Here is a 144,179-nt window from a genome sequence, read left to right on the forward strand (position 1 = left end):
AAGGACCCACTTCAGTATGAGCTGGGAGTTTCACCTCCTGCCTCGCTTTTCCACAGACTTCGCTTGCTCTGCTGTGCTGTGGCTGACTCCGCTATGGCAACAGAGAATTGGTCAATCTATCCATTGAGATTAACTTAATTAAGCTTGTGAAATAAAACAAAGACTTTGCGACAGCTCCTCTGACACCCAAAGAGTTCGGCCAGGGGTTTTTTTGCCTGTGTGCTGGGCTGCAGTGGGCGGATGTTAAAGGACCACCGACAACTCGGACATCATGTTCGTGATGTTCCTGTGACATGTAGCACCCAGGCTCCAGCCCTACAGAAGAAATTGTACCAGGGAGACCTGACTACGTATAACCAGCTTCATTCTTTCTCCTGCAGTAATTTGAAGTTAATTTCATTCCTGTGTGAAGGGCCAGTATTTGGTGTAAGCACCACTTAAATCCCATTTCGGTATTATTTCCAGAGCTTAAGTGAAGCTGATGCAGTACCTTGTGCAAACTCTCTTGTGTAGGGGTGAATTTCAGCATCGGTTCCCCTGACGCTGTGGGCCTTTCCCATAGCAGCAAGGAATAGAGAAGACATTAAAGAATAAGGAAAATACAATTACAGAACCACAAATATTGGCAAGACTGACCTAGCTGCGCTCTCTGGAACGATCCCTAACTTTCTTTTTAAATCAAGCAGATTTCCAGCTGCCTGTATCTCTTTAATTAAAAAGAGATGTCCTTTCAAATGGCTTATAAAAAATGTGACGGCACATTTCCGGATCATGGTTTTGAAGGATGATTAGGCTGTGCTCCTTTGCCTCAAAGTTACCCTGCAATTTATGGACTAAGAACATAAAAAAAATTAAGTTGCAAAATGAACTGAATTCTAACTGGACCGAAAAGCATGGAATATATTTTTTCCTTCTTCCTGTACTAATGAAGCAAGCTGGCCAAAATTTTAGGGATACTTCTAAACACATTTGTTCCTGAATAAGATCTGACAAACTGAATTGTGGCTGGAAGTTAGTTTTCATGAGTAAATCCACAAGGAGATTATATGCAGCAAGAACCTTAATAGTTGCATTTTGAGATGCTGCCATGACACCATCAAGTCAAAATGTTTGACCCCTCCATGAAATTTCGATGTAAGATGACTTGTTGATTCTATGGACTTACTCAGGAGGCAGTAATGTGATTCAAATCATCTGACTGTCAACAGAAACCATTTACTCTTATATAACAGTAAGCTAAAAATACTTCTTCACAGTTGAGTATTTTGACTGAAAACCAAAATCGTACACTGAACAAGTAACAGCTTTTCCCTGGAAAGCAGAGCTCAGGATGAACTAAATAATCATCACAGGTCACTATTATTTAGGTGTTTTGATTTATGTTACTTCTGTTTCTAAGAATATTATTGTCATCTGCATAATGCACAGCTGTTAACAAGCAGCCTCTGGAAACCCCTCAGACCCTCCTTTAGCCTATGGGTCAGATTTTGGTCTGTAAAATTAAGAAAAGACATGATGTTATACTAGATCTTCTTTTCCAGCTACTGAATTGTGACTTGAAGGGAGGCCGTTAATGTACTGACAACTGCTAATAGCATAAAATATAGCAAAGGACTACAAGGACGGAGTGAAGCTTTAAGCTTTTCTTTCTCTCCTTCACTGGACGACACTTGTCTGGAACAGAGCTCTAAGTAAAAGCCAACATAATGCAGTTTTAACCCAAATCTCAGCAATCTCTGTTATTTCAGAGCTCTCTTACAAATAAAGGCCTTCAGAATATACCATTTCCAAGGCTCCCAATTAATGAAAGCAGGCTTCACATTAATGCAGGGTGCTGGTGCACCATCCTTCTGAAGCCATGGGTACTTCATGCAGAAACAACAAGGCAATGATAAATCCTGGAGTCGGATCATGAAGTGACCAGTGAACGGGAATTCAGATTTCCGGATTGAACTCTTGAAAAAGCTGGGGTCAGTCAACAAAAACAGAGTGTCCATCCATAACAAACTATAAACAAACAAACAAACATAACAAACACATGTCTTTTTAAAAAAAAAGAAACAAAAACCCGATTGAACAAGTGTAGAAAACACTCAAGCTGTCATTTCAGTTGTGTATTTATGAGCCACTGAAGAGTTACATGACTGCTCTCAAGCACGTGGGTAAACTGGAAGCGTTCATCTCCCATGTGAACAAAATGAACGTATGTAGATGATGAAACCGCATCCAGGTAGACACAACTGTTGCTATTGCTTTTCGTGACCATCTCAGAATGGAGTGCGCAGGAGTGACAGTGCTCTGGAGGCATGTGCATGACTGGTCCAAATCCTAGAAAGCTGACTCGGTCCCGCCCTGTGACCCTCCCCTGTAGTTTACTGTTGGATCTCTGTTTGTTTTTCAAGACTTCACCTCTTCGCAGTCTTGATCAGTGGAAAGCTCCACATCGGACAGTCCAACCTCCATTGCCATAATCAATGAAATATCTGAATCGCTGCTGACTGCTGGCTCCTGTTCATCTGTGAGGGTAGAAAAGACAGGAAAAGGGCATTATGGTCATGTCCTTCTGTCAACGTATTACTATTTTTTAGTTCTGCTGATGAGACCCAGAGGTTTCTCCACCACTGAGGTTGTGTTTAGATTCCAAACTTTGCTCTTATTCAGTATCTGTCTAAAGCATTTCAAAAATATCAGAAAGTTCAAGCCATCAGTAGCGAGAAACATGAAGACAAGGAGCCCGGATGGGTACACTTTCTTCTCCTCCTAATCCTCCCAGGGCTCTCCATCCAGGCCCTTCATGTCCATGACCTTCCTCCCACTGCCTGAGCACTTTCCTCCCTGTCCCCACAAAGGCAGCAAGATAAGGACAAAGTCACAGGCACCTGGTGGAGCCATCAGGAAAACATTCCTAACAGTAAAAAAATCTGCCCAAACCCTCATTAGGTGACAGAATCTCTGTTAGCGGAGACTTTTAAGAGGGCGCTAGGCTAACATCTGGAAGGAGCAACATGGGTGTCGTTAGTTCTGCCCCAGGACTCAGGACCAGGCTACCTGCCTTCTCAGATGCCTTCTCTCATCCTTTTCCAGTCTCTCTTCTGTTCACCCTTTCCTCCGATTTGAAGATACCTTGCAGGTTCTTGATCCAGGCTGAAGGGATCTACCTTAATCCACCATGATCCCAAATACCGCAAGAGTCAGATTATTGACTTTTGCCAAACTGCAAATTCCATCAAAACTACAAGTGTAGGAGGAGTAACTTGTTTGTGCTTTGATCCCACAGCACTTACTACGTGTGTATTTAGTAGCAGATAAAGCCAACAGATTTTAAAGGACTAAAAGCTAATTTTATTTCAAGAACAATCAGGAGAAGCAAAGAACACTGGATCTCTGGGGAGATTTTCAAAGGCACAAAAATCCCATATGTGGCTGAGTCCCTGAGAGAAAAAGTTGATGGTTCATATTTGCAAGTGGTTTAATTACAATGACGATATTTATATTGTAACAATACATTTTACTGAAATCTGTGGCAGTTTTTCCTTCACGTATTTTATTTTTCAGACAATAGAAGCAGAGCTTGATTGATGCTAAAAAGTCTGAAAGTTGAATATCTAAGAATTAATAAGTAAGAAACATTACAGAGGAGCCAGGAAAATAATAACTCCTCACAGTTTAATTATTCACTTGAAGCTAAGTGAGCACAATTAGTCTCCTCTCAAGAGCTGCATGATTCTAAAATCTATTTTAGAGAAAAAAACATGTATTTACTTGCACTGGGATTAGACCTCACGTTCTGCGGAGAAAGCTTGAGCAGGGTCTGCATTATTCAGACTGAAAGAGTCAGTGCTTTCCTTTACAACCCTTCCCAATTTTCACCCTGGTTTATTTTTATACTTTCTTGATTGCAAGATAAATAATTAATGCACACAACCTCTTTATATCTGTATATTTTTTCCCTACCAATATGACAGTAGTAAAACATTTCAAGGCATTGCTTCTAACTATAAATGTTTCCACTGGAGGTGGAGGATGTACTTACAAACTGAATGATATCTCCTGCAGACTTCAGTGGGCTTCAATTACATTGAACCATAAGGTGAACTGCTAGATCCAAGAATACAAAAGTGCATCACATACACCTCCACGACCTAAAGCATCTTCTGTAGTGGTAACAGCTCCCTGAGCCAGAAAGATGTGGTTCCAGACCTCTGGATTATTCATCATTCCTCTCTAACTAATAGGATTCTTAAAAACAATGAAAATGATGCTTTAAATGTTGACCTAAGAGCAAGTTTGTATTTGCATGACAGAGCTCCTGAGGCTTAGCCATGTTAAACAGCTGCTTGGAGCACTCTTGAGAGAAAGGTGATTTTCATCTGAACTAGCTGTGCAGGAAAGGACTAGCTGAATGGTGACAGCCACACACATGCTGGAGAGGCAGGCTGAGCTGCCAGCACCAAATGTCAGAGCGTCACATGAGAAGTGGTTTTGGAGCTGAAATGTTATTTCAAGAATTGTTGCTGGTGAGGGGTCTGGAGCACAAGTCTGATGAGGAGCAGCTGAGGGAACTGGGGTTGTTCAGTCTGGAGAAGAGGAGGCTGAGGGGAGACCTCATCGCTCTCTACAATTACCTGAAAGGGGGTTGCAGAGAGGTGGGTGTTGGTCTCTTCTCCCAAGTGACAAGTGACAGGACAAGAGGAAAGGGCCTCAAGTTGCACCAGGGGAGGTTTAGGCTGGATATTAGCAAAAATTTCTTTATGAGGGAGTGGTGAAGCATTGGAACAGGCTGCCCAGAGAGGCGGTGGAGTCACCATCACTGGAGGTGTTCAAGGAGCGTGTCGACGTGGCATTGTGGGACATGGTTTATTGGGCATGGTGGTGTTGGGTTGATGGTTGGACTTGATGATCTTACAGGTCTTTTCCAACCTTAGTGATTCTGTGATTCTGCCTAGGATTGCACAGCAGAAAAAGATCTCAACTGAGTTCAAGGCAGGCAGATAGAACAGAAGCAGATTTGCAGCTCATCTACCAACTGTCTAACCTATGTATAGGAGCACCCACTTTCCAAACCAGCAAACTTGAGTTTTACATTAAAAATCCTATACAATTATTCAAATTAGTCTTTCCAAAGTGTGGTCTTTGTAGTTTGTCTTCTTTGGGACTGAAGTGCAGGTTAGTAGGAGCAGTGAACAAAGGATCCTAAAAATGCCCATGCGTATGCCCTGGCATTGCTTTTCCAGCGCTGCGAAAGTGCCCAGAAAGATGAAAGCTCCACTTTCCTTGCTTGCTAACAGTGAGGTGGGTCAAAATCCTGAAGTTACAGCCTGCCGCTTCAGCAGAGTGGGGAGAAAAAATCTCAGACATCACCATCCCTTACACCTTCCCTTTCAGGGAACGAGTCAGCACTGACATTTCTTTGGAAGACACAGACAACACAAGGAAATTAATGCATCCCTCAGCATTACGTCCTTGCTCTTATAAACAGGAGTCCTACTACTGACCCCAACACGCACAGGATGAAACTCTGGGAGGCTGCAGAAGTTACACCAGATATGGATCAGCTGTAGGTAACTGACTGCAAAGTCTACAACTGCCTCACCGTGGCTCCCACACACAACACAGGCTTTCTAGACTGTGGTGGTTTGGTTTTTTTTCTTTGGCCAGCTGCTCAACAACGTGAGCCAGCACAGCTAGTGACATTTGTTAAAGGCAAGCAAACCTCAAGTAAACTGCAAGTGCCAGGAGCTTAGCCTGCATTTTGCATCCCTAGTTTTTAGATCCTATTTACAGTGACAAAGCTTATACAATCACACAGCTTCTGCAGAAGATGCCTGACTCACTGTTAAGAACTTTTATGACCTTTTTGCAAGTTTTTTGAAATTTGGTGTTTTTCTTAAAGCCCTGAAGTCAGGTGAGGATCTCAAGTTTCAGTGAAGATCTCAGCTTTCACTTAAAAATAAATGAATCTTAAGAAGTAAAAAGTAAATAAAGACTTTAAAAAACATATCCCTAATTTCTAGACAGATTTTATGTTGGAATATAACTTGTGATTTTAGATGTTTGAGATTGGCAATCCTGTCTAACAACATACATTATAATACTTTACTGTGTCTTATAGCATTTCATGCCACAGGCATAAAGCCTTTTGCTTAATAAAGCACAAGGCACATCCCAAGCTGCTTTTCAGCCTGAGTGCTAGTGCCTACAGCAGGCAACTGTAGACCTCACTGCCACATTTCTCTCATGTCAGCGAAATGCAATACACCACAGCGTGCTGCCTACCTCCAGACAGACAGACTTTTTCCACTCACTTATATGCCCTGACACACATTCATTTGAGAGGTGCAATAAAACAAACTCCTTCTCTAGCCAATATTACTTTAAATTTAATTATGCTAATGCAGGAAGAATATCACCACGTAGATATGGAACTGCCCTATATAATAGTGGTACAGCCCTTACTTGTTGCAAAGTTCATTAAGTGATGTTTATATTTGAGTATAATTGCAATCAAAACAAGGATGAAAATAAGCTAATTACTCTGGTGCTTTAAAAACAGTAAGGCTGCACACTAGTAATAGTTATCTACTGCTGCTGCTACTCCTAACACTTTGAGTAAGTCTGTACCTGTTGTATGCTAATAAATATTCCAAAAGAAAAAGGTCAGATGATGGGTTTCTAGGAATTTGATACTGTTTGCAAGAGTCTTGGGAGGGACCTAAGCATTCAACAGTGAGTGAAAAGTGCATTTACAAAACCATTCATCTGCCATGTGTAGGTAAGCATACAGGCATGGGCACAAATTGAGATATGCTTGTAATGATCCATTCAAGGATGAGGAACAAGCTGATGTAACTGTGGTGGGTTTTGCACTCACAGAGGCCTCACCCCCTGCTCACCACTGCGCTCCTCCCGAGATGGCCACATCCAACACTGTGCTCTGACATCCCTAGGACATGGGCAGTACCATGGGGCTCTCCTAAAATTGCTCCTGCTTGCCCCAGAGGCTGAGATTTACCCCAAGCTCACAGAGCTGGAAAAGCTGCAGAACCCCATGCTTGGGCTAAAAGGTCCACAAGCAATTTGCATCCAGGAAATCAGCAGAAAAATAAGAATACTAAAATGTTATACAGCAAAAGCTTCCCAGCATCGAATGCATATAAGGTTTGTCTAAGATGAGAGACTTTTTTCCTTCTCTGGACCTTCAGGTAGCTCTCTGCTATTACACCCATTTGGGAGTAAGCAGCAAAGTATCGATTATTACATGTCAAATGAGAGCTGCCACCAAGTGTGTAATTCATCTACTGGAAGTGTAACTAAAGCCAGCAATCTCCTATTCTTGGCGATTAAAAGCATGGGCCACAGCAATAAACTATTCAGTTGGGAGTCAGTCTCCCTTCCCTCATTTATTATCAGCTCTCTGTGAACTAATTCAGCATACTCAGTCCCGCTCCACACAAAATTAAACTGTTGCACAGAGTTGTGCAGCTGCTAATGGTTTTCTTCATCTTGTGACAGTCACAGGAATCAGGGGTTAAGAAAAAGCTGCTACCGTGCTACTGACTTAGGTGTAACCTATTTGCCTAGCTATAAAGCTGAGCATTTAGCACAAGAAACAAGTCTTGTTTTGCACGGATCTTCCATTCTTGATGGTAGATGCCCAGCTTTGAGGAGAAATGAGTAATTATTGATTTCTTCATCTAATGAAACGCTGTGAAAAATTTATCAGCTATTATCCCATCCTTAGCTGGCAGAAATTGTACAGCAGACAATGGGACTCTGTCTAAAACCTCATTTTGACAATGAATGTACAGCAAAACTTGGGCTTGATTTCACTATTCATTTCACATTCTCACCACTGTGAAATACACCTTACTTCAGAACTCTTCATTTTCTGAAGACAGAACTAAGCCAAAACATGAAACAGGTATGCTCTCAGATCTAGACAAATATCTAAAATTTATGTGTTAGCATGAACCTCATTCCAGTCAGGGGCTCACTTCTACTAAACAAGCATTGCACCCAGTCAGATGTGTCTAGAAGCATTTTGCTCCAGAAGAAACCAGAAATGTGACCATCTCCTGGAGCTCTGAGGACCTGAGAAGAAAATATATCCAGGGTCATTAGAGGCATTGATATAGGACCTTTATCAAAATGGATTCTGTTCAGCATGAAGACATAGTTAACTGCCAAGGCAAGCAGCGCTATTCAGATTTTGTTTCCAGTATCAGAACAACCAGAACACTATTCATCACGTTTGATTTATGACAGGGAGAGAGAGACATTTCTAGAGCCCTCTATTTTTCTTTGTCTGCCCAAGAATGCACTTTACCATTACAGAGTTTATTGCTCCCTCTTATTGCAGCCTTGCCACAGCATCACTTTGCTGTTTATAGTCTAAGAGGAGGAGCACGGCCCTATGAGGTTAGTACCTCAAATGGGAACTCCTTCCACAACAGTACCAATCAAATTTGTTTTATTACTAAGACCCTCTTCTTTAAAAAGACTACTGATTCTTAAAATTGTTCTCAAATTAACCATCCAATACTTCTTACCGGATCATTTTATAAGTAAGTCTCAAATTCCTTCCATACCATCTTGATAATCGTAATGCTTTAGAACAGGCCATAACTGCACTAACAAAACAAATGAAATAAAACACATGGAAAAAAATGCCTATAAAATCGCTAATGCAGAAGAAAAAGTGGGAATATGTTTGAGGAGAAAAGGTTATATAAAACCTGTTACTAACGCGGTCCTTTTGTACGCAGAGGCTAATAAAATGGATGAAGAAGTCTGGCTGGCTACAATTGAGAACAAAGTACTGAGGAAATATTTTATTGCTGTTCCCTATCATCAGAGAGAGACTTATCTGAGCAGCAAGGGGAGAAAGTACTTGAGCACGGTAACTGCTTTTGGAAGAAAAGGTTAGAGTCTTTTCAATAAATAACAAGCCAGAGCCCTGTGAATGTATTAACGGCAACAGGGCTTCATCCAAAGGATAAAGCAGATGACATCTGAAACACATTGCAAAGAACACCCAAGATCAGCACACCAGGAAGAACCAAATGCCATGACCTGGCAAGATTCATTCAAGACAACATTTCAAAAAATGTGTTTAACTGGATCAAACTCCTAAGCAGTTGAGAGACTCGATAGATGAGCCTGGATATGACATAAAACACTACAGTTCCTCCCAAAGCAAACTTGCTTTTTTCTTCTTATTGAGTGAAAAGGCAACGAACTTTCTTCCCTTAATCTTTCTCTAGGATATATGTTTTGGGAAAACATACAGCATCTTTTAATGGAAAAGAGCCAAAGACAGAGTTCCCTGTCTTCAAACATCCTTCAGTACGAAGGGCTAACATCATCATTCTAGACACGAGCTACCAAGATGGAGAGTCACAACTCTTCAAGGCATTCACTGATTCTGGGTGCCCAGTTAAGACACCGTAAACCTGATTTTTCAGCTACAGCATTAACCCGCACATTGTATGCCCCAAGCGTATCTTCTACTAACTTCAGCTACAGCTGTAAGTACTCAGCACTTCTGGAAATCATATCCCAGTATCTCAAGTCAAGCATCAAAAACCAAAGGGGAAATTATTAGTAATACAACCAATTTTCTGAAGCCTAAATTTGGAACATGTACTTAAGCAATAAACTTTAACACCAGTACCCTGAGAAGACATTTTATGTTTTGACATGACTGATAAACTCATTTTCATAAACAGTGTAGAAAATATCAGCACCCAAATGCTCTCTCCAAAAAAAAAGGGAAAAAAAATCTGTCCAAATAAGGACGTATGATATAAAACACACGGAGCAGATAGCAAACACATTTGCAGAAAGCTAAGCAAAAGGGGAAGAACACACACCAGATGTTACTGCATGGAGACAGTTGGACCTGACTGGCTGGAAAAGCAATGCATTTTTTTCATTTTTTATATATCTATATATCTACCTATATATATATATATCTTTAATGAGTGTATATTAGCTTCTTGGGATTTTGTCCATGAATCAGAACACAAGGCCTTTGAAATTCACAGCATGTATTAACATTATTTTAGGAGTCAACACTTTGGAGATCTGTCTTCTGTCTATGAGAGGCTGGCTGATGTTTTGGGAACTCTTGATCAGCTGGCTTAGCGGTGAGCTGCCATGTCTCTCTGTGATACAATGAACATGCCTCTGCCAAGTATGACACAAGAAAACCTAATATTTTTGCTTTCATTACACTTTCTTCCTTCTCCTTACTCTTATGGGTCGTGCTCATCACGTTCCTGCCCTGGGACCAGCAGGGAAAGTCCTTCTGTGGCCTAGATACTGCAATATAATTTTCTCTTTCCATGACTAGTCTTTCCTCTTTCCATGACTAGTCTTTCCTCTTTCCTATTGGAAACTCAGTCAAAATACTATCAGAAAGATTACCTGAACAGTCAATGGAGTCATCACACTAAGGTCTCTTGCACCAACCTCTATGCTCTCCTATCAGCTAATCCCCACATTCAAGGTTCTTCACAGTTTATCTGCACATCTGGTCTTATTCACTACAAAGTATTTTCTTCCATCTTTGACTGACCCCATTCTTCAGTCTCATACTCTCCCCTTGTTTGACTGCCAGACCAGAACCACCCTACTTCCTTCACAACAGGGCATCCAGCCTCTTAAACCTTTGCAAAGCTGCTTTTCCTTTCTCCCTTCAAGCCTTCCCACTGTCTGGAAGGGGAGAGCGACAGTGGGATGCTGCTGCACACCCTCCTTACCGTTGACCACCAGCCATCCTCAGTGTCCAAATACTGCACCAGATGCACCTCTGGTCAGGAGAGCATGTTCTTCTGATGCCCACAGTAACTTTCAGAAATAAATCTGAATGTATTTCATTCAATGTATAGCCTGTTAGAAATTATTATTTAGAACACGCAAAATTATTCATGTATTTGATTGAAAATCAGGAAATGAGATCTCCCATAAAAAGGGAAAATACTCAAAAATACTGAAGCACAAGGCTGTAACTACATGACAGTTTTGATTCTCAAGTATCTTCGCTATCTTTGGTAATATATTAAATAGTCAATGATCTTTAATTCTGAAAGAATTTAGCTACTTTTGGTAACATCCTGCCATTTCCTATACCACTAAGAATCCTAAGAAACATTAAGTTTTCCATTTCATGTTAAACAAAAAGTCTAATTCAACTCTTCACCAAACCCACTCACAAAAAAGTCTCTTAGGCCCAGACTGAACTAAAATCACTATTATCGTGCAGTCCCAAGCATTGCTACAAACACTTTGTGTGCCGGTATTACTCTCTGATAATTTCTATTATTCTTCCATTTAATTTCTCTGTATGCAGACCAAGTTTCTGACTTAGCTGAGTATAGTTCTGTGTACCAGCACCATGAGAGCCAAGAAGTGGAAGGCCAACTCCCCTGCCCTAGCTCACCCTCCTGCCACCTATCTTGAGGCAGCTCTGCTATTCCTTTGGCCAGGGAGTTGACTTAATTTAAAAAAAATGTCTGCAAACTACCTTGGAAACATTTTTTGCTAGGCTAGCAGCTGAAGAGGCTGGCTCAGTCACCAGGGGAGTACTGCAGCCAACCTGAGGTAAGAAGCCTACAGAAAGAAAGGAAGGGAAGGGACCCCCCCGCTTTGCATTCAACATCTGCAAGCTGTCCCTGTGGTACCATGATGTTATACGTCTAAAACGTCAGGTGTGGCATGGGGACTACTTTTTTTACTTGGTTTTCTTAGCAGCTGCTAAACGACCAGGGCTCCTGGGTGTTACTGCAAAACAAACAGCATTAAGTGATAAAGTTAAAAATAATCATGTTTCATCATGTTAATGGTGTGTAAGGGATATTGCAAAGATTCTTCCAGTAGCCAAGGTGAGAAGCGTGGAGAGACATACACCCTTTGCACAGTGAGCAAACATCTTTAATCACGCTGCCAGCCATTTAAAAATCTGAAGGGATAGCAGGTATTTGACAAAAGTAGAGTTAAATGCATGTGTTATACGCTATATGGCCTATTGACAGGCTGTCATAATAAAGAGACTTTTACATCTAAGAAGTATAATCACACAATTTAATCATGTGCATCTCAGTTTCCATGGGCTGTACTGGTGACTGCTACTGTGACTGAACTTTCTTATTTATATTTTAAAAACCCGTGTCAGCAGTGTGCTCTGCTTCCTGCAAGCTTGAAAGGAGAAGGAAATTACAGCCTGACTCAGGCACATAATGCACTGGACTGACCGAGCAAGAGTGTAATGGTAAGAGAAGCTTCAGTTCTGTTCTGTTCTTAAGGAACATAAGGAAGAAACATCCTTTCTTACAGATGTACTGGCCAACACCACAGAAATCCCTCAGAGCAGTCACACCGGAGAGGTATTGCAATACCCCCAAGCATGATACAGTATTAAACCAGAAGACTCACTGTAAGCTAGTGGTTTCCAAAACCTTTTTCTCTGGTCTGAATATGCTGCAGAGCTGTGACCTCTCCTTGGGGGGACTCCATGGCAGATGCAGCTGCAACAAAGCTACCCGAGATCGCTCCTTCTCAGGACTGCAGATCCCTGCTGACCCCACCTGCACAGCAGCTCTGCTTTTGCACCCTGCTCCTGGCCAGGAGGAATGAGAAAAGGGATGCTCAACCCACAGGCACCCTCCTTCCCACTGCAGCAACCGAAGAGCCCGTCCCAGAGCACCCGTGGCTGGGTGGTGGCCATGGCTCAGCAGGGTCTGCTGGCACACATTCCTCCACAATGGAGGAAATTGCAGTCCATCGCTATGGTCTCTGCCTAACACCTTCAGCACTGCTGGATCCTGCAAAAGCACCCAGAACCGCGGCCCTCCTGGGAAGTGGGAATGCACCTCTGGCACCCAGGGGAACGCAAGAAGGGGTGTTTGGTGCTCGGAAGAGACACCCACCAAGGGCGCGCAACGAGACTAGGACATGAAAGCGGACCTGCAGAGCACGACACTGTTCTAAGAGATCTCAGACTACTGCAGCTTTTCTTCATGGATCATAGAAGCTTCTCACTCCTACTTCAGCTCATGTACAAGGTTGCTACTAGCCAGTGAAAATCTGCATGGGGGCAATTAATTTTGAGAACTTGATGTGAAACGTAGGCTGCTGTGACAAGCAGAAAAAAACCCATTTCTGCCTAATCATTATGAACTGGTTCCTCAATTACAAGTATGCACACAGCTGTAAAAGAAAACAACAGCTTGCTTTAAAGACTACTGTTAATTTTTGAATGAGGGAGTTGGAAAAGCTCACATTAGTCTGGCTGAGTTTGTCTGTCAGGGCAGCATGTACACGATTTTCAAATCTGTCTCTTTAAATACCTTTTACTGCATAAGCTCTCAAAAAACCTAGGTCACTAGCAAAGCACAGTACGGAGGAATCATACTGAACTTTCAAGAGCAGTTACAACGAACATCCTTGTGCAAAGACGTCACAAAAATGCCTGTGCACATATTAGAGGATTTAATGAGCAAACGCACAAGGAGGTGGCTGAAAAGCTCAACGGTGGCAGAATTACTTGAATAACGTGCATGTGCATCTTCTCTCCCTCTCTTTCAAAAACAGTCTTGCCTTCCTTTCCAATAATGCTAACACTGGGCTCCACCTGAGAGCTCCAGAACATTTCCAGGATAAAGGGGCAAATCATTAGCCCAGCACTTCCTGGGCTCTTGAATTTTGTGCATGTCGCTAGGAACCCCTTCCTCACCATGTATGTTGGTGATGGTGATACTTGGCCGAAATTTAATTCCATTAGAAATGTCCATAATAAAAATTTCACCCAGGGATGTCTTCTCATTAGATATGAAAAAAATGCGCACAGTAATGAAGCCAAAAGAGAAAACTCCCACAGTGGTGGTGGACGAACCTGCGTATTGGATATGTCTTTTTTACTGCTGTCACTAGCAAAATACAACTCTTAACAGTGCAACTACCTTAAGGGGAAAACAGTCTTCCTTTTTGTTCAGTATAAGTAAACAACATGCCTGAGAACGGGCCTGGCTCTGTTGCAGCAACAGCTCCAACGCCTGAAGCAGGGCACAGCTGTGGGACCACCGTGCCTGCCAAGTCTGGGCAGATTATTATGGCATTTGGTTGTCATCCATCCACACAGCTTCAGCATCCTCCATGCTACCCAAGAGCTGCCCACAAACAACAGACATGTGAAGAGACCATAACATTGTGTGTCACACTTCCCCCCTGCCCCGACTTGCAGCAAAATCAGCATCTTGCCTCCCACCAGCCACAGGTGGACTTGCAGGATTTGACCATTTCTAGTCTCCTGTCACATGCTCACGCTCTTACAGAACTGTCAGGTACATGCCCCAAAATAACTGGCAGACATTTGACCAAAGTACACTGCTTAGGTTAAAGATCAATTGTCACAAGTCGATAAAAACAGAATACATGACAGAACCAGCACAACAACCCAGAGAAAATATGTTCTTGAACTTTAAAGGACTGTCTAACCTGATTTGAATTGGACAGCTAAATTTCATATTTTGTCATAGGCCATGGCTTATCTACGTACTGTAGTTCAAAAGATAAAGATTGACTTAAGTGCAATTCAGCTGTAGAAAAATCTCTTGTAACAAAAAAAAAATAATAAAAAGAGCAGAACCATGGAGCCTCAACTGTACAGTGTCTCAGTGACTCTGTAAGAAATCCCCTGTTTAAAAGCAAAGTTTCTCTCTCTCTACTGCAAGATGTAGTCATTCCTGATGGTGTGGCATCAGCAACAGTACAACATTCTGCAGCCAGATCTGATGTACGTATTGGAACAAAGTAAGAACCTGAACAGATGACTACAACGGTACCCTATAGCTATACTATTTCTGCTATGCTAAGATGGGCACATAGGTAAACAGACGCAGAGGGGATGGTTCAATTGGTTAGCCAGGCATTTTTTATGTCTACGCAAAATATTTAAGAGTTAATAGAATGATCAGTTCAATAAAATAAGAACATCCAGTTTCCCATACAGAAGAAACAATTTCAGTGATTTATATGTGCATCAGCAATGAAGAAAAATAATGTGACAAGCTGAAGTGTCACCCCTTAATTTCATTAGAATTGCAGTAGTTTTTTAAAATAAATTCTAGATGCTTTCAAAGTAACATATTCTACTAATTTGAATCTCCTTCCTATGGGCTTCCTGCAGCATTCAAACACTTCTCTTTTGAGGCCCCCAGGATAACTTAAAAATTCTGCAAGGAAGCTTTCTTTAATATCCAGTTTCGCAGAAATCTTCACATAAGGGAATTTTACCCTAACTGAAAACAGTATACACTTCTAGTCCCCTGTGTTCAGATGCACTCTTGGTAGGTACTTGTGTCTGATTCTCCCTCATACACACTCAGAAAGGACAGCCTTTACCTTCATTGAGCACTGGAAAACACTTAAGATGAGTCACTACCAACTGCTGGAGCTACCATAAATGTCTCCTTTAAAATAAGTAACCCGAAATGCTTCACTGTTTTCAGATTTTTCATTTTCTCTGGAGTCTAACTGATGATGTTGTTTTAAAACAATAGCAAGAAAGGGCGGATAGTGCAGAAACCATACTTCAAAATAGCTTCAGTAGAACAATTTCTTTAACTCATGGAGTATTTCTCTTTTTATTAAAGAGGAAGCCTTAGGAGACTTGCACTGGAAGGGATGTCCTGGGTAGTTGAGTCTACTCTCCACTATTGTAGTGGCTGCACGATATAATTCCTTTCAGATTTGCTAGCAATTAGCATCATTCACTGTACAAGCTCCCCAGCTACTTAGTTCATCTCTTTGCCAGTGCAGAACTGCAGCCGGATGTCAGTTAAAAGCTATAATATCTGGTTTTCAAAAGAACCCTTCATGCAACACCAACCCACAGAGATTTAATATTTTTTTTTTACATCCTGTGATGACAGATGAGTTCACGTGCTAACACTCCTTTCTCTTAAACCTCACAAGCCTATCAAACCTTGCAACACGTTTAAACATTTCAGTGTAATTATGCAGTTTTTGAACAGGAATTATTCCAGCTCTGAGCCTCCCTGCAGCCTACTCAATAATTTCACTCTCAGTAACATTTTCTACCTACGGTTGTGGCCAGTTCTCTGATTGAGAAGGGAATCTGACCATGGCCATGAACAGAAATCTCCTTATCAAAATGTGAACTTTTGTACTTAAGACTTCCTAAAATGAGAGCTTTCCACTATTTGGATGGTCTGTGCACCAGGAAGGTCCTTGTGTGCCACTGGGCAGTTGTAAGCAGCACGTGCCTTGTGCCAGGCTGCGGGTCGGCCTTTTGCACAGGCTGCAAAATGACTCAAACTGCTGCTGACATTTATGGATTGGCAGGTGGGATATGACATTGTCAGCGCTGGTATAATCTATAAATCTTGTATAACTGTGCCTGAGTACTAGCAGGAAGATTAAAGTAGATCTATGCAGCCAGAAACAGCCCATAGTTTCCAGCAGGAACATTTCCTAGGACTTCCTGCAAACTTAAGCAAAAAACCTGATTTAATCTGTCTACGCATAGTTGTTTTTATGAGAAACGTGGCTCTTTTCATCAGTTTCGAAATCAGGAAAAAAAAAACCCCAAACAGGGACTGTATCAAAACCTTTTCTTTTTGGAAAAGTAAAACCTCTTAAATGTCTTTTGATCTCCTTTAGGTTGCTTTCACAGTTTGCTTAAAGGATTTAGCAATATTTTTGATGTAACCAAAAGCATTCTATAAGGAAGAAAAATAAGCACATTTAAAACACATCACAAGCACATGAAATGAAGATTAAAATATGAATAGGAGGTACACAGAACCACTGTCTTTTTGAACAGAAATGTCCAAAATGTTATTGTTTCCTGCGGCAGGGCTAGTGCACCAGATAAAATTCTAACAAGCTAGGCTGTGTATATTAATGCGCATTCACAGAGAAACACATGAGTAGAGAACAACAATCAAGAAAAGCATTCATAAAGGTCAACAGCTTATTTCTTGTTATGGTCATTTAAGAAATTTTAAATCAGTTGATGCCAATCTCCTTTTAATTGGAATGTTTCTTTGACAATGCTGATATAGCTCAACATTTTTGGTTTTTTTTCCCATTAAAAAACAAATCTTTGCTCTGCCAGACCAGGCCTGCTACATTCAAATCTTGTCTGAAAATACATTTATAAAAATGGCTTATGTAAAGAAGAAAAGAAATCAGCCTTTAAAAAAAAATGAAACCAAACTAACAAGCATCTTAATTTAAAGATTTTAAATTAGTTTAATGTGAGTCTCCCTCTGATCTCCTGTCTGCTTCCTGCCTGCCTAAAATGAACCTTTATGAAAAAGAACATAGCACAGTTTTTCCTGACCTGACTCCTTACCTGAGATGTGAAACCATCAGTTTCATCTCACCAGCCTAAAGCAAGAGTGCAAGCGTGCTCCTTCCTTATTTAACTAGCTCCTTTTGCTTTCCTTGCTCGTGGCTCATACAAGTAACACTGCAAAAAAAGTGAGCTCCATTTACTTGCTTACAAAATGCTGGATGTGACAATCAAAACCCAGAGAGGGGCAACCAGGACAATACGGAAAAAGGCTAATGCTAAAGAGGGAACTCAATCTCACCTAAAGGCCCCTAAAGGTGCCTAAAGGGTGCCTTGGTCCTAGCACCCAGGATAATTTCTCACTGGCCAAGTGCCCTTCAAGGCCTGGGTCTGGCTGGTCCCCCAGCAGGGACATCAATAGAAACTGGTCTTGGGCTATATAAATCTAGGGCTATTTAGCATTTCCTTTCAAATAAGCTTGCAGTCATGATCCAGTTTCAAGTGAACAACCTCTGGCATCAGAAAATCCCTTCCAAGCCACTGCTTTTATCAGGGACTCTTACTGAAATGCTCAGGAGAACATGAGAAAGGCCAAGACAGAGAGATCCGTTTTCCGAGTTTCTTCTTGGACCAGGGGAAGGGAAAGGTCAATTTAAGTTTCAACAAATTGCAGCTGGAATTTTACTAAAAAAATATGTTTACTAGGTCACTTGGACACCACCGCTACCATCAAGACCTCCCTAACATTCTACAAGTGAAACTCAAATGGGAACAGAGTAATTTTAAACACTGTTTCTCTGTATTAAAACATTTTGTCTCTGTTTCAATCTTTTCAGTGAATATATACTCCCATTCCACCTTCTTTTGAGTTCTGAGCATTCACACTCTTCAGAGAGGCAGAAGAAAGAGATATTACCCTATGCACCAATACGTACCTGGAAAAGTGAAAATAATAAAATTCTCTGAAAACCAACCACATAACTTCAAAAAATGTCAATGCTTTTGCACTGGTTCATTACTATTTCCCTTGGGAACACTACTGTAAAATTAGAGTCAAAATTTTGTGACATTAAGTTTGGTTTTAACCCCTTCTGCTTTTCCTTTTCCATTCAAGTTCTTCACTTTTAACTCCTCTCACTGAAAAGTGGTAGTTTCCAGAAGGTTCCCAGGTAGTTCTGGAAACATATTTAGACCTCAGGAGCTTTTAGAAAAAATTAAAGATTAAAATATTATTACATTATTTATCTAGTCTGGAAAGAGGGCTTTTAGCAGCTGAATATAAATTTACAGTAAATTTTCAGTTTTACAAGGGAAATTGACTTGCATCTTTCAGTCATAATCAGGCAAAAACTGAAGGATTAATTAAAAAAAAAAAGTGAGAAGGAATGAATTACTACAAACAAATGTAATTGTTCCCACCCTGTGGAATATACAGCCATTACAGTAGTTTAACAAGGCACTTTTAAGGGTGAACAACTGAAAATATAATCTTTCTATCATAGCTTTTCTTCTAAACTGTTTCCTTTGAAGCGTATCTTTAGGCTGGAGGTTACTCAGCAGCTGGGAGCGCATGTTACATCCCCCAGAGCAGGTTGGCAGAGGGTCATTCTTCTAAACTCTCCTACTCTGAGACTATTTTGGTCTTGCAGACTGATAGCTTTTCGTGCACAGAAAGACAATTTGCTGGTGCCACTACCTTTTCGAAAAGCAATTATAAAGAAGTAATAAAGTTTAGTAACAGCTCAGTTGAATTCAACATCCCATGCACATGGGGGCAAAATCTGAAGCAAGGTTTGTCATGCATACCTGACATTCCACATTTGGTGGCTGTCTTGCAAAGAAATGTTAGCAGCTGAAAACATTGTGTTATTTAGCTATCCGCATAAGGAACTGGCAGATTTTAAACTTCCTTTGTGTGATTTTTCTTTTTCCACACTGAGATGCTACGATTTAATAAAGCTATTTTAGCTAAGTGCTTTTCATATTCTGACTTTGCCAGTGGTATCTTTGTTCTATACATTTTCTATGCATTTTTCCTGTAGAAGTATGGTTTTTCACTGTCTTACAGTACTGTGCTACCTAGACAGTGGCAAATAGAGTAAAAATTCACCACAGAGATCTCCAGGTAAGTTGTTTTGCACATTAATATGTGTATTAACATAGGGTTTAATTATTGCCACAGAAGAGCATATGGTCTTGCCTACTCTCTGAGTGCCTCAGGTGTGTTAACATGAGTTAAAATGAAAAGAACAGTCAAAGGTATTGGCGTTTGCAAAAGATAGTCACAATAAAAGGCCAGGTTGGGTGGATATTCCATCATATATCTCGTGGGCGCTTTGGAAGCCCAGTTATTCATTAATGCAACTCTGATGCTACTGTGCTGAGTAGAGCCTGAGTCTATTCCTCAGGATATCAGCCTTGTCACTGGAGTGGTAAAGATGGCAACTAATTGGGCTAGAATATAACCATGCGGGTCCTATTTTCAGCATCCCAAAATGCGAGGGCTTACCCATCTCCCCTGTCCCCCACAGGGAGAAAAATCCTCTCCTAACACTCATGCCAATAGTTGGGTATTTCCTCTCTGATGTTGGGCTTGACCTGTTGCCTACTTTTCTTCTGATCATTCATGTTTTCTATAAACACTCATAAGCCAGTTTCTCCATCTATCAGTTTCAAAGCATTAGTTTCAGGCACTATCTTCCCTTAAAACTGCCCACATCCAGCACAATAGAGATAAGTCCAATTACTAAAGATTTAATGATGAAGTGACCTGGTTACTGTGGGTAACCCTAAAGGATCCCTGAAGCACCCTAATTTCTGCTGGTGTTGAAGGTAAGTAACAAAAGAAAGAGCTGTTTCAAAAACACACTGTGACACGACCGGTATTTTATGAGCAAATACTACTACCAATTTTTTTTGGTCCAGGCTGAAATCGTAAGTACTAGACACCGTATGTGGAAATCTAAGCTGCTGCCCCTAGAAGGATCTGGAGAAAACTTAAAGCAGAGCAGTTTTTGACGCTTCTTGCAGGCCAAACATCTCCTGCAAGACTATTTATCTATCATACAAAATAATCACACAGGTACGCGCACACACACCTCTTTCACTTAATCTGCTTCTAAATGCAACTCTCTCACGCTTTTTGAGAAATCAAAGCTGCTGGTTACAACATGAGAAGTACAGGTGTAAGCACGCACGGGATCCTTTAAATGCTTGCGAGAAACCAGACGGCTTCCATGTGCAAATGATTCTCTTGCACATTCACAGACTCAAAGCCTCGATGAATAAGGAAAAAACCATATATACCAATGGCTGGAAACAGTACATCAGTAGAGCTTTTGCCTGGCTTACTTCTTTCATTTGAGTTACCTTCAAAGTGGTCATGACACTATGGGAGCACCAAGGCAAATGTACGCTCCATTATGGAGCAATGCAACCAGAACAAAATACATGCCACCAGAATCAAGGGTGACTGCTGCAGAAATTACACTACTTTCTGTGAGTGCCTCCTGTATCTCAGCCTTGTGTTTTCACTCTCCCATAGGCACAGCTGCCTTTTCACTGTTTTTTCCCACTAAATTTATCAGATTTGTTTGCTTGCTATAATCTGCTCTTACCTGTGAATTTTTCAGAAGTGGGTCCATCCATTACTCTCTGTGTATATAAAGAGTGGTACAGCAGAGCCTGACCCTAGTAGGGGTCTCTGGGGTCTGCGCAGTACAGGCGAGCATTACTTTTGCATTGCTTATCTATCTGAAATGGTGTCAGCAACCAGCAGGACTGACCCTGGGAATCCTGCCTTTCCTCTGCCTGCCTGGCTAGAGTCTTACTTCTTAATTCTTACTTTCAGGTGCTGATCCAAGCTGGATCCTTGTGTCTCCCATTTGTCTTTGGTCCTGAATTGGTCAGAAAAAGACTCAGAATCAGAGTAGCACATTGTATTTTAAACAGCACTTCCTGACAATTTCAGTGGAGGCTTTTGTGTAAAAACTGATGAGAAGAAAAACTCCACAGACATGAGAGATGTGACAACGAGTCCTAAATAATCAAGCAGATTGCATGCAAGATGCTGAACATCTCTTGCAAGGCAAGGCTTTCATTCTCAAGTATAAATTCAAAGAGACCAGCTAGTATTAAGTCATCTGGTCTCTCTGCAGTTCAGATTTGTATTTCACTTTACATTGTTTGTCCATTTTGCTTTAAAAGCTTTCTTGTTCAATGTTTTATCTAGCTGTCTGCTTAAGACAGTGAAGTATAAAGAAAGATATAAGCTATGTTATCACTGATCCCAGTCCTCAGATTCCCTTTTCCCCTGCACACATGCAATGCACATTCAGAGCAATTGGGAATGATGTATCTAAGGACACGCTTGTGTGCCAGCACAGGTTTTACAATGGCACTTTTCCCTACTGAGCTTCATCGTCAATAAATCCCTTGTGTCCCTCATATTCACTGACCGTTAATAAAATACCTATATACTCAGATATGAGCATTCAAATGAGATTTGAAACTTCATGCTTACTTTGCCTATTTGTTTATCCTGATTTCTGTGCAAAACAGGCAGCTGTGTAGGGTCTAGTGCCTGAGATAGTATGCTCGCTTTTGGCAATAGTGTTGTGAAAGCTGGCTTGTATGTCCCTCTCTTCTCTTGCGCTCCACATTTCTTTCCTCCTGTTGTACTGGCACAACTACTTCTGGATCAGGGAACTGATCCAAATGAAAAAAAAAAAAACACAGGAAGAAATTGGTTAGCCTCTGGATTGGGCTCACAAGGTAGCTGCACAACAGAAGGGCAACACAGAGGCAGGAACAAGTAATCTGGGACAGAGAGAGGCAAGCTGGTAACAGCCACAGCATCTATATGTAGAGACAAACTTATACATGGAGCTTCCACTACTGAAGGAGAACATTTTCTTCTAAATCTCACCCTAGAGTCAATTATTAAGAAAGTTTCTTAAGACCTGCAGCCTTTTTGGCACCCTAGGTTAGGCCAGACTATGTTGTGTACCTACTGTGTCCCCCAACTCGGCCATAGACACAGCTCAGTGTGTCTGCAGGGGAGATTCAGGAACCGCTGGTTTCATCCTTGCTCTGTACACAATGTCAATATACATAGCAGACGTGAAACAGAAAACAAAACAAAAAAATTAGACTTCAAGTTTGCTCCTTGTTTCACAGCATTTTTGTACATCCTTTTTTGCAATTTGCTGTACAGAAACACTTTGTCTGTGTTTCACATCTTAACATATGGAAAGGAAGAACAGTTTTATAACAGGAACACTTCACTGTCCATTCACAGAGCCTGGCAGGTGTCTTGGACGTGTATGTAGTAATCCGGAGCACATTTTTAGTGCCAGTTAGATTTCACTTGGTGACTCTTTCTAACCACCAATGCTATGTTGGCACTGGTGTGAGTCTCAAAACAAAGGTAGGACCTCAGCTCACTGGAATTTTCAGTCCACGATAACTATTTAGTGCAACATCCGCACGGGCTTTTAATAGAGCCACTGGGACTTATGCCATACTCCAGGCACATGGGACCCAATCTGCTCAATCTTTAACTATGTCCCATCAGTATTCTGTCTCCAGGACAGTGTTAGGTGCTAATGTATGTGTTAATAACTTTCCCTATTAACTACTGTCTAGGGAGTTTTCCCACCTTTTCCTCCCCCTTTACATTCTGTCTAAAAAACCCCCTATTAATAGCGAGGAAGAAGTCAAGTGGTTGCAAGACAACAGTGGATCAGATTCTTATCATGCACTTTCATCCACTTCCAGAGGCTGACTGTTCTTCACAAAGACATTTTAGACATACACAGATCAAAATAATTACTTGAGAAGTTATATTAATAGATTTAATGAAGAGCAATCAAAGAGACTTGAAAGGGTCCTAACAGTCCCGATGAGCTACACGTTGGCAGGGTTCTATGGAAAGAACAAAATGAGAGGCAGAAAAGGAACTGCTGGTATTCTCTAGACTGCCCCCACTGCTGTACAGCCCACCAAACTCTGTGGACTTTGCAGGTGATATGACGCCTTAGGGGAGAGTTTGTGGTTTTTCATATAAAACTCCTGCCCATGTTTGCAGTAGAATTATTTATGGATCTTCCTCCAACTACAGAGACAGTGCTGGTGGGATTTCTGAGGCCTTATGCAGTGTGATGAGACATGCCGCTGAAGAGAATATAAAAGCTTGTCTAAACTGAAAAACTAGAGGTATTTACCATCAGAGGGCAAAGACTCAGGCAGTGCACATTATCTACTGCAGAAATTAGCAAGTGCCACATGGGTTGAGGGAGATGAATGACCATGGATTCTATAAAAGATGAAAAAAATTAGTAACTAATTTTTCCCCTGCAAGTGTCACCAAACAACCTTTATCTAGATGCTACTTTCCCAGCGAACTACCTTTTTTAACCATATCATTCAATCCCAGCTGAGCCTGACCTCCTCAAACCCCAAATCCACCTTCCACTCCTCCAAAGCTGGTGTAGCTCAGAGCTTCTTCAAGTTCAGATCTTAGCCAAATTCAGCTCACACTCACATCATCTGTAGAGCAGGAAATTCCACCTGCGCTGAAATTTGCAAAGATGTTAGCATTTTGCATAACTCACTACTAAAAATTAGGCAACACAGATTGCTGTGATGCATTATTGTGGAAAAAGATCCTTATCTTATTTTCTTTCATACCCTCTGGAGAGCTGAAAAGTAATAGGGTCAAAGCAGGAAACTCAGCTGAGATGAACTCTTGGGTATTTCACACAATTTTTTTCACCAACCCCCCCCCTTTTTTTTTCCAACTCCAGTTTTTCCATTTTTCCATCCATCCATTTTCAGCAACTGATTATAGAAATATCACATTACAAGATACTATCCCAGGATCCTGCACAAAATCCCATCACAGAGAGCAAACAGTCACTAAGACTAAATACTGAACAGACTTTGGGCTGTAGATACGCCCAAGGGACTTGATGAAGGCTTGGATCTTGGTAGAAGCCAGCTGAGAGAAACTGCTGGTCCATTTTTAAGTGATCAGTGCTACTACACAGGAGACACTTAGTTTAGCAAGGAACCCTAGGGATGGGTCCCCAAATGAAGTCCCATCCAGATGTTCATAGTACACTACATCACCCAAGGGTCCCATAGAAGACATTATCTATTCAGGAGCATGGGGAAAAAAGGGAGGGAGAGAAGAGGAAATGTCTGCCGAGCACACACACAGAAATAAAAAGAAAAGCACTGGCCAAGTTCCAGAAATGAAAATCTGGCCCCACTGAAGCTGGCGGGAGCTTTGCCACCAGATTTCAATGGAGACAGAATTTCACCCGATGTGAACAGTACTCTGGAAATATCTTCCCTCCAGACACACTGTGGGAGCTCTTCTGGCTCTGAATACTCACTGGAAACACAGAAAGGGAAATTAAACCCAAACCAAGACAACAATACCAGAATGATTAATCAACAAACAAAAAGGATGCAACAACAATTAAGCAAAAAATACTGCAGAAGTGGGTGGAAAGAAAAAGGCAAGTCCTTCACCTCCTGGACCACTGAACTTTGTCAGGAATAGGAGGGATGCAAGGACTCTGTGATTCGGTGACTCGTGATGCTGGGTACAGGGTGCCACGTCAAGACTGCACTGGAGGCAGTCTGCACAGATTCAATAACAAGAGGAAGAACAACTTCTAGCACAGATTCACTTATGCTATATAAAGAGGCCAGAACCTAGCAACTTCAGCAAAGATTCCTAGGAGCAATCAGCGTCATCGCTTACAAATTCCCAGGCAAGCTAGTTCACGGAAAGGGCGCGCTCAGCAGGCTCTGCAGTTGTGTAACTATGAGGATTCTGGAAATGAGAAATACAATGCCTGAATACAATAAACAGACACAATGCCTATTAAGCCCCATCTATATGACAGCTATGACCCAGTTATTTAGCCTACAGTTGCGCTCTGATTTAGTTAGCATTTCATTTCATACCACAACTATACAGTGGTCCTGGATGTTCCCCTTTCACTGGCTTAAGAGTTCAGGCTGCCTAAGATGCTAAATTCTACTTTTCAGAGTGCCTGAACACCCCAAATCCACATAAGGCAGCTGGAGGGACAAATCCCTATCACTGCTGAAACTCAGCCCCTAACTCCCAACCAAAGATCTCTTCTTTGCTGCAGCTCTCCTGCAAAAAGGGACCAAACGGCTCTGTTTCTGGGAACTACTGCAGACTGCACCACTTTGGATGTGGTGATGACAGCATGTAAACTTGCACGCCTACCACTGACTAACATTCAAGTATTGTATTCCACTTTGAGATGAGAAATCCAGATGAAGATTCAGGTCTACATATCAATGATGGGTGAGTGACAACAGCTAACCAAGCACTAGATCAGAGTTCCCTGAGCGACTGTGTGTGACAGGCGCAGCATAGGCAGGCACACACCATGGTTTGGAAGCTCCCAAGGTTCTTTGAGCTTTTCTCAGGACTCCTCTTTCCTCACAAAACAACTGGAAAGGCCTGTTTTTAGCAGTGGGTCCCCAGCCACCCCTGTGATGGCGTGAGGCTCGCAACCTTCACAGAGCTCAGGCTATCTGCCAGTTTCCCCTCCCTGCTCTCTTCTTCCTCTCTCTCTCAAATAACTAGGGAAAACCCCTTTTCACAGTCCTTCCCCAGACCACAGGTGATGGAGATCTCCTGAAGCTCCATGGTTTGCTGCCTCATTACCCATGTGCCTGGACAGACCACTGGTCTTGGGGCGAGCTCTTTGTCCATGGGCTCTGCTGTCAGCCCTCAGAATTGCCCAGTGTTAGTGTCTATTGACCAATGTTATTAAAGGTAAGGGGAAAAACAGAGGGCACCAAGGCAAAATGAAGCATTTCTGCAGTCTCTGCAGTACTCTGCTGGCTCAGAGCAAATTTTTCACCCAGTTACTTAGCTGGCAACTTGGAAATGAAGAACAAATGTGTTTGGACTGACATTGATCCTTCTGCAGACTCTGGAAACAAAACTGGAGGAGACGGGAGTGGCTGGAGAGTTATTGAGCTCTTGTGCTCCCTGGCTGCCTCAACACCATTGTTACCCCTGATGACAAACCAGAAGAACTGCTTCTCGGTGTGCCAAGATGCTGGGACGAAAAGCACAGACTACCCCTAGTGCTGGGCTTTGCATCAGGCTGCCGGCTCTTCTCAGCATGTGCCATGCAGCTGTGGGTGTAAAGGGCAGACCATGGCCCTCCTTCCCAACTTCAATAGCGGACCTTGTAAAGAACAGCGGGACAAGGATAATTATCTGCCAGAGGAGCTACTCACTTCAGGAGTGTTAAGGGGGTACAGCTGAGACCAGCATCTAGCCCCATTTTTAGTTACATTATGAAGTAAAATCTTTCCTTCATGGCTTAAATCAGCCTCAAATGCATTTAACAATAATTACTGGAAGGAACAAAATAACATCTTATTTTGAACAGCTCTTGCCAGCACTCAAGGAGGCTTGAGAAAGTCGTATGCCACCAGCTGACAGGCTGGCCGCGGATGACAGCTGGGCCTATAACCTTGCTGCTCACCTCTTGCTGGATCCAGGAATTAGACCTGACCAGGACCAGGACCAAACCTGAAACCGGTACCTAATCCACAAGGCGAGAACTTAAAAATCCACTGCTAGGTCACTTGTGGCTAAGGTCGCAAGTCCAGCGTTTCCAGAAGTTATTTTCACTGCCATGACACTGGCTGCAATGTGAGGGAAAATGTGATTATCAAGTCTCTCCATGGAGTAAGGAGACTAATGTAAAATCATTTCAGCCTAGTCCCCTCATCTCTCTCCTACCTTTTACACATCACATTATTACTTGCTTTCTTTTTCACGCCCAGGCCCACAGTAGTACCTAGAAATGGTTGAAAATGTGTAATTTTTTCCAGGACCTACTCCATACACAAACCTATATTTTATCACATTCTTCTACCTCCCTTCAAGTATATCTAGTGATTTTCTACAGTAGTCTTGCCAATACTAATACAGCAACTGGTATCAAACAGATATGTATTTTCCACTGATCTGCTATTTTACCTAAAAATGAGAATTTTAGACTAGTACAATCCTCACTCAAAACAGCTGACAACATTCTTTTTAAACTGTCAGAAGTAGATTTTCAACAAAGAACATAATTTTTAGGAACAGAGAGACATGCAGACATTTTGAGAGTTACTGGTTCAAATGGTGCCCTTTAAATAAGTGAAAACACACTGAAAACATCCAAAATTCTCCTTTTTTTGTACAAATTGGCAGTGTTATTTCACTATGCTCAGGTTTTCAAGTACAGGAACTCTGACCATCAATCCTTCTGAAATGAGAAGTTCAAGTATGAATAAATAACCAGACAAGCTTCAGTTGATGTAAGATGATAAAGGAAAGGCAAAACCAGAACTCAACATTCTTTTTTTCTTGACCGAATGCAGTAAAAGCAATTGCTGCGTTCACTATTTATTTTATGATATGCAGGTAAGAGTAACTTCCACATAGTGACATGTAGCCCAGCGAGGAAAGGCAGGCCAAAGGACAAGCACCCGTCTGCTTCACAAAGAAGCCAGATGATACATGGCGGGTTATCATGGTGGATGGGATCACTTACTATAAGCCATATCTGAAGATGAACATAAGTTTATATTGTTTTGTGTTGACTGAAATAGCTTGTTCTGTCCATGCAGGGGACTCCAATTAGAGTTTGCTATTCAACACACTGATTTGCACACAGGCTGGAAGTGTTTGCAGTACAGCAGAATGACATGATATTTAAATTTACTTACCCTGTAGATTTCTGCTGGGCTTAAAGTAAAGCCATTGCTCCAGTGAAAAAGCCCTCAAAGGCCATTTTTCCTGCACTAGAGATCAGTTTGAGATTCAGGTTTCAAAACATTTATTTCAGTGCAAATTCTGCCAGAAAGAGGAACTTACTGCTTGTTGTGAAGTTACCCTCCCCAACCTGGGGAAAGGAGTCTACGTCTTGGATGACTTGTAGTACTCCCACAGTCCGCACCGGGGGATCCAGGGCTACGGAGCTCTCGTTCACTGTTATATCGCTGGCTCCCGTTATCTGGTTGGTTGGCGGTCCTCCTATAGATGCTTCCAAGTCTGGAGGTATATCATCCATGCAATCTGCATTTGGCTAATGGGATGGAAAAGAAGAAAATTGAGCTTTTACCTGATAAAAAGACTTAATTTACCTGCTCCCACTTCTTTAGGGTCTTTCACTTTCTTTCAGTACTGAAAATGGCAACATATGATGAACAAACATGCACAGTTTGCTTGTTTTCATGTACTTAAAACTTCTTAACACAATCTGTTGCAAGAGAGACCCAAAGTATGCATTGGAAAGTATGCATTGGAAATACTCAGTATTAAACTGTGTCACCTACAATCTCTAAATATTCTTATTTATACTTTTTAAAGGGTTTGGGAGAGTGCATATTAAAAAAGTAACTCACTTATTGATAGGATCTGCTCAACATAGGCAGATTGCTGAGTCAGATTACAAATGTAAACAGAGACAGTAGCTGAAGAGGAATGATTATCTTTTCCCTAAATATACATTTTATAGAGCCAGTATCAGAGCTTTCAGGAATAGGCATTCAAGGGAACTGCCTGTGGGCGCATCTATGTGTGGGGTGCAAAAATAGAAGCTAAAGCTGTTTAGAACAAGTTTTTTAACATCAAAAGATCTTTTCCTTTGATAATGATATATTTCCTACCAAATAAACTTAAGAGAAAAGAAACAAACAAGCAATAGCGGGTATTTGAAGAGTATTATGCCATCCATAGTCTTTCTTGCTTTCTGATTCAGAGAGACCAAGGATGGAACCCAGTTCTGGGGAATTTTAGACACTTTTCTCTTGCAGTTACATAGTGAACACACCAACACCTCCAGAACAAGCCAAGCTCTTCAAGTCAAAGTGTCTGCCTTTCCATTGACCTCACAGGGAAGTGATGAGAGGGGGTTATGGTGCCCACCTCTTGCACAGTATCCTTAGCACTGAGCGCCTGTTCACAAAGAGCACTGAGACTTCAAGTGGGCAGTGGGCGGCAAAGAGGATCATTTGGCCAGAAACACTATGTCCAAACTGGGCACTTAAAACAGTCAGATGAGTTTCTACCCTTTATTTCTCTGGGCTTGTTATAAGGCACTTCTCTGGGCTTGTTCTGGGGCACTGCTCCCATTTATACAGCAGTAATTTCTACAGAGCTTCCCATAAACACTGGTGACAAACATGTGAGTAAAAAAAGCTCTTTTTCTTCTAAGAGGAAGCAGATACTTGCACCATTTGCCCATAGAACCAGGTCTAGTTCTCCCCAAGGCATGGAGAAAAATTGTTTCCATAACTATTTCAAGAACTGGGTTTTGAAGTTTTAACATTTTGTAACAAAACCAAGGCTAATTCAAAAATGAGGATGCTGTGTGTCAGGGTGCAAATCTTCCAAAATGACAGAGGGACATAGCAAGGTTAAGCTGCAGTTACGCAGATACCTTATTAAGTTAGGAAATGTAAAGTTAAGTTGTTCCCATTTACCTTTATTGCCCAGCAGTCAGACAGCTAATTTGGATCAGTCACTCAGGCTTCCTCTAACTTCAACGGTTTGAGACAATTTCGCTGTGTGATTCATCCTACCCTAAGGTACGTGGTATGAATTGCCCCCTCTGCCTTCCCACTGCTCAGCACTAAGCAGAGATGGGGCTTAAGCTGCTAGCCTGGAAATCCAATGTCTGGATGACTAAAGTCAGAGGAGATGTACTCTGCCCTGTGGATCTGATTTTTGCTATACTTACTTGTCTCACTTGCTAAGGCATTTTTAAAAATCTCACTACCTGCCTATCTCCAACAGCAGGCACCTAGAAACTAAGCAAATATGGTACAGCAAAGACTTAAACAGAGGCTTAGCTTTAAGCACAAGAGTAATCCCTTTGAACTCAGGCATAGAAGGTTACCATATGCTTACATTTTTTGCAGAACCAGGAGCTTCACATGTTTTCTCTTTCCCCATACATTCCCTGTCTGATTGTTGCCACCTCATAACTATTTTTTCACAAATGTTCCTCATGAAAAAGGCAGGCATTTTAAACAATCCTCAGGTGACCTGTATCCACAAACTGAAGTTTGGGATAAAAATTAGAATTGTCATTGTCTGGCTCCAGTCTAATCCACAAGCAGGTTTTAATGAAACTCATCAAACCTGTACTTTTCTAAGTGAAATACCAATCATTTATCTGTAGGACTTGGATCCAAAATTACTCCTTAGATCTATCACTCTTTCCCTCACCCTTAGCTGTTACAACAAATGCTTTCAGAATTTCATTTTTAACTTAAATTTGGCTTTGATGGCAGTGTATCTTAAATAAAAAAGCCTGGTTTTTTTTTTCTACTCTAGGAAAAACTATTTCAAATTTTTTTTCAGGGGATCAGTTGTCTGTCCTTTGCTCTGATTCCAGTTATTCCTAGAATGGGGTTTTATCACTAATATTTAAACCTTTAAAAATGGGGGATTATAATTGAAAGCCAACCCAAACATTAAAGATGCAAAAATAGCATTGCTCAATATAATTAATCCCTTTACTCCTGATCATTTTAGTTGGAAAAAATACCCCGAACCAAGCAGCATACTATAAAACTAACGATATAAATACTGATCAAAAAAAATACGTTATGGCTTCTGCTGTCAGAGTGACCCAGATACATTTGCTTTGTTTAATTATATTGGTTTCACTCATTCCCTGCATGTAAGTGCTTTGAGGGCACAATTCCACTAAAGTCAAGGGAAGGCTTTGTATTGACTTCTGAGGGCTTGGCTAAGGCTCTTAGTGAATAGCTTCAAGTCATCCAATCTGCTGCCAAAAATGCAGCTGTCTGCATATCCAGCAGATATTTGCAGAAAAGGGGGAAAAGCAGAGGGAAACTATTTTATGTGATATGATCATCCCAATAGCAATGTAGCTCTTTGTAAGTGAATGACACTTTCACTGGTAATTCACTTCAAGTATTACAGCCAAAAGAGGTATAGCGTGAGCTGGATTCACCAGCAAAGAGACAGTGGAAAAGGTTAGGCCAACCATTTGCTGATAGATAGATAGATAGTTAATAATCCTCTGGAGCTGCAGAGAGCCATGGTGAATAGCGGAGATGCTAGGGTGCTCAGCCACCGTGAAAATGAGCGCAGTCGTTTTGGTGCCTCACGGCAGCCTGGGGAATCTGGTTTTAGGGCAGATAATATTTGAAGTCTCTGTTACAAAGCAAATGGAGAGTTTAGATGTGAACTGAATTGAAGCATTTAGATATTTGGGTTTTAACCAATTATTTCCTGGAAAATCCCGAGTCTTCCTGCTAAATGAAGGACAAAATATCCACAGTCACACAAGCCCGCTCTTTAATAACAACCAGAGGACAAACATTGAGCTGGCAGGAAAAAAAAACATACTAGCCCTGCCTATGGTAAGATTTCCTCGTTCCTCCCATTGTAAAAGCCTGCAAAAGGACTTTGGCAAATTTGCGCTCAAGTATCCCATCAGAGACTGCTGCTTGCCTATGGCTGCTTTTCTGTGTGTGGAAATTTCAGCTAAGATGGCTCAGCAAGACTCAAGAATGTGGTTAGGGAACGGCATTTTGCTTTATTCACTCTACCGAAATGTTTGCCACCTCTCACTGAAAAGCCCTAGAGCTTTACAGCTTCTTCCAGGGAAATGTCTTTTCCCACAACAGCCTACTGACATGTGGCTAAGTTATGAGCCTTTGAAAATATCAGTCCATGTGTGCCAACAGAGACTGGTGGCTTATTCAGGACCGACAACTACACTCTCCAAAGAGAAGAGGGCTTTGGATGGTGCCTGCAAGCTTGGTGGCACCAGAAAGAACCCCACAGGACCGATGCCCACCCCGGGCTGCCCTCAGCTGGTGCCTGCAGCGAGAAGGGTGAAGATGCACAATTTCTGTGTGGGTGGAGAACAGGTCCTGCGAGCTGAGCGGGGAGCACGCGCAGCGACACCAGGGCAGGAGCTCAAAAGGATAATGGTTGGACAGGAGGGCTTATGCAGAGGAGAAGCAGGAAAGGGCACGTAGTAGGACAGGGAGAAGCAGGACTGAGGTGTATTTTAGAAAGAGAAGGCAGAGAAAACAGAGTAAGAGGAGCAACTGATAGCAGTATAGGAATTTTTAACCCCCAAGCTACCAGATGCTCTTAGACTCCCACTTCCTTAGCTGTCAGCCAGAGGAAACCCCTGACACAAAGGCTGCCATCTGCTCCCAGTTCCCATGGACAACAGCTCCGACTGTAAGTCACCTTGAAGGGTAAGGCTCCACCATGCAGCTCTCCCTTCATGAACCTAACTGATGATCCATGCGGGTGAGAGCCAGTATGCTTCCTCCAAATGATGGAGCGGGCTGTTTTCAGTTTGTTGTCTTAGAACAACCTAGGGAAATTTTTACAGAAATTCATACAATAAAATCCTCTAAACAAAATTTGCTAGTGGAACATTGTGCTTGATTTTTAGTGTTAAGACAGACCAGCACTAAGGCTGATTCCAAAATCTTAATTTGACCCAGTTGTTTATGTTGGTTACAGCAGTATCTTTAATTACATGCCCAGTACAATCATTTCCATAGAAGCTCCATGCAGAAAGCTCTCAGTGAGCAGAGCAGGATGGATCCCCCTTCTGCTGCACAGTAGAGAGAACAAGACAGGGAGCTGCAAGAAAAGAAAGGATGGCTGAGGAAACTGAATGGCGCTTTTAATTAGTCCTGGCAATTAGGTTCTATACCTGCCACTACTGAGCTGTTCATATGTAGTAAAAGCCAGTCATGTAAACCAAAACCTTTACGCATGGCCTCTGGGCATGTTTTCCCTTCCCCTTGAAGTACCCAGCCTCAGACAGCCTAAGGACACGTTTAGCCTTCAGCAGCTGCCAGTGAACTCAGTGAGAGCCATATTCTGGATGTAAATACTAACGGTACTAAACTTTCTGGGAAGACCTTAACATATCACCGCAGGCCTCCAAAAAGTGGAGGTCTGACTTGTCTATATCCCCTGATTATGAAGCTGGATGAAGAGCATGTTAATGAAATGCTTGGGCAAAAACGTGAATGGACCAGTGTGAGAGCAGAAATCGTGTGGTCCTGCATGCTGCAGAAGAAAGCCATGGAACAATATACTGGGTACGGAGAAGAGGTGTCAAAATCCTGGGTAAGTGCACAGTGGCAGGCCTGTGAACTGAGACATGGAACCTGGGGAAAAAATTCTGTATTTAAGCCTAGGTGTAGAGATGCTGAATGGTGAAGCCAGCCTTCATTCCGGCCTTTCCTGACGTCTCAAATACTGATTTAACACTGTATCATCTTTTAATATTCTAAAGATAATATACATGCTTAGCAGAAAAAGTAGCCCAACTGTAATGACATGTTACCCTAACTACAATGCTCTACTTCTTTTTTCCCATTGCATGTTTTTAGCTTGGATTATACTAGGTTGATTAACATATCTGCCTACTTCAGTAAAAACATACTTCACCACTTGCTGTGGAACCTCTTCTGCAGCAACCTGCTTGGCTTCCTAGTCTCCATGAAAATGAACTCTTGGGGAATGGCTGCATCAGCTCCCCTAATATGTTCACATGAGCTATACTACTTTATATAGCTCTTTCGTATATGAGCTGGCATGTCACCATCTGTAACTGGGGAGGGTATTTACAGCACCTGTTAACGCATCAGCCGGTGGTGTTTCAGTATTGAACTTCACTATCACGTGGCAAGCCTCGCACGGTGTGAGAAAGGGACTCACTTCTTCCTGGAGAGGCCCCGATCTCTGTGATAACTGTGGTTAGGAAACTGTATGGCAGGCAAGACATGCGCTATCTGAATGTAAACATGCAAGCTAAAAAGATCAGTTGCTTTGGCAGCTTCTAACCACATCTGAATCTTCCAAATAACAAAGAGCTTAACAATTTCTTGTATGTCATGTGGTCCACCACATGCTTAGTTACTGGGAGAAATGCTCCCTAATTGGAATTAGGAGTACAGAGCTTGCAACAGACAGACTTTTAGAGAAATCTGACAGAAAAAAGCTTTGGCTCCCCAGAATGAGCAATTAGTTGTCCCTGATCTCTATAGCAGGGAAAATTTTATTTGCAGACTTTCTGCTTTGAGATTTGAACTGAGGGCATGATTAAAAAAAAAAATCCAGTCCTGATTTAAAACACAAACAAAAGCTATGTGAAAGAATCTATAAATCCACCAAAACACCAGTAAACAATCCTCTGCTCCGCAAAAGCAGGCAGCCACAGAAACACAAATCCCAACACCCAACCAACCCCCATACACATTCTTTGTTGCTAATAAAAGTGGGGTGCAGGAGAGAGGTAGAGTCAGATGTTTCAGCTTGTACTCCCCTTAATAAACCAATTAATAAATCAATAGCATGGCAAGAAGAGTAGGATAGGAACAGACAGCCAAAGGGCTGGGGATATACCCAAGTAGTTGGTGCTTCCCTTCTACCCCAACCGGCTGCTCTGCGACGTGCTTACCGGGATCCCTAGAGCTTTTAGAATATTCATTTTACACATCGGGCAGGTACGATGGTCTAGCAGCCAGGGGTCTACACAGGACTTGTGGAAAAGATGCCTGCAATGAAAACCAGGATATCTTAATTAAAATCCACCACAGCACAATTTACCACTTAGTACCAGATGCTTCTTCTGAATTCAGTAAAGTGAGAGTATTTCAAATGGTGTGGTTTGTGACCTCTGCAAGGACTGCAACACTACATCCTATGCACACAAAACTAAAATTACTTCTGCAGTATCTCAAGCACATGTGTACAGTGTTGCTCAACTGAGTTTGGAAAAGATGACACGTACATAATTAGAGAATTAGGAAAAATACACAAAATGCATCAGCAAAACCCATATTCTTCAGATAAGAACTATTTTAATAAGGCTGTCAGTAAACAAAAGCTGCTTGCTGGCAAAGGTAAAAATCACACTAGTATTTCTTGATGGTTCTACAGACAAACCTCATTACACATAATTTAAATGTGAAGCCATCGGGGGTCTGGTATTTTTCAGGATGCAGCATAAGGAAATAAAGTGAATTAAAAAAAATGCTACTTTTAATTTCAATGGAAAAAGCAGGATGATGCTTTTTAAAACATTCTCCCTGACTTTCCTGCTCTTTAGAAGTTGCCCATCAGAGTGAGCTCCTAAACAATTCCAGCCCTGAAGGAGTTGCTGCTAATCCTGTCCTTGGTCTGAAGTGGCCACTAAGCCACCACCTGAGCCCTGTGGCTGCTGGGGGCCACTTTTCTTAGACATTATGCAGGTGGAGGAACCGAAAGCTTCTTGTCTAGCTTCACCTGACACAAACTGAGATTGAATATAGAGATATTTAGTGCGTGTACCTGCCTGACAGATTGTATTTTCTCTTGCGAGCATACTCTGTTACCCTGTGGTTATAGGGAACAAATATTATAGAATGCAGCAACGTGGGGCTCGGGATTTAAGAAACGCTGTTGAGTAGGCCAAGTAGAGGAGTTGGGGCTCAGCCCAAGGCAGTGAAGTTTGTTCAGCCCCACTCCTTCTGAAGAAAAGGAGGAAAGTATCCTACCATGCACATAGCCTCAGAAATTACACTGGCATGGAGGAAATGGAAAACTGACTTGCCTTCCCAAAAATCTTTTTTAATCAATTAATTGAATAGAACAGAATAGTTCAGTTGGAAGGGACCTTAGTCCCTCAATGCATATTGAGGCTCAATATACATACACAGTCTTGCTCCAAAAGGTGTAAACTAAGACTAATTTGCTTCTTTTGAAACACCATCTAGTTCAGCCCTAAATTTCCTTTCTAAGGCTTGCAACAGGTGTCCCACACTGCACTTGGCAGAGCCTGAAAGCCACGTTTCAGTCTGCTTGAACTTTCACATTTGAGCAGACCCCAGCCCGTGTTTCTCTGTGCCGTCACCACCCCCCGTGCATCACCCGTACAGCACGGCCATGCAAACCCACCAGGTAACTGCAGGTGGACGCGGCTCACAGCCGCCCAAGGTTCCACCTGGAGCAGGGCACATTCCAGCCTCCACGAGGAAATGCAATCTCTGAGAAAGCCAGAATCAGTTAATGCACCAAAATGATTTTAAATATGTAAGTGGTACTTATTCAGCTGATGGGTTGGCTGCTGTATTGTGCCGTGGCCTCTCTCACACAAGATACACACGACCTTTCAACTTGATGGAAGATACTGAGATGCACTTTCACCACTATCAATTTGCAACCCTGGCTCTTACTAACACGGTATCAGCCCGCATACTAGCTGGCTGGCTGACTAGCTGGCTTCAGTCCTGAATAACACTAGAAATTCAAAGCCAAAACTGTGTGAAATCTCAGAATCTTATTCTCTTCACTGCGATATTTTTTCTCACTACTTCTAGAAGAAATGGGTCCTTTGTGAAACAAAGCTACATGGAAAATTATCACATTCCTGTACTTGGTCTGACTTCACACAACTATGGGAAAGGGCAAATCTGTTCTTGGAAGTTCCACCTGGTCTAATTATATCAGTTGGCTGCAATACCAAACTTTGTCAAACCTCATCTGATCCTGTACATCAACATGATTAACACAAATGAAGTATCGTAATACTTGAAGTTTAAACCACTACTTTACTAAGGCTACTAACGTTCGCAACCCCCCTTCCAAACAAGGCTTGCTTTACTGGGTAAAAACACAGCGCACCAAATTTTGGTCTCTGTCCTGCATAACTCTTCCTTCCTTTTATGTCAGGAGGGACATATTCAGCACAGCATCAGGCAAGCATTCTGAACAGATGAAAGCATAAAGATACCGTCCTCAGGCATGTGTAATTTTACATTTAGAAGTCTAACCAAGATAATTCTTTGGGTGTATTAATTCTCGAAGGGTACCATAAGTCAATGTCTTGCTTTTCAGCTTTTTGAAATAACTATGAATTTCTTGACAGTGATTGGTTTTCTTTAATTATATACTCAAATTCATAAACAAGTATGTTTAACTGCAAACATCTGAAGCACATTTGTGCCAAAATAATCAGTACATTTACAAAATGCGAGATATTTATTATTCTCTTGAAAAAAACAGATTTCCAAAATCTGTTTCGGATAAAAAAAACCATACGTAACTTCTACCAAGTCATTTTACCATAGACTAGAAAGTCTCCTTTTGTTTTCAAGTTCAGGCTTTGCAAGCCTCAGTCAAGCTGTGGTTCATATTACAGCATTTCATAATGTTTGTTAATCACCAAAAGCTTGGAACCTTCATGCCTTGAAGATTTTAAAAACTGAGGTTTAGTGTTCCTAAAGTTGGCTTCAAAAAACAATACTCTAAAAGAAATCCTACCAATGTCGAGTAATTTAAATACATGACAGATCATGTCACTTTGCACCTCTCAATACTAAATTAGCATGGCTCCATTAAATTCAGATTTAATATGTGCAACAGAAGGAACTTGATTATTTGACAGAAAACTACAGAAAAATGGAATGTTAGTGAAAATCAGACAAAGATTTGCATTTTTAAATTTTTGTACCACATTATTTAATTAGAGCACTCATAATATCTATTTTTGAACACATAAACATTTGTGCAGAGAAGTGAGGTGGCAGGCTTTGCAGACTGTGATTCGAAAGTTTATTAGCTACAGCACTATATACATGCTTATGGCTTCACAAATTGTGAACTGTTTGATGTCCTGATAAGTTTATCATCCACATTCAGGCAAAATAAGGGTCAGCACGAATTAAGATGAGAGAGCAACTGCAATATTTCACTGCCACATGGTGAGACAGAGATACAAAAAGATCAATTGCAACAAAAATCCCTCTCCCTCTGCAGTTCTGATTGATGGAAGTTTTAAAAGGAAAGAGAGGGTAGAGGCACCATTGAGGAGTTTAGAAATAATGGCCCATACAGGGAGACAGTAAGAGAGATGTTTCAAGCACAGGCTCGGGACACGGCTTTGACAATCAAAGTCAGAGCTAGAAAAAAATATGTTTTTTTTCTGTTGTGTGTAACCACATGCATTGCAAAACTATGTTGATCTGGATGGGTTGAAAAGTTTCTCAAAAGAACTGTAAGTGATTAGTTGAGAGAGAGGAAGGCGAGAGGAGATGTTGTAACAATCCTCACACAAAACAAAGGCTTCCATAAGAAGAAAGGAAACCACTGTTCTTCACCTCTCCTAGGAATAAGAGAGATGATGATGTGTTTAAACTGCAGCAAGTGAGATCCAGGTTACACAATAGGAAAAGCTTCACCACAGTCAGGGTACCGAAGCACTGCAATAAATTATCAGGGGAATTTGCAGAGTCTTCATCCCAAGAGACTGAAGAGTGTGTTGGAAAAATCTCCCAAGAACAACACGTGCACGGCCGGTGCCCCTGTGCCGTTGCAGAGGTGCTGGCCTCCTGGGATCCCTCCTGCACTCTTCGGCGACTCTGCAACTACATGAGGCTGTGTAACGCTCACAGAGCACAAAGAAAGAAAAAAAACCTCAAAACCCCGGAGTATTTCATTTACTAGTCTCTAAATAGCACTTCATGTTTTTTAACTGGAGATTACTTTTGTTTGAAATGTATTTAAATTTTCTTTAAAGCTGCAATTTTAGTCACACAAGAAAAAAAAAAATCATTTCGGGCTCAGCCCAAAATTATAATAATAATTTGGTGGTTGTAAAACTACTGCAAAGCTTTCAGCTTGCCAACAATTTTGAGAAACTTTTTTCCAGGTTAAGGGAAACTATTCTCTTCCCACCTTCTAACTCCTAGTCCCAACTTTCCAAACGGCATGCCATCAAACCTAGCGGTCATGTAATTTTTCTCAGATGAAAAGCATAAGCTAAGAGAAAAGGAGGCAAAAGCAGAAAGTGAGGTACATCCCCAGGGACCCTGAGTAAGAGCATCAGTTGCCTTGATTAGACATAGGGCTGAAGCAGAGGATTGAGAAGGGTTTTGGTGAGAGACTGAGCAGCAGTATCCAACATGAAGGTTTGGGCTGTTGGGGTGCATGCACGGTATTATTTGTCTATTTGTTTGAGGAAGAAGGAAGGACAAAAGATGATGGTGAGGGTAAGTGAGAGGAAGGAATCAAAGGGAAGAATGTGTGTGAAGAAATTATTTTCACAGGAAGCTAAGAAAAAGAGAAAGGAGGAGTGAAGCAGTCTCTGAAATCACAGTTGTTCACAGAGTGAAGGTTCAGGGGAAGGGAACGAGCTGGAATGGGGTCAGAAAGCACATTTATTGGTGACAGAAATGAAACAACCAAAAAAAGCTTATGAAGAACTCAGTAGAGATGAGGTTGAAAGAATTGACTTGTCTCTCTGTAGAAGTGTAGTAAACGTTTGGTAAAAGGCACACACTGGGAGCAGCAGCACCAGCAACTTCTCCAAAGCCGGAGCAGAAAAGATGAAGGCATTTTGAAGGTAGAGATGGAGGACAAGCAGAAGGAACTAGGGCTATGACAAGAGATGTCACTCTGGGAACAATGAACTTGGTTTCATTTGATGTTGTGTCAGTGCCCTCAAAGATAACTTCAGTGATGCTTGCTACCATTAAACATAAAACCAGCTGCAAGCCAACACTTTTTTTTTTATCAAGTGTCAGTCCTTATTTATTTAATACATTCTGTAGAGTGAAGTTTATTAATACAGTCAGTTGTGGGAGCTGGCGAAAGAGGAGGGAGAAGAAGAAGCACAAGTTAACTGGAATTATCCTCCTAGCTCTCCAGAGTGGGATATGTACCAACAGGCTATCCCAGTGCCTGCTCTCTGCCAAGAGAAAAGAGGACATTTGGGGAAACAGGGTAAGGACTAGTAAACATGTATCTATATGACTTCAGAGCTCATCCACTGCAATATTGGCTGGTGGACTTTTGGTACCAATTTCTTAGGAGATTCAGGCTCCACCAGCCTTAAAAAGAAATCTCAAGATACACAGGGGTTTACACAGAGTGTGCCTGCTAGCGGTGGTTTTCCCGGTACTGCCTGCAGGACAAAGCAGCATCTTTTATGTGCAGCTCTTGGGGTGTGTTCGGCTTTGCATCTTGAGCACCTCCTGGATAGTAACACTAAGGTCAGCCAGCACTGGTGTCATATGGTGCTGGCTTCTGTAAGGCTTGGTGAAATGCCAGCCTCTTATTAAACAGCAGTCTAATGAGGTTCCCATACTAGAAACTGCACACAGTTTAACTGAGGATGCTGGAGGAAGAAACCTACAGGGTCTGTAGGTCTTTATCAAGATATAACACTCTCCTACTCACTTAACGAGACAGAAATTAATCCACTTTTTTTTTTTTTTGGATGAGGAGATGAGACTGACAACAGCAGAAAGAATCGTAACTACCATTTCCTGTTTTGGAAGTCCAAACCCATGCAAATGTGTAAAATACTGCCCTCACAATTTGTGTAGCAGGAAAGCCAGGGTTTGTGAAGTAGCTGCTTGAGAAAGATCTTTGAGTTTTTATAATTCAAAACTGCTGAGGCTCAAACTGTGAGTATTTTACAAGACAGTTCTGCTGCTGCTAACCTTTTAGCATGAGTCATTTTCTAGGCGACCTTTTAAGTCAGCCAAGAACTGAACATCACCTGTTAACTATGTATTTCCTATTCACTCCATTTGACTCACCACTGTGGATGACAAAGTCTGACTGGAGCCTCACTGAATTATGAGGCGAGACACAAGTGAAAGCTAGAGCTCAGACATGGTTTTTTCTGTTGTATAACTACCTCCAAAAACTGCCTGTCGCTATCATGCAAAAATTCCAAGCTTTATTATGCTTTTATGAAAATAGGCTTGATGTCAAACCAAGGTCCACATTTTCTGGTAATTTCTCATTTTTCTGTATTTCTGCTTCATGAAGTGATGCGTTTGTGTCTGTAGAATAAAAGAGTTCACATGCAATTTGCCATTCTGGGGGATTTACAGTAGGTCAAATTTATGATTAATCTGTTTGCTTTTTGTTTTCCATTTAGTGATGGCAGTAAACAGATTTAATGAGTCACATGAACGAACAAAAATGGACAGCTTGTAACAGTCAAATATCTATTAGGGAACAACATAGCAGGAAAAGAAACAAATATTTCAGTTTCTCAAGCCAGTGAACATGACTGCAGGAGAAGAAAGAAACTCTATTAAAAAAAAAAAAAATCTCTGCTCTGTATGTACAGCACTTGAGATTCCTATTTCTAGGGAAATCAAACACTTGCTCTTGCTCTCCTAGGGGAACCACTGTTCCTAGGAAATTTCCTAAGAAACTGATTTCCTTAGAGAAATCCTTCATTAGCTAACACGTCACAGATGACAATACAATGGCACAGAGAGATGAATACAGCTGTTACGGGTGGCAAGAGGCTGCGCTCCTGTGTCATGTCACTGCGAGTGTATGTGCTGCACAGGGCACACTCACATGAGGGGAAGAAAAGAGAAAGAACAAGCCCAAAAGCTCTTCTTGTCACCTCCATGTACCACAGGCCTGAGAATATTTTCAAGGCAGCAACAGATAATGCGATCTTTATCACATTCCCTTTTTGCTTTACTGTTTCTACTCAGCATATCTCTTTATGTGGCTGAGGTTTTTTTTTTGATAGAAGTCACCCCTTTCTCAGCGCCTGGACATGGCCCAGGACAGCAAAAGAAGTGGCTCCATGGGGAGCAGGAGCCTGCTCTACCCCTGGCTGCTGTGCTCAGGGTACACCTTGAAGCCAGGGGCAAATTCTTTTAACGGAGTTATTCTGGACTGATATAAAACCAGTGAGCAAAATAGAGAAATCAAAACCTTTAGTTTAAAAATCCTACTGAAGACTTTGTAATAGGTCCAGATCAGACAAAATTTCTGGCTATCATGCTAAACTCAGGTTCTCACCACCATGAATACTACTTTCACTTCAAGTTGAATAAAGAGGCATTTCAGGTATCTTTACAGAATAGATTTTGAATAAATCAAAATGATAAACTCACCCTTCCCTCCCCAAGCTCTCAGGTAATCTCATCAGTGTGATACTGTGAGAACAGAGAGTGTCTTGAAGTAGAGAGACTATCAGAGCTAAAAGCACCTTCAACTTACCTGCAAGGCAAAATTCTGACAACATCATTGGGCTTGTAGCCTTCAATACAAACAGCACAGTTATCAAAGTCTGGCTCAGTCTCCTGCAGGGAAGAGAACATTCATCATTTTCATTTTTTGATTTTATATGCTAATCTCTTCATACAAGAGCCTATGTGACAAAGTAAAATGGTCACCAGTGCAGGCTGCAAATCCAATAATGCATTTCAAGACAAGCAAGTCAGATTTTCCACCACGTTTCCAGTCGGAAACTTGCCCGGGGAAGCATGCAGATTTATTTAGCATGTTTTAACTTTCAGAATTTTCTGCATCTTCACAGAATCACCTTCTTCTCTCTCTACTCCAGTCCGTCCATAAATTGCTTACCAGTATTCCTTCCCCGGTTGAAGGACACATAGCAGCTAAATAAGCAATTGCCATTTCTGTTCTGCCTCATTATCCCAGTGGTCTGAAGGAATCCTCAGCACAGAGTTTCATTTGGTAATGAGCAATTTGAAAAATTACCTTATCACCTTTCCTGATTGTTCTGACTTGCAGCTTGCTGATTGCTTTCTTTGCAGCGTCTCCAAGCCGGCGCTGTAACACAAAATTTGCTCTTAAGCAAAGAGTCTCTTCATGCAGAAATCATCACCCTTTCTCCCTAGGCTTCTTAATAATCTGAAGTGACTGTACATGAAACAGGACAGTGCTGTATAAATACAAACAGATGAGGTCAGTCATGCTGTTAGTCACAACAAGGGCACAGTAGGTATTCTAGGCTCGCTGGCAACCCACGGCTGACGAGGCAAAGCTACTCTAATGGAGTTCCAGTGGTGACTGCATGTGGGCCCATCATGATGCTACACTACAGCACCTTTACTATTCCAGTGAGTAGCAATGTATGTACCAAGTCCACTATTTGGGTATCCTACTTCTTACCTCTCTTTTTTCTAAATGACACTTATAAAAAATACGTTATTGAATAAGGCCCAGGCTAGTAAGCAGACTGAACACTGGACTTCAGATTCAGAAGGTCTTTATTCTTACGTTGTTCCAGAACTAGTTCATGATCTTCAGCAAGATGTAAGTACTGAAAGCGAGCCGTTAATTTGTTAGCCATGAAAAACATGAATAATCTTCTTTGCTGTTCTCTTTTCCTCCAAGACAGAATTGCCTACTTTATAGGAGCAATGCAAGGTATAAAAATAAGGCAAAAGCATCTGCAGTTTCTTAGAGGTAAAGCACTACATAGTCCTGCAATAACATCCTACCCATTCATAACCATTTGCTTGTTCTTTGCCATTCTATCTTTCCCTCCAGTGGACCATGAATTGCTTACCACGTGATGTTTCTGACTGTTCTCCCATATTTCCAAAACACTGTTACTGTGCTGGCAGGGTCACAGCCACTCAGGATTGAAGTATGTAATAACAGCCTGACGCAAAACACCCTGTTCTCAAACGCTGAAGATGGAGATGCCTGCCTCTTGCAAGAGGCTGAGAACATTATGGGGCAGTTCATACAATCACTGCTCAGCAGAGCTACCTCTGCACCCTCTGCTATTGACCTTGTGCCTGTAGCAGTGCTCCAAGGACCTCGCTGCTCACTTGGGCTAACCCAACAACCAGGCGATGTGGAGACAGACTCACAGGCTGGAAAGGTCTTTGAGAGGTCATGTACTCCCACCCCCTGCTCAAGGCTGGGTCAGCTTCAAAGTCAGAGCTGTGTCAAGTCAAGTTTTGAATATCTCCAGGAAGGGAGATTTCACAATGCCTGTGGATAATTTGTTCCAGTGCTTAACCACTCTCACAGTCTTTTTTTTTTTAAACATACAAATGGAATTTCCCTTGTTGTAGTTTGTGACCATTACCCTTGTCCTTTCTCTGTGCACCTCTGAGAAGAGTCTGACTCTGCCTCCTCACTGTTATGCAGCTGAAGGCTGCAAGCAGAGCCCTTCCTCCTCCTCTGCTCCCCTCCCAGCTTAGCAAGCCAAGCTCCCTCTGCCTCTCCTCAGATGTCGTGTGCTCCTGTCCCCAGACCATACTGGTGACCCTCCTCTGGGGTCTCTCCAGGTTTTTTTTGTGCCTTTCTCGTACAGTTTCACACAGCAACACCTACTCCAATGTCTTCTTGTCAGTTTTATAACAGTTCATGATACAGTGCATCCCCATTTGCCACCAATAAATGGCTTAAACTCTTGTCTTCACCTCCCCTCCCCATCCATGTTTCCAGACATGTGTTGTTAGGAGGGAGCCTTAGGAGCTTTGGTGACTCAGAAGACACTCAACTTTTCAGGCTGTGCTGGAGTTCAGAGGGGCCTGTCAGCAGGAAGGGTTTCCAGCTGGAGGGGGTGAGAGCATGAAGCCAAAAATGGAAGGAAGCTGGATGCAGTTTGTAAATTGAGACTTAATCACCATGCAGATACAATTAATAATTTACCACTTTGTTCTTCAGATTCAATTAAAATCACTGAATTAAATTTAGAGAGTAAGCTTATTGGATTGGGAAGACATGGAAGACTGACGAAACGCATGCAATACTGAAAGCAGAGAGCAATTTCAGATCTGGCTAAAGAGGTGAAAACGATCTGGGCTGTCATATGAGATTTACATATGAGCTTTCCAGCATAACTAATTATTACATGTGAGGGAATATCTTGTAGTTATACAACATCTTTTCTGTGGTACATTTTTCTCACAGTCTCCCTTAAATAAAGGGATCAGACGAGAGTTGGAAACATTTCTTGCCAGCTATTTGTTTCTTTAATGTAAATCAAAGACAGACTGATAACATACAGCAAGACAAGAGCCATTATGTCCTGCTTCAGGAATTGCTTGTGATTCCTTTTTATCATTATTATTACTTAAACTAATGAAATGTCTCAGGTTTTTTGCACGTTCTTCAGGGGGAAAGGACAAGATTAAAGACTCATGTACATCTTTGATCTGCTTGTTTTCATGTTTGCTTTCGCTTCTCTATCTTAAATAGACAAGTTCATGACTTACATGCAAATGAGAATAATTTAGTTTTTGAAAGAACAGGAATATCTTGGAGTGAAGTCATACTTTCAAAGGATTCTTTCACTTGAACGAGAGGCATGCTATCACTACCTAATGATTTCCCCTCAAAGATAAGAAGCATTACAATAGTTTAAGGGTTTAAAGTGAGACTTAGAGATTTACGGTCATAAATCTCATAATCTCATTAGCAAGGCTGCAACATTCAGTACTGGAGTGGAAGGAGTTAAGCATATCAGATGCAGTGGTCTTGTGGAGATGGTGATACTAGTTAAAAAGAAAGCACAGCAGCACGGAAAGCATCACCTGTCTGTTCCTGAGGAAGTAGATGACCGTAGATGCTGTGGAAGAGGAATCATGGTAAGTGTGTCTCTCTTACTGGCCTTACTAAACTGTCACCTTTGCAGGGAGGAGACCGCCTTGTGCAGAATGAAGCGCACCATCAGGATGAGGTGTCAGACATGCCTCCTGTACCACAGATAAAGTTTGCAGACTCCATCATGGGAAGTATCTTCCCAAGACTGCCTCAAAGATTGATGTCTCTATTCAATGGCCCAAAACTCTCACTCAAAGCCACAGGCAGTAGTCTTCCTTCTCAAATAATTGCTTGACCCTCCACATGCTGCCAGTCACATACTAAAGTAGATCCTTCACTGGAGATTAACCCAGGACACACAGGACCCTCCTCAGCCCCAGTGCGATCACTGCCTGCTTTGGCTTTCACTATCCTGCAAAACTCACAGAGCCCACCTGGTTTCAAAATGACTTTACAGAAAACTTCTCAGTTGTTAGTGTTAGCTGATGGTTGGACTTGATGATCTTAGAGGTCTTTCCCAACCTTAGTGATTCTGTGATTCTTCTTAACATGAAACCCATGGGAAGAAATGACACGGAAGAAATATGGTCAACAGGTCTGGCACTTAAACATCATCCCCTCGCCATCTTCTCATCTTGTGTCTCACAGACAATAAAGAGAGAACTCTACTGTTACTGGTGAAATATGAAATCTGACACACTGACAGGGTTGGTTGGTGTTTTTTTTTTTAAGCCTGTGTCCTGGCTGTTACAGGGCTGAGACAGCAAGTCACATTTTGCTGAATTATCTCCAGGACTTAACTTGTCATGTAATTCCAAACTGCTTTCAATTAGCTCTGCAGCCTGATGTCTCTTGATGCAAACAATTCCCACAGCCTTTCACAGAGAAACACTCTCATCTTCAGGAGGGCTCCAGAACAAGCTGCTGAGGAAGCAGATTGCCTATGCTTTCCTTACACAAATTTATGTTCTTCAGATCAAAAGGGCCTATCATCAGGGCAACCACCTACTTCCTGGACATCTTGTTAGGCGGGAAAAAGAGAGGAGGCCTTGGATTTTCATCCATGTGAATATTACTACCTACGTTCTACTTCCACACGTAGCATACAGTCGTCTGTGCTAGAGATACTCTTAAGAATTAGATGTATTAAAATAAAAAATTAAATCTCAACATATTTGTAGCCGACATCCTGGCTGCATGTGCACAAGCCCATAATGGAAGACAGTTTTGCGCTCCACTGCATTAATTTCCAGCCAAGTTGGGACGAACGGGCAAGGGCATTCAGTGAGAATCCTTGAAGTCCCGATTCTCCGCTCATCAAAATCAGGCACCTAACTGGAGTGAGCTATGTCTTGCTTCTGGCACACGAACCTGCATTTTGCACATGTGGTGAGGAAGAGTGGTGGTTGAAGGTGTACTTGCTGTATGTCCATGTTTCATCTCACTGGGGAGTCACAGGAAATGATTCCCGGAGATTCTTCAGTCTTCCTAGCTGCCTCTCTCACTACCTGGACTCGCTGCTTTCTTGATGGATAATTAAATCAGTTCCTTTTGGGTTTACTGCTTGATCAGCAACTTACACTGTGTGCAAGAAGGGAAGTGGACCTGGAAAGGAGGGTCACCATATAAAAGAGAACAAGGGGGCAAAGGTGGGGATGAGGCTTGACAAAAGGACACACCATGTTTTTCATGAAAGGAAGACATAGCTGCAATGGGTCAGCTCAGAAGAGGCAAAATGGAAGACAACTTAGGGAGACTTGGACTGACCACGGAAAGATGTTCAGAAATCTTGCTTTCATATAACAGTGCAACACCCCTCCTGCTTGGACATAACGACTTTTTCTGCCAATCATATTTTGCAGTCATCCACATTGTCCCATTCCCTCAGCACAGTGCCCAAACTACCAATCCAGAGGAGGCTGAACTGCTCCTGGTACCAACTCCAGTATCAGCCAAACCTAGGAAGGGCATGCATGACAGAGGTTAACAAAGAGCACAGGTTCTTATTTGACACAGAAAACATAGGCCCTCACAAGTCCTTGTTTTAAAACTGTGGGATTTTACATCATTCAGATTTTATCGTATTGCGGGGTCGGAACTGATAGCACAACTTTCTCTGAATAGGCCAGCTGGCCCTTCATCTGATGCTCTGTTTATCCAAACATTTCAACCTTTGGATAAACTTTACCCTGAGTACATCAAATACAAATAGAAGGAAGCATCCTTCCTAAAGTTGGCCAGCAATGAAGGTGCTTACAACACATGCAAGGCTTTCCAACAAGTATGCACAACACCTTCATACAAACAGACACGCAATTTATAATGGCAAAAGCTTTTAAGCGCAATGACAAAAGAATCTTGCTCCAGCAAAGCAACACAAACAACTTTTCTTGTATATATCTGAATAGCCAAGATATTACCATAGAACTTTGTGATCCTACCCTTGTGGTACAAGAAAATGTGTCAAAAAAAAAAAAAAAAAAAAAGCAGAACTTTAGAGGAAACAGAGAGGAACCCTCATGCAAAGGACAAAAGCAAGCTGAGCTCTTCTGAACTACCTACATCATTATATTCCATAGCTAAGACTAAAAGAGAAAAAAACAAGCCACAGCAACTCATTAACACAAATGGTCAAGCTTTGTCTGTATATCACTACCATTTTTCACTTGAAAAGAGCTAATAAAGAGATTAGAGGAGATGTCAGGCAAAACTGGATGAAGAAAGTACATGAAGAAATTCTAGTTTGCCCCATATCATTACTACAGCTTTGGCAAAAAATTAGTAATAAATAATTGCTTAGGAGTCACGCTTTCTTATTCTTCTGAAGAACAGACCTAGTATAATAACAAAGTTATTAAAACCTCTGCACAGGACGATTGCTTGTGCACATGTTAGTCTTGTTCAAACTTTGGAAAGAAAATACTAAAAAGGAAGCCTGCTTGAACATATAAACCTATCAGTTCCAAACTATAGCATACTACCTGAATGAGCTTCTTATTTTGCTGGGTTTCATGTTTATGTATGTCTATTTACACTGCTAATCTGCCTGTATAATTACTTGATTGAAAGCACGCTTACTGTACTTACATACATAAATTAGTTACACATGAGCTTTTGCAGCCAAAGCATCTAAAAATTATCACAGCCGTTACAGTCACAGCGAATCTGCTGCCAGTGATGTTCAAATTCCAGCTGGGATAGTCTCATTCTTACTATCCAAAATTTCATATTGTATATTTAAAAGGAAAATACATTCTTTCTGTCTGTAAATACAGAGCAGCTGCTCTCTATCTCAGAGGATGCCTGAATTTCAATGGGGGAGGGTAAGGGATCCCTATACATTCAGTATACGTTAGAGTGCGTGGCAGTACTTTTCTCTACCAGATGCCTATTACACTCTCAGTTTTACTTTTTCTGCAGAGCAAGCAAGGCAACCCTCCCCCTGCCCTGACAGCAATTTATTAAGGGTCCAGAAACATCTCTGAATTTCAGTACATTTTTTGCCTGCAGTAAAATAGATATCTCCTCAGATTTCATACATTGATAACATTTTCTACTGTACCATTAGAATGAAATGTAGAAGCCTCAGCTCCACAGTTCTGCTGACGCCGAGATAGTTGCATCCAGACAAGAAAAGATTAAATTTATTATCATTGCTATTATTATTCATTGCTGAACTACCATAAAGATGCACAGTGCTTTATAAATCCAGAGGGCCTCAGGACCTAGGGCTCATTCCCACTGCTGTTGACTTCTCTCCAGCTTTATAGGTTTTGTATTTCTTTCAGGGGGTTTGGACAAGATGCCAAAACCAAAAGTAATGGTTTAATAATATTGCTGACTATCACTACAGCACTGATACGTTCATGGATCATTGTCAAACAGAGACATGTTTGCCTTTCAAGCCCAAGACCCTTCTAAAGAAGTATTAAAATGAAACCACTTTCTGTTCTTTTTTTTCTTTCTTCACTTATCATGAACCCTTGTTTCACACATAGACATTCACATACCTCGCTATATTTCAGTCACCATTTTGATCTCAAAGGTCGTTAGTTATATACATTTCTATGTCATTTGGCTATATGTACCAAGGCAATCTTTTCACCAATAAACATTATCAACTTTCTGTCTATTTTTTGTGTGTTTTGCACAGGGGAAAAACCCCAGAATATATATACACACTATATTTATTAATTTCTTTTTTCCTGAATCCCATCTATATTGACAGAAGTCTTGGCTTTTTCCAAACACAGGCATTTTTATATCCCTATTCTTTTCACTTTCTTGTTTTTTTGGTTTGGTTTGAGTTTTTTACCACTAAGCTGAATCCCATGGTGATTTTTTTGGAAACACAAACAGCCATTCCAGCACTACTCACCTGATTTCTGTCTCTGGCATTTGCGTAGCGGAATCGCTGGATGTAATAGAAGACCAGCCATGCCAGCGAGATGATCATCAGCACAATGAAGGAGATGGAGACGAACACCACAGAGGTCCGGCTGACATACTTCTGCAAGTTGCGTGTCCCGATGGTTATGTACATCATCACAGTAATGTTCCTCTCCAGGAGGCTCACTATCTCTTTTCCTTTGGGTTCAGGAATCATTATTGCTACAACATCTTCTAGGCCTGTCAGACAGGAGAGAGAGAAAAGAAACCTTAAGTAAAACAAGTAATCACCATGTAATAAAATGACAAGAGGATGTGGCAAGGCCAAAAAACCCAACAAAAACAAAGGCAAAACAGTAACAAAAGAACTCCCCTTTCTCTTGTTGGTTTTCACCCAAGAGGTAAGTCAGATGGATCTGGTGAAGGTTTCAACTGGAACCACCCACACAGTGTGTTTCTATGAACTAATCTCGGTGAGATACATAAAATGTGTTTCATGGGTTGACATAAACACAGATTTCCAGCGCTACTGAGGCTTATCTAGAAGATATTGCTGTAAGCACTGCAGAAAGGGAGACCTGCTGCAGCCAGCATCCTTCCGTCCAACACTCCATATACATTTATCATAGCTCATTTTGCAGGGTCACGAGTCTGTCAGAGAAGCCCCTCCAAACTCTGTATTCAGACCAGAAATACTTTCAATCACAGATCCCCACATGGTTTCATAGCCCAAAGGTGCCAAAGCATTACCACCCTCGCCTGAGGCTGGCAACAGGAGCAACCTGCATGGACAAGAGCAGCTCAACACATTCCCAGCTCACCCGCTGCCCCACGCCGCCCAAGGCTCCCCATAGCCCGAGCCCACGAAGACATTTGGGAGCCCCTGCTGGGAGCTGGACTCGCCAACTGATGCAAATTTGAAGTCAAGAGTACTGTTTTATTCCACAAAAGATGCTACTGCAGCCCAGGTCAGCCCCCGACGCAGTTTGCAGCATGGCCCCACAAGAAGGTGAGTCGGCACAGCTGAGGCGGCAAAGGGGTGTCCACTAATGGGATGGGGCAGGGACTTCCTACAGTCCTGTCCATCCTTCTGAAGCCACGACCCTGTAAAACGGGCTCTCCATCGATCTATCAAACTTCAACTCTGCACCAGCTTTCCTTTCTGTACCGTGTTGCTTCATTTTACTTACATCACATGCTGCTGAAACCATTTTCTTTTCATAATTTTACGTCCCCCTATGTACATGACAAATATAGTCTGAAATTATCTGGGATGGGGCAGCTTGTTAAATGCCTTTTCTGGCTTTATAAATAAACTATCACTGCTTTATGGTTTAATATAAGGGCTATTCTGTTCTTCCACATCACAAAACAAGTATGCAGACAATTTTTACGCCTAAGCTATGTTTTGCAATAGTCAAATCCTGAATCATACTAAGCGGCTAAGGACAAACAGGATGTGTTTTAAAGTAGAAACGTGCCAGGAACAACAGCACGTGAAAAGATCACAAACTGGCATTTAGAAAGAGAGGTACAAACTGGGGGTGTCTGAAGTCAGAGAGATGATGCTGGGGTGGGGTTTCAGAATTTCAGCTGAAATCCCAGGAAATCAGCCAGCACATTATTAACCCCACAGCTACCTGTATTTTGACTGTGGCAGGAGGACAAAGTGCTGCCTGCCTTGGGACATTCGTGGAGGTGGGAGGGGATTGCTCGGCCGCGAATGGAGATGTGAGAAGGTGACTTGCGTTTCCAACAGCGTCCCTCTCCAAGCTGATACCCAACCTGAGCTTCACCAGTGAGGCACTGTGCCCTGGTCCTCACAGTCCAGCGCAGACATTTCTCCACTGAAAACCCCTGGGAGGTATAAACCAGGTTTTCAAAGGTATTTAGATACTAAAGACCACGAGGTGTCTAGCAGGATTTTGGATATACTAAAGCAGACAGTTAGGTGGCATTCAATGGAAAATGCTAACCATGGTGGAAACTTTATCAAATTCTGCTGGGTGCCTGGATCAATTGGAGGTACTGAAATAGCTATGACACACTGTTGCTACTCACACACGGAATCTGCTGCAAAGCTGAGAACTGAACCCTCCTCTCTCAAGTCTTGGAGTAGAAGTGCAAACTGCACCACTTTTCCTCTTGTGAGACTTCCCGTCATAACACCTTCCTGATCACGAACAGATCAGTCAACGAATAGGGGGAAATCAATAGTTTGGCTCAGTCAAGAGTTTTAGATATCCATGATTGGACACGTAACCTTTCTGCTGATACTCTTCCATAAAGCATTAATCATTTTCAGCTATTTCCCTTTATTTGTCTAGTAAGAGCCCACCTGCAGCAGCCAAGATAAATCTACCTTTGCAACTCTTCTGATACCTGTTTATTACAAAAGGCTAATGCAAACATTACCCTAACAGCCTAGGGAGAATTTGCCAAGTCTCAAAGTGGCTGAGAAGGGCACTGGTGCCATGCCAGTAATTTTCCTGCAGTCAATAAGACAAATTGTCTGGAACAGTGCTTAGCTGTCCACATGCCTTCCTTTGTTCTCTTCCCTTTCTTTAAAGAAAATAAAAATTTTAAAATCACTCCACAAGAAAACCAAAGCAACCACCTCACACATAGCCAAAAAGAACCCATAGTGAAAAATCCCACAGCCAAAAATACTGAAATTAATTTAACCAATTCCTCTCAAAAGCCACCATTCTGACCCACTCACTTGTCCAGCACAGACCTCTAACATCATCTTCAGTACAACCTGGGACACTGTATGAATGATGTTACCTGAAAGCCTATAAAAATGGGAGACATGGACAAAACCATTTTCAGTAGAAAATATAGGTAGTATCTTAACTGTTTAGTTATATTGAATCTTAAATTTCTTTAAAAATCTTAACAACACGTTTAATTATGTTTAATTCAACTGAATATAGCTTAGTATATTTCCAGAGAACTGTAAATAATGGGCACAGACAAGATATGACATATCACAAATAATCACATTCAATTGTTCAATTATGAAATTAATATTTTTGTAATAATAAAACAAGCACCCCACAGTAACGTCCTGTCTTTCTCCTGCATAAGTTGAAGCTCATTCCTGTTTTTCATCACCTGCCCTTTCTGATCAAGCTACAGTGCAGCTTTCTGGCTTCAATTCATGGTGGAAACATAACTGGTTTTGAATAGGGGTGCAGCCACATGCCTCCCTTCTCTGCTCTCTCCTCCTTACATCTCTCTGCCAGGATGGTCTGCTGCCACCTTGGGCCTTAGGGCCTTTTAAGATACTTTAAAAAACACAAGATACTACGTAAATTGCCATGGATATATGCTAAGTAAAATTGCGTTTAGAAACGCAAAGTAGAACACACAGCTATTGCAAGAGAAAAGCAGCTGCTTTTATTTATTCAAACCCTTAATATATTCAAATTTCAGGCTATCTGGTTATTTCCTTGGAAAAACATTACCATTTGTAATGAAGCATTCTTGGAAAAAAAATAACCAAATCAGCAACAAATAATAATCAGGAATTTTTTTAAAAACATTTTATTGAGTTCACAATAATTTCTCCAAGGCACCATCAAGAACGCTATTTGATCAATCAAGTCATTAAGCTAAGTTTTTAATCTCAAATATGCTCAATATTGGGAAGAAAATAAAAAAGGAAAGAGAAAGTAATTTATTTCCCTTTCCTCCCTTATACAACAAAATGTTTGTATTGTCTCAGTTTCAGTGTCTAACGACACACGAGAAGCTCTGACATACATGAAAACTATACACATTAAAGAAGGGAAATAATGTAGTGAGACATCAATGCTGGCGGTGCATTTCTATGCCCAAGTACACATTTGCTCAACAGACTTCAAAAGAGAGAAAGTATCTGGTAATATGTACTGATGCTTCTCTGGAGAGTTAAATGCTAATGATGCCTTTCATTAAACGCACCCACAATGGTAACTGCGTTTTGTGGCACTTCTGTTACCTAACACATTTCTTTTCTTTTTCTGGCCAAGATTACTGCAGTTTGACATGAATTTTTAAGTAGCTGTCAGGATGAATCAGAGATTCATAAATCAAAGGTATTCAGGCTGCAGTGAATGTGGTTTTTTTCTTCTTTTTTGGCTTAGGAAACATTTAACATATCAGTGCTCTCTCCTTATAGGCCAATAACAAAACAAGTAAGGTAGAACTTACAGGAATTTGGGATGATTCAAGTCACTTTAAATTGCTGAAGGGTATTCGCCTAATCAAATATTTCTGGGTGGAGAAAATGTGCTGCCGGTCTTCAGGCAGCTATTCTGCTTCTGGGCTCTGCATCCCATGGCAGGAGGGCCATCGGCAGGGTGATCGGTGGGCGTTGGACAGGCCCGGGCATTGCTGGCTCCAGAGGGGCCATGGAGCTGGGGACAGGCTCAGCTTCTTTCCCAGTCACTGGGCCAAAACGCGCAGCCCTATGGCTAATCCATCGACGGCACAAGAGCTGCACCAAGCTGTGGCTACTTGGTTCACTTACAAAGAGTTGCTCTGGATTTAATAGGCCTTGATATACCGAATCCCCCAAGCACGGTACCTTCCTGCGTGGGTCACCCCGGGCTCTTCCTCACCCCAGTCTGCTGGAGAAGGAGTCCCGTCTCCTAACGAACTGCTCACAGCAGGAACTGTGGAGTGAGGGGAGATGGAAGCGAGTCTGCAGCAGGCGCCGGCCACCCTCCGACACCTACACTCGGCGGCGGACGACAGAGTTGTGAAGCCGCAATGAAGTCAGAGAGTGTTTTCAACAGCAAGATGCGCATTTTGGAAAAAGATCGGGAAGACCCTCTCCAAACCTTCCTCCTTCCCACAGTACTTAGCTATGGAAATACACTTCAGCTGGGCTGCTTTTATGCAAAATTGCAAACTTTTTCAAGCGTAACAATCTATTCACTGGTGACAGAAGAAAAGAAAGACTTCAGTTCTGTAACAGTGGCTTTTGTAGAAGAAATGAACAGATTTTACGGTCAGAAGATGTACGTGAATTCTCCACCTTGGCCACAGGCTGTGCTGACAAACCTGTGATATTTCTTGATTCTGCTCTGGGAGCTTCAGTGGTGACACTGAAAATGGTCCTCTCTTCTCCTCATTAGCAGTCAGGCCCAGCAGCAGCAGGCTGCTGCTCTAATGCTTTGTCGATTTTTAATGGAGGCTCTAAAAAGTGGGATGTTTCTGACACATCTTAGAAGAGACGATTTAATTCTTCATGCTTGGCAACTGCCAGAAGTCAGTTAGAGAAATAATTAATTGAAGTATTTGCATAGAATTCCAATTTGGGAGGCATACAGAGGCTTCACCAAGATATCCTATCAAGATGTAAATAAGGATTTCTCTTATGTTGTACCAAAATCAAGTACTAAAGTATTACCTTTTACAGATTTTGTAACTGAAAACTCAAACACTATTTTAGAGTTCAGAAATTGCCCTGATAAAACAGACAGTGTTCAGTCCTGCTCAGAGCCCAGGAACAGAAACCTCGCAGGAGGGTGCAAGAACCTAAGCAACTCTTCCTTTACTTCTTGAAGAAATAATTTCATCTTTAGGAATCAGTTTCGGTAACTACCAGCTATTGGTAAAAAGCAAACCAAACGCAATCTAAACCATTCGACAGCCTGCCCGTGCCCAGCTCTGTAGCACCCTCCCTGGGCTCAGCCCGCGGTCTGTGGGTCCTGCCAGCCCCACGCAGTGTGAGCCAATTCGGCGGTGGTGCTTCCTGCGACCTCAGCAGCGCTCACTCCGCACAAGGACTCACTGTGCCGCCAACCATGCGAGTGCTTTCCTGCCGTCAGTCCTGCTGCTGCCTGCCTCTCTGTGAATGGATTTTATGGTATGGTCTGGATGATGTGTAACATTTTAAAGCAAATTTGGAGCAAAGCACAGACGTTATTTTTTTAAAGATTACTTTATTTTTTCCTCCAGAACAACAGCTCAGCTGAAAAATTAACACTGAAGAGAATGAAAAGGAATCCACAGTGATGGTGCTGTGGTTGTGACTGTCTAAGCTACAACCAAGAATGGTCTATTGGGCTATTGAACTATACTACCTTTTGCTACAGACCTTGTTCTCTTTGAAAATACTATTGCTTTATAATCGTGTTTGGTTTCTTTACAATGAAATTACATGGGAAATGGTATATAGGTTAATCAAATGGCATTTCAATTGAATTTTAATGCCATGTAAATTTTTCTAGTATTTTCATAGTTGCAACACGGGTTCCAAGTCTTTTAAGACCATCCGATGAGAGATTCAATCTCAGTTCTTCTGTTCTGCATGGTGCAATTATAAGTTGACCAGAATATCAGCTGTTGCCTGTTTTTCTCCTTTAAAAATAAACATAGGCCTAAATTACATTTTTGTGAACTCAAAAATTACTTTCGGAAACCAAAGCAATATTTTAGAAAAGCTGATTTCTGAGCTTCACCCATTTCAGAGAAGCAGCAGCATAATATTGTTTAAACAACGTCCTAGACTCTTCCATAGGCCAGCTGGGAAACACTACCAGTAAGAAATCAAACCGGGTTAAAGGACTGTTCCCCATAGGAACTCTCCTTCATCGGGCTTTCATGACATTGGTCTCAAATTGAAGTATCAGTAAATGAGACTATAGAAAAAATTGGCAAAGAGAAGAGCAATATATCGTAAGTAACAATAATACATAGTCAATACATCATATATCATAGGTGAAATGACTACAAACTGTCATCTATAATCTCTTGCATAAACTGTCTCTTTGCCAGAGGACTAGAAAGGACACCAATTTCTAATGAGGTTTCATAACAGATATGGGCAACTACAGACCAGGTTGTCCAAAGTTATTCAGTGAGGTTCCTCACCAAAGACTCTAAAGCAAAAAACGTGGCTCTGAATAAAATAGAAAGGGCCTCACATGAGAAAATAAGGGGTTAAAAACCAGGATCTTGGTGTTCCAAAACATCAGAGAGCCACCAAGTACAAACTCACCCAGGGACCACAAACTGCTGGAGGCTGGGAGAGCAATTCTGGGGAGGCAGGACTAATGTTCACCCCCTGCTTATACTCTTCTCCAAGCAGCTGCTGTGTGTCATTACGAGAAACATGATGCTGGGACAGATGGACCTTTGATCTCAAACCGTAGACTTGCTTTTACATTAACTAAGAACTGGAAGTTGTATCTCCCCTGGAGAGAAAAAAGATTAAGTCAAGTCATGACAGCAAAACAACAGGGCCAAACTCAGAGGTCTGATTATGCCAAAAAGTCCTTCTCTGAGCCGGAATGGGGAAACCATACCTGTTTCTGCAATTGGTGATGAACAAGAAAGGACTGGGGGCTGAGACAGTTGCTGCCTCTTCCTCCTCAAGGCCCCAGTTATGGCTTGACCCAAGGCAGAAGGGTGTGTTTCCGACGTGGAGGCAGGAGGGGGGGGTCCGCAGGCAGTGCCTGCCCCTAGGTGCCCCCCACACAGCAGCCCTACTCTGCCCTCGCACCCTGCCCGGGGGAGGAGGAGAGCTGCAGCTGGGAAAGGAAAGCAAGAGCGTGACCGTTCTCTGTCCCCCTGCCAAAACTGAGACACACCAGGCAGGCAGAGCTAACCCCCTTCTAGGGTGCCCAGCCTAAGAGGAAAAAGAATGCAGAGGACGGCCAGAAGCAAAGACAGCATAGCAGCACGTAGCCCCGTTTTTGTGGATATCAAGCTACTGAAGTTATCAGAACACAAGTTTTCACCATATAATCTTTTTTAGTCTAGAGCCCTTGCTTTGCAATGACGTAGGTGCTTTCATCTCCCCCCGCCCACCTTTCCAATTTGTTTTCCTTCTCTGTTTAAAAGCAGAGAGATATTTCCTTTAACTTATCCCTTCCCTCATTTCCCGCTTCTCCTTGGCACCGTGAGCGCTCGCCTTGGTCCTTTGCCCATCTTCCAAAACATTTAACTGTAAATCAGGTTTCCTTAAAAGGCAAATGCAGCAACCACAGAGAGAGGAGCGACACCTTTTCCCTACAGCATTTGTAGGGAAAGGAGGAAAATCTTTTACACCAACTATTTTTTTTTTTTTTTGACAACCTTATTGTCACGAAACGCTTTTCATTGCAGAAGCGCAAATATCTAGCAGGAAAATTAGGTGACCTGTAAAGAAAAAAGACCTACTGATGTTAATGACTGGCTACAGTATTTAAGTAACGGATACAAGAGTTTTCTATTTGGTCCCGAGGTGAACAACAATAACCTCCAGCAGAGCTGCTCTCAGTTCATTTCTTTCAATGCTAAAACCTGGAGAGTCAAGATGCTTCTGCCTGTGATCTTTCCTGTGAAAAGCAGTCTCAGCCACTGTTTATTACTGTTTAGGGACAAAGAAATTTCTGTTCATGTTTTTGTAATCAATGCTGATCTTGCCAAGGCTGTAAGAGCTCAGAATATATTGACTTCTTCTGATTTTATGCCGAAACTGCAGCAAAGGAAAATGTAGTAAAAAGCTACAAAACTCACGAAAAGAAATTCAGCATGATAGCTGCATTTCTCCTGGGCTTGGTTCCCACAGTGTCAGCTCATCAGTCTGCTGAACTAACCAATGCTAATGAACCAACGTGGTGTTACTTATTCACATTTAACTACAGAAAACGGGCGGTTCTCCCAGGGGTTTCCTCAGACCCCAACCCAACGCACAAATTTTTAAGACTCTGTTATCATAACCAGGATAGTACTTCATTATAACTGCTAATCATTTGTACTGAAGTCTTCTCTAGAAATCTCCCTTGGTTTCAAAACAATATATACTGTTAATGGCATATGCCACTTGTAATAAGTTTTCTGTTCTGGAATTTGCACTGCAATGCCTTATGATTTTTTCATGTACAAAGTGGCCAGACAGACTCCTTCATGCAGGCCTTACGGCTAGGATATGCTTCAACTCATAGCAAAATATGCTACGGGGATAATTTATTAGTAAAATACCACCTTTTCAGAGTTGTGGCAAAACACACCCACTGTTTAAAGCAGAAGCTGCTTTGCTATCTTCACTGAAATTGTGCCAGAAGAAAATATGTCTTAAATAGCATCTTACGTAGTCAGGGTAGAGTACAATGCAAACACAAGCTAGTTACTGTGCCCAGCGCTCTAAGAACAGGTATAAATATATTTTCATTTACAAATGGGGAAACCAGAGCAAGTGTGTTGAACGGCTCGATAAAGGGTCACGAAAGATAAGGGCAGAACATCTAAATCCCAGCCTCATCCCCGACAGGCAAGCAGGGCCGATACTCCTCCAAAAAGGCAGGATGAATAAGCAGAACGGCTGGAGCTGCTCACGTCTTCCTTGGAAACAGGGGCAGCGCTCAGCACAGCCCTGCCTGCCCGAGATGCCCTTCCCTCTGCTAGCAGGGCAATTCGGCAAGATCTGGTAGATGCTGTCGTTGTCCACTCCCTGCCGAGTTTGTCACCGTACCCCTGCTTTAAACCCTCCTCCCTTCATACTACGGATCCCTCCCCAGGTAAGCCCATATTTGGGTGAATCAGGATGCTTGCACAGAATACAGCATAAAAACAGTCGGCTGATCATACTCAAATGGTTTAGGAAGGCAGTGCTCCTCGCTGTTTGTGACTGCTCCCACAACACACTGCACGGGGAAGTGCCGGCAGCCAGGAGAGGCTTGACTTGGTGAATCCCAGCAAGAAGCACAGCTTCCCGCTGCAAACACCAGGCCAGCTACCTCTAGCACAGCAGGGACCTGCAACTCCTCCTTCCAAACTTTAATCCCATACCTGGACAATACACGAACACGTTCGGTAGAAATGCAACTTACAGGTGTGCAAAGATGCATGGAATACTCGAAGATAAAATGAGGGAAACAAATTAACGACACTGGAAGTAAATGGAGGTGCTGTTTGCATAATTAAATAACCTGTATGGCATTATGTCCTGCTAATAGAGTTATGTGCTGTTTGTGTTTTGCAAACTCCATGAACAAAGAATAGTGAAAACCCACAGAACATTAGGAAGTAGGCAAGACACTATACACAGAAAAAATGTAGCCATTATTATGCAGATTAATTACAGTTTAAAATCTGAATTTAGAGACAGAATCAGTTAATTTTTTTTTGAGGTAGTGACAAATCCTGCCCATTTACTCATAACGTCAGAGAGTGTTAAAAAAATGTTAGTGCCATATGCAAAATAAACAACATTTGACCCTGGAGAGTAAAGTATCATTAGGAACTTTCTAAGCCATTAAAAAAGAAAAAAAACAGAGGGAGAAGGACATGTGTGCAAAAATCTCATTTCAGCTGAAATGCCTGTGTTCTAAAATGGTGTTTCAAACACTCTTAACACAGCTGAAAATACCTCTTAAACCCATGAGGCTTCATCTACAACGCTGGCCGAAAACTTTTCATTAAAGGAAATAGACAGGGACCAGATGAGGGTTTCTTAATCACTGGTTCTCATCACCAGTCCCCACGACTGGGACTACATCAGTTCTCAGCGCAAGTCCGAGCAGCTTCAAAGGCACTACAGCACCCGCGGGCTGGTGAGGACCCTCCCAGGGGACTGCGGAGCCCCCGCCGCAGTGCTGCTCTGACCCTTGATTTCTCCTGCACCCTCCCCATCTCCCCCAGCACCTCCTAGGTGCAGCAGGTCACCCCACCAGTTAGCAGAGCTCCTGCTGAAGGTCCTCTGCCTCAGCACCCCAATTATTACGCAGGGACAGCTCGAGGCTGCCTTAGCTTCCCTGCAACCCCCTCCACCCTTTCACGCTGAGCCGAGGACTGGGTGCCACGGGCTGCAGGCTGGAGGAAAGGGGACCGGGCGACGCTGTCTGCTGCGCGGAGAGGCACCGCAGTGCACCTCTTCTCCTGCACCATCAAACCTGCTTGTCACAGCAGCCTTACAGGGCACCCGTTGTCCTCCAGAGAAGATGAAGCTTCACAGAAGCGGCCCTCAGACACTCTTGCCTACAAATCCAACACAGAAAATCCCCAAACCAAGAGATTAAAGAGATTAAACTCTGGTTGAAGCCACATACTACAACCCTGGTGGCTTTGTGTGGGCCGGAGCAGTTTGCTATTTAAAAAGCACAGGCAGCTGAAAGAGTAAAGAGCTAGGAAACAGCACAGCACATTTGGTGTGGTTTTAAGCAATGCTGCTGGGCATGTTCCAGTTCAAGTGACCCCAAATTAGCTGGGCAAGAAACAGGTTTGGAGCAGCAATCTGGGAACTCTGTAGAATTACTTCAGGGGATTTCCTCTTTCCTCACTCAGATAAAACTTCCCCCGAGGTGCAAAAACACTGTTTTTATCACTTTGTGTAGGGGGATGGGATTAAAAATAACTGATAAGAACAATGAATCAAAATGGACAAAAGAAAGACAACAGTGAAAACGAATGGTAAAAACAAAACAAAAGGACCAATAAGCCAAATCTCAGGCAGCGGGCCAGGAACACATCAGCAGAATGAAACAAGCCAAGCCTGAGGCAGAGTATCACCAACACATTGCCAAACCCTCCAAATCTGCTGAACATCCCTCAGCGCTGTTAGATTTTTGCAGGAGTTTTGAAGACCCCTATAGTATGTGCCCTTAGTCACCCCTTTTCCAAGTTGAATTATCCCCGTGTTACTCAGCCGCTCCTCGTATGGAAGCCATTCCATACCTTTGAACATATTTTTCCATATAGGGGATAGATAGGTTTGATTAATAGTGGCATGTTTGCCATCGCTTTTTCCTAGTTGCTGCCATCTTAAAGACTTTCCCAGGAAGAAAAAGGCTTCAGTTATTACGCGCAGTGTAAGTTGTAGCCACAAGCTTACACAAGCCTGAACCTTCTTTGTCACCTCACGTTAGTGTCACAGGGATGACCGATGCCGCAAGTCTTCATACCTTCTGCAAAAGCGTAGTCTAGCCTTCATGTAGAATTAGCCCTTATTTGTTTTTAATCAGCGATAACAAAATCATTCAGAAAACGACAAAGAAATGTGGAAATGTCCGTATTTCTCAGTTCAAGTAGCCCTTCCCTGCATGCCTTCCCAACCCTTTGGTAAAACGCACACTGCTATGGGTCCAGCAACAGCCTCACATCTCGCCTGCAAAGCAACCTTTCTGCACACCAGCAGCCCAGCACCGCACGGCTTCCAGGTCTGGGGAGGATGGGGAAAAAAATTTAAAAAAAAAAAAAAAATAAAAAAATCACCTTCCGCATGCTGCGGCAAGAGGAGCAGAGGAAGGAAAGGAGAGGAAACATGCAGCGCGGTGTCAGCTGCTTCCCTCGAAATGCCTCCCAACCCAACTGCAGAAGGTTTCTCCACTGCCCCCAGCCCGGTCAAGGCCATACACCAATTAGGGGGGAACATCTGTAGCCTCTATTTATGAGCTCTTAAAATCCAAAATGCCAGTGACTTCCTGAATTAAATGAAGAAACAAAAATCAAGCAAACACCTCAAAATAGAGGGGGACATGTCTTACTTCGTTTTACCTCAGACATAGACAGGAATAATAAAGTCTCTCTTGCTGGAGAGATCTTGTTTGCTCAAGAACCTTGTCAGGGAAACCTTCCATCCTGAGGATGGGGCAGAGCTGCTGAACCTTTGGCCTTCATTTTCAGGTAGTATGGTTAAAAGCCACTTAAAACTGGGGACCTATTCCACGTGGGGAAATCAAAAAGGTAAAACTAGTATAAATCAGACAAAAATCAGGGCAAAAGCCTATTATTCAGATAATAAAATTCACCTCCTTTCTCAAGAAATCAAGTTTTATTTCATTAGTCTCTAACACTGTTAGTTTTGCAATTCTCCAGCTGTCCCTACAATCCCTTACGGTAAACAACACTGAAAATGTCTAATGAAAAGAAAAAAAAAAAATCAAGCAGATGATGTTAGGTCTTTCCTACATTATGAACAATTATAAGCTTAACTAAAATTAGATTTCAAACTGATATAGTTAAATTACCTACACCAATGCAAACCAGGTTAAAATCATTTTTAAGAACATCAACTTCAGAGAATGTGAGAGCTTTTAGAGTAAAATAGAACTCCCAGGGCCTCTTTGTAAATCATGGAAAAGGTCTGGCAGGCAACAAACTCCGTTTTTAACTATGGTGTCAGGGTTTTCTAGAGACAAAATTCAGTAACAGTTTGGTTTATATGATAAAAAAAGACAGAATAACAGGAAGAGAGACATAATTAAGAACAATAGAGAAAATTGAGAACAAGCCACCTAAAAATGCTGTTTTGGGGCGCCGGAGGGTTTGCTTAAAGAGACTCCCAGATTTTTGCTTTGTTTTGTTTGTTTGTTTTTGCCCAAGTGAGCTATCTTGATGTTAGCTAACATTCCTCTGACTGATTCAACTGTCAGCTCTGTAGTCTAGGGTAGGGATGATTTAACCTTGTCTGCTTCTGTTCAGCCTAAGTAAATAACCAACCTGAGCCCTGACTCACATAGCAAAAGAATGTGTGGAAGCAGCTAGAATTCTCCGTTTACCATCACATCCATTGAGCTCTCTGGGTGCCAGTCTTTAGCAGCACCAGCGAGTTGAACTAACCTGGCTAGCACCATGGATTCGGCTTTTCTGCATTTGACGCTGTCTAGAAATGACTGCTTCTGATCCCACCAAAATGCTGAATGTCGTTCTCTGCAGCTGTAGTGTCAGTGGCTGTAATGTCGTGGGTAAATATTATTAGCTTAGAGTGGGGTAAGGTGTCCAAGTCACAGAGAAAATCAATAGCAGAGCTGGGAACACAGCTGTTTTCCCCGACTCACCCATGCTCTAGTCTGCAAGTCCCACTTTCCGGCTCCACTAAAGCACAGGAGAGAGCAATCCAACTCACTAATGTCTCAACACAGAATAAGGAACATCTTCTGATACATTAGTTCTTACATTTGCTTTGTATAACTCCTCAACGCATACCTAGTAATGCTCCCGAGGAAAACCCAGCCTAACCGTCCATACCACAAGAGAGCCTGTTTCTTATATGAAATAGCGTAACAAAGTGGACTGAATGGCAGGGGAGGGCTGCCAGGGATCACCTGGCCACCTGAGGCAACACACTTTTCCTAATACATACCTACAAGCCAGGCAGCGTTTCTAGGAATGAGGAAGCCAGACTGGGCAAACAAATAAGGGGGAAAAAAGGAAAGAGGGGAAAAAAAGAAAAAAAAAAGAAAAAAGAAAAAATAAAGACACTGAAACCTGGAAAGCAGTTCTTTTGGCAGGATAGCCAAGCAAACAAAAAAGTGCCACATCAGGATGGAGTTCAAGGGTAACCTTGTGGCAAAAAAAAGTACAATCCTGGTATTTATAAACAGGAAACAGTGAGCAGACGCAAAGAGCAACTGAGAGGAGCAGCAGAATAATGCAACTGCTCACGGCTGCAGAGAAAGTGTTTCGGGGAGACCTTAAGAATGCCAGGAGCTTAGTTTATTGAAAAGAGGACCAGGAGGTGACTTGATTATATGTATACACATCTCTCTCTCTCTCTCCAGATATATATGTACACATGCTCTGAATGAGAGAAAATAATGGTTAGTAAGAGGGTCTTTGCCTACCTTGAAAAAGGCATAGCTAGAATCAATAGCTGGAGTCTTAAGGTAGTCTTTTCAAATCAGAAATAAACCACAAATTAATTCACAAATTTTTAAACTGTGAGGGTGATTAGACAGGGGAAAAAAGTATTTTTTGGGGGGTACATGTAATTTGAGCTGAATCACCTATTCAGGCAGTGCAGGAGAAAGTGACTGAAACTTGATTACCTGTAGTAAACAGATCAGATCACAAAAACGTAAAAAATGACTCTGTCATTTCTTAGGTGTGCATCCCAGCTTCCCAGAAGCTTGGAGACCTAGGGATGGTAAACTTACCTGCTCTAATTTCAAACGTACTCCGCTATTTGGAGACCGAAGTTTGACAAAATATCAACTTTACTGGGTTTCCTTCCACATGGACAGAAGTCCAAACAAGTGTTCAGCAAGGACCTGTACGTGTGTGTGTTTATTCGGTATAGTCACCAATACCTGCCACAGCAACTGTAACTCCCATTAGCATTTCGGCTTAAAGTAACCCGAGTGCTGAAATGAGATTATTTGATGGGAAGTTCAAGATCGCCAAACGTTGCTGTTCACGTGCAACAGTCTCACTAAAGAATTCCTTAATATTTATTATTGAGCTGGTCATCCTTGGCTCCAGGAGCGAGACTGGAGAGGCATCACAAGCTACATGTTACAAAACACATGCAATCTTTTGTAAGGTGATGTTCCAACTCAAGCACAGCGCAGAAATCCCAATTCAAAACAAGAAACAGAACAAACAAAAACAAACTGAAAAGAGGAAAAACTCCACAAATGAAACACAGGAAAAGTGTTTTTTCAGGCTTCAACTAGACGAATGAACCGTGTGAACCCAGAAATAGTTGGCAGTGTTAACCAAACCTCAAGCTCTGCAAGATACACCCACCCTTAGCTAGAACTACACATCAAGCCTGAAAATGTTTTGAATATGCAGGCCTTCTCACAGCAGAAAAAAAGAAAAACAACCCTCAACAGCATGTGAAAGTCTAAATGTCTTGGAGAAAAATATTTATACTTCTATAGAGGCACACTGTTTATCTCTCCTGATTTCACATGGAGAAAGTCACTGGAATGCTTTCTAATGCAATACAGAGAAACAGTTATGCTCTGGGACCTTATGATTATTAAATCTATGTGGAGCTTGGATATGCAGCTTCTTTTAAAAATCTTTATAATGCATGCCTTGCTATGACAGTAACATACACACCTCAAAAGCACATTTATAATACATGAAAAGCAAATGTCTTATAAACCTTATTTTCCCACCTTACAACCAGGGAGGAAAGGTATGTGTTTCCATTCAGAAGTCATGCACCTTTTCTCCATAAGGCCAGTTCTCCCCACAATGAAATGAAAGTTAAATCCCCCACTGGCTTAAAATGATGCAGAACCAGACCCTTAGTACATAAGGCCAACTATGTTAGGTCTACATAAAAGAAGGAAAAACATCTACCACCACGGAAAAAACTGGTGGTATTTATACACTGCTCTTTAAACAACAGGTTTTAAAAGACTGGCTCACAGGTCTTATTTTCCTAGCACAGGATATGAGCAATTCCTATTGATTATATATGGAAGTTACAGACATCCTGGAGAAAGGGAACAGGGCCCCAAATGTCCTGGCAGGTGTAAGAGCAAAACATTTTCTTAAAATGCTACGGTACGTCCCAACATTTTACGGGTTGTCATTGTCAGCAAAGCAGAACTGCAGACTTCATGAAAAGCCATTTTAAATGGCATCTGAATGAATCAGTGCCAGATAGATGCCCTAGCTAAAGCAATTCCACAATCTCCTTTCAGAGATGTTACTTTCAAAGAGTTACTTAAACGGAGTTATAATTATTAAAGAATGTTCCCCCTGCAGACAAAGAAATCCCTCTTCATCTGCTCAGCGCATCCTTTTTCCCCTGTCAAAAGCATGTGGGCATAATGAGAAGAAAAAGGTTATAGCTCTGATGTGCCTTTCAGATATAACATCTCCAAATTTCCTTAAAGATACCATTCTTTTTATGTCACCATTATCAAATCCTATAGAGCTGTATGCTTCATAACTGAACGATACAGAGAAATTAATCTTCTTTATGCTTACACGCAATGCTTAGCCTTTTAAGTATTCTCACTGGAAATGCAGACTTAAGAAAACACACAATTCAATTCAAGTTGAAATATCTCCAACCACACTAGGATGTGAAGGATATACACACAACTGCATATTTCTGTTGGTATACGCCTCATTGGGCAAAGAAAATCTTGTGTTTCTTAAAACCACTATTTATAACACCAGGGCAGCTAAAAGTAATCTCCTTCAGTGAAAATATCAGCCAGCAATTTTATTTCAAGCATTTTTCTTTGCACTTTTAGTACATTACTCCTGGAATTACCTTTATTCAGAGGCTCTCAAGACATTTACTAAGAAAAGGCTGGAAACAAAATCAAGAAATAAACCAGTATTTCCTGCCCCATGAGGCGGTACTCTGGACTAATCGGGCAATTATTGCATCACTCCTGTCTACTACCCAGGGATTAGCCTGTTTTTGCAACCACCGCATGGAGGAAACACCTAGTCGTCACATTCTACTTGAAGAGATACAAGATTCTCAAAGAATATAGATGTTTTTTCCATACTTCATTTGGAAATGTCAAACAAAGTCTGCAAAAACCTCGGCATTATTCTGACAGTTAATGTAAAAGGCTCAAAAATACGATTCTGTGGCTTTTACGGCATCATTCTGCACCCGCACAAGGCATGGGAGCACAGAGTGGCTGCAAAGTAGGAAGAACTGATCGGGTACCACTGGTGCAAGCTGTGATGCAAAGTAAGGGCAGCAGAAACCAAGGAACGTGTGGTCACTTTCCACCAAAGCTGCACCTGCGTGAGGTGCCAAAGCTCATGGAAAGCAAAACCGATTTCCTGAGAGCCCACGTTCCTAAAGGATGATAATTCTGAGAATACAAGAATATGGATTTTTTTAATGCAAAATTACTGTATTACTGTATTATAGACACATTTAACAATGATAACACTGCTGTCTGAGCGCTTGGGTGTTTAAATCTCTGTGTCATGTGACAGCAGCACAGTTATCCTTCAGTCTTTCCTGCTATTTTTTCTGATTAAAGCCATCCTGAACCTAAGCAGAAAGTAGCATATCAGTTCTGTAATTCTTGTAAATGTTTAGGAGTTCTTAGCATGTAGGGCAGTGCGTCAAAGTGCCACTTGCTCACATTAATCTCAAGTTTGAATAAATCCTCTCTCACTTCCCTTTTTGTCTCTGTTCACCCAGTCTTGAAGCAATTCATGGGCAGAAATTCAGCAAGTTCAGTGTTATTTATGACATGAAATGAAAGAACTTCAGAAATAAAAGAGGGAAATACCAAAGACTTTAAAGGAATTTAGCCAAAAAGCACCACACTCCATGTGATGCTCCAATTATATAAAATTTCCCCAGAAGGCGAGCCTGGCAGTCACAAAGATTGGTACATTAAAAGTCAACACATACAAGTCTTCTACGCCAAAAATATACTCCAGACACTTTAACCTGGACAGCCACTTCCAGAAGCCAAAAGAGAAAGAATAAAAAAAGACCCAAAATTGAATGAAATTCTTCTCTTATCCAAACTTTCAGTAATAATTTTTTAATGTTCTTTCAACACAGCACTGAGATGCAAACAAACTATATCCTGGAGAAGTAACAAATCAACAAAGATTTCAGGTTTGTTAGTGAATTCTTTTAGACCTTCTTTCCTCCTTGCAGATGGACTACTTACTGCTTTGCTCCATGAAGCACTGTCAGGTTACTAACAATGTAAGATGGAGTCCCACGCATATGGCACAGCCATTTCAGACAGTATTTATCCCATCTACAAACAAAACAAAGTAAAATGCACCCAGCCTAATGAAAGATGTGCCTTTTTGAAAATCCTGGTGCATTGTAGAAAACATTTAAGCTGGTGCAGAAAGGGCGCCAGTGAGTTAACAGCACTCAGGTTTATAAAGATGCAAACCAAACCTTTGTGCCCCGTAAGAACAGGTGCTTCTACCTTGAAGTGTAGAGAGATGGCCTAAATGACTTTTTGAGGCCTCTTCCGATTCTATTTTTGAAGTCATTCTCTCAGTTACTAGTTTGTAGCACTTTCAGGCATCATGGTCATTCCTAAAAATATTTAGTGGAAATGTAGTTGCCAAAAAAAAAAAAAAAAAGTAGTAGGAAAACCCCCATAGAAACAATGCAGTCTGCTTGACACTTCTGTAGATCAGTTGTTTGTGAGTTTCATCTCAAAACCTGAATATGGCAATCTACATGTTAGAGGAAAGATAAGAAAAACACAGAAAAGTTAAACCTAATACTCCGAACAGGGGATGTCTCAGGTTGGATGAGTCAGTGTCCAGAAAAGGAAATAAAAGGGTGCTCAGGTGTGCTCCCATCAAAATCAATGAGTGGTCTGATTTAAAATCATAACATGGAATTAAATCACCTCAACTCATTTGTTAACAAGTTAGCTACCTCGAGGCTCTTCCTACACTCAAAAAAGACAAGATATTCAACCCTCCACAGATGCCTTGCTCTCCTCTTCAACAATAAATGGAGCCCACCTGACTCATTCAGATTAGTGGCCTCACTTTTAGATAATTTTGGTTAAAAAAACGGATGAATGTCCTCCAAAGCAATCCACCCACTGTCATTAAACAAAATCTGTGGGAGACCAAGAAATTCTATCTCCACACACTGACAGCTGCCCCGAACCACAAAGCTGTTTGTCTCAGTAGACTTATTTGAAAAGTCGTTACAGAAAGCCCTCAGGGAATAATGACCATACTAGTCAACACCTATTTGTTTACAAGAAGTGAGAGAAAGACCAAGAATGGAATACTTTTTTTATACCCGTAATCAGAGGCCAGAGCAGAAGTGAGTGTTGTTAAAAAGACAGGCTTTGCCAAGGATCCAAAAGGGAGGTCACGAGGCAATTACCACAGTGAGCCGTACTGACCTAGAGGTTTGAAATCTGTGTCAGTCCATTATATTTCCATTCCCCGTATGTGTGGAGGTACACAGCCATCCAGAAATACACAAAAAAAAAAATGCATGCAAAAAGTCAAGGTTATTTTCAGTCTGATTTCTTCAGACTTTGTTCCAGGAGGAAATACTGTGAGCAGCTTTTAAATCAGTTCTCCTGTGTCAGGCAGATTAGACAGCACAAAAAGACAAATGAAAGCGGACTTTCACCTAGCCCCAGAGAAACTGTGCAGAGCAGTCATCCCAAGGCAGGGAGTCCTACTTCTGACTGGAAGCTGTAGCCTATGCAAGTTGGTGATAGCTGCTACGTAAAGCTTGACTGAGAGTGCTACCAAAAATGCTAAAGGGCAGTAGGACCCTTCAAAAAAGAAAGCAGTTCAGCGATCGTGTTGAAGATCTACATCAGTGGCTTTTGCTGCGATAGTGATTCCCATTTCAGATTTAGCCGTGAAAAGTAGTAACATCTGGGGCAAATGATGCAAAGTGACTTCCACGGATCAATGACATTACTCTTTAACTTGGAGCAAAGTCTGGTTCACTGGAGCTTTGAAGTTTTTTAGAGCTCTCCATTTTGTCAAGATCCTGGGAAGAAGTTACCACAGAAGGAAGTGAAACTCTCAAATCACTATTACGTGATATCTACAGTGCTGGTTGAAAATAAGCCAGATGCTGCCAGGTTGTATATTGGTAATGGCTTCTGTAGTTACAAACACATAATACTGCTGGAGTGTAGCGAGTTCAGACATTCAGTTTAGAAACTCTTATACCACTACTCCAGACTGGGAAAGTGAATCCCAAAAGGTTTCAGAGGTTTGATAAAATTTTCTTGCGTTTTAGGAATAGAGGACTGCTGTATTACTCTAATGTGCTTAACCACTGTGGTACTATCAATTCCCTGTCTTGCTTCTCACTCAGATACACTTCAGTGTTAAATACAGTGTTCTTTGCTTGGCTGCAAGTACCTGTATGCATTAACAAGATGTCTGGATTACAGCAAATGCTGCCCTTTTCAGTTTCCTTGTTTATTACGTTGCTCAACAGTTCATGTACATTACGTGAACTCTTCCTGGGGGATTTGGTTTTGAATTATACATGACTTTACATTTCTAGTCACTAATACAATGCTTTTTACACCTTTCAGTAGTTGCTTCATTTATTAACTCCCTAAAACCAACTTGTTTACATTAAAAAGTATCGTTTCTGCTCTTGCCATACTGTATTTTCTTTCTTTTTAGAAAGAAACAGTTGGTCAAATTGAACTGTAGCTGTCAGAAGTCGCCACTTAAAAGAACCTGCTACATAAGCAAATAATAAGTATTTACATACTCATGACATGCAGATAGTTAATCTTCAAAATATCTTTCTTTGGCATACAGTATTAGTCAAACGCTCTGATGGCAAAACCTTACTGGTTTTATTGGAATTACACAAGTCTAATTAGAAGGAACTGGAGAAAGTGACCCAAAAGAGGCAGAAACCTGGAACTGTAAAGAAAGAAGGCTTTAGTAGTCCTGTGTCTTGGGCCAAGGTAGACTGGCGCTGGGCTTCAAAATAAAATAAAATTGGTGCCTGAACCACACAGGGCCAAATGGGTGCTTTGTTTCAGTGGGGTTTTCAGAACAGCTTGCTGAATTGGAGGGAATGAGGGCTGGGGCTGGATACCATGTGGCACTGTACGATGTGCCGCTCCACGTTCAAACCCTTCAGAATGACAGATGCTAACTTAGAAACAGATTGATTATGATAATCAAAGAGGGGTGAAAGGGTTACATTTACAATATGGCTAAGGGTTGGGGCAGGAGTCAAGAGTCATACACAGAGCAGACCCAAAAAACAACATGGGGAAAAAAGCGAGCTCAGAGAGATCAAATAGAAGGTTCAAGAACCTCGGCTGCTCCAGCCACTGCTGTTTGCCATCCTTTGGAAGTGGAATGGAGATGGCAAACCACCGCCTTTGAGCACAGACAGAGAAGGTTTATTCACGACCCTTCTAGCTCTTTGTCTAGAAGGTAAAAAATCCACCTGTATTGATCCATTAGCCCAAGGACACTCTTTCCTAACTGTGGCAGCTCCCAGATTACTCACAGCCTCGGACAGTCCCTGAAGCCATCACATTCATACATGGACACCATGCTCTCTCTTTCACCACCAGAATCAGAGTTTCTCCCAGCATTTTGTGCCACTGAGCCCTTCCAAAAGGCCACTTGGCATCTCTCAATCCGTTGCCTTCAGGATCTTCTCAACACCATGGTGAGAAATATCACGCAATTTATATGCTCTCCATGGACAGAAATATCCAGACATAAATAACACAGGTATATAATGAGACAGGATGCTTCCCTACAGTGGTTAGGACAAGTTTAGCAGGTCGAGCTAAGCAAACATAGCATTCCCAAATAAAATACACACACTATGACCCTGTGACTCCATGCTGAGGTTTCCTGTTATCCTGGCAAGATTGTCTAGTTCTTGGCTTGTCCCCTACACTGTTATTAGTTCAGCCCTGTCTGTACTGGCTGAAATCTTGTCTCTGTGACGTCAAAATATGTTCTTACACCATTTACACATAGACTAAAGTAAAATGCAGTTCTGGAAAAGTCAAGGTATCTGTAGTTTTAGCGCCTATTACCAGGCTCTGATCATCTCTTAGCTTCCTCATAGCACTTGCTGTAACCTGTGAGAACTGCACATTGCCTTAGTTTCATTAGGCTTTTACCTCCTGACAGTTGCTGCGTGTAAGCTAACATAATTTGTTTTCCCCTTGTGAAGAGGCTTTGTGAAAGTTGAAGCTGCAGAGTCTGGATTCACCCTGCACGAACACACTGCAGTAATCTATATAGCTGAAGCACTTGTGGTCCGCACCAGGGTGCCCTCATGATGGGCTACTCAGCCGCAACAGTAATATGGATAAGAGACAGCAAAGCCTCTGAGCAGCACATAGAAGACACAGATTCATTCACTCTAATTAGACTTAGGTCTTTCCTGCCCCCCTTTATGTAATGAAAAGAGAGAAAGACCACTACAAGAGGCTTCACCATTCAAACAGTACACAAACTACCAAGCACTATATAAACTCGTACTCAGGAGCCGTATCAAGATCTACCGACTAATAGACTTAACTGAAACAAGAGAAAGACAGTGCAATAAACGTTGACAAAACAAGACACATATTCCCACCTTTCCTCCAGGTGAGAAGGAAGTAGGCTTGTTACATAGCTTGAATATGGATGGTTACATACACACATATGCTAAGAAATAATAATAATCTGTCTAGAAAGGAAGAAAGTTACAGAAGCATAGATCAATTCCAGCTTGTTTCACAACTATTCTGTATATGCTGAAAAGAAACACACACAGACACAAAGAAAAAAGGTGAGGGGATTGTGAATTTAACCGCCTAGGTTTTGGTCAGTATTAAAAGGTGACGAAAAGGGGTAATCACAGCCTTATAAGCTGGTCAAGGGAGACTGATGGTTATAAACTATGTTTCTATTTTTTTCCATAAGGGAAGTTGAGGAGAAAAGCTAACATGATGAATGCGTTGGCTGTTAATGCCAAGTTCCATAGGCAACAGCCTGAAATTTAATCCTACGAATCACTAAAAGGAAAATGTTTGGTTGAAACAGCTTGCCTTCAGAAGTGCTCCCCCCTCCCACCCCGAGACTGTTCCTGAATGAGCTGCTGTTGCTCAGCACATCAACAGAACAGATTAACTGTTAGATAATCTGATTTGGGGCAGGGGGAAGCTACCCACTAGCCATGCCACACTCCGCTAAAAGCACATGGCATAAAGAGTCACAAATGTAAGGCTGTATGGTCTGGTCCTCCCCTTGCCTTTGCACCAAGTTTGGAAGCATTTCTTCTCCAGCCAAAAAAGGCAAAAGGATTTCATGTGGTGACAGTCAGCTCTTTGCTTAAAATGCCCACATAGCACATGGATGCTGCTCTCTGATGTAAGAGATTATTCTAGACCTATAAGCAATGCATATTATAAAAACCTTCCTTAAAAAAACCCACAAAAGCAAACCACCAAACAACACTTTTATTTTTAAATGCATGAAACTGCATGTATGCTTTTTATGTTCTGAAGTAGAGCGTTAAACCCCAGTAGCATGTCATCTTTTTTTTATTTTGCTTTCAGCAGCTTTTTATTAGTTAAGCCTATTCTTCTCTATCCTTGCAGTGATCCTTTTCAATTGGTTTTATTTCTTGGTGTCAAGTCAATGTAAACGGCTGTTGCTGAATTAGAGAGATCTGCTTTTCTCCACCCAAAGAAGTGATTTAAATCATAAAGCACCTTCCAGGAAAGAAGCAGGCGATGAAACACTGCAGCTGCTGCTTTTCCAGAGCAGCTGGACAGCAACAAGCTGAAAACATCACAGCAATATATTGGCTTTTCAAAATTAGGACCTGCACTTGCTTTTCATAATCTATCACATTTACACAGGTGCTAATAATCTCAATTTGTTTTGTCTGGGCTTCAGAAACAAACCATTATTCTGTGTGACTTTAAGTATTTTGTAAGTATTATCAAGTACAGTAAGGGCTACATTCCTAAGTGCAAAAGGGAAAGGAGATGTGCACAAAGGTCCTGTGAAGTACCCGATTCTGAAAGTCATACCCCAGACTATCCCATACCATATTTCACGACAGAGGAAGTTTTTATGGATTTAAGCAGTCATTACAGAGTTATTTAAGTGAAAGTTTCACTTTATTAACAACTCATTTATTATAATCCTAAACTGAGGATAAAGGCCACTACTTTTAGCTCACCAGATGTCCCATTTATTAGTTTCCTTACCGGCAAGCGACTTGCCCACAGGCTGTCCTTTCTGGATTTTGTCGTTTCACTTTTATCTCTCTGTGTATCTGCATTAAAATATTAAAGCCAAACATTTTCACAGGACTGCCTTCCTGCTACTTTGCACCTGAAGAAAGCTGTCAGTAAGAGGTCCTGCCATACTCTATCTGTCTCCTGAGGACTCAGGCAGTGACATCTTCACAACCCAATGTTCTGGGGCTCCATCTTTGAAGATCCCTACAGCCAGGAGACCTATTGCTACGCAGGTGCACGGGAGCCTACATGGCAAGCGTGGGGTGACACTCCGCTGCCTCTGTACAGTGAGACTCACTGCACATGTGCTGTAGGTTCTCCGTGCAACAAATCTGCACGTTTGCTGGAAAACTCCCAAACACCTTGGAAGGCCCTGGCCTAAATTGGCCCATAGGGATTGTGCAGATGAGGGAATTTCACTCTGTAAGCCTATTTAGCACCTTGAGGGCAAAGGCACAGCTTAGCACAGGTACCTCAGCAATCAGTGCAGGTTACAGGGCGAGATCTGCGCTGACTGGGCTTTGAAGGGGTATTTGAGGTGTTTTCTCTGCAAATTTCATTGCCAGACATGGGCTGTGATTTGTAGAGCACCTCCTCCCCAAGCTCGCTTCCCTGCAGTGGCATTAAATCCATCTAAAACTAGAAAAGTAGTGATCCAGACCCTAAATCGTCAGCGCAAACTCTTTTGCCTTTGTTTAGGCTGTGATGTTATGCGCTGGAGGGTATGGAAGGCATCTCAGAACAGAAGCACTGAAATTCTGAAGAACTGATAAATACTGACAAAACAGTTGACTATGTTGTCTAATACGGAGCAATTAGTACAAGAAGAATTTTTAAGGACAGCCTAAGGAACTGATTTAGTGCATATGTAGGGCCACCAGATTACAGCTGAATAACAGCGCTGGCATCCTGTTGTGTGCATGATATACCCAGATGTGTGAAATAAAACAGAGCTGCAGGAAAAGTGACCTTCAAGGTACAATACAAAACAACCGCCCATCAGAACATCATCATTTATGGAGGGGCTAGAGACATGTGAACAGGTGCACATTTGGCACTCATTAAGAGTTAGTGACTGTAATTAGTCAGAATCCTTGACCATTAATCCCAGAAATTCCCTGTTACAAAAGATGTTCAGTCCTTTGGCCAGATGTTTCTTACGTAGCCTTTAAGAGGAACTGCCCTATGTCTGCATCGGAAATATTTGACTTAGTCATTCAACAATGGAAATTTATTTAGCCAACAGCTTGTTAATAAAAAGACAAACAAACATACAGCTTCCTAGGGATGTTTTGGTTCTTTGCCACACAAAAATTACAGGCAACATTCAATGAAACCATACCCTTTCAGATTTTTTTTGTAGGGGAGCCATGTATTTATACTGTCATAAAACCAGCTCCAAAATCACAAAAACATTCTCTTTAGTTCTATCTAAAGTTGCGTAAACAATTTTCTGACTGATGCCTTTAGTGATATAGAAATGTACTCTTGCAATTATATCAGGCAATTAAATAGCTCTTTAAAAATTAACCACCACCCCACCCAATGTAGCATATATATTTTTTCTAACAATGCCAATAATCATTTTGAACAAACAAACAAAGATTCAGAAAGTGGAAGCAGAGATTATACTAAATGGAAAAAAAAAATCTCTTAACAATGCTTCACAAAGTTCAGAATCTGTGAGACACTCATTTCCAATGTTGAAAGGAAAAACGAAACTGATCCTATTCTTCTTGGAATGAAAATGCATTGACTTCAATGGAAATAGAGTCAAGTTCCACATGTGCAACTTTTCTTCCACTGCAGTTTAACTAGTGGGAGCCTGGCTGATTTCTCCGTAAGTATACAGTTCAGTTGTTTCTGGCTGCAAAGAATCTGCAAAGTTCCTGCACTTTTGCATCATTAACATACAAAACGGGTTCTGAGCCAAATCCGGGGTTCTGAACACAATCAGCCTCTGAGGATTAAGTCCTTACCTAAGCAGAAAGGAAAGACACCAGCTACGGGGCCAAATTTCCAAAGATGCCCCCAACTGATTTTAAAAGCTAGTCCAAAACAGTCTTGCTTATGATCAAATGTCTTCTGTAGCGAAGATATTCTTATGGCATTTTAGACATATCTGTAGACCCCGCAAATTTTAGCTGGGGTTCTAGTCCAACCTCTTCTTGGTCAAGAAAGATTTTTATGCTAGTTTCAGTCTAAGCTAGGAGAAATCCTGGATGAAACCCTGCTACACATCTGCCATGCCACATACCATGCCTCAGGCACGAGGGCTCAGGCATTCTGCATTTGAGGATCCATGTGTAAGTCGCCACTGCCAAAAGCCACAAGTTGCTATTTGACTCCCTCACTTCTGCGTGTGCATGTGTGTGGCCTTCAAGGTTTTCTAGACTAGTTTTTTTTCAAAACATTAGCACGCAACTTCTCAGATACCTCAAATCTGGTTAAGACATTGCATTTTTTTTTTTCCTGTTTAACCACCCAAAACACTCACCATGAAATCAGGGCCACCACAGGTAGAAAAACTGCCATCCTCCTCTCTTCTAAGCTAGAGAGATTTATCGTGTGTGATTCTTCAACCCCATAAAAAGTTACTTTTCCTCTATAACACACTATAAAAATCTTTTCAGTGCTGAGGCTCCTTGTATGTGGTGAAAACCAAAGGGAGATGCAAAACCTAATAGCAAAGAGGCATGCCCTTTTAATGAGGTGTTTAAGTCCCTCACTCTCAGGGCACTGGTTCAACAGAATAGAAAATTGGGAGCAGTCCGCTCAGCCTCTCAACCTAATTCTTCAGTTTCCTTCTCCTGTCTGAACAGCCTAGCAGGACAAAGTAGGTAATTAGACTGGAGGCAGCTGGACTGAAGAAGGATTTGGACCACACCTTGTACAAAATGTCTTACATATTCATCTTTTGTGGATCCTCTTCATAACACATTTCAAATAAGTAAATGCATGAGGCAGCAGAAAAAACCCCAGAGGTTGTTGCTTCTGTGCCCACTACCTCCACACAGAAGTTTGATGTCAATAAATGAAGTTTTGTTAAAGTCAGGAAATGGAAGGCTGACAGAAGTTCTAGGTTAGAGAGGGTATATTTTATGAAAGATTTACAAGAGACCTATTCAATGACATTTTTCATCACATTGTACTCCATTGCATTACAATATGCTCTCTAAAAACATCCACTGTAAATATGATACGTTTTCTGTGTTTTACTTTTTGAAGCTTCTCACGGTGCTGTTTAGGAATCTGGGGTTTAGTTGGTGCAGCGTTCCCTATAGTGCAAAAAGCCAAAGCGCTATGCACAGCAAAGACTTTCCCAACTTCTGCTAAGTTGTGTTTGACAGATGACCTTGATGTCATGTCACTTTGGCCACTGTCAATAGACTTGTTCTCCGTCACAACTACAGAAGTATTTGGTGCAGTTTTCAATTTCAATAGCCTGTATTAGAGTAGACAGTCTAATTATTCTCTCTCATAACAAACAGTTTTCCAGAAAGAGCTTTTGACGTAGGATGAAAATACCAGATGGATCAACTTCCATTTAAACCATAGTGTTGCAACTAAACAGAGCATAAGGTTGTCATTCAAATTTTGGGCCTAATCCTGCCACCTCTGCTGTGCTTCAGGAGGAATCTGACTGACTAACTATTGAGCATGAAGCAGGTGGTAAAATATGACATTTTATGACTAATAAGCAAGAATTTATCCTACCTTTGTGTTTCTCTGTCTGCTACACTATTGTTAACTGAGTATTGGAAGGTAGTTCTGTATGTGTTTATTTTCCTAGATTGACTACACAAACAACAGAAATCAGCTTTCCAATGTCCAATAAACAATGAACAAAAGAAAACCTGTGTACTTCCCATTTCTCTGCCTACTCTCATGACACAATCCTTAAAAGGCCAGTTTTCTCTGTTGGGACAAAGCATAAACCAAACATTTCTGCATCATCCAGGCATTTTTGCTGTAGTCTGTTTATAAACCAAGGCTGCTTTGCAGGGTTACAGCTTACTCCATCCATAAAAGAGTATGTGAGCATTATTATACTAACAAACTGGCAACAAGCAACCCCTAACCCAGCTACTGGTACACATGTAGCAAATTACATTATATTAGCTTACATTATATTAGAATCACATTCCCTATTAATGGAAAATACAGGTATATTTAAGTAAAAACATATTTTTTTTTTTCTCCTAAACAGATTTCAAGCATTAGTATAATTACTTCTCTTTGATGTCTACTCTCATATTGCATTTAGACATGAATAACTTTGTTACAGCCCATCTCATAAAATTGGTTAGAACTTGTATCGTCATTGCTATAGTTTTTTTGCTCAGAACAGTAATTTTCATTCCTCTCTAATTAAAAAGTGGCTAAAATCTAGGAGCAGAAACAACTGATATGAGGATTCACAGATCTGATGACAGATCAGACAACTAAAAAAATTGTTCCTTGTAGAATGAATCATCTGTGCCAATACAGATTGGAAAAAATCATATTTTAATTTCTATTAAATTATTAATAAAATATTGCTGAAGAATGAAAAATTAAACTTTCTGCAAAAATTTCTATGGAATGTTCTGCCATTTCCATGCATTTTCCTATCCAAATCAATCCACATTTTACACATACTGGTTTTTTACTCAAAAAAAAAAAAAAAGATCTGAAACAAAATGTTTTCCATGTTCTAGATTAAAAGAACATTAGTCCATCTGTCCTTAATCATTTAGCCTTCAAAATAAGATGCAGCAGAACTTGGCCTTTTAATACCAGCTTAGATCAGGCTCTTCAGAGTGGAGGACAAGCAAACAAGGAGTGGATCCAGACAAAGAAAACAATTATGGGAACTGTACTGTAATTCTAATTACAAAGATCATTACTCACAATGGACATATTATGAACCACATTAAAGATACAAATTAATATTATAATGGTTCATCACATTGTGCTCTAATGGCAGAAGATCTCTCCTGAATCTTGAGTCTTGTAACTGAAGCACTCTGAAAACATTGAGCCAAAAAAATTCATGAGATGAATGAGAAGAAAATTGTTTTATTGTAATATTACGCTAAGAAGTAAAATAACTTTCTGCACTCTCTAGAACCAAGTCCTCTACCAATATTTTTACATCTACCACAGGGCACTTTTGCAGCGGGGGGTGGGGGAAGCAAGGCAATGTAACTTGCCGTAGGATTCAACAGCAACAAGAATCCCTCTCAGATACTAGACATTTTCTTCACAATCACCTTGAATAATAGTTAGGGGTCATAAAACTGAAAAGGCCAAATGTATCATTTATGAGCTGAGAGGATTTCAGGTTTTTTGTGTTAGGAGAAATAAAATTCTCCATGCTTTTATTTTCATTTCTGAAGCACACTGAAAAAAAAATAAAAAACCAGGGTGGTACAAATACTGCCAACTCTCTAAAGCATCACATTTGAACCTTGAGACTAATTTGCAAATACAAAAAAACTTGCACCAAGACAAAAACTTCACAATTTATTTTATTTTCAGTTATGTCTTTTCTTCCACAATAGCTCTTTAGACTAAGAGAATTCAGGCTGCCATAGAAATGGTATTTTAAATCAAGACGAGAAAAATCTTTAAGTTCCTTTTTTCGTTTGGGTTTGTTTGTTTTTTTTTTTTCTTTCCAGACTCTCTTGTTTTAACAAAGTCTTATAAAGATTAGGCATCATATGTGTCACAACCAAGCATAAAGCGTCAAAGTAAATATTCTTAAAGACTTCTCCATCATCAAGCAAGCTCTTTTGAAATTAATGCTGTATTGGAAATGTTGGTCCCAGCAGAACAACAGAGATTTCAAGTATGCGTAGTTACTGGCTTTCTCTCTATTACTGTCATTAACTATCAGTGGTTTCTACATGCAAGTACTACAAAGCAAGGAATAAAGAAAAAATGAAGACAAATAAGGGAATAAGTCAAGTGAAAAGACAACTATAGGCTGGAAAATAAAGAAGCCCAGCTTCTTTATTTTCTTCCACAGAATTGGTTCTTCTATATTCAACATATGAGGCTTCATACAGAATGCTTATTACCAGTGGCTGTGTTTTGAAGTCAATGGCTCCTGCACTTAAAGCACACATAGATCTTCCCATGATCACATATTATATATTCAATAATACTTGTTTGCAGACCTGGGTGCATGTATCACTTCAGGATTTTTTTTTTTTAGTGAAAAGCAGTACAAAATGAAAATACCGAGCAACTCAGGTACTCTTTGTTTTTATGCCTTGTCTTCTGAGAGTTTTGGATGAAAGATTCATTAATACTCCACTGGGGGAGAAAAAGAAGAAAGGGAAAAGGTACAAGAGCTTTTTCCCAGCACTTACAAAGTGTGAAAGAGTAAGTTTTCAGAGCAAAGACAACAGCTCATCTTTCAAAGAACATGTATATCCATAACACAGCAGAACTGTAGTAAGTTTTTTGTTGACAAAGGGACTATTTCACACTCAATTTGGAAGTTTCATTTCCTCAATGTAAAAGATGATTTAAAAAAGAAAAGCTTCAAAGAAACACATGAAATGACTGAGAGGGAAAAGACAAGGCTGACAACACAGTACAGTTACTGTCTTAAATTTCTATTGTGATTCTCTAACAAGCATAGTTCATCTTATGACCTGGAGTCATATTGTGGAAAAGTAATGAAAATCTTCAATGTACCTGGAATTTCCACGTATTGGGCTTGTATAACTTCTCATAAACATAACTGGAAAACCTGACTGTGACGGAAGGTCTGATTAGGGTTGGAAAACTCACGAAAGTATTTAGCAAGTTGGTGGTTCTGCTTTCTCCCTCTTGACTTTGATATGTGCCCATCCCTCTCACCTACAAACGTCACTACAAACTAGACTGGAGGATACACAGCTCTGCAAGTCTCTCCTGAAATAAAACCTCATCTGTTCAGTACCCTGCCTCAGAAGCTGTACATCCTCACACCTTGTTGAACCTCTGGGTAGTGCCTGTGGGATGGATGACAAAGAACTCGACGACGGTGGGATGATCCTGGCGTGGGATGCTCCAGCAACCTCTTAAAACAGTGAGGGTGCTGGGCTCGTCCAAAGACAGTGATGGAGCTGAGGGGAAGCCATCCATCTTTTCTCTGAAAAGGAGTCCTCAGATAAAAGATGATCTGAATGTCAAGCAGCTAGCTAGAAGTGCTAAGGGTATGAGAGGACACTGTGGAGGAAGGAAAAATTAAGTAATTATGTATGAACCTCAGCTTTCCTTGGAAAATATTTCTGGACCTCAGAGCTTTTTCTGGGGAAAAAAGAAAAAAAAAGCCTGAAGAAAAATGCAAAAGCTTAAAACAACTATGCTTTCAAGCCTCACACAAGAAAGTGACAAAGAAAAAACCTACAGCACTTTTTTGTCTCAGTTTGGGGGTTGGAAATGGGAACTTAACTGATGGAAATTTGAATGCTGAGGGCTCAAAACACTGCATTTTCAAAGGCTTGGAGGCCTGAAATGAAATACGTGAGGATGGACTGTATCAGTAAAAGAGTTTTTTGAAATGCATACTTACAATAAAATTCACAGCAGGGGACTGAAATACGGTGGCTAAGAAAGGGAGAAGAACATTAAAAAAAATGGTTTTCAACTTTTCTCCTTTTACTTTCTGACATTCTGCAGTCATTCTCCAGGTATAAGCAATGTTATATAAACAGATTCATGAATAGACAAATAAGAATCTTACTCATATTTAATTAAAATTTTATCTCTTCACTTTTTTTTTATTTGAAGAAACTTAAGCATATGGGAATCAGAGCTCTTAACATATTTTAAGGAGGATTAACTAGCATCACTACTACTTCTTCCATTTGGGGAGATTATTCAACACTCAAAATTCAGAGGACTATTGCAACAGCTTTGTCCTCTGCAACACTGATCCCAGTTTCTAAAAAGGTCACATTATATCAGCTTCCCTTAGCAGTGCTGAGGGTGAAAAAAGGCTTCTGTAAAGCACTGAAATGGAAAGTTCAAAACTAGTGTGAACAGAACAAGAAAATAGCTTATTTAAAAAAAACAAAAACAAACATTAACTGAAGAACCAAAAGAAAAACAGAAGAAAAACATCCTCTGTGCAAATACTTATGTTTCTGCTAGTGGGAACTGGAGAGCTCAATGTTTAGTTAACCTATCTTCTTACCTCCCCACCATTTGTTTTGATGGTTTGGGTTTTTTCTTTCGTATATTTAACTGCAACATGAACTTCCCAGGCATGTCTTTGTTCTCGCAGGTGTATGTCTCTCTCCTCCTTCCAGCTCAGACTAATGCTGATTAAGATTAATGTGAATAAATTCTTAGATGATGAGATAGGAACATGTATCACAGGTCTTCTCACCTGACAGCAATGATCAGTAACAAGTAGACAGATATACTAATGTTTTAGTAGCGTTAGACTTCATCTCCAGACATCTCCTCTTACAGGCTGTAAATGAGTCTTAATAATTTCACCTTGTCAAGGACAGGAGCAGAATTTGTAAGTGATATTTATCCATGACTGTAATATTAGCAAAAAAAAGAACCTGAACTTCACAAATGATGTGTCAGAGAGGCAGCGGCTGCAGCAATGAGCTCATCTGCAAGAATTTCTCAAAGCAGGGAAGTAAGGGTAGCCACTAGAAAGAATATGCATGAATGTAATGTTTGTGTTTAATGGGGAAAAAAGGTAAAACCAGACAAGAGAAAGTAATCAAATCTGTCAGACATCCATGGCCATCTAAGGATATTACAGATTTCTCTCAATATATACCTGGAGCAAACAAAATGCTTAAATACCAAGCAAAGAGGGTAACAAATCATGCAGAAAGGGCACAAGTATCAAAATTAACATAGTTGAGTAAATTTAAATGATCATTTAGAAAGGATAAAATACCGTATGGTCAGCTTCATACTGATCCTTTGCAAGTTTAGGAAAAAAGGTATATGGAATGTATTAGTAAAAAATGAAAGAATAACAGCATAACAAATTTAAAGAAACAGTTTTCTTTTTCAGAAGTGGTTACATTAAGCAGATCTAATTTTTTGATATCAGAAGGTTAGTCATGCCATTGATACACAAATACTAGACACCATCTAACACACCTTTTTGTCAAGAAACAATAGCACTCAACAATATCAAAACTACCCTTGCAAAGCAGACTTAAAACTCAGTCATAGTGCCTTTATATTCCCAAGCAGTATTCCCAACAATACTTTTTTTCCTGCGATCTGCAATAAGCTTAAGTTTTGTGACATACTTGTTTATGGATCTTGATTGGATGCTGATTTAATGTGCTAAGTAACTTATTTGATTAATTGCATAAGTTTTAATCCACCTTTCTTCCTCATGGCAGTCTTAATTATTCTTCAGCCATGATACCCTGCTAATACTAGCCTTTGTAACACCTGTTTCCAGTATATAAGCGTGTCCCATATACTTTGCCATTTAGAGCTAGGAAAAAAGACAACCCTGGGGCCTCGCACAAGTGTATACTGCACTGCCTTCAGCCAAAATGCCTGATATTTTTGACGAGAGCTACCAAAGACACTGGCTGCAAAGGGCTGGACCTAAATGTATGCTTGGAGAGACTTCGAGGACTCCTGCTCCACATCACTCAGCAACCTCCGCTCCAGCTGCCCTGTGCCTGCTCACCGTGTCGGCGTATTGACTCACTGCACACGCCCGTATGGGATTTGACGATTCTCCAGACACTGAGATGCCTGCTCCTGGGCATATCCCACAGCACCTCAATGCCAGCGGCCACTCGCAGAACAAAATGGGCCTGTTTTCTTTTTCACTTCCAGATGCTGGAGTAGGAGTCGGTGGTTCCTAGTGAATGGCCTCCCTTGGTGAAAGAAATCACCATCTTGTCATTGTGTAAAAAGATGCAAAACTTTAAGACATTATTTTGTAGTCGATGCTATAACTAAAGAATACCACATAGGTAAAGGAGGACATTAAGGGATATGGCAGTGCTAAAAAGGAAATATCTTTTTACCGCCAGAAGAAACACAACTTAAACAATATATTCAACAAGTCGTCTTTCTTTACAAAGTTAAAAATAATAATTCAAATATACTGACCACATATTGCTGGCTAAGGTCTGAGCTAACCTAGCTCTCGACAACTCATTAAGAATAACAGTGAGTAATTCACTGGGTAACTTGGAGCCAGCTCTAGGCTTAGACAAATCAGGCAGATGCCAGAGACAGCGTTAGGTCAGGGAAGGGCAGAGCCAGGCCAGCTGCCGGTGCTGCGTCGGGGCTTGGCGCACGTGGCTCAGCAGCCACCGTGAAGATCAGCCAAGCGCTGCACAAGCACCGGCCTTCTGCAGCTACGGCCCTGCAAAACGCCCTCTCCGGGGTCCTCACCTCTTAGTTTTCGCCCGCTCCCTCCTTGCCTCTTCCTTTGGCGGGGCCCCTTGCCCAGGCTGGGCTGCCACAAAGCGCAGTTTTGCCCGCCACGCTGAGCAGCGCTGACTCGGCTCAGCTCCATCCTGAGCAGCACTTGCGTTCAGCTTCTGGCCACAAAGCTGACTTGCTCAGAAGTCATTCTGTCTACAGCCAGATTTTTAAATGCATAAACTTTTTGTTTAAATTCATAAACCTGGCAGTCGTTTCTCAGTAGTTTATCCAGATAGTGCTTCCCGCAGCAGCATACGTATGCTAGATTTGTGGTTTGGTTGGGTTTGGTTGTTTTTTTTTTTTTTTAAAAGCATGGCCTAGTTAGTGACATCATTGCTAATGACTCTCCAGTCATGGCTCTGCTGCATATATTTTCTTTACCTCTATTTTTGGCTTTACACTTCCTTGAAAAGATCTCTGGATGCCAAGACCAATCTATTTCAAAACAATTTTGAACCGTCAATTTGGTTCATATTAGTCATGTACAGTATTGACAAATAAGTGAATTTGTAGACTGCAAACCCTTTGGAGAGGCATTTTGTCAAAAAACCTAACCCACAGAACAGCAACGTATTATACACAGGAAAAGATCTACGGAAAGACAAATCCAGCCTGAACTACTTTTGTGTTACTGCAGGAAGAAAGTCGCTAACGTGGTTTTCCGTCACGAAACACATGTCAATGTATAAAAATCAGGCTCCTGTATTTTAAGTTTCTTTAATTATCTGCCTGCTCCGCGGCACCTACACTCTTCTTTTTATCTGCTTCACTCACACCCCCCTTCTCACGTGCTCTGGCTGTGCTTTCACTGCTGCCCAGCTCTGGCATTTCTTCCAGCAGCCCCCCCAGCCACCTCCTTCCGCCACCAAATTCTATGGCCTGAAGAGGGGTGCCCAGTGCCGCTTTACATTCCTCAGGGTACATGAGAAAGCTGCACAGGGCCGACAGGTATGACGCAGGACCTCCGGGAGCCCAGTGGGCAGCAGGGTATGCTACCGTGCCTACAAGGGTACTAGAAATCTCTGTTTAAGTGACTGAATCCCACTCCCGCAGTCAGGTAACACTTAAGTGACCCTGGTGGCATGCTTCCCATCTGAGGCTGCACGCACATAACCCATGTTTTCTGGCAGTACAATGCCCTTTCAATGGTTTATCACCTATTTTTTCAATATATGTGCTGTTTCAAAACTAAGGAATCGTACCTCCAGTAAATGTTTAAATGCCAGCTTTAATGCTTAAGTGGCAAAGCAAAGCCTGGCAGAGCAGAAAAGCAGCTCCTTTTCATTCAGTGAACAGATGCTGTCTCATCTCACTGGGATCTCTTTTTCAGGTACATATTACACAATCATGCATAACTCTGGGATGCACATCTGGAACTTCTGGTCTGTATCTTTAAACTAGTCTCCTTTGTGCTTTTGTCTAAAAAGCATACCAATTGCAAAAGACTTAATTATTTTAAACTTACCTATTAAAATGCAGCATTTCCAGATTTGAAGCCTCCTAATTGTCACTCAAGAACATAAATTAGCACACAAATATACAGGGATTCAAGAGGCAGAATGCTAGGAAACAGGAGTATGTTGGAGACTTGCTAGTAGTTACTAATTATCATTCTCTTAAGAACTACAGAAAAAATACTCATTAAAATGTGTCTGTCGGTGTTAAACCCTGGGACCATGGCGGAGACACACTGCTCACTGAATGGAGGTCTGAGAGACCGTTTCCCTCACCAGCAGGCTGCTGCAACACTAACGTCTTCTGAGGTAGTAGTAACTGTGAGCAAAGAAATGCTGCTTTGTGGGATTCTTGTCTGGGACAAGAACTGGCAAGATGGACATACAAGCAAAGGAAGAAACAAATCCTGAGGAACCTCTCATCTTCCTGCCCCTCTGAAAGAAAATGATGGAGCTCTGGACCTCGGAAATTTCTCAACATTCTTCTGTGAAGTGTGTTTGCACGTGTGTGTGCGTGTGCACAAGGACGGAACAAAGTTATAGGGAAAGCTCAAAGACACAAAGAGAATTCAGATAGCAGAAAACGAGAGAGCAAGAAGAAAAAAAAGATATCTGATAATCTTCAAATGAAACAGAACAGTAAAATCAGTTTTCAACCGGAGTCATCTCATTGGTCCCCAGTAATACATTATTCAGCTTAGACTCAATTATTTTTTAAAACACCAGTACTCTGGTGTGGCACAACAGCAAAACAACCTGATTCTTCACACACCTATGAACCTCATCCTTTTTTCTGACCTTCATGGACTTCATCAGCACATCAATCTGCCCATGAGATCAATTTCTGCTTAAGCATGAGATGCAGAGTATGATTAATTTGCAAAGGAGGCACAATGACAACTCAGTTACAAAAGCAACCAGAAAAATACATGTAAGTAAACATGACTCCTGTTGGAAAGGAGAGGTGAATAGCTGTGTGCACAACATGGCTAATTTTCTGTTTGTACGAACTCCCACTGCCATCTTCCCCCGAATGGGAAGTAGCAAATAGTGTGGCCCAGAAACCAGCACGACATGGTGAGCATTACCTAGAAGAGCTACGTTTCATTTCCAAAAGGCTGCAGGCGTATTCCTCAGAGCTGTCTAAGTATATCTAAAGCTTACACATGGAACAGGAGACCAAATTCTGGGACTGAGACCTACCTCATTAGTGGAGCTATGTATCAAACCACAGAAAAAGCCATCTCACAGACAAGCGCATCAATTATATAATTATCCTCCCGGCAGCAGTTGAGCCTTTTCTGCTTCCACTGTATTTATATTCAGTTTATTTAAAAACTTCCTGTATACCTGTGCATATTTCTCCATGCATTTCTTATGCATAATTGCTGTTTGCTTTATGTTTGTTAGCTTTTGCGCTCTCTCCTCATGACCTGTTTGTTATAAAAAAAAAAAATACTCGCAGAGTGTTTAAAGGAAAAAACATCTGTTCAGGGAAAGCAGAAAACTACCATGTATGCAAAACAGTGCTGTGACAAATACATGAAACTATTAGGTATTCATATTCTGTTCTGTAACTACCTTTGTATCTAGCTTTTGAAGAAGGGAAGCAAAATAGAAAGGTGATCATTCTAAAAGATCACTCCCAACAAGAATAAAAATGAAACAAATCCAGCTTTTGCAGCCAGAGTTTACTTATCAAATCCTTTTCTTCCACTAGCTTTGCCACATCACTCCCGAACATGCACATCTCTTTCTAAGACTCCAGGCAGAGGGCATGAAGTCTCTCCACGGTGTCCAGATTTAGCTGGGAACAGTGACGTACTGGCATCTCTCTTCTCTACCCCTTCATTCCCACTACACTGCATCTGAGCGGATTATTCTTTCAGTGGATGTTTTTCAGACGGTCTTTCCCCGCAATGCTTTTTTTCTGGCAGAGGCAGCGACTGGTCCATCCAAGCGCCAGGAAACGAACCAGCAGTTAGGCAAAAACGTGACTGCAGCTGGCAGAGAGCAGCAAACAAAGCAGGCTCATGGCATGCTGTTTGGAAGACAGTTCTCACAGCTTATGCTACTGTCATATTTAGATTAATGATGCATTTTATTTTCTAAACAAGCTAAAATCCCTCCCTCCTTCCGCTCTCACTTGTACACACATACAGATGCTTCCATCACACAACTCCCTGTCTCATTACGTACAATTTAGCTACAGCTCGCTACAAGCTGATCAAGTCATCTTTTACAGTGAACTGAGGAATTTGATCTGAAATAGGCTTTCAGAGAAAGGAAGAGTACTGTGCCTTTATACCTGACTAATCAATCTTTGCTCATTAAGCAGTACTAAATAATCTCTGTTTAATTCCATCAACTCAGATTAAAACTTCTTCCAAAGAGAATGCCTTTCTGATGGAAATGCAACATCTTTGTTAGTTGATGGTTGGACTTGATCTTACAGGTCTTTTCCAACCTTAGTGATTGATGCTGTGATTCTGCAATCTTCTTTGGCCAAATACACCTTCACAAGAATTTAAAAGCCAGGCATGCTTAAAAATACCTTATCTGCTTTTAGAGCAGGAGAAAGGAAGGCTGAAAAAAAGGTTTTTAAAGGGTGGTTAATGAAACGTTCCAGCAACTATACTATGCAATTGCTGAATAGACAATTAAATTCAAATGTTCCCCAACCACAGTGGAATCACAGCAGAGACATGGTGACAAACCACAGCCAGTATTCAAGTCTGTCGTCCCAGTTCCACCTCACGATCTGCTAGGAGAGCCCCTTGATTGTACCAGAAGCTCTGAGGAAGTCTGTGAGCTCTGACATGAAAACAGAGGTCCAGTATGAGATCCGACTTTAACAACACCACCCAAATTGGATTTTTGGACTGCAAATTTGTGTACTTCCTAAAACTACAGCCTGAAATCTCTTGTTTTCCTTGTGCATGCTCCTGAAGTATTTAGTTCCCATGAGCTAAGCGGCACTTAGATCTTCTGACTGATCTGCATGCAGAGTATTTACCAATAATACAAATAATGGAGTGGCTTTTTTTTTTTTTTTTTAAAACTTAAGTGTTAATAAGTAAAAGTGTATCTCTGATTTTCCTCCCAATCATCACCACTGGAAACTGTACACTCACCCAGGGAACTGGGCAGTGTGTGGAATACAACTCCACATGGGGAACACCGGCTCTCCTGAGTCCACATCTCCCTGATTTTTGGTGCTTTGTGAGCTACTGATTATAGGTTACTGCCGTACTGCCCAAACTTTTCAGGGGAAATATCAAAGTGCAAAATGAATGGGTAACAAGGATCCATCACCATCATCAGATAAATTATCCACCAGATAGCATCTCTTTGATGTTTTCAGAGGAGAAGGCTAGATCCTTTACCTCTACCTGCCTATTTTTCCATTTTAATCCTGTTTAAAGGCTGTTATAAAACCCGATTCCTAACACACCCAAAACATTTATTCCTGACCATCAATACATTGTACATCTCTTGGCCAAATTCTGGTCTCATCTGTGTCCTTTCCTGTTGCTAATCTTTTCCAGAGTCATCCTTACCATTTCAAAGCATGGGATATCTCACGAGGGAGCTCAGTCTTACAAGGTTTTAATTTTATCCCGCTGGGGCTTGCAATCACTCAGGCACTTTACATGTTACTCAAATCCTCAGTATGCAACAGAAAGTACTCTGAAAATGGGACAAAGTTATAGCACTGGAAACTCTCCAAAACCAGATCAATAAGTATTGGGAAGCTCTTGGTGTTCGCTCCACCCTGAAGGGAGTGCAGGTCAATTCATTATGACCGCTATGATGTTACAAGTGTTCTTGTACCTAGGCCTCCACCCTAACGAGCCTTGTTACATCTTAAATAACAACTCACAGGAGGAATAAGCACTGCACATTCCTTGGACATGCTAAAAGCTATTTGGTCAATGTTAAAGAAAAGGGACAATCCAAAGATGCAAAGAGTCCATAACTTGGTGATTTACAGAAACTCTTCCAACAACAACATGCACCTAGTCAAGGTCATTTTCCAACTTTCCATACCCATTCTGGTCTCCTGTTAACTGCGCTCCTTTTTTTTTATATTTATTTTCAATGTTCTGTGGAGCAGAATCTCATGAATTTGAGTAAAAACCCTCATCTTTTGTATGCTATTGCCCACTCTCATTTGTATTTTTGGCTTTTAGATGCCTCTGCAATGATGGATGAAGAAGTGAATTTTGCTTATTTATAGGTATTCGTATTCACCTCTGACTAAGTTCAAATGAAAACTATTCCATTGCTGTAATAACCTCCTTAATAGGCCTGAATCACTGAGCCCATCGTTATAGATAAGTAGTGCTAAGGAAAACATGCTCAGGGATAGGAAAAAGGAGCAATTCAATCCAAGTGGTGCAAAGGAATAGCTAGAAAACCTTCAATTTTAAAATGCTTTTGTTGTTCAAGGTTTGATATTATTAAACTTAAGGTGATGCTTTCCGGCAGGAGGCAGCCTGGGGATGCTCTATAGCATATTTCAGGGTCAAAATCATTCTGATTGTTGAAACACTCAAAACTACGCCCTTAATTGTACACTGGAGTATTTACACAGACATAATCACCTTTACTTTACTATACCCTTAATTGTACACTGGAGCATTTACACAGAGATAATCACCTTTACTTTGTTAATAGTTCTGAATTATACCAAGAAAGGGCTTCTGAGGATCATCGCTATTTTCGAGTACATTTGTGATGTGATTTTCAAAGGTCCTGAGTAGCCACTGTTTCCACTAAAGGAACTGAAGAGTTGCAACTGCTTAACATCTCTCAAAACAGACCATGCATGTAGCCAAAGTTAAATCACTGAAGGTCATAGCTGTTAAATATTTGGAACTTTTCATATCAAATTAGAGCATGCATAATAATGTAAATCTTCTCATTAAAACTGACACAATCTGGAGCAGTGATACGCAACAGAACAAACTTACAATGGCTCAATGTGATTAAAGCAAGCAAATGAAGATTCACACCTATGCAAAAGGACGTGCATTTAAAATGTAATGTTTGTTTCATTTATTTTTTTCTTTCAGCCAGTACTGAAAAAACCCCACACAAACTGCCAAACTTTCAACCTGAACTTGGCCACAGCAAAACAAACTGATCCAAATACCTCATTACTAGGTTTCTCTTCCATAGCGCAGAGCAGTTCAGCAAAAGAAAGTATTCCCGATGGTTCAATTCAGCACTGAACAAAACCAGCACCTATTATTAGCCTAAACAGGTTCAGCCCCCAAAATGTGCCATTTTGACACCTGTGGTGAGAGGCTGTGCTGCATGCATCTTACTGCATGCCCCTTCTAAGTGATCACTGAAGAGCACTGCAGCATCCATTTGGAACAGCATGACCTATCTGACTCTCCCCGCTCTCTGTAAGAGATTCAAGATTAAGTTCCCACTTCAATGGGAGTTGGTGAGGACTGGCATGAACAAAAACCTACTGCATAACTAGAAAAAACCCCACTCACATTTATGTCAAAGTATATGATACAGGTTTGGGGATTTTTTTTTCTCCTGAAGCTATCTGGGCTGAGATAATTCACTATATTTTAGCTGTTCCTAAAAGACAGCCTCAGTTACTCTCTGACACATTCTGCATTTGATCGGCTCTTACTTTAATATTTCTTGCTCAAATTCTCCAAGTGTGTTCATTTCTTAACTTGAGAGCCCCAGCTGGGGGTGGAAGGAGGAGGGCAAATCTGCAGAATTTTCTGCCCTCCACTCCACTTGCATTTTTCCTGGTAATTTTAGACGGGATGTGAGCACAACATGGTCAAGCCAGGCATCAATTACTGTGGGACAAGTTAAACACTCATTTTGTGAAAAGCATACCCTGCTCTCAAACATATTTCTCTATCAATAAAATATTGCCCTTAAATAAACCAACAAACAAAACCAAAAAACAATCTCTCTGCCCCAAGCCCCATTTAAATGCCTAAAAGGATAATTTCTCAGAGACAGAAGTCACCATGCACTCCAAATTCTGACTGCACTAATCTGCAGCACTTCATTTTGAATCTCACTCCATCAATACGCATTTTCTCTACATTCCAGCAATCAACTAAAGTGAAGAGATAGACAGGATCTTTTTATGGCAAGGAAGCGAGTGCACTGGCATTCAGACAGTAAAGCTTAATCTGGAATTAAAGTCTGTGAGCGTGCCTCAAATGCCACTTCCACTGTTTGTTCACATTATTTTCTCCAAAGCTTTTTCCTCTGAAGCAAATATAATATGATTTTGAATCGTCTACCAGCATGTCAGAACTAGAGTTAAGTGCACTTTTTTTAGATCAGGTTTTTTTGTTGCTGTTAAGATGTGTTCCGATCATGCCAGAGCTAACTAGTGAAACCATCCTAAAATAGCACTGTCAAGAGCTTACAAGGGCAGACGGTCATCTCTGCAATAAAAAGGACTTGTTGAAGAGCATTTCTGATTGAAGCAGAATTCTCAATTTATGCTAGACAAGGCACTTCCAGTTTGACTTGGAGCCATAGGTGCTTAAAAAATTGTTCCAGTTAGGCATGGGAGGGGGTGGGGGGGGAAGAAAAAAGCCAAACATACTCTGGCTTTCATTACCAGATTAAATGGCATTCAGAAATAGATCAACAGTGTTGACAGACTGCTGAATTTCATTTTAGTTTGTGATCAAAATATATCCCACTGTTATTTTTATCACAAAGCCCAGATATGGATTATTTTTTCAGGTCTGAATTTGATGAAATGTCTGATAAATAATACTCTTACATACTTTAATCTATTACGGCTATGTATTCTTTGATAGGTATTCCATGTCATGTATTTTTTAAAAAGTTAGTAGATGATGAAATAGATATATATGTAATAAACCAGCATTGATCTTATGTGTTTGGGGTTTTTTTAAATAAAAAACCCTCTGCAAACCAACCACAGACATACACAAACACACCAAGGCTGCTAGGCTATACAAATGACAAGCCAGTAGTAAGTACCTGGGTTTTCTAACCAAATTGCTTTCTTTTGCTTTTACAACAGAAACATATATTAATACTAACATTTCAGACTGCAGTAAAGGACTATTTTTTACAGACAGTTCTACTCTGCAAGGAATTTCAGAGAAAAGATACATGGAGTTTTAACTAGTTCTTTTCAGTAACTTGCATATCAAGTGTTCTTAATCTACAACTAAAATTATATCTCACATTTAGTAAATAAACAAACAAATGAGTCAAGCTTTGTTCTAGCTGTTAAGTCTTGGTGTACCTTCAGTATTCTCCGGTCTTCATATGGGGCTTCAAAGGACAACTGTTCACCACCACAATAACAGACACAGGCTTAAGCACACAGGCAGCCGCAAGTGAACTTAATAGCTGTCTCTCAGTATATCTGCTATATTAACTTTTCAAAACCTTACAGAAAACTACCATAAGCATGAATGAATTTGACTGTATACAGGGAAGACGTCTTTAGCAGAATAAGTTATAGCACCAAAGCTACCTTACACAAGAGTGGATCCCTTTGAAAACTAAAGCGGAATAATTTCTCTTCCTGCCTTGTCTCAGATGTCAACCCTTTCACTCCCTAGGCACCTGGGTGCTTCCAGGACTGAGCCACTGTTTGTAAAACTCAGGACTATGATTAAATGGAGACATAAACTTAGTGTCTTAAAATGGCATAGATTTAAAGATCTAAACTTAGTATCTTAAAATTGCGTAATTGGCAAATTAGCCAAGATCATCTTGCTAAAAAGCAATGTTGTTTTTACACAAGTAGCACAGGAAAATGCATCAGGTTGTAAATATAAATTTATAATAAACTTTAATTGTAATTCCAAACTATCACAAAAAGGAATTAAAATGGAAATGCTTTCTTTTGAGAAACTGAATTCTTTAAAATATTTTAATTCTGATTTTTATCTCAATATGCAGAGATAAAATATCTCTGCCCAGGTTTTATGTAACTTCAGTGCATGAATGTTCTCTTGTAAGGACCTATTTGCAAAACAGATTTTTCGGGATCCCATATACAACTTCGGTAAGCTTACTGACTTTGCTACCAATTACATCATGTTTTTCAGCAAAGCAATTGCCTTCAGCTATACAATAAAAATGTCAACTGAAATTTTATGCTTACAATTACGGATATCACAATTCTTTTGTGATATTAAGTGCTCTAATCTTGCATATTTCAGCAATGTTAAAACACACAATAAGACTATTTTTCTTTAGATAATCATAAACCTCAATTTTTAAAAACTGGGAGAGCTCTAAATTAGCCAGGTGGGACTTTCACCAATTATCAAGAGAAATTGACTTCTGGATTAAGAATAAGAGTGACAACTTGAAGCTTAAAAGACACGTTAAAAAGAAAGTTACAAAAACCAAACACAGGGGGATTAACGGAGGTGCCTTGTCTACCCTATTGTACAGACAGCATGATGTTGTAACTAGCACTGTAATTCCAACCAACATGCAAAGGACTTTTTGTGCCATACACTGAATTGCTGTTAAACATGTTCACCCAGAGTACAGCAACTGGAATTGTAAGAGGTTATAATTGGAGTTCTTGTTCATCTAAAATTAAAATCTATTTCACCCTATTAAATTCTGACAGTACGACATTTGCATGTACAGACAGGCTGACAGCTGTAGCATTAGAACACATCTCAGAGCCCTCTATTTCTGAAGTATTGTGCGATTACTTTCTTTTCACATTTCACAGGGAAATTCAAACTCATTTTCTTCTTATTAACAAATGTACAATGTTATATTTACAAGCACTGCAGAAAATGAGGCGTTTGTGATTGGCCTACACTGATTATTTTGCGTAGAGGAGATAGGAAATAACCTGAAGGGGCTGCTGTTTAGGATTCTGCTTTAGCTTTATGGAAATGCAACTTGCAGCATTTTCTTCCTCACTGAGGACAGTGCACGCCTTCTAAAGGTTTCTGCATCGGAGGACCTAGCTGCTTCACAGCCCTCAAGGAAGGCTTCAGTGGGCACTAGAGAGGGTTCTCTAACTGGCACGAAAAGTACATCCAGGACAGAAGGAAAAATACTAAGGACAGGATCCACGACGCAGATAGTTGCATTACTTGTGCTTCGCCTTGCTCAGGGTTAAGTCACGACCCGAGGGACCTTTTCATAGCGTGAAGATACGGGAAAAGAGCAGGACGGCCAACAGATACCTGTGCTCTCTGGCACTCCTCGGCTGCTGCAATGGCCTCCTTTTGCCACCTCCCAGCTGGGCAAGCCACAAAGTTTGTCTAGAAGTATGTCTGTATAGTGAGAGGAAGCTGCCTACTTGTCACGCTTTACTCCAGCTAGCACAAATAACAGTAACACTGAAGATACGGGGAGTGGGTGTTAGTGTGCATTAGTAAACAGAGTAGGAGAGGCCGGGAGCACACAGTCTTGCTGCTGCTGCTGCAGGCACTCTGATGCTCTTGAGCACTCGCTGCGGTTATCACCAGTCCAGGATAATGCTGCTTGGCTTCAGAGGTTATAAACACACCTCTCTTCTAGGTGAGCATACCTTAAGCTGGCTTGTGGGATGAAGCTTGGCCACGATTTGTCATTGCGTATTCATTAAATTAGTGTTACATCTGCATGTGCAGAGTGGAACTTAATTCCACAGAAGAACAGGTACTTCTTTTCAGAATATAGTTTAAAAAACCCCACTTAAAATACTTGTAGAAAATTACATTTCAAATACTCTAGACCATCAGCTTTCCTTTTCTACTGAATGTTATCAAACATTACAATAAGATAATCCTATATAAGACTATAAACCTGTGATGTTTTTGCTAACTCACAAGCATTCAGCTGGGAAAATGAGTATAAACAGAAGTAAAATCACCTTATCAAATATAATCAAATCACCAAACTGTGGTGAAACAGAAAAGACCTTGGGAAATGCCATAATCCACTCATGGTCTGGTGGTGATTCCTATCTTGACAAATATTTCAAATCTTTTTCCTTCATAAGAATTTCTACCACATCCCACACTCCTGTATTTCTCTTCCACTTATTTTTGCTGTTATCTGTTCTTTCTTTGGCAGCTCCTGCATTAGTCTTCTGGCTCGCCAAACATCTGTAGCCTTTTGTCATTTCTATTTCTATTTCCTCTTTCTCAGCACTCATCCTGTTTGGAGCTCTGAATAGCTCCATAACATGCACGCCTGCCTTTTCACGAGATTGTTTTCCTGGCAGTAACCGATGAAGCATAGTGTTGGCAACAAGCCTCTGGTGAGTCAATGAAACTGTGTGAAATGATGGCACAGCACATGTAATTTTGAGACAATGTGCTGCACAATAAGGAAACCTGGAAACTTGTTATTAGCCTCCTTCAGAAGGCTCCTTGTCATAGGCCCTGATACAACAGGGTACTTGACCATAAGCCCAACCTTAAAAACGAGCTGTCTCTTTACTTTGGATAGGACTATTTCAATGCTCCAAGTCTGCTGTGCCACACGCAGGCAGCCTTACTGAGCTGAGGTATGTACTGGACAGTCAACTGTACTAGTGATTAAGTTTAAACAAACAAAATAAACAACTGCCTTGAGCCATAAATTGCTCTCCTACAAGTAGCTACCAGTACTGTACGCGATGCCTTTGGTACTTACGGCATGTAGAAAACTAATAGTGGAAGCAGAAGTGGAATAAGATCACACAATACCATTTAATTATGCTTTCCTCTTGTCTTTTAATGTGGTAACTTACTCTTTTTCTTCTAGAGCCAAAAACAAAGAATGCATTCTTCTTGCATTAAGATATAACAACTGCAGCCTGACTATGCGCTGCTTAACAAGATTTTGTGATAACAGGTATTTTTACTAACTGCTTTCTAGCTGGTGATGGACAGCCTGACAATAAGCCTATACTGACACTAGAATACAGTACCAGCTTTTTAACCCCTCATCCGTCCTCACTGACTTAAGAGGCAAAATATTTCTCTCCTAATCTGTACCTACTCTGTAACTAAAACCAATATTTAATAAAGGTAGCTGCTATTCTCTGCTGTCTATCGCAGACCTTTTGGTTAAATTGTCCTAATACACAAAGACCCCATCTCAAATGCAATGTGAGCACATATTTTAAATGTAAAGTATGTACTGGACTCTGTGGGAGACCAAAACAGCCAGAAAATAACAATGCATGTTTATGCAATACTGAGGCCAAGTACTTCTGATGCTATACAGATTTTCTGCTTTGCTTGACGTCTATTCAAATGAGATGAGGAAGTACATTAAGTTGCATTTTTAGCTTATTACATCTCCCATTTTGCAAAATAAAATAAAAACCTTTTCATTTGTGAGAAAAATACTTTTCCATTCTTTACTGCGGTCAGTGAATACCTTCACTTTTTATCTCCCCTTTCAATTGCTACAATTTTCACATTTGCCAAGCCTGCTAACAAAATTACAGAGAAAATCATGTTAATGAATTATAGTACATCTGTGACAGGGAGACAGCACAGGACTAAATATAGAGTCTATAAAAAAATTTTAAGAATTTTAAATGCATTTTAAAATGTCCACAATCTTAACCAAAGATAGGTTTATTCACCAAGTCTTATTCAAAGTTGGATAACTGCTTTAGAACTAGATTTTCCATTTGTTTGCAATGATTTAATATCAGTTCTGTTAACTTGCAAGAAAACTCACAAATAGAAATGTGAAGAACAATAAGGAGAAGACACTGTCCACTGCCTAGACAGCGTGATACAGACAAAAACTTAATCAGGTAATTCATTGCCACTAGCAAGAGATGTGCAGTTGGGTACTCATGTACTAGACTGATCAGATACACCTCCGTAAAATAATGTCTACCTTGATTTTTAAAGACAGACTGAACTATACCTGTAACAGTTTAGGTCTATGCAGAAGAGAGAAGCAACAACTCCAGGTCAGGACTGACCTGGACTTTGAGTTTCAGGCAGCTTTTCACAATCCTGACATGATTTGCAATGTTCAGTTTTTGCTATTTAAGTGAACTTCTGGTAGGTCTGAAGAGCATTGGATGATCTATAGAGGCTGGTGACTATAGGAGGGTGGAGCAGAAAAACATAATGGTTCCCTGAAGCTACAACGAGGAAGTAAGTTGTTATGTACACGAAAGAAATGTTGAAGAAAATGGTTTCTGATTTTTCATTGAAGTCACAAAGGACAGAAGGAAGATGCATAGAGAGAAAGATGCAACTTTTAGCCTTGATAAAAAAAGCTTGCTTGGGAAAAGTTGCATTTACTATACAGCTTACTTATCATACCTGCACATCTGACTGGGGTATGGATAGGAGATGAACAGCCACGCAGCCATGTCATGTAAAGAATGAGCATGAACACTGCATTTGTACATGCTATTGGGAATTATTAACATCCCCACCACCACCAAGAAGCCACTGGCAGATTTACCCAAGAAGCATTCACACATTTTCCAGAGTAAGTAACTGCTCTTCCCTGGCCTCAGCTACCTTTCTTTGAAAATCTCCCCCTGCCCCTTAAAATGTTTTCAATAGAAAGACAGATATTCTACATTTAGTTCGACTACATGTCAGAATATTACAGCTGTTTCAACAAGCTGCAGCTACTGAAACTGCAGGAAGACTAGAGACCACCCTTAGGAAAAGCATTGATTAAACATGATCAGGCAAGCACACGGCTAAGAAAGAGCAAACGCATGCCCTGTAACAGCGTGGCACGTGACATGACTTGAAATCACAGTCGGAATAGAGAGGAAAGAGACTGAAAGTGAGGATGAACTACTAACGGGACAGGAGGTCATCAAGGATATGATAGATGTTCTACAGGAAGAGACGGCTCTGCTGGAACAGGGAATATCATCAAGCCAGACAAACCACAGGGTATGCCAAGATCTGAGGAGTGGGAAAATGCAGCTGGTGTGACAGAAATGCTGTCAGAAAAAAAACACATGAACAGCCTAAGGATGTATGGCAGGGAAGGACTATGTCAGCAGTCTGAGGCTGTGAAGCTGGGGCATACACATTATATGGACAGTCCCACACCTACATACGACATGTGAGTTACTTAGACTAATTCCAGTCCCCTGGTCCTCTAACAAAGCTATCAGCTGTTTTTCTGTAGCCCAAATCACTTCAAATGACATTTGAACATACAGCAGATTTATGTACAGGGCCTTCCTCTAAGCTGGCAGTTGAATCCAGAAACAGGGGAATCCTTTCCCGACTGACCTCAGATTAGGAAGCTGCTAAGGGGCTTTTGAGCTTTGCCTGCACACTACTGTTCTATTTTGCAGACAATATAATAAACTCGGCTGCACTTGATGCTCAACTCAACACATAATCCATATGCAGTTCCACCATGCGCTTTCTTTGGGAACAAAGCCATTTTACAAAGTTACCGGCCCTCCTCACCAACCGCTGCTTGTTCCTGCTGCAGCATGACCACTCACGTATCATTCAGCTGGGCCAACACGGTACTAAGGGACTGCAGGGTGAATCAGGTCTGATATGATCTGAAAAACAAACCAGACTTTTTCCTTTTTTAAATTTTTAAAAAATCTTTTTAAAGACCAGCTCATTTTGGAACAGCTAAAAGGGCAGAAAACTGCAATATGGGAGTGGGAAACAAGTAGCCTGGGGAAAGACAAGGAAGGGAGAGAGCAAGGAAGAATGGGGAGAGACTGCTAAGAGGTCTATGCTTCTGAAGAAAATACACTGGCTCATTAACTCTCCTGTTGTCTCAAGGCTTCCGCAGACAATCTGCGGAATACGTCCTACCTGGGGTCTTCATGAACACAAGAAAGCAGGGACTGTGCCATGGACAGAAGAGCAAGAAAGACAAGAGCAGACAAATGCAAAACCTTCTAACAGTATTAAAAACCATATATATATATATGAATGTCTTGAAAAAATTTAAAGTTCATTAAAACAATCTTGCAGATTTATTTCAAATGACATTTTCCATTTCAACTCTGTCCTCTCAGAACAGCAACAAAAAATGTTTTCTAAAAAATAAAAGGTTTATGCCAAATGTATAGAAATTACAATAAAGACAGAGCCACTGCTGTGAGTACTATGGCTAGAGAGGCAGTATTCCCTTCTTTACTGCTCCCCTGTAACTTTTAGCACCTCCTAAGTTAGAACCAGTAAGTTATGATTAGCTTAAAACTGGCAATCAGCACCTCATAGCATCTGGCTACTTACAGAGTCAAGTAATATGCAGTGCACAAGAGGCTGTATTAGAACCTGAGATGGGTTTCATTCATGTTACAGAAATATATTAGTCTTGCCACCTTGAACTCAATGTGCTGAATCAATGCGCTGAATAGTTCTGATCAAGAAGCAGATTTGTAATGCTAATAATCCTACAGTTCCTTTGATGTAATCCCAATCTAGTAATTTAGCCTGTTAGAAGTCAGAAAATACTTTACAATCGTTGCGCCCAAATAAATAATTACATTTGTATTTTCAAATGCTTTTAAAAGTAACAGACTGCACAAGGGAAGACAGCCTCCTGACACTTGCTGCACAGGAAAACAAAACAACCCCATACTTTTAGCCTGGACTCATAATGAGCTTTTATTTGTAACCCTCCCAAAGTCAGCTGCAGGCACCGTTACATACAGTCATAATATCTGCCCCTGCACGTGTTAAAATTAGCCATCCTCGATGTGTTCATGTGTACCAGACACCTTTCACAAGTATCAGGATATCAGCAGATTAAACACCATTCAGTAGCTGGAGGTGTCCAAAAAAAGTGTATTATTCAAATTTTGTATTTAACATGAAATCTATTATTTCAATAGGAGGGGAGGGGCACAGGGAAATGCATTTGCTCCAACTATAGTTTAATGTAAGCATTCATTGCCCGGATTATGTCGTCGTCGTCGTCGTCCCCCCAGCTATGTCTTTTTTGAGACAGACAAAACTATGAATAGGTAGATTGAAGTAGAATTTCAGAATATATATTAAAATGATAATATGTTTTTTAAATGGAATTACAGGAATACTTTTTGAAAGAAGTGAATACAAATGGACTTCAGCTAAGCACAGAGAAAAATTTCAGAGTCTTATTGTAAAAGAAATCCAAACCAATCTTGGTGGGAAAAAGTAAACATAGAGAACCAAAACTGGCAAACAAGCTTGGAGGTACTGTGGGGATGGGAATTATCTATTACTATGGAGAGAAGGGGACTCTAGAGGGTTGGAATCTGCTCCTGACACACTGCAAGATTTGGCTCTTTTTGTCAGTTTCACTATTCTTACAATTGAATGTTATTTATTTATCCTTGTAAAGAAAAATATCCAGATTTTTTAAAAGTGTAATTAAAAGCGATTTTACAAGTTCTATCAGTTACAGATCCTTCTTGCAGAGAGACACCAGTTAAAAAAGTCATAAGTATTGTATTAACTAATTGTGAACATCTACTTAATTAAGCATATTTGTTTGCTACCTGGATTCTTGTCCTGCATTGTGATCCGTAGTGTGTACTGCTGCTCATACACACAGCCCAGTGAAATTTAAGGAGCACCATCTGGGTACAAACATACACTGAGTAAAGCTATAAATAGATCAAGCAAGTTCATTACATGCATGAGGTACTTGCCCACATGAGTGTCTTCAGCATGAGCGCCTAAGACTGTAAAACTAATCTCTACAGTTTTCCTACAAACAACCTTGTCTTTTTAGCTGAGGAGCTGAACACTGTAACAGAATTTTTTAACTTCATATCTGAGCTTATCATGGAGTACACATGTCCAGATGGAGAAGAACACAGACCACTCTGACTCATTTCTAATCAAGCAGTTGGAACAATATAGGAACAACATTTATTTCATTTTTGTCCCCAGAAACCATGAGAAACTCATCTCCAGATGGAATCTCTTGCTTCTAGTACTCTGAAATGCTAATGAATAGGAGAGAAATTTCTGTCACCTCTGTTACACCTATGCACATACAAGCTGCAGGAGAGCATTATGAGTTGACTCTATAACACATTTTATTTACATTCTAAGACCTGAAAGGTTAAGGATTAGAGCTGGCTGATAAGTAATTTTTCTTCCCCCGTCTCTCTGCAGCCTCCCCCGCCCAAATCAGAAAAGAGCAGAGAAAAGGGGCTTCTTTAAAACCATCTAGAAATTTTTAAAAGCTCTATTTTTTCTTTTTTTCCATGCACAACTGCAGTTGAAATGAACCCCAAAGAAACCAGCAAGAGTACTACCACTATGCCATGTGGACTCAAAATAGGGCTGTTTATGTCTACATACATCACTCATTGGCAAAATAACTATATCAGATAGCTACATGCCTTGGCTCATCTGTGAGGTCAAGACCAGGTGCAGGTTATCTGCTGTAGCCCATCTCCCTGGAGAATGTTACTATTTTTATAGATACGTGTGTGTGAATAAGGACACATGGACATACACTCATCCATATCTATAGGCAAAGGATTCATGCTATCTACTCCTAAAAAAAGGTATTTAGAGGCCTAGATGGAAGTTTTGTGCATAAATGGGTCCAAATCTGTTTTAAGCAGGCAGAGTCCTTCCTCTGTACTGTTCCTTTTATAGGAACATGGCAATACAGACTTTGCTTCTGACTATTCAGTCAGAAATAAATTCCTCTTAGCACATACTTCTCAGGCAAACTCATGATGCTCTACTGAAACGATCTCTTCAGAGTGTGTTGCATGTGCTCATATGTCTAAAACAAAGCATTTGTCAGAGTTACCTGTCAGTACTTGCAGGCTTCACAGAAAAGTACGTTTTTGCCCACACTACATTTTGTACCGCTGTGACTGATGTTGTTACATGGTTCATTATATGGCTTCCATCATTTTTCTGTGAGATTTAGGCAAACTTTGAGGATGATGAAAACAAATGCACTTAACATAATGCTGATATCACGGTACATTGCTAAATAGATTCCTTATTTTTAATATTCAAATGAATACCAGTGCAGATCTCTTTATAGTACCTGCTGATTATAAGGGTTTTCCATGCTGGATCTATCTGCAACAGATAAGTGCCATATTCCCCCACTGAAATCTGATTATCTGAACATGTACCAGAGCCAGAAATTTCAGATTAGAGTTTTAGATTGAATGTGAATCTTGTAACTCTTTAAATGACTTGAAACAAGAATTTGATATGAAACAGTTCAGATCTAAGATGTTCAGAAACTAAACCTTGCACCAAATTTAGCAAATTTTAGCACACAAGACACAGCTGAAGATGTGAAGGGGATGTATTTAAGTTACACAGTTGACTCCAAACGAAGGTTTGTTTTAATCCAGTCCTCAGTTTAATGGTAACTACTAGTTATTCCCTGAATGTGCAACTCAGATGCTGTATCATGGTGTTTCAGACATTTACATGCTATTTAACATGTGTGTTTCCCTTCCGCTCCCCTTAAAAAACAAAAAAAAAATCCCCAAACCCAACAACAAACCAAACACTTATAGGCTCCCAGGGAGGAATACTAGTCATAACTATTGGAAATTTCCCTCTGCTGGTAATATTCCTGCTGCTCATATATTCCTGTGTTTGGATTGCATCAGAGACCAATTCTGCCCACATGCAAGAGGACATGAAAGGAGGACAGTTCTATTTACCTTGATTCTTGTATGATGGCTTACGTTCTCTCTCTTCATTTAGCTTTCATGCCTTGGATGACTCAGTGCCTAAGTATGAGCAGATCAGAACTACCAGCATAAATCATGAACTTCTGCTACCCTGTTATTTCTATGCTGAATCACCTATCTGGATCTCCCCTTTGATTTCAGATACTTTTATGTAATTGTAACATTTCTGTTAAGCATAACTATGCATTTGATATTTCTGTCTGCATTTAGCCTCCTACAATTAATTTGGATCAAAGAGATCAAAAGGTAAAGTGTCTTTAGGATACGGAAATACCTACACTAACTGAGAGAGATTTTCTCATTAGCAAACATCTCAATTAGCAAAGAAATTCACCATAATAAGGCATGCTGAAGACTTACAAAGGGGTTAAACAGTCACAATTTCCAAAATGAAGGTGTAGTGAAAACTGAAAATAAACCATTTGCAGTACAAATCACACCATTCAATATCTTGTCATCAGACCCTGAAAAGAGAGAGTGATCTGAAGCATGTTACAGGAGCCAAATGAGATTAACATAGCAGTGGTTTTGAAAATACCACAAGCTCTCAAAACAGATCAGCATCACTCAAAACACAATATGCATGTTAGAACAAAAGCACTGAAATAGCCATGCAGTATTGCCTGCATTGTGGTCTCTTCAGCTGAACGGTATTTCCATGAAAATTAAGAAAAAAGAAAAAAAGAAATGACCAACCAACCACATATTTCAGATCTATTAACTAATCCTCTTTCTGGAACAAATTCATCCCATATTAAATGCCATCTTAACTTGGTCAGACTGGAAACAGGTAAGGAATGACCTCTGCTAGGCTTAATGTGGATAGACTTGGTTTCTCTAACTATTTCCGTGACAACTGTCCACATTTATTTGGTGTATAGATGGATGGTATAAAACGTAGATTCCACCCATTGGAGATTGCAAATACTAATTTTGAGCATTCTCCTAACAACCATCACTGAAGCATTCCCCCCATGATAAGGCTGTCATCATTCCCATTCCTTCTTAGCATACCAGTTAGTGAAGAAAGGTGTGAAAACCACACTGCTCTCACCCTCCAATTATACAGCAGGTCTTTTTGCAGTGCATCCAGCTAGTACCTGCTCGAGATTTAGAAGTTTTTATCTCAACTATGGCTTTTGCCAGGCAGCAACATCTCTAGCAGCTTTGTGGGCCTGGCTGCTCGCTGTTCTCAGGGATGAGCTAGCAGGCACGTGCATCTTGCAAACCAAGCTTTTCAGCCTCTTCCTGCAACGCAGCTCTAACACCACCTCACCCCCCCATTCCTTTCATTTCACACAAAAGCCATCAGCCTTGCAAGAATTGAATTTCAGCTGTCAGTAGATTTCAGAAAAATTTGTTTTGAAGCCCACTGGCAGAAATACACATAAGACATGACCTACTATACTCAAGCACTTCAAAAGGTAAGAAAATTAACTTCCACCTATATCATAAATGTAACAATAGCTACATAATTTATACAGTCACTTGAGACCAGGTGGACCTTTTATTAAATGCGCTGGAAAAGTCATGCAAGTTAACACAGCTTCAAGGCACTCACAGGCTGGTACACAATTTTACTCAATTACAAAATGACCTTAATGAAACCCTGATGTTGTCTGTTGTGTTACTTGAGTCTGATAGATGTGTGCAATTCATATGAAATGCAGACTGTTAATACTTCACCAAGATTGCTGGTCAAAGACTGGTATTACTTCTGTTGGGGCTTTTCCATACTTGACAACAATGTGTTAAATACTACGGGGGCAGCAGAAGATACATAATGAGTTCAGGTATTAATTTTCTTGCTTTAACTATTTGGCAATGAAATCCTTAGGAAGTTTTGGCATTGACTTCAGCAGGGTTAGGATTTCAGTAGTAGAGGTTACAAATTAACGGCACAGGTAAGTGCATTGCTGGCAACCAGCAAACTTACAATGTTTTTTTTCTAAAGGAAAGATTTGAGGGTTGGAATTTTACAGGATGGTTACTGGTTTCCTCTTAATAACATTAAAAAAATGTAAATAAATGAAATGGGGACTTGGGAGACTCTTAAAGTAATGGTGGCTAACCTGAAAGTTCAGAAATCAGCATCTGAGCTGGCCTGAAAGCAGTCTGCATGAAGAAAATACGGCCTGTGAAAAGTCAGTTTAAAGCCCAGTCTAATCCCAACACCCCATGTAAGAACTACAGAGACCACCATATCGGTGCTGGAGAACTTTTTTTTCCTGTGAACTTTTTGTGACTTTTCCAGCGAAGTCGTTTGTGTGCTTCTTCAAAGCATCTAGAGAAGGGGATCTAAAATTCATCTGCCTATTTAAAAGTTCATACATTCTTTCAGTTTCCAGGATACCAAGTCTGCACAGCATAGCAATCTTTCCACAAGAAAAAGGTACAATCTCTTTGTTGCTATAGCCTGAGGGTGCTTAAATGCTATGTATATTTCCCTTTCAGTGATAGGGACATTGCCATTATTAAAGATGGAAAACAAAAATGAAATTGCAAGTATTTTTTTTGCAGCTGACTGAATATTGTGCACTTGAATAAAGACCTAATGCACTCTCAGTTCCTGAAACTCTTGCCACCAGGTGGAGACAACTCTTGGATAACAGCATGAACATCAGGATTATTTTCAAATTAATCAAACCTGCAATAATTCACTGATGGATGGATTCCAGTTCTGTTTTATTCAACAAGGAGACACAGGAGAAGGCAAACTAAGGCCCATGCCTGTGAAAAACATAGCACCCACAAATGGATACTAATCACCTCCACTCCCACTAATGTCCATTCACATTGAGATTACGGAGGCTCTGAGGCTTGTGCTGATAAATACAGATTTGCAGAGCACTGAAGACACTACTGAGTCATATCAGGTATTCAATAATGTTTGCATACTATACATTAATATTTGCCTGGTCTGGCAAGTCTTACTGCAATTTTAACACAGTTGTATTGGGGCACGCTTACATACTTCAAGGTTATTTTTAATAAGTATTGTATTATTTCCAGGCAGATCTCTTTAACTAAGTGTGGCGGTTAACTTGTTAGGAGTGTCTAATGGAGGAATATCTGTTAATTTTACACTTCCCTCCTCCTTGGTTACAGTTTCCCATCCTCTCAATATACTCCCAACAACTGTCCGAGTGGCTGAAAGTTTAAAATTGATATGTACCATCAGGAACCTCAAGGAAACCTCTCCTGAATTTCTCAAAGCAAAATGAAGCTGACAGACTGATAAGGCCACAAGGGAGGATGCAAAATTTTATCTACTGGAACCAAATCTGCAAAACATTACAATAATTACTCCCAAACCGGAATAGGCGTAAGGTATGGAGCTGCTGTGTATCCGATAGGCCTTAGATATGTATGTATTTCCAAATTAGGCAACTCCCTGATCAGCAAGAAATGCTGTGTGGCTATTTTAAATTACATGAACTCCTCCAGCTCACCTAGCAAGTACAATTGACTGGTTGATACAAATCTCTAAGACATCTGCAAATAACTAACCAGCTGTCCACGCTTCTCACAGCTATGATTGTTCCTCTGCATGCATTGGTAACAGACATCAAATAAAACACAGTTAAGAAGAGACAGCATCTGGGTTTTAAAGGGTTTGGGTGGTCAACTCTTCCTCAGATGGAAGGGGAACAGCGTTCACTGGAAGTTGAGAGAGGCACCTTTGCTTCTTACTGTGATGCAGACAAGCCTGATAACACAGAAAGCAGAAGCCAATCTATGTGGAGAAATATAAAATAATTAAAGCATCTCTTTTAACAGTTATTTATAAAGCACCTGTTTTATGAAATATATAAAATATATATCTTATATTTACAATTAGAAATAAAACCACCTTATTGTAAGGACCTTGACTATTCACAGTGCTACAGGAGAGCCTAAGATCCCCCAAGATTACCCCAGTAACATTCTTAGTAATAAACCTCTGGGCTACGTCAGACACTTCTCTTTCATAGATGACATTTTCTCATAAAACCACTTTGAATCACATTTAGTCAAGGTGCTCAACTTCTGGCCCATTCTTAGCAAGAACTAAACATGAGCTTAACTATAACCATTTGTGCAAACATCGTCCTGAACTGGGTCATGAAGCATTCTCCAAATTACCTTAATGTAACGTAGACATTAGAAATAATGTCTCACCTAAATTTTAAAATACCTACCAGTGAGTTTTATGACAGCAAAATCACTACCTTAGTAAAGTGAGAAGTGATTTTTAAGTATCAGTCTCATTTTCAAGTAAGAGATTTTAGGAGTTGCCGTATTAGTCTAGGTGAGACACAGTTATACTTGCCTACCTGCTACCATTACTACCAGTCTATTGCTTTACATGTGCACAATAGCTCCTGTTTTGCAGGCTAATCCACAAAGATTTGCCTAGTCAGAGCCAAAGACAACAGCTTTGTGATAAAACTAGCAGAGTTATCTTTACATTGGCAAAAAATATTTCTGGTCTATGGACACAAAATAAATTGTCCAGAAATAACCAACAGCAGTCATTGCACTGACTCAACACAGTATTGGTTGAGAACTGAGAACAGATTCTACACATCACATGTACAAGATAATAGAATATAGTCTATACTAAAAATTCAGTGCTTGCTTTGTTATTTTTCATAAGTCTAAGAGCAGCAAGATGGTTATATAGATTAGTTAATGGGAATGAAGCCCTTAATCATTGCAGAAAGAAGTGATAGGTCATGCATATTTAGAAACCAGATAATATAAATTCTCTGTTACTATAAATTTCCTTGAACTACCAACCACTAGAAATTATAAATTCAGAAAAAAAGAGTTATACAGTGTATGGGCAACCACTTAGGAAATTGCATCTTACGACAAGGCTGAAATTGTCTCACTTCCGCTGACAACTACTGATGCTTGTTACATCTTTGTCTATGAGGGCAATCTTTATCTCATACCAAGTATCATTCCCATGCATAAATAGACACAGTGCTCAAGTCATGTCTAGCTTGTTGGTAAGGATATATCCACACACAGCAAGGGCCAAAGATCTTATAGCTTAGGGAGTGCACTATGAGAAGACAGAAAGCTGTTGGCACACTACCAGAGAGAAAAGAAATTCAGCTTTGCAAACCTGAGTTCAATTTCTTTAAATAATACTTGTAATCAAATGCATGCATTGATTCCTGGAGAAGTGTAAGATTTCAGTTGGGAAGAAGTCAGGTCTGTGCTCTGGGGTGGAACTAGTGTCTCAAGCTGGTAGAAGCTGATTAAGATGTAATACATCATCAAAAAAGGAAAGGGAAACCAAACTGTTCTGAACCTGGATTTCTGAGACATTAAATATTTACTAAAATAAAATCTTTCTTCAAACTCAGAACTGTGAGATCTCTTCTGGAGAGCAAAAACTTTCCAAAACAGTTTTTTGTTGAAAATCCATTTCAGTACTAAATAAAAACAGTTTTGATGGAAAAAATTCCTGGTCAGTTTTTCTAGCACCCAGCAGGGGATACTTAATCATCTTCTGCAAAAGCATGAAAGAGCGGGATCTGCCTCTTTACATAGAGGGGACCATAATTTAGTCTTTTAACAATTCATTAAAAAGATTTAGGAGTGTTCAGCACAAAGCCATTCTATGCAGAGCAAGTGTGCTATGCCTGATTGGCAATCTGCTGTTCATAAATGGCACTGCCACACTTCCCAAGCACTGGTGTCCCACTCCTCCAAGCTGACCCTGAGCAGCAGACAGCAGATGCTCTTTAAACCCGGAGTCAGCTGCAAAGGAAAAGCAACTAAAAGACCATAATCCTGCTCTGCTTCCCCTCACAGTCAACTCCGTATGTAAAGCAATAGCCTTTGGCTATTTTTGTCAACCTGGTAAGGGGTGGGGAAGAAAGGGAAAAAAACCTCGAAGAGATGAAAAATAGGTGCAGAGTAAATAAAAAGGGAAGTGAAGAAGACAGAAAAAAAATGGGTGAGAAGCCCAAGGGAAAGATTTATTAGAAGCGTAGAAAGTAAAGAAATTATACCCCCCCCCCCAAAAAAAAAAAAGAGAGAAAACACTAAGTAGAAAATGAAGAGTATAGAGGATTGAAGGAAAAATAAGGCAAGAGAAAGGCATCAAATGCAACATTATAACAAGACATAATGGATTTTACTCAGACTGCTCCTCATTTTCCAGCGTGAAAAGTCTTGATATAGTCTTTAGTAAAGGCATGAATTTCATGGACAACCAGGTGGTACTTCAAACACATGGACATATAAAGAGCGATAAGAGACCAGGCACAGAGATTACATAATCTTGCGAAAGCTGCCTCACTCAAGGAACATGATACAGGCAGGTAAGACTAGGAGACAGCGAGCGTATAATAAAAGCTTAAAAAGGCACAAGAGGGGAAAGCGTACTTTGTACAAGTATAAGAAGCAATCATGAATGAGACTGCAGCATCAGACTGCTCTGTTTTAAAGATTTTTTTTTTTTGAGTACAAACACAGACATGCCCCAGAAATATGGCCAAAGATTTAGGATTCTTTAAGATAGAGACTTCTGAAAGGGCAAAGGAAAAACAGAAATACATTTCTGTCTTCTAACAGAAAATACTGAAATGGGAAAGAAAAAAAGAATACTAACATTTTAGCTACTATCACAGTATGTAAAACCAGAGAGATCTTTATCAGATACTGATACAGAACTCTTGCATAATTGGAAAATCCAAGAAATCCTTTATAGTGAAACTTGTAAGACACCCAGAGCTTTGATCATGAGGAACTGGAATTGCTCTGGTAGTATAACAGTAATAACTAGGTGCAAAAGCTTCTCAAGTGTTCCACAAATCAATTTAAGCAAAACAATAAAACCATACAGCTTATTGTACTGGGTCTGAACCCAGCCAACCCACAACACATTTAACCAACGTTAACACATTCTACAGTAATCCTAAAATTAGACATATATGTTAACTAAAGATGAATCTACTTATTAGGCTCTTGAGTCCATTCTTAGCACTGCTGTGTAATGTCAGACACATTCAACACAATATAACAATGAATTTTTGACAAGGACTGCAAGATCAAGCAATAAATAGAAGAGCACAGTTTAATGATGTGTGATTTATAAAGCTGGAAGCCGGAGATTAATGTGATGCATAATTCTCTTTAAAATACATCTATTATCTGGTAAGATATTCTTACAATGACTTGCAAAAAAGAGATGCCTTGTAAGAAGAGATTTGAGCAGTAAGAGACAAACCAAAGAGCATATAAAAAGGGAGGAAGCCCAAGGTATGGAACAAATTATGAAGAATAATATCCTATATGATTAAGCCAACGTTCAGGGAAAAACGACGATGGTTCATAGACAACTATGTCAGTAGTAGGGGGCTGTTTTGGTAGAAGAGCATACAGAGAGAACTGCTTTGTTATGGAACACCCCAGTGCCAGGGGTCCTCTCTCATGATGAAGCCTTCAAGACACTATGGAATATAAATTAATTTTAAAAAGCTATGTCTCATTAACTGTGTAGCACAAGGGAGCACTTGCCAACTCATCCTATTCCATGTATCCCTGGAGGAACTACATTCCTATGCAGATGTAATGCTTCTATTTGTGTTTAAGGAGTATACAAGGTATACTCAAACCAGGACTCTATAGAGTTACATGGCCGAAATCAACGTTTCTGTGTTTTGCGAACTAAAAAGATAAACTTTTTTTTTCCCTCCAATTTTGTCTCAAACTGAAAATAAGGTTAAAATAAATGGGCTACCTTTCCAATTTACAGCAGGGAATACTACATACATAAACACAGTTAAACACATCAAATTTGAGATCGAAACTCTGACAGACCTTTAGGTCTAGCAGTATAATTGAATATCACTATGATTATACTGTCAGAAGCAAATGAACAGGCACTTCACTTTATTGATGTTATTTAAAAGTCACTCTTGAAAGGGAAAAGAAATGAACAATTATTTGAAAAAGCTATTATATCTTTAAGTAGCAAAGAATCAAAGATGCTAGCTTTTCATATTTCAATGTAGAATAGCAGTAAAACAAAAATCTTTTCATCATCTCCTTCAGTTCTCCTCAGTTCAGTTTTCTCAGGTTTATCTCAAATAATTTATTTAAGAGGAGCCAAAAAGAAGAAATGCCTTTGTTAAACCTGTCTTGTAAAACACAGCTGCATAGTACCGTTGTTTCATAAGCAAACAAATCCTTACAACCTTTCTCCATCTACTAGAAGTGGTGAAAGAAGAGGTGTTTCCACTCATCCATTTTTTAACTAAAAAACATTGTTTCCACCAGGGTGGTAAGTTCACCTAAATCAGTAATTTTCAGCCTACCCTGGCTGGAGGATTCCTTCTAAGAGGTCCACAAAATGCACTGAAGAACAGTAAGCCTATTACTGATGAGCTTCAATTCACAGCAAATTCATTAGCAAACTCGTAGGTTTATGAAGCTTGGCATCCACTAGTATTGGCGGTGGCTCAGACAGTAGATATAAAGCTGGTAGATTTAATACAGTAAATTTTAAAAGTTGAAGTTTCACCTAAGTGATTTGGGTTTTCTCCTCCAGGTAACAGAAATTGTAGTTTTTAATAGAATTACCTTCTGAGATACTACATCTAAATGCACTCATGAACAAGCAGGGTACCCTGGGGGGTCCTTGACCCCAGGTCATCCACATTGAGGACCTAGTCAAACTGTGCAGTGGCTGACACGTGGCCTATCCATCTAGATTTCTCCTCCAGAGAAGCCAGAACACTATGGAGTGAAATAAGGAGAACGCTGGGCACTAAGGAACTCCTGGGTCACATCCCACTATGGAATCAAGACACAGCAGAGTAAGCCTGTTTGGATATAACCAGTTACAAACTATTTTGTCTCCTCTTTCTTCTTGCAATTGCCATATACTCCCGTAAACTGTGTGGTACAATGGATACAGTTGGTTTTAAATCTTATCTTTTGGCAGTTATGCCTCTGCCAAGACGACTTCATGGAAGTTACAAGAATTAAATGTTATTGCAAGATATAGTATTACTATTTAATATCCTCCTATATCTCTTGCCTCAGCACCATTCTGCTGCTTACATAGACTGCATTTGGTTGTGAAGCACCCCAAGATTCTTTCCTTTGCAAGATGCTGAGCAAAATGCACTGTGACAGCAGTAGATGGTAACACTGTAGGAAGCAGTCCTGCATTAGTAAGGTGACAGATTACATGGACTACTCAGTCTTTTCCATATCTGATTTCTACAAGTCAATGATTGTATTGTTCACTCCCTTCTGTACCAAAGAAGTCATCAAGTGACTAGTACTCAAATGCAACTGAAAGGGCAGAAGTGGGGCTTGTCTTGAAATGAATGCTGTTTCTGTGCAAGTTAGCTATGCAGAAGTTATTGGGAAGTGGGGAAGTCGTTGGGCTACGCCTTCATAAAGTTCTAACTCTTCATCAGCCTAGCTCGTGGTGTAAGGAGGCAGAGGTCACTTGCAACTCAGTCAACTCACATGACAATACACTATGAGCTCCATCAAACAAGTGCGGCAAAATAATGGGTTCTTTTAGTCCTTCGCTTACATGAGAAAAGTAGAAAGTATCCTCTTCTCTTACCAGGAAAAGAGACTCTTAAAGTGCCGACACTGAACTGAGGTTTCTATCCCCTTTTCCTGAAAATGTCCCTGTGCTCTGTGACGTACCATGAAGGGGGAAAGCACAGAAATATTATCTACATGAATTAGTGAGCTGCAATGGAGTTAACACACTAGCCACAGACTGCCACAGTATTCTAATAACCCAAGGTAACATATACCATTTTAAAGTCAAAATACCAATGGGACTAGAACAAACCATCACTTTATCAAAAGCAAGCCATTCTCTTAAGGACAGTATACGAAAAGGAGGTGCTCCAGATTAACAGGCAGCAATTAGAATCAATGCTGACACAGATTTGTTTCTGAAGAAGATTGTCTTCTTGCTGTGTCACTTCTTACTGCAGAGATCTGAAGACAGCACTTGTATGAATATCATTGCAAACAAATGCTACAGATAACCAAAGGGCATGCAGAAATCTGCTTTTGCAATCAGTAAGCTTGGAGGATCAATGCAATCTTCAATGAATCAATACTTTGCCACTTTGTAGGGAAAGCTGTACCTTATGACTTGATCCAAAGCTCGGTGGACTCACTGCCTTTCCACTGACTGCAGTGGGCTCTGAAGGAGATACATGAGCCAGTCGTGAGGTTGAAAGAAGATGCGAGATGCAACAAGGCAAAAAGCACCTCATCTAATGACAAAACTCAGTGCCCCAGCACTGAGGTGGCTGTCCCAAGTAGTACCAGAACCTAAGATTATTTTGTTGCTCTAGTCTTTGCAGGTCAAATTCATCCCTTTTAGTTAAAGTTACTTAACATCACAAAGTTTCCCCACCACTTGGCACCTCAGCCATGCCTCAATTTCATGATGGATAAGCCTCAGAGATGCACTAATCTCCATCTCCCTCTCCCATGGAGCTGGTTTCTATTAAGAATGAATGCTGGGTGCCTGGAACAGAAAGTAATTATAGCAGGCCCTAGAAGCCTGAAATCTCCAATCCTCGATTAATTCACACTTATCCATATGTAAATTCAGCGTGAATGCTGTCAGCACATTTTCCTCGTTAGAATTCAACAAAAGTTTAGGAAAACAATTGTTTTAGTAAAGGAACAAATGTAGCTACAGTACTGAATTAAGTCTGTAAAGAGAGAAATCTTCAACTTCGATGGTTAATTTGCACATCAGTACAAATCTACAGGGAAGCCCAAAACCAAAACTACTACAAACACACCTTGAAATAAGTAAAACGCAAGACCAGTCATTGATCGTAGAACAAAAATCTGAGTACAAGGGAAGAAACTGTTACTGAACTGAATGTGCACAGATCAAGGCTGGCCCCGTCCACAGCATGTGTGGAGGGACACACCTGGTTTTGCAGTGTGACGGCCATGCCCTCCTCATGCAATCTGGCAGGCACATGCTGCACTTGAGGGCCAAAGAGGGAGGGACAAGTCAAAGTCATCTTAGACCACATTTGAGATTCATGTCTCAGATACAGTTGACAGTTGCTGCCAGTGTGTACGAGCCATTACAAAAAACGAGGCATCTGCCTCTCATTGAAAACAGGCTGTCATACACGCAGCACGTGACTTAAAATTTGTGATGGTATGCACTGGAAAAGCAGAATACAGAGAATGCAAAACTGCCTGACTCACATATGTTTCTGGTGCAAAACTCTTAGGATGCAATTTACTTCGCATAATAATCATATCCATTCTGTGAGATACTCTGATGCACCCCAGGATTCAAACTGAATGTTACAAACTGTACTGAATACTAATGATGTGATTTTTACTCACAGATGAATCATGTGTACAGTCGCAGTTAACATCCCTCCCTAGCCCCAAGCACCTGACAGGTGCCCAAGGTGGAAGTGGTCAACCTAGGTTCCCTCAAATAAGAGCTGGAGAGAGGGAAGTTCTCACCTTGAATCATCTTCTGGAAGGCTCCCTTACTGTATCTGTTCACAGCTCAGAGGAAGTGTTAGGACACGTGCTACAACAGGTAGTAAGAATACTTCCAATTAATACTATTAAATGTAGACACAGAGGCTAGAGCCTTTTCAAACCTGAACAACAACTAATTTGTGCTGAATAAGAAAAAATGCCGATTGGAAACCCTAGCCAACACCACGGATTATTATTCTGGAGGAAAAAGGACCTCCTCTTTAGTATTAGAGTATGTTTCTACTAGAAAAGTTGATTTGGGAGAAACAAAAAGCACCTGAAACAGAAATTCTAGATGCTTTTGTTCCTTCTCTGTTAAAACATACTTAGTCAAAAAGCAAACAAAGTTGGACTCACAGCTCCTACATCATACATCAAGCCAATAAAAATAAAAGATGCTGGTTTGCAAAGGCTGTAGCAGATGACGCAAAAGCTAAGTGGGTCCTAGCGCGAGAACCAGCGAGCTCTGCACTCCCTGTGAATGCAGATGTCACAACTCTACCTCACTCTCCTGGATGCGCAAGCAGTGACTAAGTACAAGGTCCCTGAAAGCAAAGGCTTTCAATAGGGTGACTGAACTGGTTCAAATCGAACACTTTGTCTGGTGCACTACAAATAAATCCTGGAAAGTTGTATTTGAAGATTTCTACAACAAGCTTCGATATAATACCACCCTGGTTTTGATTGGCGGGGGGGGGGGGGGCAGGGAGGGAGGTCCACCAACCCTCCTTCAAATTCACGAATGCTATCTTGCTACAGTTACCCACAGATTTTAAAATCAGGAGGCACCATGTTAGCAAAGGGTCATTGGCATGCATTGTAGCAGAAAACAGGAAATATAATTAAACATACAGCTGTGAGGTAAGATTTTTGGCAGGAGAAAGAGAGCTTTGGGAAGAAAGTGGCAAGGGCAAAGCACTATTAAGTTGCACAGTGACGTGGTCAAGAGGGGGAATGAAGCACAGGGGCAGAGATGAAGAAATGAGAGTGGGGGTGAGAGGAGCAGAAAAAGCAGCACAAAGAGATAAAATGACAGTAAAAGAAAGACGGCAAAGCCTACAGAAGAGAAGAATGTACATAAGCAAGAACATCTCTCTTAGGAGTAATAGTTCTTTAGTAAGGACAGGAGCCACATTGTTACACAACAGGATATACTGTTTTCTGTATAGAAAGAGTTTATTTAAGTTTCTATGAAACCTCAAAAAAAAATCTGTGGGACAAAAGAAAAAGAAAAGTAAAGAGAGTAACATCATATTTCTTTCGACTTTTAAATTGCTTTTTAGGTCATATTTCACCATCCCCTCCCACCCCCCAAGTATTTTCCAGGATGGAATTTTCTTCTTCCCACTCCAGGATTTGGCGTGGGTAGAGCATCGCAGATGCTGCTGAACTCAGAAACCAAAAACCTGATTCATTCTTCCCTTGAATCTTGTCCTACCATTTAGGCTGGGAGCAAGAAAACGTCAAAGGCTGCAAGTCAGAAAGATAATTTTACACAGCTTGTACATTCACTTTGTCCCAGCGTAACAGCGGTACAAGAGGAAGAGTAAAGATAAATCCAGTTCTGAATCCCTGCTAGTTTGTCAAATATTTGTTTAAGAATAATTATTTTTCCTCATGTTCCAGCAGACTTATGCTCTAAAACTCCTCTGAGTTTTGACTGTATGGAGAGGGCAGGTTTTCCCTAAGGTAAAAATCCTTAAAATGAAGACAACCTCATACAATCAATCAGAAAAGCCCTTCAGTCCCACTGACCATGTTCAACAAGTCCAGATTGTTTTCTGCAAGTTTCCTTTCATTTCAGCCTCTGGTACTGTACAATCACACTGCCGGGTATCAATTCAGTACTCAAAAAGGATTCTCAGAATAAACTGTAAGGAGTCATATGACATAAAAGAAGCTGCCCCCAAGATAAGTGATACAGTGTTCGTATTTTTGAAAGCTTAGGCCACTTTCAGTAAGAAAGATTCCCTGCTTATTTCATTTTAGACTTTAAAACAAACAAAAGCTCTAACATTTTAAAAGGTTAGACACATTTTTTACTCCCACTGTTTCTTAATAAAACACCATTTGTGTGGGAAACCAGCTTAGTGCATACTTTAAAACAGGCAAACCATTAATTGATCCAACATGTTGGCAGTTTTAGAGAAACTCACTACACAAGAACAAGCAATGCATCTTAAGTTTTGAAACTGCCTGAGCTTTACTTTAAGGGTGCATAAGTATGCCAAGCTCCTACTACTTTATTCTACTTGGTATGTAATCTGTGATAGTTAAAGTACCAAGAAGTATAATCTGAACAGCTATTAAACCATGTGCAGTTTATAAAGCACAGTTTTAAGAAGGTCAAGAGGTTATGAGTTGCTTGTGTCACAAAACCAATGGAAAATACTAAAAAACCCCTACCTTCCACCAACCCTCCCAAAGAAACATGAATTTGGTCAAATAAATGGTTAATCTCTTAAAGAGGCTGCACACAAGAGGTTCCAAAAGCACTACTTTTGCATCAGCAGTATTACAGCATTATAGTTAGGCAACAAACTGTTTTTCAGCACATCCATGCTAGCTAGTTTACTGTGGGAATTTAAAGTGTCATTAGAATAACATCCTGTTTTGCAGCCTGTGTTTCAGTTTACCCCTAACTCTGCTAAGATTCAACTGGCATTAAACAGCTGGGCACGATTAGTTACTGGATGCAAACCAAACTGAGATTTCACAATAGGTGGCATTTTAGTCTTCATAGCATAGGCTGCTGGTATAAAAGACCAATGACCCCTGGCAGAAAACACCGTCCCTAAATATAAATCTGGTGATTCGTTTTTAAAACATTATTTCAGATCAAACATTGTTACAAAAACAGCATTTTTTTTTATGGGTATAACCTGAGGTTTGAGTTGTTTCTGATGACTGGATTTCTGCTTGGTTCTAGTTGACGAGCGCATGTTGGGACCCAAGCACCCATGTGCTGACACTGTGAGCACAAACTCCATCAGAGCGTTCACCTGGGAAAGTGAATCACCCCCTCTGCCCCCAGTATTGAACAAAATATCTCATGCTCTCACCAAATTAGATACTCGGCATTCCTACTCAATCCCACAGCTTTTACACTATCACAGGCAAGACAGTGGACGCCGTGTTCCCTTTTTTATTGCACCTCCTGATAAGCCTGCACCATAAACACTACGCTTCTGCTCTTCTGAAGGTCTCAGTCACACCCGATCCCACACGGCACCTGCCAGAGGATCCTCAGGACACACCAAAACATGGGTGCCCCACCGTGGGCTCAGGGTGCCGACCGCTCCTCCGACTAGACGCAAACTTTACATCTCCCAAACTTTTCACCCCTGGAGCACCAGCACGCATTGCTGCTAGCGGGACATCCATCCTTTGCCACGGCAGCATGGAGAGGTGCTGCGCGGCCCCCAGGACGGGCACCCACCACCCAGCGAGGCCCGCAGCCCACCCTGCTCCCTTGCCAGGAGGTGCGAGCACACCTTCTCCCCCCCGGCAGCTCCCGCCCCAAGGATGCGGAGCGGGCTGCCACGCGCAGGAAAACGGGGCCCGTCCGCTCACCCAGCGGAGACCTCGGGGCGCGCCCACGGAGCGCGGGCATGGTACCGGGGCTCACCTGCGTGGGGCATGGTGATGGTCTCGTTGGCGTTGCTGGAGCCCACGTTGTAGATGACCACGGCGGAGGCGTTCTGGGCGGCGGCGTGGCGGATCTTGTCCTTGTAGGTGCAGTTGCCCCGCGGGATGAGGGCCACCCAGCTCTTGCCCGGCGCCGGGGCGTTGAAGCGGGTGCCGGGGTCGCAGGCGTAGCGGTCGGCGGGAGAGGCGGAGAGGGCCACCTGCCCGCGGGCGTCCTGCTTGGGCGACTGCTCGCCGTAACGCCCGCACTCGCTCTTCTCGCTGCGGAGCTCGGCGCTGCCGGCCGCCGGGTCGGCGTAGGTGATGTTGACGAAGGCCGTGTACCACTCCTCCTTCTCGGCCACGGTGAAGTCCAGGCACAGCAGATGCACGAAACAAAAGGACAGCAGCCATGTTGAGAGAGCCAGGCTGCGGCACGCTTGGATCACAGACATTGCCATCTTCATCTGCCGGGCCCCCCCCGCCCCGGCCGGCCGGCCCGCCCCCGCCGCCGCCTGTCCGTGTGTGCGTGCGCGCGTAGCGCGCCCCGAGCAGCCGGCTCCGTGCGGGGCGGCGCTGCTCCCGCCGGGCGCCGTGCGGGGAGGGAGAGGGAGAGGGAGGGAGAGGGGGAGGGGGCCCTCCCCGCTGCAGCCCGCTGCCTAATTCATGTCGGGGCCCTTTGATTTCCTCGGGCTGGCCCCGTCTCCGCCCTCCCCTCTCCCTCCTCGCTGCCCCTCTCCCCTCCCTCGCCTTGCCCGCACAGCTGCCTCCCCCGCTGCTGGCAGCCCGGCCGGCTGCCGAGCGGGGAAGGCGCGGAGGAGGGGGGATTTCCACACACACACACACACACAGGCGCGCGGCGCCGCTCCGGGCCCGGGCCTGGCCCCTGCGGCCCGCCGGAGGGGCTGCGCTCCCCGGGGTGCGGGGCGGCGGGGGGGGGCAGGCCGCCGTGTGCGGGAGGAGCGGCGGCGGCGCGGCAGCGCCACCTGCCGGCAGAGGGGCGGCAGCGCGGGGGAGCCGCCGGGACCGGCGCCAGCCCCGCCGCGGCGGCCGGGGCCGAGGCCAAGGGCCCTCTCTGCCGGGGAGGGAGCGGAGCCGCGGGGAGGCCGGAGACGGGTTGCTTTGCACTTAGTCGGTCACGGCCCCGATTCGTCGTTTTAACTGCGATTCCCTTTTTTCTCTTTTCCCGACTGCGGTAGGGTAAGTTAAAAAAATGGCATACGTGAATGTTACCGTGTAATCATGCCGCACAGCTTAGAGGGATAATCGCTTGTACATCAGGTTTTAAAATACAAACCGAATAAATTTCTTACTATACATTTCTGAATGATGCTGACAGGCGCGTTTACCAAAATGGGGTGTGCGACTGACAGGAACGCAGAGAATGTGGGAGGTGAAACCTCAAAGAATGACAGAGCCGCTCTCTGGAAACAAACTCCAGAGACACGGGCAGAAAAGAATTCATTTCGGCTCAGTGAAAGCCCAGATTTGGGGATTTTTACTGTATAAAGCACCCCAAAAGAATTTTGGCCAAGACTCAAATGCCTTTCAAAAGGGTCGAAACACGACTGGCTCTATGTTTGTCTATCCTAGTGCAAGTGAGTAGCAAAAATTCTGCTTTTCCATAACTATGTTCAGTAACAGAAAGACACCTCACAAGATTAATAGATATTGCCTATTTTAGCCCCCTCGTTATTAAGATCTGCTGCTAGAAATACCATTCCCTTTCATTTAGATGAGACGCCCGAGTATCTGGCTAGTGTCAGAATTTGCCTGTTTCCAGTTTATGTTCATAGCTGCCATTGATCTAAGCAAACAGATGACAGCCTTAACCATATTTTAAACATATATACACTCTCTCTCTGCTTTGAAAAAGTTATTTCCCCAAAGTTGAAAAAAAATTAATTTGGGAGAAAAATGTACAGGTGAATAGGGGAATAAAATAGAGGAGTTTACAGGGAAATTTGGGTTGCCAAAAAGTCTACCAACAAGCAAGAAGATACATGAATCCCAAAAGAGTGGGCAGGAGGGCGGAGAGAATAACCAGCTCTCTGATATTACTTCAAGTAAACCTGGGCATAGCAGGAAGATCTTGAAAGATTGAGTGTTTAGTTTCCTGATAAGATCCAGAAAAACTAATTATGGTGACCAGGTGGTTTCAGGCCAGTTAGCCTAACATTAACCAACCCCAAGAAAAACAAGAGAGGAAAAATCCAATGTATGGATAAAGTTTGTTTTTATGGGAAGTGGCCTGCCAAGCAAACATGATTCATGTTTTTGCGAGGAAATTATCAGTGTGGTTATTAAAGTTACAGAGCCATGGCCATAACAGGTTTTTGAAAAGTGTGTTATTCAACGATAGCTGACATTCTCATTGCACACGTAACCTATTAAGGACCAAGTAAGATGAGCTTAGTTGAAACAGAACATGTTTTAATAGAGCTCAATGCAAAAATATGACTCCAGGTGACCAACACTGCCAGCCACTCTGGAGCAGAAGCAGGGAGTGCATGCTTTACTCTGCACACAGGGAAGATGTGAGGGTCACAGTAGTAAGGAATTGTGCTATACTCCTAGGGAAAAGGGGCCTAAAGAGGATGCAGCTATCTTCAGATGTTTCAGAGGAGTAACAAGTAGGAGTAGGGAAATGATTTTCTCTCTGCATGAAGCATCAGTGAGACAGATGCTGGAAGCTGTCCAGTTTTGGTATCTGCATTTTAAAAAGGATATTGAAATACTAGAGAAGGTTAAGAAAGGAACCCTAAAAATAATTTGAAGTAATTCCTCTCTGGGGAGAGATTTCAGGTGCCCAATCTATTCAGCTTTTCAAGAAAAGAGGCAATATGATTACATTGTGTAAGTACCATCACAGGGATATAACAGCAGGTACTAATAGGCTCTTTAAGCTAGTGGAGAAAGGCGTTACAGGAACTAAAGTTTAGACTAGACAATGCAACTTAGAGCAAAAGTAGCTGATTAAACAGTTATTGTCCATTGGAGAAAAGTGAGACTGTCCTGGGAAGTGAAAGACAATCTACTCTTATACTCAAATTAAACAAACAAACAAAACAAAACAAAACAAAAAAAACAAAAAACCACCCAAAAACCAACCCTGGAAAGCATGCTTTATTTAAGTGCAAGATATAAAATTCTTCACAACTTATTTATAATCTAGCAGTTGCTTCTCACCTTAAAAGTACTCCTGAATAAAACCAACAGAATATTTGATTACTTTTGTTGCTGAAAACGGAACTACAATTAACTAGGTTAATGCTTTGACTTAGAATCACCCAGTTTGGTATAACAGTTGATGGTAGTTCTTCCCATATCATTTGTTTCTGTTCACAGAAACATCTGAGGTTCTCCCTTTGCCTGGCTCCCCAGAGCCCTGTTCTGGTCCTGGCACCGTACTTTCAGTGAACATCTAAGCTGCTGTAAACCTGTTTCCTCTCAGGCCAGCAAGACATTTGCCACCACCTTACTCTCACCTATGTTCTCTCCTTCAAAAAATCCAAACCCTGCGACTTTTGTCCCACTCCAGCTTCCACAGAAGCATACAAGGCACTCATCTGGCATGATCACAAATCACCTTGCCTGGATTACAGTGAAAAGCACAATCTCTACTTTTATATGCTATTGAAAATCATTTTACAGTGTCTGTAGCATTGAGGTGAGGGGTGTATCTCTGAATTTTGGATGTTTTATATGACTTTAATAATACATTACAAATTCTCCTCCCCATTTTCCATGTTTCTGAAGTGAGCATAAATCCAGCTGAACTATACCTTGTAGAGAGTTACAAGACCATCATATTCATATAAGTAGAAGAGAAATGGCATGTGGGGAACTCCAGCTCCAGATTCTTGATATACAGAAACTCTGAAGCTGGATTTAGGTAACAGCTGATAATGAGCAAATGACACACTGAAATTCACTACGTGACTACCTCTAATATATGCCATAATAGTTTGTTAGATTGCCCTTTCACAAGGTAAAAATCCTTCATTTAAACCCTTTTCAGATTAAAGGGTAACTTGTTATGCTTAGATTGTGCTGGATTATGTGTCTGTACCCAAAATTTCAAACAATCTCAAAGGCAGTGTCTTGAAATTGCTTCAGTTAAAGGTGAGGACTCTCCTCCAGGTTGCTAAGCTCCTCTGTTACGGAATCCCGTGGTGTTTTGTGAACCTCTATCTCAGCCTGTTGGGAAAATCATTGCCAAAAGGTAAAATGGCAAAAGGTTTAAAAGCTAAGCTTTTAAAGACTAGCTGCTTAAATTCTGCTGAAGTAGGAATTTACCTGGAACTTAGGAATCTTAATCCAGAAGAATACTGAAGATGGCATTGCAGGGTATTGAAAAAGCGTAAGTTAGGCACAATGGCTCCCTTTACCATTAACAGAAAGATCCTCCAGCAAGCAACTCAGAGCATGCAAACTTGATGCCTTATTGTATATAGGACCTAGATATACCTAAAGGTCAGTGATCCTTTGTTGAGCTGGGCACAGGCAAAAGCAAACGTATGGAAAATACACACTACAGGGTAGTAAGAAATCCCACCTCTCTCTCTACCCTCAGGAGGTTTCAGTCAGCAGCTCAGCTCCCTCTGCATTGAGTGTGCTGAGCCCCCACAGGGGCAGGACCCCAGCAGGTGCCGGCTGGGAGAGACTTGGGGTTAGAGCTAACTCCAATGCAGCCTGAAGGTTTCTTGATGCTGACGGACAGCAGGAAAAGTTGACTGAAATAAGATCTCCTTGCAGGTGCTCAGGAAAATGAGTTCTTTTGCCTTCCCTAGCTATGAGACTGAAATTCATTCTTGTTTACAGCTGGAGAACAGAAGAGATGTTAACACCGGGAGACCACACAAAGGGTAGAGCAATACCATCGCCTCACCCATTTGCTGCTAATGCTGTGCTTTGAGTTAAAAAAAACCCAGCAAGTTTGTTCATTTAGAGAGTTAATTGAGCAATACATCTTTTCTTGACCTGACTGACATTCTTAATACTCTATCCATCTTCCTATTCATATGCTAATACCTATATTGCCTGTCACTTACTTTATTACAGAATCCTGCCTTAGATTGGAATACTGCTTCATTCTTTTGTAACATTGTTTGAATTACTAGCATTGCTACTATAGTTCTGGTTTCATTTACTTAGGTCAATTTAATATTCTTGATAATGCTCTGATGCTCTAAAGAAATCTTAAGAGTGAAGTTCCAGAAAAAAAAAAAACTGTTGCAGCCAAGATAAACTCCTCACAGGAGCTATAGAAAAGGTTCAATAGAATTTATAGGGAAAATGACATTTTAATTTAAAAATTATGAAAAGAGTTGAAAGGAGCTTTATCTTGTTTGATCCTTATTAAGTTTTCATAGTGAGATGGTGCTCCCTGTGTCCCAGAGGCAAAAATTGCCATGTTTTATCATATTTGTTTAGTGTCTGCTTTTGTTACAGAGATTTTTTTGTAAACAACAAGAACCCAAGAGATTGCTGCTGATGAACAACATCTTTTTGCCTGTTCCTTCTTCTATTATAGCTTCTTAAAGATCATTTGAAAGAAACATGTCTCCTTGCTGCAATTTCTGTCTCTTCTGTAACAGCTCACTCAGCTCCCTTAAACTTTCAGCATTTTCCACATTTCTCATTACTTGCTTGTAGAGGGCTTACTAAGCACTCAGTCAAAATATTGGCTTTTCCTTTGCAACGTAAAAATATCAAAAAGTTAGTTTTCTCCTGTTACTAGGTTATTTTCCCTGCTCTCCTATAAAGGGAGTTATTTAAACATCTTACTCGGAGAAAAAGTGAGCTGACAAAATCCAGCCCCAGCTCTGCAGGGTAGCCAAGGTGTCAGCACTGGGCCAGCACTTCCTGCCATCCCAACCGGGCCGTTTCTCCTGCACTACACCAGTAACTCGATGACAAGTGCTCACCTTACTTACTTTCCTACCTGTCTCCTTCTAAGGCAGAGCATGTGTAACCAAATATATCAAAGGTCTACCAAGACCTACTAAGCTACTGTTATTAAGCCTACCATCTTCCACAGCCTACAGCGTGGGGGGAAAGGAGGGAACTACTGTGACTAGCATCAGATCCAGGTACCTCCATCTTCACTCTGCAATGGTCAGCCAGACTGACTGGAGACAGCCTTTAGCTTAAGTGTGGGATAAGGCTCAAATTTGTATCTCTGTGTCTGTGCTAGCTGTTCTGTGCTGACAGACACACGCAGAGTGAAGCACAGTTCTGCTGAGGCAGAATTTCTTAACACACAAGAATTCAAGCTCCAAAATGGTGCCGGTTCCTAGTGTTTTAATCATCTTCCAGGAGAAATATTGTGAAGAACCTAAAAGAAGCTGTAACTTGTAACAGAGATTCTTTCCAAAAAACCCAGACAAATTGGAAATGTATTAGACAAGACTGTGTACAGAAGGGAACTTGCTGCAGAACCTGCATAGAAATGTGTGATTAGAGATCATCTGTGCCTCATGCTGGAAGTTCATGTCATCTGGAATGAAGAGAGTCATGATAAGTGCTAGTTAGGTGGCTCATAACTTCAGTAGTATAATGAGAAATCTTGGAAGTAGAGGTTGCCAGCTACATGCCATCCTCTAATGCCTAAAAGAAATACGGAGTTCAGTCTCTGTGCAGAAAAACACAGTCTATTGTGGACAGCATATATTAAATATTACTGCAGTTTTCAAACTAGTGGCAGAATCCTGCTTCACACTATTTTCGTTGAAACATACCAGTGAATATCCTGCAGATGAGGTAGTATTCACACGGACAAAGCTAGTCGCTCAACAGACATCCTGCATCTTGCTCCTTAAGCAGTCACCAGTGGAAGGGGATGCAGAGCTACAAAATACAATGTTCGCCTTGCCAAGGCTATACCACAAGTTCTGAGTGGCATAGTCACATTGAAAGATTTTCTAATGGGAGGCTCAGCTGTTGAAAGGACACCCCTAAAATTCTTCCACCATTGCCAAAATGAAGCTATTAATTGCCAGCATAGTAGTGTGAGAGAGGACAAGCTACATGTGCACATCCTAGCTACAATTCAGAGATTGTGCTTACAAGTGACGTCTCCTTTACAGTGTTACACTTCCATAAAGCTACCACACTCAGATCAAAAGTTGAGTGTACCTACTGACACTGAGATGTTCATGCTTGTCAAGACTTCCACCAACAAGCCTCTGAATGTAATAATGAGAAATAAATACACCCAGGATAATGGTGGGAAAGTTTCTATGGCCCAATTGAGACATATGCAGAGATTCCTGGTCTTGCTTGAGAGACAGGAAGCATACACCTGAATTAACTGGGCATCTTCTTATACTAATACGCCTTGCTGATGAACTTCAATAAAGCATTTATACAGTGCCACATAGGCGGCAAACACAGACACTTGGCCAAGTGGAAGATGGTAGTACATCCTACTGAAAACAGATGTGTGACGTTACTAATGGAGGTTTTCCAAGAGTGATTCTTGGGTTTGATCATATTTAATATGATCATTAATGAGCATGGTGCATACAAACAAAATGGGAAATCCATCGATGACATAAAATAAGGTGCCACTGGCAACAGAGAGAAAGGCATGTATGGAATACAGGAGCACGTTATTGATCTGAGAGATGTGATGAAATTCAATAGCACGTAATGCCAGGTCATGAATTTACAGACTAAAAATACATATTCCTGCTCTTAACTCATCAGTTGGGATACTGGTTCATGACGATGCCAATGTCACAAAGATCCTATTAACCACTCCCCCACCCCCCCTTAAAATATGGCCTTAAATGCCTTAGCAGACAGGATCAGCAGCGATGGGGGGCATACAAATCTTCTCACATGAGGTCTCAAAAAAGCCCACCTGGTGTTGTGGGTAAGAGGAACTGCACTTGTAGAAGATGCAGAAAAGGTCAGGTAGGAGAGTGAGGGAATGAAGAATTATTTATGAAAAAGTTAAAAGCTTGGCAACAAGGGGAAGGCTGAAGGGGATATGATTGCTCTCTGTTGGTACATCAGGAAGGCTAAATGCAGTGGAAGAAAAATAGCAATTTAGGATTTGGCACTTAAGAAAAAGGCTGCAAGCTGATCATATATAAATGAATACACAAAAAATGGAGGGAAGTTTTTAATTAATGGAACCATGAAATTTTCTAGTTACCTAACAGGAGTTAAAGAAGACATGATAAACTGATGTGAAGGAATTATTAAATGATTGCACACAATAGCAAGGTTTGGACTAGATGATCCAGGAAATCCCCTTTGTCTATATCCAAACTTAGCTTTAAAAGTTGACAGAGTATTTCTTTCCTTTCCCTCACCTAAAAATCAATAGTATTACTGGAAGACACCAGATGGTGCTGTCACAGACAGTTTTATAAGCTCAGTACATCCAGACTTCCATTTTTACAGGTTATGGCCGAAATGCCGTGTAGCTGTGTCACATTAAGCATACTCTATGATGTTCCTGCATATGCTATTAAAGTTTGTTTGCTTCTCAAATCTGTGACTGAACACGTTCTTTGAAGCAGCGCTACTGCTTAAAGGAAGCACTTTCATATGTAGATATTAAAATTCCTCTTCAAATGGTATTTTTACCACTGGTTTGAATGCCAGTTGAACTGAATCCTAGGGATGCCAAGCACATGAAAAAGATGAGAGCCCAGGACTTTGCTGTCTCATTTTCTTATTTCCTTCATTGGATCTTTCTTTAAATTAAGCGGAAGGATTATTTGTTACCTGGACTGTGACTCAGACTACAGCCTATGAAGACTTTGAACACAGAGTTAAAGTGAAAAGTACACATAGTTGTTACTTAAAAATTTGATAGAGCTCAGATGGGTTTTATTAATTTTGGGGTATTACCACTTCCCATCCTCTTTGTGCTTTAGATCTCTGACCTCCTATAAGGCTAGTCTTTAAAAGTAAGTGTTCTGAATTCATCACTCAAATACTTCAGACATTGCATTTAGATAATAGGCCTATCCTTTGTATTGTGTCCTCTTATCTCATACATTTATAAACTGTTTACCACTACAATTAGAACAACAGAGAAATGGTCCATGCAGGGTAAGAACTGATGAATGATTTATAAGTACTTTTAGCAAAAAAGTAATTCAAGAAAGTTTGCTCAAGTTCTAGTTCTAATCTCTGACGTGGGCTTTTTTTTTCATATAGAATTGAGCACAGCGGTTTGCAATAACACCGCTCTTTGTCTGACAGAGTTAAACTCAAATTGCTCAAATCCCTTTATTACATTGCACCTTTATTTGGCATATGCCTTAGTCAATATCTTGTCTAAAAGCTTCTTTTTGTGAAGAGACTAAAAGTTCTGTTGTCATACAAGTCAATGTAATGGTTCATTATAACGTCGTCTTGGGAGAAGAAAAGGCTTTTCTGGAGTCAGTATGGGATGGTTTGTTTTTGTTACAGATTGCAAAGACTAATTAGGATTCCTGTAAGAGGGTCCATTATGACCACCTATTCTGATTTCCTACAACGCTAATGATGTTATTAACATTTAAATTGTTAATATTGTTTTTAATATCAGATATCATTCCTAGTTCCATGTTTTATGAGACATTAAAAAAAAAAAAGCCATTTTTCAACTTGTTAGCATTTCAGGAATTTATATAGGGGTTTATATTCCATTATACTTCCCAAACTTTACAAACTAGTTTTTGATCTTCAAAGTAAGTTTGTAGAAATTCATTAGTTGACTCCTAAGCTGCCCATAAACATAGGCAAAAGTTACTTCCACTATAAATCATTTTCCTCTTACTATCCAAACCGTCAATAAAAACTAGCAAAATGTTTCAATAGGTGGTAAAGCTGCTCCGCTCATGTTGTAGATGATAAAAAGTACATATAAATGCAAAACATGCATTTAGAAAAAACCTAAGGGTCTCTTCTTTAGGCACAGCATAGCCTTGTTCTGGTTTCTTTACCTTGAATACTTCGGTCCTGAACAGAGTGCTTGGTTTAGTAATTGAGTGCAACTACCTGTTCTAACACATATAAGCTAACAAGAAGTTTTCTCCCCAAATGCCTGCTTGCTTCGAAATAGCCCAGAGAGGTCTAAGAGAAATATTTTATTGTATTTATCAAATATCAAGCCTTCCACAGTCCAGCTTTCAGAAAATCAGCCTTCAGGCAAGTTTTTGAAGGACAAGAAGCTGGAATTATTTGTCAGGAAGCCCTCAACCCTTTGGTCTGTTAGGGCCTCTGAAGTGGTTAGAGAAAGCAAACAGCGACTTGTCTCCATCTCAAGGCAGGAGAAGCCTCACAGCCTCCTCCCCTCACCGTGTGGGGGCAACTCAGGGCCCTGTGCTGCAGCGGCAATGGGAAGGAAGGCTGTGACTGAGAAACATTACTTTACACTCTTAAGAGTGGTGGAAGATCATGTGATTGGCAATGCGTGTGTGCAATTTTTATGGAGATAGCTATACTTGTGAGTTTTCTGCCAATGTTCTGCTTTTCTGAAAATTATTAATTATTATTATCTTTTAGGATCAGGTGATGCATTTGGCACCTTTCATGTTGCTGAAAGGTATTCTGGATAAGTGTCCTCTCTTTGAGCAGGAATCATCTGTATCTTCCTTCTCTATTTTAAAGCAGAAGGAAAAGTGCACCAAAATGAAAATGCTCCATTTCCTCTGTAAATATATTTAAAACTTTTAGGGAAATTATGTGGTACCTGGTAGCTAGCCAATCCCTCAGTACAAGGAAGCACTTGATAGACATCCACAGAGTTAATCTGTGGCTGTGGGTCAGCCCCCCGAGGAAATGACTGCTCATGTAAGTTCTTTCAGGCTGCTCTTGTGTTTTCAGTGCTGACCCCAGAGATCTGGCCAATGCTCCCTCACAGTGTTTTAAATCAAGATGGGACCTTACAAGCAGTAGCCACAGTGCAACATTTCTCTGCCTTTTAGAACTGGAGGGCTACTGACTCCTGGGAAAAAAAAACCCAACCCAAACGAGAAGAAGAAAATCCATCATTTGTGTCCCATGCCTGTTGGTCACCTGAGAGCAGGGACAACAGACAGCTGTCTGTCACTGACACGGGTTAGGAGCAGACCATGACAATGCTTGCGTGTAGGCACTGCTTCAGGCCTGACTGACCCTGTAGTAATGTGCACATGTGGTGGTTCCTAAATTTAGTTTTCTTGCAGACCTCCTGATGTCCTGTGGACACTGATTAGTCCTGGACAACACGCCAGGTAACGCTGCTGGAATATTGTGCCCACTAACCATGGAGATACAGCAACCAGGGTAGGTGGAAAATAAACATCTTGGTGTGCTGCAGTCCACAGGTAGTGGCAACATTTCCACACTATTCAGGAAATATTTGTGTTGCCTTCATGCATATCAGCGTGATTTGTGCAGAAAGGAAACCACTTTCTTCTGGTGGTCTATTTTTTCTGATACTCAACCTAGTGATCTATTCATAGGACCTTAGAAATGGATGTATTTTAGCACATGTACAATCTACGTGAATCAGCATCCCACCTCTGAATGGTCAAAACAAGGAAACACATTGTAAGGTACAAAAAGCCCTATGATAAGCTGATGTAGAGGTGATTTGTCCTCTCATCATTGCCTCCAGCTCATACTATACTGCCTTCCAGAAATTACTGTCTTAAATCTTGAAGGACAAGATCTTTGCTTTGTGCTAGCATCAACCACCAGAAAGATGCACCCTGAAATACCTCACAGTCCACTCTTTGCGCTTTCCAATACTCTCAAGTTACGGTGACATCCCATGGTAATGAAGTCTGTCTGTATGTTTCTAATCAAGCCTTTCTTCCCAAGGTTATTGAGAAGTTTAAATGTACTCCTTCACTGATATATTGAGATTAGAATTTTTTTAATACTGACTTCCCAATCTTCAAGCTACAGATTTTACATTAACATTGGCAACGCATAACAAAAGAAGAACGACATACCTTAGGTCTGTACACAGCCACTGAGGGCTACTTACACATCACATTTCACAGCATACTGTACTACCTAGCAGCAACAGAAAGCAAGTCTAGCAATGATTTCAATGCTGTACAAAAGAGAGATAGTTTCTTTCCTCAAACCCACTGGTGGTTTAAACCACATTTCAAGTCAGTCAAAAGATTTTTAACTTTCAGACCATGGTTGAACATAAACTTAAATAACACAAAAATCAAAAATTTAAGTTGAAAATCAACTTAAATAACACAAGCTTTTTCCATGATTAAAAGTAATTTTGTAACTCCAAGGGAACATTGTGAGCGTGAAGTATCATTAAAAAGACTAGCCAATGTGAATGTAAGTTAGATTATTTATAAGAAAGTAATTTTAGAAATAAATTTTTCACTAGCTGATGCAGAATGTTTAGTCTCTGTACTTCAGTCAGCATAAACAGTGAAAATACGGTACTTTCCTGTATACTAGCACAGTGCCACAACTTCTGGGTTGCACACATTTAGACTGATAGGAACATTTACCTAGAAGGCTTTAATTGCACAAAGTTTATTTGCTCTTTTTGTTTCACTTTTATAGATTTAAAAATAAAATCCCATTGCAGCTTAGAACATAAACATGAGTGAAATTCTCGCAAAGAGGCAAAACTGTACTCTCTGAGAGTAAGCTCGTACTCCCACTTAAATAAAGGACTTGTATAGGAATAGTTAGCATTGCAGCCAATATTGTGACTCTCACGAATTTAATAAAAATTCAAAATCCTTTATACATGAGACAAACCTGAAGCTTTACTAGATGACCACAGGAGGTCATCATTGCTCCATGAGAACAGTTTCTCTGCAGTCTAGTAAGAAAAACATTGATGTCTTCTCGAGTGTATTGGATTTACTCAATATTTATACGAGTTAAAGAACTAAACATAAAACTGGCACAACTGAGATTGTTTTGCCCTCTTCATTTAAAAAAAAAAAAAAAAGAAGTTTCTGCAATAAATTCAAAGCGGTTTCTTAAAGTATGTACCTTTAATACATCTTTTCTCACTTTCCTTAAATTTCTTTCTTGAACCTTTCCACACACTCACAGTTCACCTTTAACACAAGGATCAAGGAAGGGGTTATTATTTGGGACATTTTTCTTGCTAGGAGAAACAGCTACTTATCAGTCCAAATGAATGGATGGTAAAAGTCACAGCTCACGTCCTTCCTTAAGAGATCTTTTGACCTTCTACAATCAACCCTGTCCCTCATCCCATTCTCAACTTCAAAAAACAGTTGAAATATTACAGAAATGCTTCTTCTCTACTTTGTTATCTGATACAAGACTGTCTCACTAGCATAAGGAAGTAGAAAAGTTTGGAAACTGTTTTATACTCTGAGCCCTCCAGAGATTCTTACCCTGATCACATCTAAAGCTTGCCAATTTCTTTTCACATCATCTCTTGAAAATTACAGACTTTCTTAACTACACTTGCACCTAAAAATTCTTATCTAGGAACCCATCTCATGTCCTAACAGGAGCTTCACCCATCGCATGTATTTAGAGGAGCTTTCTTTTCTCTTGTCCTGGCAAATGCAATCTTGCCACATTTAGGCCAATTCAGAGTACTGCTAAAATAAGACCATGACCTTATCTTGGCCCTTTTCCCCCGTTTCTTTGTATTCCTCCACCAGCTCTTCCTTCCAGGTCACGCCAAATTTTTGCTATCAACTTCACCTTGGGGAGCACTCCAATCTCTCTTGGGTTTGCCACTGCTGCATCCTCACCCACCCTGCCATACCTCTGCCCATGCTGCCAGTTTCTGCCACCCACTCAATTTCCAAAAAGCACTGCCACGCTTTCTTCCACCTTCTTCACACAGAAGAGCAAATCAATTTGTCTTCCTTCAAAAGCCTCCTTAAAACCAGTGTCAGCAATTCAAATGGCAAAATATCAAACCCAATGTAGTAAGGCAACCGATTTGCTTTGATCACGGCCAATTCTCCTTACCTCATTCTTTCACAGTCTTTCTCATAAACTCACCTGTATCCAGCTGTAAGCTCTTTGAACGGGAACCATCTTATCTATTTTTATGATCCCTTATGCCGTATCATCCCACTCCATTCTAAGGGCTTCTATGAAATAAAATCAAATAAACACAGATTAAGTGTTTAACTTATGAGGGAAATGTCTTGCATAACTTGTTTAATGTGGAGACATGGTCAGTTTGGGAATGGGTTTGAATGTCAGCAAATTCCACCTGGTTTCAAGCAACACAGTGATCAGTTTAAAACAAAAGTATTATCTTGTCTACAGACTGCCTTCATTTGGGAGCTATATGACTCCAGAGCATGTTTCTAAATCCAGTCATGATAGAGACAATGTCAAATTCACTGAAATCAACAGCAAACTCCCATTGATTTTCAGCAGAGCTTGGATTTCATCCTCAACTAGCTAGGCAGTTCAGAATCACATCAGCACAAAGAAATTGTTGTAGTGGCCATAGTCTCATCTGGTGATATCACCATGGAAACCTCATCACGGATCAAAGCTAACAATCGAGTAGCATTCAATTAGCACCAGTGTCAGGCTACTCTCACGAGAAGCTACAATTTATTTAAATACTAAAAGCTTGCAAGGCAGATACTGCAAAAGGGAAGCAAACCAATTCATTAATTTCATGGATATATGACAACACGCAAATTTTCTAGCTATAGAGTATATTTGTCATTGTACTTTAAAATTATTTAAAAATAAAGAATCCCACAATTAATATTTATTTCATATTTTATCCACAACTGTCCTCGTCTCACTTTTTCTAACCAGCATTGCTGTTAACTAACATCAGAGAAACAGAGATTCAAACTGAAAAAGAATTATGTTGGGGAAATAAATGTACTGCTGATGTATGTTCAGCTTGCAGTACAGACAAAATGTGTTAGATATTCTGAATAATTGTGTACAACTAATGTATAAGAAAAGCACAGTATTGCAGCTTCCATTTGAAAGCTGTAATATACTGACTAGCTCTATCAAACAGATGACTTTCTCCTCATGTAGAGAGTTGGTTGTTTTTTGGTTTTTTTTTTTTTACACTATATGAATCATAGTCTAATGTTCAACTACTCTGAATACTCTAACTAGATTACTAGACCTGACAAAATACATTTTTGTATTACCTCAAGAGGAATGTGATAAAAAATATACCATCTAAAATTTTCTAACTTGTTATGGCTACTTCCTGTAGTGTGACAAAGCCAACTCCAATTGTTTTACATCTCTGTTGTATTTCCCATGAAAACTGCAACATACTTTATGCAAGGAAAGTTCTCTTATTTCTTATACCAAATATTAGCTTTAACATAAGATTTCATATCTTTCACCCTCCCATATGAACATTGTCTGCTAAATCATATTATGCATACACACAAACATTCTGTAAATTACTGCCCAAGCATTACAAAATTATGCTAGCTTTCATTTCTTTGCTAAATCAGTTATTTTATAGCCATACAGATGAATCCAGCACAGCTCTGCAATCAGTAGTGAATCCAGGCCCTTTTAGGTAGTCCAAAGTTCAATATGCACATTTCATGAAATGAGGAAAAAAAAAAAAAATCAATGAGTTTTCACTCCTTTTTATTCACAAATCCTATAGAAAACCTTGATTCCTTCAGTGTTCAAGGCAACCCCCTCTCCCCAAATTTCTCTGCTCATGGTTTCAATCCAGCATTTGACCCCAAACATCTCCTACCCAAAGTGACTGCCTTTCCTGTAGCTGTAGCTAGTAATCCTTTGTCACATCTTCTCTCAGCTTATCTGTTTTGTCTGCTGATTCCCTGCAGACGGCTAGATAAGGAGACAAAAAGTATAGCTGGGTTTCTCTCTTAAAGCCACACAAGCTTTCCCTGCATTATCAAGTTTTACAGGCAAAACTACACCAGGGAAGGTGGCAAAGAATCCCAAGTGACAAGGGAAAGGGGTGCTGTAGAGACTACACCATATCCTGGTTAAGCTAGTGCCACTTTAAGAAATTGTGTTTCTTCTTCTCCTGCCTTACATTATGCCCCTGTTACAGGACTTGGCCAGTGCAGGTATGCTACATGTGGCCATGCTCTAGCTTGCTACCACATACCATGTTTTTAGGCTGTTGCCTCTGCCTTGAGTGGTACACCTGCTGTATCAGCTACGTGTTACTCAGAAATATGACTTCATGAAGACATTGCAAAGCAAGGGGTTGGAAGTCCCATCTGTTAGTGCCAAAGATTTAATCCAATGTGTTTCAAAACAAAGGGAAAAAAAGTCTTCTGCTTTTTTCCTTTCTGTGTGATGACCTTCCGCAGCTGAGATCTTTGCACATTCCCCAGCTTGAGATGACGGGGGACTGCGTATCTTGCCCTTTTCTCTCACACAGCTTAAGGAAGCACTCAAACACCTAGCATATTCCGGGGACTTCTCTCTCTCTTCCACAGTTTTACTTTGCTCAGTTCTCTTGAATGAGTTACTATTTCAAAGCAAAAAAATATAATACAAGATATTTATCAATATAAATTTCTTGCATAAGAAGAACTGCAGTTGTACTTTTCCTTCAGTTTGTTGGAATCAGCTCTGAAATCAGCATGAAAAGGAGCTGAAAATGCAGAAAAAGGATTAGGCGTGCAGACCAGCAAGTGACCAGGGATTTACCACTACAAACCTGTAACTGTTGGGCTGAGAGGCGACTGAAGTGCCAACCTTAGGCTGTGCAACCACTCTTGCCCACTTGTTAGGGCCAAGGGCTGGTGCAAGGTTTTATCGCCAAGGACCCACGGCCAGAAAGAGAAACTGAGATAACAGCCAAGTCCCACGAGCTCAGGGCAGAAACCAGGACGTGAGCCAATGGAGATGGCACAGCCACCAGAAGCTCCAGCTGCTGCCCAGCCAGGAGACCTCCATCTCCTGCCCTGTAAGAGCAGAATCCCCCCAGCTGCCAGTCATAGCGGAGGCACCCCTGGGATTACCCGGGGCTGGCCGGGAGGTTTTGCTCATCAGTCAACTGCCAACAAGCCTCAGCTAGGGAAAACCTTGCAGCCCTGTCAGTCAGTGATTCAGTAGGCAGCAAGGATGTTATCTTTCAGTCAATAATGAGCAAAAGCTTTTGCAGGCTGTTAATGTGTATTAGGTTATGGGAGGTGCCATCTTCTATCAGAGGATGAAAGTGGAAGGTCTGTTTCTGTAAAATTTCCCAAAGGAAAGACAATAAGAATTGTGTGGCAACCCATTTCCAAGCTGGACAATTGTATTTCATGTTTATCTGCATTTATCTCTGCATCCTTCTTTTCCAAGGACGTCTGTAGTATTCCTGCACCCTATTTGTTAGCTGCAACTGCTCCACAAGAGATGTAGCTGCACAACAGAGATAGGGCAGCAAACTCTCTGCAGGTAATAAATGACTAGCTTTCAATAACTGCTTTTATTTTAGCACCTCAGTTCCAGCTTTGTTCTTAGAGGGGCTGCGTCAGAGTTCTCTGTAAGCCTCTAGTGTACATTGCTACATAGCAAAGATAAAGTATCAGAAAATGACTCCAAACTTTACATCAGCTCCACCTCAGATGCAAACAATGCCATCTGCCAGCTACCCAAACATTTGGATGAGATCAGCACCAGGCTGAAGAGCAACTGTTGAAGTTGAATCCAAGGAAATCTGATGTAACGGCAGATTGGGTTACTGAGAGGAAAGAATGTATAATTCCTTTAGCTTTCTTTCAGGACACCCTCCCAGTGCCCTTTAGGAGATGCATGGCACAGATACTCACTGAGACTCCTTATGCTTGTGCCTACCCAATTATGAAATGAAAAAAGATGACACCATTCTTTAACAAGTACTGTTTCAAAACTTGCATCTTGCCTTCTTGGGGTTAAACTCAGACTCACTCACCAACTTTGTGACACTCATGGTGAAAAAAATAGCCTTTTAGAAAAGCTCTGGTAAGTTCATAGCAGAGGTCCATTTACTCAGAGCTCAGCCTGCTGCAAGTGTACCGCAGAAGTACCTGGTTCCCCTGGGAGCAGAGGGTGACTTCAGAGCTTCCCGTTGTGAAAATCCCTCCGTGGGAAAGGGCTGCGACAGCGAGGACCCAGCATGCCTGGCTGACTGCAGTCCTCAGGCCTGCACACAGCCTGCAAGGGCTGCAGCTGTGCTGGGCGCTGGGCTCCCACTCTGCCACAGGACCTACCCGGCTCGGCTGATTCTGCAGATACCATGACAACTTGCGTTTGAAGACCACTGTATAAACCTTTCAGCCATTCACTTCTTCCTAACTTTACCTCTGTGGATAGCCTTCAGGTGTCTTAATTCTTTGTATTTTATTAATTCCTGGAATGTCTTTACATTCATCAACAGAACGGTCTACTCGCCTCGTGTAACTTCATTTGTGCGGCACCATGGGAGGTGGGAGTGGTGGCATCCGAGAGATTAAGATGAATTGACAGACCTGCAAGTGGGGGAGGCTGTGACACAAACGCACCCCTGAGTCCCAGCGCGAGGCCAGGATGGCGGTGGGGGCGGTGGGACGTAGGGGCAGGCTGGGTGAGTGTCTCGCTGAAAGCGCCAGACTCGGTAGGCCTGTGTGAAAACATGAGGTAAAGCGTAGTGTCAACATAGGCTCAGCGAGTGAGCTCTGAAATTCTCCCCTGCATTCTCCCAGTACATTCAGCAAGTATTTGCAGGCTGTCACTCACATTTTACACATACTCTCCCCATTGCCAAGTACCTCCAATCCCCAGCCCACCAACAGATGAACGTTACAGTCAACGCACAATACCGTGCAAAGCTAGACAGATCCACCAGTGACCGTGGAGACACTTGTTGAGCTTGAGAGGATCCCACAATAGGGGATATGTGCACACAGTTCTGAACACATCACTTCCACCTTTCACACAAGTGATCCCATTTTCGTTTTACATTTTTAAGGATCTTAATTAGGGGTCTGTCTTTGATCTTCCAGGGAACTTTAAAAGACCTGTGAGAAACTGCTGGGATGCTGAATTTACTTCAGTCCCTGAAACCTCATGAATAAATTCAGCAAGCTATGTTTTTTGACAATCCAGTTATTTGATAGCCTTGATTAAACCTTTTTAGAATGACTGGAGGCTCTGGATGTTATTTATTCATAGTCGAGCACAGAAACAGTCACTCATGCATAGAAATCCTCAGTGACTCACGAAATGACGTGCTTACTTATGCATAGCAATCCTCAGTAACTCACACAGTGACACACTCCTGCCCAGACATACTTGGTAACATGCACAGTGACAGACTGGCCCAGAGCACTTATTTTAGAAATCTGCGCAGGCTCCCACAAGGGCCTCCTCTCCCTTGAAGCTGAAAACAAAACTCCCCAGCGACTCCAGCCCACACTGCCAAACATGCTCATCCACCTCCTTCTCCGAGTTGAGCCTTTTCTCACCACTGTGGCATTTCCCTGCTGAGGGTTCCCCTAAGGTCGCTAATGCACTTAGGAAAGGAAATCTCATTTTCACTACCTTCACATTTTAATATCTTAATGCCAAAGAGCTGCTGTCCTGTTTTTCGGGTTTTATTTTGTTTCGTTTTATATGGAAATTTTACATTAAACAAATGTTACATGACAGTCAAGGGGATGAGATGGCTCAGGGGATCAGTAATGGGCTGTGAAGCCTTTTCTTTCTAGGCCAGTGCTCCAATTCATTCTAGACTGTTTTAGCTGGATTTAACATAGGAAAAAAGTGTGCTCATTTAAAAGTTCTGAGCTCTCTGAAACAAATTAGATTTAAAATGAACTGACCAGTGACAAAAATACCACTATGCAAATAAACTCCACCAAGCAGCCACTTGAAAAAAACAAATAGAAGTAACATTTTGCTTCAGCTGGGTAATCATACAAATGGAAATGCTCTGGAAACGTACTGGCTGTCAGGGGCATCCCATCCATCTTCCAGCCCAAATCTGTTACACAACTAGCTTTTGTAGGACACCTGGAAGGTCTTCAAGCTCAGAGTGGGTCAGACCAAAAGAAGCTGTCAGTGACAAAAAGTTATTGGTACTAACTTCACTCATCATCATGCAAATAGGGCCTTGAGGCTATGAATTTGCTATTCCTTGTAGACAAATACTTAACTTCATATAAAATACATAGCCACATCCTAGCTGCAGATGGCATCAGACTGTCCAGTGACGTGACAGCAGCAAGAAATATAACAAAACAAACAACTCCTCAAACACCTTGATGATACTTCCAATGACCCATCAGACATGCACTCAATGCAGAGACTGCTCATCTACAATGAATTAGAGAGAACTCCATCTTGTCAAAAAGAACTATAACCTAGTAAAAATTAGCAAAGAAACCAGATGCCAGTCCAGGATTCTGTTTTCAGAAACTACTTGCTTTTTTCATGTCCTTCTTTTGGAGTTTTACCTGAGGTACATCAGTGTCGCAGTTTTCCACCAGTGTTTTAAATAATACATAGATACAATAAAATAATTGAAACAAACTCTTCAATTCCCCCTTACACTCCATCAAAAAGGCTTTTGCTCTGCTTTTTAACACCACCACACTTGGAACACTTATTATAAAATGAAAATGTATTTCACAATACATCACCCATTGATAAGCTCTAGCTCAGAGTAGGACTACAGATTCATTACTCCACAATAATTATAAATAATGAGTTTAGTGAACATTGTGAGCACATGACTATTTATAGTGACACTTCAATAACTCTAAAGGTACAGGTATTTGAGGAGCAACAGAACTGTTATTACAACTTTGTACTATAAATGAAATTGAACAAATAAAATACAAATGAGAATGAAAAGAAACTATTGTCAGAATACCAACTAACAGCAGCAGAACATAACCAAATGGATTTTCTAAATAAATCAGAATACTGAGGACTGATGTCCATGCCTAGAAATGGTTCCAAGTCTTGTTATTCATAGTGCCATAAGCACATGATTTGACACTCGACTACCTGCAGTCAAGCATCTTATTTACAATACAGGTATTACATCATCTGCAATATGAAGTTCAGTGTGTGATGAATTGTGGCATGATGCTATTATAAACACTGGGTGTAATTCCATTCTTTATCCACAATGCTTTTCAAAAACACGGTGAGGGCAAGTAAGATGGGAGCTTGCTAAGTTTGTGAAAGAGATGATAAGAGAGAGCTCCCTGCAGTACCAGGGAAGTGAACTGTTGATGCAAAAATTCTCTTTTGGTCCTCTGAACCAACAGCTAAACCACCCGTGTTGTATGCCATAAAGCAAGCAATCTGTGCTTCAGCTTTCATTAGCTGAATAAATTCAGTATTTAATTCAGCCAGCGCTCAGTACCACTGATATTAGTCTCATCTAAATGGAGCTATAATTAGACAGGAAAACCATTCAGTTCATATTTGCCTAAGATTTCTATAACTGAATTCTACTGAACAAGGAAAAGCCATAATTAAAGGAGAAAAATTGCTATCTAGATAAGAAGTGACACAAAAGAGGAACATGTCACAGGGCTCGATAACCGAGGAAAAACACAGAACAGCTAAAATGCTGAATTTGTTAGAACAGATATTTCAGAAAAAGATGGCAAACAAATACTCTGCCTTATCTAGGCCATAATCCAACTGCCTTTGAAGTCAACAGGATCCTCCTATTCAGGATCTTTGCAGGGAGAGTTGTTAAGCCTGGGAAAAGGTTGCCCGGAGCAGTTGTGCGATCTCCATCCTTGACAACATTTAAGATTCAGCTAGACAAAGCCTTGGCCAACCTTATTTGATGTGGAAATTTTCAGCAGGAGACTTGGCTAGGTGACCTCCAGAGGTCCCTTCCAGTCTAATTGTGTTATTTTAATAATATCCATTCTAAATTACAAGAGAGTTTCTTGTAATGTGTATGAGGCTCCAGCACAGCTTTTCCATTGCTTAACCACTCTCACCCTGAACAATTTTCTTCCATATACCAGTCATAATTATCCTTGCTGCAGCTTGTGACTGTTGCTTCTCATGCTTTCAATGTGTACCCTTGAGAAGAATCTGGCTCTGTCTTCTCTATAAATTCCCTTTAGGTCCTTGAAGACAGCAATTAGATCTTTTCAGCCTTCCCTTCTCCAGATTAAACCACCTCAGCTCTCTTCATACATCACACAACTACAGCCCCTGAACCTTGACACTCTCCCACTGTTGTTATCTCTTTCGCATCACGTGGCCCCAGGCTGTAAGTTTCATATCCATTTGCTCTTGTGCCAGAGCACAAGATGCTCTTTTTGCTCGCCCCCCCTTACTTGCCACACTGATGGAAAACTCCCTTACCCCATTTTGACCTTTCATTTTGCCAGATACAGCATGTGTTTTTAGCCTCCTCCTTGACGAGCTTCTTAGTTTCCTGATCACCATGGTAAAATTTCCTTCCACCTGGCTGTATGAATTCTTTACCTTGAACAAGGATAGATGGGTATTAACCAGTCCATGCTTATAGGGGGACTTGCAGGAAGTCTACAAGAACTTCAGCCCCTCTTTCTCTTTCCTCTCTGCTTTAGCATCCTCCAGTGTAACACATCTCTTAACCCATGTGGTACAGCTGCAGCTGTGCAACCCCCATTGTAGATCAGGGCTGAACTCAGGAAACTGTACCAAGTATTATAGATAATGTCTTGTGAGATCTCTTGGATACCGCTGTCTCTTCCCTAGCCCTGTTGGAAACACCACCTTCAGTATACCCTAGGACCTTACCGTCTTTGGCACGGACAGCTGGTAGGCACCCTGGGCAGGTTTCATGGCACCTAGCTTTAGCTGTCTGAAAAAAGTGATCATCCTGTTCTGAGAGAGGTGGTTGACCTCCTTCAGCTGCCCATCTCTCTCTCTCTCTGTTGATTAGAGGGAGAGGCCCAACAACAAGCTCAGACTCAGGAGCTCATCATTACACAGCTGAAGTTAGGTGAATTAATCTCATATCCTGTGACCAATTAGAACATTCACATTTTTCATTCTCTGCTGTCACTTCCACCTGACAAGCACTGCAAGAGAAATTCCTGTCATCAGTCATCTGCTGTCTGACCTTGATTTTTTTTTTTCCCCACTTTTTCCATTTCTGTCACACAGGTGCTCCTGTTTATTTCTATCAGGTATCTCCCTCCTCTTCTTCACACACAAAGCCTCCCAGTGTCACATATGCAGCACATTTATTGCCATGTGCCAGCTTTTTGATGGGGTCAGAGGGAAGAGAAACAAGGTAATTTACAACATCAAACAATACTAATAACTTGCTACCAGCCAACAAGTTCTTTTTCCATCACAAACAATTATTGCTTACCCCTTCTGTTAGAAAATGACTGATTATTCTTGCACTATCCCCTCACCTCAGCAATCTTAATTAACATACGATAATTAACATATGATACCACATCAGATGCGTTACAGAAATCCCAGCATTAGCTTTACTGCATGTCTTTCATCTTAAAAAACAAAACAAAAAAGCCCCAACAAACTACCATGACAAAATGCTGTTCAGTTCCTTGAAGAAGTTGAAGTCATGGAAGAAATGTGAAAATACACAACTTGAATATCATAGGAAAAATTAATAGATTTTAATAAAGAAGTTGATGACGGGCGGGGTCCCTGAATCAGGACTCTAATCCTCTAATCCCTTAACAGCAAACTCTCTCTTTTTCTCTCTTTTTTTTTCACGTTTCCCTTTTGATACATTTCACAAACACTGACCAGACAAAATAACCATTCAGAAATTTCTTGGGGAGTAATTTTCCAGGGCTAGGAGTAATGATTGCAAGCATCAGTTATAATAGCAGGGGGAAAAGAAAACGCACACAAAAAAAATCTTTCCAACACCTAATTCAAGAAGGCCTATTTTAAAATATTATATTTGAACATGCCAAATCACTAGACATCAGTAAAGATTTTTGCCTCAAGTTCTTTTCTTTGTTTCCCTTTTCTTTACGTAGTTAAATCAGCACGGATAAATGTCGACAGACAAAATTATCTTACGTCAAACAAATATTGACATGACTTTTAAGGTCAGTTGCTGCAAGGCTAGGATATAAAAACAAATTAAATTTGATGTATGCCATTTCAAAGGTCAGTTAGAAAGGTATACGCTGCACCCATTTTACAACGCAACCCCCAGGGAAGCAGACATATTGAATGCTGTGAGGAGACATTGCAATAATGAAGATAATTACGGTAATAGGTAGGTAGGTAATAGGGGCTTAATTAGATCAGAACAAGCATGTTATTTAGAGAAAAAGAAATCACAGTTTATTAAATTAAAAGTAAATTACAACAACTCAGGTCAGTATTTATTTCAAGTTGATAGTTTACACACTTTATTGTATCTTTAAAGGGACTGAGATATTAGAGCAAAAGGCAGTAAAAATGTTTCATTGTCATCCAGCACAGTCCACTGTCACTGCATATGAAGGTCCTATCTCTCCCAGAATATTGCCATTCTGATAGAGGCTGTGCACATGCTTAATTTCCTGATTTTCCTTTCTGATCTCAATAATTTTCAATAGTAGAAGTGAGATGGCATGAATCTCTTGTTATTACTTGAGTAGCTTAAGGAATAAATAAGTGTCCATCCCCGAAATGTGCCCTCACTGGAAAGGAAGACTTCCTATGAGATGAGCAGAGGAAGGAGTGAGCAGGGCAATTCTGAAGACAGTTAGTGTCCATATGAGCTGGTACACTGTGCTGCAGTGGTACTACTCAGCTTTCTCCCTGCAAAAAGCAACCCCCACCTTCCCTCAGACAACTGTTCCCAACACTTCTTTTCGCTGAATTATTCCTATTTAAAATGTCTGTGAATTTTCTACTGCCTTAAAGATGTGTATCTGACCACCAGTCAGTATGTAATCCATAGTGCTACTGCTCTGCCCTGCCACATGACTCCAAAAAGTGGATGAAAAAAGGGAGCGAGGTGGAAAGAGATTGCTCAAAATTTCATTGTTCTGCACTCTGGATACAATTTATTTTGGAGGGATTCTGATTTATTAGCATCCTGTGGCCCTTTGCATAGGTGAAACTA

General features: G+C 41.1%; 1 protein-coding gene across 1 annotated transcript; it reads right to left on the reverse strand.

The window, feature by feature from the left end:
* Positions 1-2,371: 2,371 nt before the first annotated feature.
* Positions 2,372-119,658, reverse strand: RNF150 (ring finger protein 150). The gene is made up of 7 exons (XM_059826906.1): positions 119,193-119,658; positions 50,116-50,366; positions 42,930-43,001; positions 42,426-42,508; positions 34,864-34,960; positions 28,260-28,470; positions 2,372-2,516 (listed from the first exon to the last, which is right to left on the reverse strand). Exons 1-7 carry the CDS (start codon positions 119,656-119,658, stop codon positions 2,398-2,400), a joined length of 1,299 nt encoding a protein of 432 aa, XP_059682889.1. The 3' UTR covers positions 2,372-2,397.
* Positions 119,659-144,179: the final 24,521 nt, after the last annotated feature.

This window comes from Gavia stellata, chromosome 19, assembly GCF_030936135.1.
Source record: "Gavia stellata isolate bGavSte3 chromosome 19, bGavSte3.hap2, whole genome shotgun sequence".
Taxonomy (NCBI): Eukaryota; Metazoa; Chordata; class Aves; order Gaviiformes; family Gaviidae; genus Gavia; species Gavia stellata.

What these genes read in the sequence shown, in the direction of transcription:
- RNF150 (XM_059826906.1), bottom strand. Translation starts at nt 119,658, where the DNA reads ATGAAGATGGCAATGTCTGTGATCCAAGCGTGCCGCAGCCTGGCTCTC. An exon ending in CATCACCATGCCCCACGCAG is followed by an intron (nt 50,367 to 119,192) that starts GTGAGCCCCGGT and finishes CCTGTCTGACAG; the next exon opens with GCCTAGAAGATGTTGTAGCA. An exon ending in CAATCAGGAAAGGTGATAAG is followed by an intron (nt 42,509 to 42,929) that starts GTAATTTTTCAA and finishes TCTTCCCTGCAG; the next exon opens with GAGACTGAGCCAGACTTTGA.